Below are 144179 nucleotides of genomic sequence, written 5' to 3' on the forward strand. Positions count from 1 at the left end.
AACTTCAAGTGCCAATATTAAAAAAGTGCAGCCGATAAAAATATTTAAACAATTTGAAGATAAAGACAAAATGGACGAAAAAATATCGTGAAAAACAAAGGAAGGACGAAATCACATAATGACCAGACAAACACTAAATTAAAAAGGAGAATCCAATCTCCTGGAGGAAGGAGTACAAATTGCGATGGGGTGGCTCTCCCAGCAACTCCTTCAAAGATGAGTTAAAATTATTAAAATATTTATAACGAATTAGATTAAAATTTGGGCAGTTGCATAAAATGTGCAACACTGTCTGATTTACATCACACGTAATGCATGTTGGAGCTGGTTCATGACATAAGAGATATTTGTGGGTGAATCTGGTATGTCCAATGCGAAGTCGAGCTAATAAGACTTGTTCTCTCCTGGTGATATTTAATAATCCGAAACCTCTAGTGGAGGGCTGGATTGAATGTAATTTATTTTCGATTTCTGAATTCCACGTCCCCTGCCAATACGTGTTGAGGCTTACAACGATGGCGTTTTTGATATCATCGAAAGGGACACTAGTATCGACTAGGATACTTGCAGCTCTGGCAGCTGAATCGGTTGCTTCATTGCCTGCAATGCCCACATGACCAGGGATCCAACAAAAGGTAACTTGAAAATTATTTTGCATAAGGTCCACCATCTTGGGGCTAAATGCCGCTTTCTGTGTCTGCTATTATGAAGTAGCGCGTTTTTCTTTTTAATTGTGATGCTTCTTGGTTGTGGATTAACATGGAGTCAAAAATAAACCACAATCACGGTGCAGGAATAGGAAGAAAGCATCGTTCCAGCGGCATCGAAAGCAAAATCCAGAGCGATAAGAAATATATTTGTAATGAGAGGTGCATTAGAGTTATATTGGACTAATTTACAATCAACAAGTAAAGAGCGAGAAGAACAAACTGATAGTGAATACTGCATGAGATATACATTTGACTAATTTGCAGTCAACAAAAACCATAGCGATAAGAAACAAATTTGTGACGAAAGTTACATCGCAGATACATTTGGCGAACTTACAATAAAAAAAAACATAGAGTGATAAGGAAAAAATTTGTAACAAAAGTTGCATCAGAGATACATTTGACTAATTTAGGATCAACAAAATCCAGAGAAATATGAAACAAATTTTCAATGGAAGTTGATTCCGAGACACATTTGAATAATTTACAATTGACTAAGTCCGGAGCTAAAGGAGGCAAATTTAAAATGTAAGTTTGGTCGTGGTTATACGAGTAAAAGAAGCTGTTTGTTCAGTTCAAGAAAATAATGCACTGCGAGCATATATTCCTCTTGATATGGGTGGGGACCAGGGTTGGCTTTCTGCCGGCAGAAACTAGTTATAACCGGTAAAAACCGGCAAAAACTTAAAAGTGTCTTTAATAACTTTGAACTTTACTTTACTTTTAAAGTAATTACTAAATGATATTCGTTTAAATAAACTGAGATATCAAACTTCATTTCATCATTGTAAAAAACAAAATCCTATGCTAGTGCTCTTGATTTAGTTCAAAAAGGGAACTTTTCAATTGCAGATGCTCATAATATTTGCATTAATCTAACAAAGGACAAAAATCAGATGGGTTCTTAGGAAAGAGGAGTGACGTACAGAACTAAAAACAGGAAATTACTGATTGTAATTTGCTCACTTTATATGCTTCATGTAAATTGCTTGTGATTGAAATTATCACATGTTTCAAGAAGAAAGTGGGAATTTTACTTGCCAATATAACCTAGATATTGTACGTACCTAATGTCACAGCTTTGCAAAACAAATTGGCCCTCTTTCTCGAAACTTATTTTTCCAGTTAAATTTTTACCACTTTCCCAGTTACTAGATGGTGGACCAGTTTGAAAAAAATATACAACAGATGAAAGTTTCACGAATATTGCTTGTTCTTTAATGCATTGCATGCTAGCTCTTCTGTTGCAAGAATAGTCTTAAGTTCCTCATTTGTGCACATTAAATCAAGAAAACTGTTTGGATTTTTGAAACCACCTTTTCTCATTGGTAACTGCAGGGACCAAACAATGTAACATTTGTTGCAAAGTAACAATTGATATATTGTACTTTGGTTAACAAATTAATTATTTTTTTCATGTATTTTCTACTGTGTGTCAATAATTTATTTTTTGTCATTTTGTGAGTTTTTGCCAGTTTCTGCCACAAATGTGGCAGAAACTGGTTTTTGCCATGCCGGTTTTAACCGGTTTCTACCAGTGGTTTTAACCGCCTTGGCAGAAACTTGCCAACCCTGGTGGGGACAAAAGCTCATGAGATGCTTATAGGGGAAAACGACGCGTTAAAGCTTAAAAATTTAGGAGATAAAAAAGGAACTTTAAGAAATACAAATCGGGGGGAGGACCAGAACCTTTTTTTTATTAGCCAAAAATTATATAAATTCTTCAAAAGGTGGAAGCTCCAGAGAAGATGATGTTTCTGGGTATAAAGTAGTTGATTAAAGTTAAATGCGAACTTGAAATTTTAGTAATGTTGAGCAGTTCTTGACTTTTCAAACTTTTGTGTTTTTAACATGATTGCTGCGTTCCTTTACGAGAGTGAGAGTTTCCTACGCAAAGGAGAATCCACATAGAGAGTAAGTTGATCTTGATAAATACCAAAGCAGATCAACTGTTGCATGGGATAAGTTGATCAGTAAACGTAGAGTAGAGCAGCGTTTCCTTTTCCTTTTTTTTTTTTTTTGATAAACGGGACCCTTTTTAATGACCCCCCTTTTTAAGGAACTCGTGGCTTATCTTCAATGAAACAGTTTGAATGCAACATTCTAAAATTCAATCACTTTCAATAAAAATGAACATTATTTCAAATATTTATTGTTTCTAAAAAATAATTTCAAAAACTTCCACGAAATTTTCTTAAAATATTTAAAAACCGTTTGTTTCATGAAAAATAACTTTAAAACTTGAATTCAAAATGATATGAGTGGTATTTATTTTACTATCGCAAATACGCTTAATCCTTTGTGAATCAAAGTTTATCTTTTGTTGACCCATAAGTTGAGAACTCCGTTTCACACGTGGAATGCAGTTAAAAAGGGTAAAAATGCCAACACCGCCTTTTATGACAGTTGAGTATATTCAATAGTCATTTTAAAATCTGAACCAGAATTTCAGCAACAGGGTTTTGCGCATATTTGTTGCAAGGTTAAATTAAATGTTGCGTCTATAAAAGTTTCGTATTCTTGAACTGACATAGTCGGAGGTTGTACATTGACAAAAAATGAACTTTTAATTCATATTTCATGTTGATATTTTCCTTGCTGTTCATTCAAAATATACTGATTAAAAGGTTCTCCTAAATTTATTCTTAATATATCAAGTGATCAATTTGAATAAAAAGAAGGTAAGTTTAGCCGACCCTTGAATTGTATCCGTAGAGTCCTGCGGTTTCGCGGTATGAAATTTTAGAAACTGGTTTACAGAAAAGAAAACGTGTAAATTGAACCGTTTTCCACGCATGCGACCCGATATTTTTATTTTCTGGTAATTTAACCTCACTTATTGGCTGAAAATGAGTCCGAATTTAAATTGTCAAAATAAATAAATAAATAAATAATAATAAATAAATAAATAAAATAAAAATAAAAATGAAAAACAAGAACATAAATTAACAACAACAACCCTAACAGCAACACAAATACTAATACTGATAATAATAATAATGATATTAATAAAAGTAATAATAATAATAGTAATAATAATAATAATAATAACATAATATTTTTTTATTAGTATCAATATTTTTTATATCAGTTTTTAGTATTATTATTATTATTATTGTGATAATAATAATACCTGGAATTTCTATCGACGGAAAATTAATAACATCATAATGTGAGTACTTTTTATTCTTTTATTGCAATTACTTTATTTATTGTAATATTTTGCAAGTACATTTATGGCTACAATATTAACGAACGAAAATTCAAGTAACAATAATAATAAAAATAAAAGGAATAAGTAATTACAATAATAATAATAATAATTATTATTATTATTACTATTATTATTAGTAGTAGTAGTAGTATTAATGTATTTAGTACTAGGATTAGAATTAATATTTTTAGTACCAGGATAATTTTTATTATTATTATTAGTAGTAGTAGTATTAGTATTAATATATTTAGTACTATGATTAGAGTTCATATTTTTTAGTACCCAGGATTATTTTTATTATTATTATTATTATTGTTATAATAATATAAGCTAGAATTTAAAGCAGTGGAAAATTAGTAACACCATAATGTGAGTAATTTACTTCTTTTATTGCAATTATTTTATTTATTGTAATTATTTTTCAAATACATTTATGGCGATGATATATATCAACAAACGGTAATTCAACTAACAACAATTAAAAAACTTAAAAATAAGAAACGTATGTTACATTCGATTCATTTAAGTCAGGGCTTCTCAGCGGGGGCCACATAAAAAATCAAACAGAGCACAGAAAAAAAATATGCAAATAGAGAAGTCACCAGCCTTGTGAAGGAGGTCACGATTAAATTATTTTAAATTGGTGAAATCTTTTAGACGAGGGGAAAACATTCCACTACCTTTTACCAAATCTGTTACACATGTATGAAAGGGAAATAAATTAGGAACAAATCATGACACAAGGCACAAGTTTTTTTTTTTTTTTCTTAAGACAGATGTTTTAAATACCTGTTGAAATTGGAATCCCGGACATTTTTAAAATCTCAGAAAATGAATGACGAGCAAAAAGATATTTTAATTAATTCTCAGCAACAATAGCAGAGAACATACCGCTATTATTGCTGAGAGGTTTCTTACATGACTTGTGGAGAAAGAAGAGAAAAATTGGGGATTTGGTTTAAACTTTAGGTACTCAAGAAAAATTTCGAAGTATGCTGATGAAGAAAGTTTTCGCCTAAAAGTACTTCTCCCTCATGAATTTTGACAAGTTGACAAGAATCGTCCGATTCGAGGACCTTTTCTAGGAAACATCTTTTCCACGACACTTCTTTCCATGCTTCACTTTTTGATTTTAATCATATTTCGTTCGTTTTTGAACAGAAAAAACTTGTCAAAACTGAAAATCTGTATCAAATAGGTAGATTTGCTTTAGAGAAAAGAACTTGTTCAACACTTGGAGATACTTTGAGCAAAATATTTTATTAAAATATTTTAAAGGCCACTTTTCATCAGACAAGAAGTGTTCAAACGTTCGTATTCACTGGAGAAATTGAAGCCTATTTACTTGTTAACCAATAAAAACCAGCCATAACATTTTTGTACCAAAAATCAAAAACGTCGCAAAGATTCTTAATTTACTTTTAGTTTCTAGTTCTATGGGTAAAAAGTGAAAAAAAAAAAAAGTCATGCACACAACATGCCTGCCTATTTACTTGTTAACCAATAACACCAGCAATAAAATTTTTGTACCATAAAATCAAAAAACGTCGCAAAGATTCTGAATTCACTTGAAGTTTTCAGTTCTATGGGTAAAAAGTGAAAAAAAAAAGTCATGCATACAACATGCTTATTTACTTGTTAACCAATAACACCAGCCATAACATTTTTGTACCAAAAATCAAAAACGTCGCAAAGATTCTGAATTCACTTTCAGTTTCTAGTTCTATGGGTAAAAAGTGAAAAAAAAAAAAAAAAGTCATGCATACAACATGCCTGCCTATTTACTTGTTAACCAGTAACACCAGCAATAACATTTTTCGTACCATAAAATCAAAAACGTCGCAAAGATTCTGAATTCACTTTCAGTTTTTAGTTCTATGGGTAAAAAGTGAAAAAAAGAAAAATAGTCATGCATATAACATTAATTGAAGGTTGTCAATTGATTGGACGGTTTGATTCAGTTAAAGAATTCTGAAACTTTAAAACCCGTAATTTTTCAATCAAAAGAAAGAGCTAAAAGCGATTTTATCCTTGATGCTAATGATCATGAAGCTATAAATCTTTCATTTAATTATAATTATTAATATTGATACTCTTGTTTTGCTTAGCCGACAAAAGTGAAAATTTTTGTTTCTTATGAAATGAACGGTTTTCAATTTCAGCACAATTTTCTTCAAATTTAAAACCTTTGCACTTAATTAAACATTTCTTATGTCCATACATACATTTATCTGTTCAGTTTTGAAGTTTTATACGTCGAGAGCAATTTTTGTAATACAGCTCTACATTTTATTTCTTCTGCTTTTGTGTGCGTACATATTGGAAATATGTGTCCCTAAAAGTATTTGTATTTAAAACATATTTTTTTTAAATTGCTGTAATGTAGCACTTATAAATGTGAGAAAAGGAATTGGGCTTCATTTCATGTCTGCCTGTATTTTTCTTTCCTTTCTTTTTCATTTATTTTATTTTATTTTTATTTTTTTTTTTATAAATTTTTGTCTCTCAGATAGAACTGAGAGTAACTTCGTTTGTTATAATTGTTCAAAAATATATTTCGAACTGCTTTGGAGCCTATGCCGAACAAGAAAGAGAGAAAAAAATAATGTTACAAAATCGTTAATAGTGTCCGGGGAAAATGAGCTTATTTATTCTTAAATTAAATTCTTGTTTTAAAAACTGTTTTAACAATCAGAAGCAATTCTTTATTCCTCTATTGTATATTTTACGCATTGTATATGTAGTACTTACATTCCTTATTTTTGTTCAACTGATCATTCAGTATTAGAATGATTATTACAAAACCATTTTACAAGTTTTTCTCGATTATTTTTTAGAATACTAATCAGCAAGTCGCTGAAATTCTCAATCAGTCCCGACTTTTCAGTTGTAATCCTTTCGTAGTAATCATAGTGCTGATGTATTACAGTTAAAATATGCTCCGATGTTTATACTCACTACTTATGTTACTTGAATTAACAACACAGATTCATGCATGTATACAAATCAAGGTATTTATTAATATTATACAAGATGGGGATCACAAAACAGTTTGGTGTTCATACGGGGGCTGCAAGTCAAAAAGGGTTGAGAAAATTTGATTTAGGTCATGCATTCACTTTGATGTAAAATTGCTCATTGTGTTAGTTCATTAATTATTTCATGAAAAATATTTCTCAGCCTTGCACATATAACGTCGCCTCAGAGCAACAGTAAGATATCTTAGTGTGATTTTTGGGATTAGATATCTTACTGTTGCTCTGAGGCGACGATATGCCAAATAATTTTACTCATTTGTAATGTACCATCGTTGTAAATGAAATTAGAGTTTCCCAACTTAGAGAGAAAGTTCCTCTTATTCCTCATCCAATTTCCGTAAACATTGGCGATTTGCTGGCGCGACTTTGGCGAGAGATTCACTTTGACTCAACTTCCGACCTTGAACATCTCGTATGAATGCGGAGTTCTCTCTGATACGGGGAGCAGAGAGGCTGGCATGTTCGAGTGAGGAATAGAATTGTTTCGGATCGTTTGACTTTTTTTTTTTTAAACATTCGATCTTCGAAGATGTCTTCCCCCGCCAAAGTGTTCGCTAACATCTTTCTTCTCATTTATTACTGGATCGAATCCATGGTGCTCGCTCTCGTGCCGAAACGATTACGATTCAAAGACATCAGCAACGATATCGCTCTGATCACCGGGGGCGGCAGCGGGATCGGTCGTCTGCTAGCCGTTCGATTCGCCAAGCATGGGGCTAAAATCGTGGTTTGGGATTTGAATCTGTCTGCGGCGGAGGAGACTGCGAAGATCGTGAGAAGCAACGGAGGAGAGGCCTATGCCTATTGCTGCGATGTGTCAAAGCCTGAAAAAGTTTACGAAGCCGCGGGAAAAGTCAAGAAAGAAGTTGGGAAAATTACTATTCTGGTCAACAACGCGGGGATCGTGACGGGGAAGAGGTTCTTGGACTGTCCCGATCACATGATACAGAAAACATTCGAAGTGAATGCCATCTCTCATTTTTGGGTAAGTAACCTCATAATTTTTTTCTTCTTTCTGTGTCTGGCCGGTCATTTCGAATTTCCTTGGAGGGGGCAAAGGGTTTAAACTCAATGTTTACAGGGACGCTCCGAACTTCGATTCTTTGGAGGTCGGAAATTTCCAACCTAATTTGCCGAACGAAACTCCAAATTCTACCGAATGGTAAAATACGGGTATGCACACATGAAATGAAAAGGAACATTCGGGCAAAAAAAAGGTGCAGCTCAGAATTAACCCAAAATTTCCGAATGGTCCGACAAAATTTGCCGAACAAGGAAATAGGTGGGAATTCTCAGTGACTTTCCGTTACTTCCCATCGGGGCACCCCTGAATGCGAATAATATCGAAGGATAACAAAAAAAAAAAAAAAAAAAAATCACCCACTTTTTCACCCTCACGAGGGGATACATTAATTTCTCAAAGTCAGGGGGCGTTGCCCCTCTTGATACCCCTAAACGACGGGCCTGCTCTCTCTCTATAATATCTGTCACGTTTTCTACTGCTTTAGGCCCTGGCACAACCAGGCAGGGGGGGGGGGGGGAGATACCAGGCCCGTTATTTAAAGGACTAAGAAGAGCAATGCCCCATTGGCATTGAGGAATTAATGTGTTTCCATGTAATTGCATGTGACTTTTTTTTATATATACAACTTGCATTAAATAACTGCGCCCCCCCCCTCCATCCGCTCCTAGAAAAATCAAAATAACAGACCTGAGCTCTCATACACACGCTCATACTTATTGAATAATCAAAATTTTTTAAATGAACAATTTTGTTTCATTCATTTATCTTATGGAATTATTAAATATTTGTTTTCAAGGATGCTTAGGATGAGGGAGGTCATGGATCAGGCTGTGCTATTGAAATGTTCAGAGAGAGAGTGTTTTTAAGGCTCTTTCCACCATTTAAGGGTCTTGAATCTGGGGGGGGGGGGCGCTCAGTAGTATTTGAGGGGGTGCACCATTGCCAACCCACCTAGGAAGGGTTATGGCGCAGACTGCGTCATTAACATTTTTAGGGAGGTGGGTTTTTTGAAGGGTAATTTAACCTTTTATTTTTGGAGGAAGGGGGGCTTTTGTTTTAGGGGAGGGTTTTTGGGATATTTAGGGGGGGGGGGTGCGACCTTGCTTTTGGGGGGGGGCACCTCTGCCATTGCTTTTATTGGAATGGGCCTTTCTGTAATAAAACATTCATGTTTGATCAAAATGTACAATAACAGTGCATGTAAATCAAAAATGACAGCCTGAACGTCAGATTGGCTTCAACATCATTTTTTTAAACCCGGGTCTCAAAGCTATGATACCCCCTATTACCCCTCATGTGGGACGGGGCATCATTAGTTTCGTAAGGGAAATATTTTTATTTGATTTTCTCCCTCATTGTCATTTTGAGAAATAGAACGAGAAGCAATTTTTAGCTGTTGCCACTCAAGAAAAAAGGTTTGTTTTTCGGAAGATATCTCTTTCGCTCTATTAATCTTCCATTTCGTGTTATTTCAACTATTTGGCGGATGGTTAAAGATTAGGATTCGTTCTTAATAGCGTGACTAACTTCATTATCAGTTATTGTAACAGACCATAAGTAAACTTTCGTTGTATAAGCATGATGCTGCTCAGTGGTAGAAGAAACTACATTTTTTTTGTACTTGACTACAACCACAGGTAGTTTATTACCCAAATGCATTGAACTACAACTATAGTGCCTAGACTACAACCACAACTACTGTTTGTTTTAAATATAGGAGCTACAAACTACTTTAAAAATGTCTACTTAGTTACTTTTAGGAGATGAATTGAGCTGCAATTTTCAATTTACGCTCATGTTTAAAAAAAAAAAAAAGTAGAAGATTGAAAGAAGAAGTCGCAAAAAAAAGTTAATAAATTTGCTCATTCGGCTTAAGAAATGTAATGACTTCCCGTGCTTGAATGAGCTAATTTGTAATCTTACTAGCGTTATCCGCATTGCCTTGCCCGTGGTAGAAATTTAAAAAGTCATTTGGTTCGCTGGTATATTTCCAAATAACTTCTGCCTATGCGCCCAGTAATATTGCCTTTTCAGATCTCTTCATGTTTTCGACAGAATTGAAAATTTATTACTTGTGACTACCAGTTGCTTTGCCTTTATTTCGCCAACAACTCTATTTTTTTTGCGAGGGAAAAAAAATCAAGATTGCATATACCAGTGGCTTCGTTACGGGGTGAAGGGACCGCAAGGGGGGGGGGGTGTTCGCTTCGGGTGTTATCCATCTGGGGGGGGGGTGACACCCAAAGCGACATTGCAAGTTTTTTAAAAATATGAAGCTAAAACTCATTTTTAAGAATACAAATTTGAAATTTTTCCGAGGAGAAAACCCCAGACCTCTCTTATTTCCACTACATATCATGGAGTGAATAATATACTCAGGATTAGGTTCATATTGTCAATACTTAGACCTAATAGTGGCTTCTTCTTATACCAAAAAATTGAAGCCCATTATCTTCCTCCATCAATTTCATACACCCTCTTACATTATTTGACCTCTCCACGACCTGCACACATGCGTCTAGGGCAAGTTTTATAAAAAGAGTTCATAGTTTTTATTTGTCTTTTGTACATTATCCCACTTAAAATTGAGTGAAACACAAATGTAGTTGTTTCTGAAAATTGTCTGAGTTTCATGTTTACGTAGAATGTTATTATTATTATTATTTTGCGTTTGTCGGGGGGGGGGGGGGCACCACAAATTACCGCCCCGGGTATCACCCATGCTAGGTTCTCCACTGCATATACTCATGTCCGTTTGTCACTGAATTTGAGGCATCATTTTCGGCTTAAAATTGTTCGAGATATCTCTAAATTGTCGTCAGACACTCCCCATTCAAAACGACACTTCCGTCCCATTACTTCCGCAATTTTACCAGGGCTGTGGAGTCGGACTGATTTTGGGGGTAAAGGAGTCGAAGTCGGAGTCGTTAGAAAACATGCCGACTCCGACTTTGGGCTTCTTTTTTTCTTTAATTTTCACTGGACTCTCCTTGCATTAAAAAAAGAAAAAAACCGACTACCAATTGGTTCGATTACACGTATAAAGGTATAGGCTTGCCAGATTTCTAAAATATTCAACCGGCACACTGGAATGCACCCCCCCCCCCCCCCGCCTTTCCCCCGAGCGTCGAGAGTTTTCAAAAGGGTACACACCCCTAGCTGGCTTTTAGAGTATTTTATAGGACAGTTTATTCTTAGTGATATGAGTAAATGGTTACTAATTATGAATCTAAAACAAGGTTCACTTTCACTTTTCATTTGCAAGGACGCTTTGTACAAAGTATCTTTTGGTTTTAATCTCGCTGTAAAAATCCTCACAAACTAATCCGATATTAATTTTTCAAGTTAAGGTTACAAAAGACAAAGTAATTATCCTAGATAATCCTTCCCAGTCAATTTTAGACTTTTTTGGTCATCTGTAATCAAATTTATCTTTTTCCGGGACTTGAAGTAAACCGGCCAGGACGCCGGGATTTTGCCGGAAAACCGGACTGTCCCAGTAAAACCGGGACGTCTGGCAAGCCTATATAAATTCCAATATAACAAAAAAAAAAAAAAAACACTTATTGACAACTAGCTGGCTTGATTGTTTATCGAACTTTCTGTAATAGCTACCTAATGCCGTCCCCTAATTTGCTTGTTTTTTTTTTAACTTTCTTTTACTAATAGTAACTGTCAGCAAACGGTTTTGCTGTCCAATATTTTCTAAGTAATCACCCTCAAATAAAAACAATAATATATTTTTTATTTCGATATCAGTTATGAAAAAAGCAAAATTAATGTATCTCTTGAGCAAGTCGGGGCCCGCAGCTCGGAAAGAAACTTCTAAGGTTGTTCGGTAAATTCAAATAAAAGAAGGCGTGAAAACGCGAATCCAAAAGATCCGATAAAATATATCTGTTTTTTAAATCTAAAGACTATATCTTTAAGCTTGGTTCTTACTAAAAAGTATGAAATAAAATAAGCATATGGTTTCTCGGTTACAACATTCAATAATTGCAGTTAATCTTAAAATCTTCATATTAAGGTTAATTCTAAGCAACCAATAAAATTGAAATTAAAAACTTGGAGAAGAAGAAATATAGGGTATGGTAAAAGCTATTCGTACAGAGCTGTATACCGCCGCATTTTGTGTAAAATTGCTCCAGATGTACATGTACCTAGCTTCTTCCCGTAATATAGGGCCCTATTTTCTTAGAAATTTTATAGATGAAATATAATTTAAGATTTATTGGTTAAATTTTTCACAATTAAAGTATTTATATTTTTTATAAACTCAGGAATTAACTTGGGGTGTCACCCACCCGATTGGTGTCACCCGAGGTAAGCTCCCCAGAATGGTTTTTTAGCTTAAGAAAAAAGTTTTTTTTTCTCTCAAGTTACATTTTTAAAAAAGGGACAGCACACGATTTGATCAAAACCTATTTGTTAAACATTGAAAGAAAGAAAATTAATCCTTTTCAGTTTAAAAAAAGGGGGGGGGGGTTCTATTATATGTAATCTCTTCTAAAACCGAAATTTAATTTCTAACGTTGCAAGCATTTTAAGTTTTTTGATAAAATACAAAGCGAAAATTTCATAAAAAGGATTTATTTTTTCAATCTCTGTTTAGAGGTTTGCCCCCTTCCCATGAGAAGAGGGATGTTGAAAAAATTAAATTAAATACATATATTAAAAAAGTTGGAGTTGGAGTCGGGCCATTTTCCTTCCGACTCAGCAGCCCTGGATTTTACTGCCAATGAAAATATAAATTTTATCTTCATCGGGCCCAAATTGATATAACTTTTAGATTTGTTAATTTCAAAATGGTTTATTTTGTTTTTTGAATTTAATTAATAAATTTAATTTTAGTTATAAGAAAGTATAATATCTGATATTAATACATTCAATTAATAATAAATCACCAAACCAAAAACTATAAACTTTAAACGAAACACAAAGTGAACATTTGTTCCTGGAATTCACTTAAATTCAAAATAGCTTTATTTTACTTGAAAAGAATTATTAACATAATGAATTAGAATCAGCAATTTGAAAATCCGAACTACCTACAGCCTCAATTAGTTTGGATTTTTGACATTCTACTAGAGCTCAAAAACTCATTTTTGTAGATACTGTGGCTTACCTGCCTACCGCTGCGTGGTAAAACAAACCAAATGAATTAATCTTTATGCTCTGAAGTTTAAATTTTAAAATAAATCTTTCAATTTCGTCTACGAAGGCTGCTCATTGTTATTACTTTTTAGAAGATATTTTCAATGAAACCCAGGTTTCGAATGCCATTTGATGCAGCTGGTTCAACGCAACTTTTTCTCTCTATCCAACTAATGCGCTTTTTCCGGCTGCAATTCAATATTTTATCCCACTGCTGGGTTGCAATATGACAGGGCTGCCATATTGGCTAAGGATTGCCTCGAGAGCTTTTTTAGACGCATACACTATGCATTCTCTAAAAACTATTTAAACTTAGCTGCTCCCAAGAAGAGTGAATTCGTGACACATTCATCCCAAAATTTCTCCAAGAATGAAAGATGAATAGAAAATTAAAGAATCTTCTACACTTGCCTTTTGCGCGAAAGGCGTGATTATATTATACACAATAACATATTTGTGTTTTGAAAGATGTTTGTGAACTTTTTTTTTTATAGAGTATTGTTAAAACAAAGAGGTGGATTTTTAACCTCACTTTTGTATGCTATTGTGCACCTTTCACAAGCATGGGTGTTCACTTGAAATTTTTGTTGATTACTTGCGAAGTTGGAACCTCCCATTTTGGTGGAGAGTTAGCTTTGTTGTATTTGTAATTATTCCACTGCGATTAAAGTTCTAATGTAAGTAAAAAGGGTTATTCTGATGTACTTTATTTATCTTGGAAACATTTTCTAAATGCTTGGAACATTTATGTATTATGCTTGGAACACAATACTTGGAACATTTTCTGTATTTTTATAATTTCTCAAAAAATTTATTGCATAGCTATACGTTAATTTTGAAAGACATTCTATTGGATGCGAGAGTTTTTGCCTTTTGTTAAGTGAAATATTTTCCATGATCGGAAATTGATTTCTTCGGAAGGATATTGTTACTGCTTTAAACATATTTAGAAGAGAAAATTCGAAGGCTTCTTCTACAAAAAGACGTAATAGTGTTGCAGCTCAAAAATCTCAGAAAAGGAAGTATGCATTTCCATGAAATTTCTTTCTGTGAGTCGCCCTCGTTTTCGATCCTTGTGAAGAACAACATATTTGTTTTTATTCTTTTTTTAAAGTTTAAAAAACAAACAAATAAACAAACAAAAAATCTCAAAGCAAGTGGAAAACTCAATTACATGCATTTATTTTTAAATTGTTCCCCAATTTTATCTCTCTCCATATGCACTAAAGTGAAAATATCTAAATGCAGAATACACATATCGCTCATTTGGAAGATAAGTGCAACAATACGAAGAAATGAAATTTTACAGAAGAAGGTTGGAAGTTGAACTCTTCAGGCAATTTGCATTAAGAGAAAAGTAAGTTCGTTGTGCTCTCTAGTGGTTAATATTAGAACAAAAAAAAACCTGCCATTATTTTCCAAAGAAGATAACGTCATTTGAAGTCTTTTAAGCGAAAAAAAAAGAAAATTAAAAACTTCGTATTGTGGCACTGTTTTTCCGAACGAACGATATGCATTTACAAATAATTCGGGCTCTAGTAACAACAAAGCTAAAGTGACCGTACTCCCCGTTTTGAAAGCTTCAACCAAAAAGTCTGTTGTCATTAAAGACCACTTTTTTTCTTTAATTAATTATTTTCTTATTTGCTTTTAATTGTCACAGGCCTGAAATTAGTAAATGCCCCGTTTTGAGGAAAAAAAAATAGGTGGTCACCTCAGCCATTCGATCTGAACACACCGACCCCATTCTACATCATGTGTTCTGAACTGTTCTGATAGTAGCAGCCGACAGCGATGAAGGTCATTGACACAGAACGGAGCTGCGGTCTGGGAATTGAAGGTCATGCTTATGGTATAACGATTTTTTCTCCTCTCGTCTAGAAATTTTGCCTCCGATTTTCTACGTGGAAACACGTTATTACGAGTGACCCACAGAGCAGAGGACAGATCGTAAATATCAGTCAAGGTTTTGATTGCAAAATATGAGTCAAACAGAGATATCCTACAGGTCATTTTTTTGTCTCGTAGAATTACGAAACAGAGCTAGTATATCCTATTTATGTCTGAAGTATTCTTTTGTCTCAAGACCAGGGGTTCCCGTCCCCCTCCCAAGTTCAATGGCGCAAATCCCCCCTCCGTCAATTTGTCTCAACCTTCTTTCCCCCTTTCTTATTTTTTTATTTTAAAAAATATTTATTTATTTATTTATTCATTTTTGATTATTATTATTATAATTGGGGCCTCCGTGGCTCTATTGTAGAAGCTTCGCGTCACATGCTAGAGGTTGCGGGTTCGATTCCCGCCGGGGCCCTGGGTGTTATTTCCTCTCTATGTGCTGTAAATCTTTCTTGTGTTTGTCCTGTCTGCCAGTAAAGAAGTCCAACGTTTCGAGGCAATGGCACCAATCTTTTCGTAATAGTTTATTACGGATCCGCCAACAACAACATTATTGTGATTATTTTATTTGAAAAGTTCTTTGCTACGCCAATGACATAGACACACACACACAAAAACTATATTTAGAAAATGAAACAAAATATAAACAGAATAAAATAAAATAAATAACTTAAATTGAAAGTAAAGCAATAAAAAATTTAAATAAATAAAAAAACAATTTAAAAATCCCCCTCCCCCCATTTTTTTTGAAGACGCAACTTTCACCATAATCCCCCTTGTGGGCACCCCTGTGCAAGACAATGCAAAAATAATAGTTGTAACACCGATCCTTCCCACCCCAGGCAGGGGCGTGCACAGCGGGGGAGGGGGGAGAAGGGGCACCCGTTGGCCCGGGCCCGACTTTGAAGGGGGCTTGAGATTTTTCAAAGAAGATGTATACTGCCGTGTGCAGGTAAACGGCAGTATCTGCAGAAATTAGTTTTAGAGATCTTTGAAGAAATGTGTATTGGATTCAGTTCTAACAATAGGAAAATGTTGAAATTAGACGGTTTTTTTTTTCGTGCCTTTTTTTCAGCGGAAACCAAATAAGCGAGCTTGTACAATAAAGGTAACGTACAATAGATAACAAAAAAAAAAATTGCAGTTACTGCCTTTTACTTATGTACGGCAGTATATTGAGATGTAGAGGTAAAAAATATGGAGAGGGACCGGTAAAAGTCATTTGTGACGGACCCTAAAATGTCTGTGAACGCCCCAGTCCCCAGGATAGATACCCGGAAAGGGTCATAGGGTCATAACTCCTCCTAAACCGTCGACAAAATTATCCATCCATCGTCATTGTACGTGATCATAATTCAATAACTGCACACAAGAAAGATGGATGCCGAATATCGTGCATATATTGTACATTGTGTTCAAATACTTCATGAATAAAACAATCAGAGCTTGCCGCAATCTTAATTTAATTATTCATTTGTGTAAATATTTGAAATAATACTTCCTTTCATTGCTTCTGAAAATAACTAAAGTTTATGCCCTACTAGAGGCGTCTTATTCCTGGACGATTTGGTGCTTTTTATGACATCCAAACATTTCCAGAAATGTTACGTACCCAAAACTCTGCGTTTTTCAGCATGACCCCCCCCCCTCTAAAAGGCATTCTGTACCCGCCCTTCTATACCCCCGCTAAAGAAAATATTTGGTCTCTAACAACTGTCATAGGAAGAAAATAGAAACTTAAGAAGTTGATGTGTGTCACAGGGTAAACAACATTTACGGGATGTTGGCTACGAAAATTTCTGTTAAAAGATGAGTCAAGGTCAAATACAATAATAATTTGTCAAGGGTCAAATATAATAATAGTTTGTCAAGGGTCAAATATAATAAATATAACAGTTATCATAAAATATGTGTTTTTTAAACTTACACACTGCCAAATTCGTAATCAAAATAAAATTTGAACAAATTTGTATTCCTTTTAAACAGTTCAAACAAACTTAATGCGCGGTGCACTTTGAGAAGAGATTAATCCTGTGTAAAGCTTGCGAAACTTTCATGAGGAAATGTAATAACAAAAACTTATCTCATACGCGAGTCCAAATTAAATTGATTATTTTAAATGTATGTAATATTGAAACTGAACCTTTAATGTTCAGTTTCAATGTCCATACATATTAGATCAATAAACCATACTAAATAAAAAGGATTACTCAACAATATAAAATTATTGAACTCAACACTTGACATTAATAATATAACCGGGAAAAAGATAAAATAAATTCAAAAAGACCTTAATATGATAAATTAACAAATATTTGACTTGTAGTTTGCTCAATGGTTGGTTGTCGTTTCTTGTTATGCATTCATATTGGCTGACCCATTTGGTATAAATACCGGTGTCCACGTGGTGACGTTCAGTTCTCTCACGACTTTCTTGTGTTGTGGTCAGTTTTTTGCACTGATGAAGAGGCTCCATTATAGCCCTCAAATCGCAATATGCTGTATTTTATTGAGAATTTGCTTTATTTACGTTGGCTTTTCACTTTAATCATATTGTAGCACAAAGCTTAATTGATCATTTTGAATTTAAATTAACTAATAGTTTAATTAGGTACTACATAGTTTAGGCCTTCATCGAGTTTGCACTGTGTGTGATCAGTGGTTTCTTTCAAGATTTTTCATTCCCATTTTTTCAAAATTCTTCCCGTTTAAAAGGCAATGAATAAAGGTTATTTGTATGCGATTACAGCAAACAAGATGCTTAAATTCTGAGTATGCCAGGGTAAATATGAGATTCAATATACCAGGGATGCCCACCTAGAGGGAGTCATGGCGCAGACTCTGCGCTATTGAAATTTTTATAGAGCATTGTTTTGAGGGGTATTTTTCTCTTTGGGTGGGGGGCTCTAGCTTTTGAGGGGGGTCTTCGCAATTGGGGGGGGGGATGCGCCCTTGCTCTTAAGGGGGCACCCCTGAATAGGCTGTCCAGTTTGTTAGGGAGTAGCTCGTTCTGACCTTTAATTCTCAACAACGCACATGTTGAAAGGTTGCAAATAAATCCCACTCGGTGTCACCTCCATTATTGATTGGGCGAGAATTAATGATGTAAGGGCATTTGTTTTCCTTCTTTTCTTGATCACAGGAAATCGAAACATTCGAAATTCGTTTCTCGAAGAATTTGTCTCATTATTTTGAGAACATCCTCCCATCACGCAAGGGGAAAGTAGTTGGAAGAAAATACGCACTAAAAATGATAGCATCGAAGTGACCCAAGTAAATAGTTGGGCAAACTGTAATTAAATTAGAATATGAAGTACTGTTTTTAAGCAATAGTTTTGCTGTTACTTCGTTTCCTTTTATTGAGTTTTTTTTTTTTTTTTTTTTTTTTCATTTTATACTGAATGGATACATTGTAATTTGTTGAATGATTATTTTCCTGTTAGCTTACAACTGGTGATTATTCTACTCTACAGAAAATACTCTACAGAATGTATCTTCTGTTGTGTTATTTTTTTTTCCTAAATGAGGGTGCTCACCTCCCCTAAGAGTAAGAACGCACCATCTACATCACGACCCCCCCCCCCCAAAGCAAGAGCCCCCCTTCTAGAAAGTAAAAACTACCCCTCAAAACAACCTCACCTAAAAATTTCAATGGCGCAGTCTGCACCATGACCTCTTCCCCCCCCCCCTAGGTGGGCCCCACCCCTGCTAAAATTCTTTACGGTTATTAAGTTCGCTCGTTTTTTGCATACATAGTAAACCCTCGTTACTTGGATCCCGTTAAACCGAACCTTGCTGAATCCGGACAGCCATTTGTAAGCTACTTCCTTTTTATTGAAAGGCGAGTTAGCGTAATAATGTATTTTTTATTTCTGTGGTAATATTTTGTCATATTGTCTAATACAATTCTATATTTCACACTCTTGAATTAAAAATACACTTTTTACTGTGTGCAGTAGTTCTTTTATGTACTTTGGTCGAATTTATGGGTTGTTTTGTTCAATCCATATTTTCATTGATTCGAATGATCTGCATCCCCTTTTAGTCATTCATTTCCACATTTTAAATACTTTTCACCCCCTCGAAGCAATAACTGGATCATATATTGCTCAAAAATATTTGTTGAACAAGTGTTTTACTTTTTTGAAAGCAATGAAATCCAGTTAAAGCTCAGGTTTTTGCGTTTGCACTCTGCTATAAATATTTCATATTGAACGAACAGTTCAAAGTCAAAGCGACTGGTTTTTTGCTGTCGCTGCTTCCGATTTGAGGTCAGAAACAGATAGCGATGCTATTTTTATCGTTCTATTTCAAAATTTTATGCTCATTTTATGTGACGGGCAGTGTACGTTGATCTGAAAATGTTATCTTTTTCTTCAGAAAAAAATCACCACAAAAATAGAGCGTGCATTAATAGTCTCTAAATATCGAATTTTCAAAGGATATGCTTGAAGAGCTACCAGTTAGCTGATCTCTACATAGTATAAAATGAAGTCTCCAAAAAGCGTCTGTGTGTTTGAACATTCAAAACTCGAGAACTACCCGGCCGCTTTTGCTGAAATGTTCACTTCTTTAAGTCTTGAGAAGGTTTGCACACCTGTTCGAAAAAAAAAAGAGGAATAGTTCTTTTTTTATTCCAATTTAGGTTCAATTTTCACATAAATTCCTGAATATGGGGATGAAAAATTACTTGCATATATTAATATTATATATCGTTTTAAAGAGTAGAATTTTCCGCGTTCTACGCAATTTGTTTCAATGATCTAACTTATTTACGGTACGAGATATTTACGTTTTTAGCTCGAATATGTTTAGGCTTAGCTGAAATTTAGGCACTACTTTCTTCATTAAATATATCAATAAAAAGTAAAAGAACTCTCCCAGTTTTCTTTTTGACACCATTGGAAAGAGCTGCTTTTTTTACTCCAGATTTAACTATACCTACGGTCGAAAGTTTAACCCTATATCTCCATTAGAAAAAAATTTACAAGCGAATGAATGAAGTTCAAAAATTTGCTCTCTATTCAAGTTTTTAACCATTTTATTTTGCGTTGCCACGGTAACACTTTTTGAATCCAATGTTTATATCCATCTTTTCCATTTTCAATTCTTAAACTTATTTTGTGTTTACATGGTTACGCTTTTTTGAATCCATCTTTCTCACATTATTTTAATTTCTTAAAAGTATTTTAATATCTGTCGTCATTGTTTGGAGTGGAAATTTTGCATGACGTTTTTTTTTTCTTTTTTTAAAGCCTAATTGTTGAATATACGTCATTTCACACAATTTTTATTTTCAAAGTAGACCGGGCAAAGCCGGACAACGCAGCTAGTTATATATAAAATCCTTATAGGGACACTCTCCGCTGACGTCATCAAATCAAACAACCGGCGGCTCTACTCATAGGCGGCTGGTGCATTATAAAAGGGGGAGGCCCCTGCAGCTGATTTTTTTTTAAATTGAGCTAAATTGAACATATAGCTATCATTAAATGATTAAATTTCTTCCAAATAATTTAATACATTCTTAGCCTCTAACATCGAGACAGATGGCAAGCGTAGCCCTTCCAATTCGAAGTTACATTTCAATTCTGATGAAATAAAAGCGTGAGAAAAACCTATTTAATAAAAAGCGTGAAAATTTAGTATTCACTTTCTTGAAATTAATCAATCCACCCTGTAAAAATTTTTCGATCGATCGTTAATTTTAACTATGAAAGCGAGGGGAAAGGCCTCTTTACTCTTTGAATTTAGGGGACTGTTGTCCCCCTTGCCCCCCTCTACGAGTCGCCAATGGCTGTTATCCCTATTAACGAGAGTAAAAAATTTTATTAATCTCTCGGAATCAACATATAAGAGGTTAAAAAGTTTTCTCATAAGAAACGTAGGTTTTTATGAGAAACGAGAGGACTTGCACCTTTTCAAAAATAGGCCGAAGAGTAACTGATACTTTCTATGTGAACGAGTTTGGACTACACTTTGCTAAATTATTTTTGGCGCTATTTTGACGTCCCTTCAGCAACTTAAAAAAATACAAGCATAATCTCTTTAAAAATAAATAAAATGAAAAAAAAAAAGGAGAAGAAAATTAAATAAATGTGTGTAAAGAAAAAAGAAATAACATGGATTGAAATTTGATGAAAACCTTTTTGGCGTCGTTTCTTTAGCAAGTTAAAAAGTAAAAATATAATTATCTCTTTTGAAATAAATAAAATTTTAAAAAATGCGTAATGCATTTATGAAGAAATGAAACGAGGAACTAATAAATAAGGCAAAAGTAAATACACGAAAGTTTAACATTAAATAGCAAAGAAAAAAAAATAGATGACAGTAAAAAAAAAGAAGAATAAGAATAAGAATAAACTTGGAAGAACAATGAAACAAAGAACAATGATAACATTATTTAAATAAACTTAATTTAACCTTAAAAATTCAAGGCATTTTCTCTGCATCTTCAAGTTTTAATTTTTACCCTAATTATTGTGAAAAGTCTCTAAGTCGTTATTATTCGTTTTATTCATGGCTAACAAGGATAATTTTCGCAAAAAATCCAGAATGAATTTTGGTAATTTAAATAGCAATTCTTATGGAAATAACGCGTTCGCGTGCTTACTTTTTTCGCAATAAGGATGGAAATAATCTTTTGCTTCAAAAAAGAATTATGAAAGTTAACATCTCCTTTCTTCATTCGCCATCCATTTGTTTGTTTTTATCTGAAGTAGGTCGGGTGTTCTTCCTTCGTTGTTCGGTTTTCAAGAAAATCGTCTGCACCATTAGTCAAGCATGTTTTTTTTCGGAGTATTTTTTTTTCTTTCCAAATTACGTTAAATTTACTTTTTATTTTTTCAGCTTAATTGATTTTCTTTCATCAAGGCTATTTTTGATATATTTTACTTAAAAAGAATGTAACCGGCATTTCGGAATCGAACGATTTCAAAAAAAGATTTTATTTCTTTTTAGTGATAATATAAAAACGTCGTAAACATATTTTTTCATTTACTATCGTCTGCTGCACGAAAAAAAACATTACAATGGAAATGATATTTTCTATTTGGTGTTGCGTTAGTCATTAGTTTAGTTACGGTAGCTCTGAAACTAATAAAATAAAACATTCGCTCTGACCTTCTAAAAGTTTTATTGTTTTTTTAGATGCTCTGAAATAGCTTTTGTATTTACTTTAAAGTTATACGTGCGTTTATTTTTCATGAATGACGCAAATCATAATTGTTCTATGAGAAACATGTTGGACATTCAGTTGTTTCATCGAAAATTATAGTTGAAATATTTTAATTTCCAGCCAATTAGGAGGTTTTTTGAGCAATAAAATTCTTAGTATAGTATTAAAACAATTTCATACTTTCAATGTTTTGTCATGTTTCAAGAAGGATTAGTTAAAAACTCGACTTAAAAAACTATCAAACCCCAAGCTTGTTTTGAAGTAAGATAGTTATTTCCGGTCTATTTACTTTTCTTGTAGTTAGCTATGTTTTTTTTCCGAATGTTTCATATTAATTTATTTTCAAGGTAACTGATAGTAAACAGAAAATTTTAATGTAGATCTATATACATATATTTTTTTGCAATCGTTACCTTGACCACAATTTTGAGTAGCCATTGTATTCAATGGTCAACTGGAGGTAGATTTTCCTTAGTAGCGTTAACAGCCACCTTGTAACAATTTTTCGGTGGATCGTATTGTTTTTCATTTTGTTATCGCTCGCTAATCTACGCTTTGCTTCCTTCTATTTTTGTGCTGAGGTTTCGGAAGCGTGCTTTTATTTTTCACAATTTCGACACAAATTGTGAATGTTTCTTATGCGAAATTATTTTCAGATTTCCTGTTCCTGTCCATTAATAAGAAAAGTGAATCTTTTCCTCTGAAAATTTTGCAAGTTTCTTGTTTCGTCACACCATTTTCATCATCTGTTTTATTAATAAAATGGATTAAATTTTGCTAAAGTGCAATACAAGGGAATGTGGAGCAAAATGTAATAGTCAAAATAACTTTTTTCAAAATGAACAAAATGGAAATTTTTCATGGAAATTACAGTATATGAAGAAAGAACCAAGATTTTTTTTTTTTTTTTTACAGCTTGCATTGAAGTATTACTTTTCATTTTTGGCAGTAAATTCGTAATTAAAAAAAAGTGGAAAATTTTAACTTTTTTGGATTGAGTTCAGTGAAGAATAAAATATTTTTGTAATGAAATATTTTTAATTTGATTATTTAAAAAATAAATCTGCAAATGAATGAATCAAAAACAATTAATTGATTAAATAAAAAATGAAACAGTAAACGAATAAATTGAAAAAGAAATTAATTGATACAATATAAATGAGTGAATAAATAAGAAAATAAGTGAATGTATGAATAAATATAAGTGAATTAATAAATGAAGGACTGTAAATGAAAGAATACGCAAGTCATTTAATAAGTGAATGAACTAGTAAACGAAATGAGCTATTTCAGTTTTTTAACATTCACTTAGCCCCGTGTACACTTGACATATTGCATTAAACATTTAAAATCGACACTTAACTAAAATGAAATAAATAAGTACTGCACTGGATATCAATAAATCTCAAGTAATACTTAAAATATTAATTGCAAAAATTTCAACATTTTGTAAATACAAAAATTATTTTTGATAAATCACAAATGTTACAAAATGTGCATCTATTTTTTAAAATGACTTACATTATTATTTTCCTTGTTCTTTTGAGCTATTTATTTTTTGACTGAAATCAATTTTGTGTTTCTGAAATTAGTCAAAATATTGTTACATAAGTGGTGCTGTAAACTGGAAATATTTTACCATTTCATTTGTCTCCACATTCCCCAATTTATTCTCAATTGTTCCTCGAAATTACATTACAGTAAAAATTTTAATGTGTATACAATCGCAAGTTAAGTATATTCTACCGAACAAAATGCTGCTAGTCTTCCAATTCATTTTTCTTGTTCAAGAAAGAAAAGAAAAACAGACCATAGAAACAATTCTGTTGGATTTAATTTTAATTGGCGAGAAATGTAGCAGTATTCTATACGTATCTAAAAAATAAATTATGAATTAATTAATTCATAATAGACGATTTAAAGTCCTGTTGATTTTATTTCTTTACATTATTTGGCAAGATTCTAAACGTTTTTCAAAATTCTATTTGCAACTCCAGCGCTCGAATACGTTACCTTGCGGTGATTAACAATACTAAAGAAAAAGGTATAACATTCCATTCCACGTGTTTTCTTTGGGGTAAATTGCAAGCTTCAGACAGTTTGTGGTGTAATGTAATTTCAGAAGAATAGAAGAGAAAGCTTCCCACAAACACAATGAAAAATTACTGTCACTCACTAAGCGTCAAAGCAAGTCATAAGTTACGGCATCTTATTGTATTACCTTTTTCATCCGCCATTAGACAGTAGCTGCAGCGCCCCCAATAGTTTATTGGAGTTGCGAATTGATATTTTGGCTACAATGTTGTAAAACTTATTTACTCTACGTTAATTATCCAGTTCAGTTTGAAAAGTCTGGATTAAATTTTATATATTTATTAAAAACATTCATCATTATGGCCGTCACGTGTAAGACAATCGGACTCAACACTTTGTTATGTAGTAGTTATTATTTTAATCACGCAGGAGTAAGCTCATTTTTGAATCTTTGCATTTGATGCTGGGATACTCCTGATGAAGTTATGTTTTTATTAAATAGTTTTGTAATTTAAAATTGAATTTATTTCCGCGTGCCTGGTGCTGGACATCCTAAGTCATCTCTTGTAATATATGCATGAAATAGTTGATAATTTTGCTCTACAAATAAAGCAGTAACGAGACAAATTATAGGTTTTGAAAGCTAAGGTTCCAATGTAAAAGAATCATATCTCATAAGTTGTGAAATAATAATTTAAACTGTTGAAAAGAATTGTGGCCATTCTACGAAAAAGCCGCCATTATTCCGGCACGTGGCAGCTCATGTACGTCACTAAAAAGTAATAATTTTAAAAGGTAATGAAAATGTTTTTGGCTGAAGAAATCACACAGACGATTTTGATTTCTCATGCAACAAAATTTTGTTCATTACCCTTTTAAATTATTATTTTTAGTGAAAAATTTGAGTTGTCACGTGCGTGAAAAAATGAGTTTTTTCCTCGGATTCCTCCATTTCAACAATAGAGCAGTGGTGCAATATGTGGGGCTCGCGGAGCTGATCCGTGTAACCCGTTATAATCTTCGCTGTTATAAATCGAAAACAATGTTCTAGAACTTTTTAAATTAACCGATTATCTAGATTCGTTATTTAGAACGATTGCTGCAAATTGGGCGTCCAATAGTCAGAAATTAGTTTCTAAAAAAGGGATGGCAACTTTGCATTAATAAAATAAGCATGGAGTAATGATGAAAACAACGGGGTGATTCCTTCAGTCAAAAGTACTATTTTAGTCACTGAAATATAATAAGCAAAAAAAAAAACTTGAAATCAGAAAACTTTTATTTTCTCATTAATTATTTTTTTTTTTAATTTCCTTTTTGTCCGAAATAAGGCGTGGTCTTTATGACATTACAAGTGCACGCTGAATGTTTACATTGTTTTAAAAAAAAGGTTGCCGTTAAACAGTAATATTAACTGCAACCATAATGATAATTTTGATTGAATTTACTGAAGCAAACATGAAATTCATTAGTGTTACTGTGCTACAATACTATAATAGTGTGTTACAATATTTTTATCTTTATCTAATGACAAAATATTGCGCTCTGCATTAATGGCATTTTATCACTTGTGATGCGCAGAAGTGTAAAAAATGAAATTGAATCTGCGCACTGATGGAAATATATTTTTTTAAATGTTAAACTTCGTCAAATTATTTTAAAAAATGGTTAAATCATATGTTTTTAAGCATGTTCTTTCAGGGGAAAAAAATTCAAATTTTGGAAACAACCCAATTTTTGGTTTGTAATTTTCCTTCCTTTTCCGTGTTTTCCTCTTTTATCTATAAATATATTTAAATTTTATACGTGTTCTGACCCTTTCTTAGAAAGGTGAAGCTCTTTGGTAAAAAAATGTTGAGCTCCACTGTTATAGAACATAGATGAAAATAAAATGGAAATGTCACATTTTTCGTTTAACCTACAATAAGGTACAAGAAGATTTGATTGAAAAAAAGCCAAATTCATTAAGAAACCTCACAAGTGGCGTAATTAAGGAAACCTTATATCATTGTTTCCTATGTAAGCTGTTGTTTTTTAAAAACCTTTTTGTTCCACTATTCAACACGTGTATAATGAAATAAAGTAATTCTTTATTGAATTTCGTGTTTGAACAAAACAATCCTTAAAAGGTTGTTCATGTGTCAAATGCCCTGCTTTTAAATGCCGAACAGCTAACCGTCTGGTACGATTAAAAAGATTTGTAGCTCAATCAGAAATGACGCACTATTTTGAATGGTAGTTATTTCGTTGTCTTGGCAACCGCGCTAGAGAAACGATATTTTCGTGAACATCAAAAAGGGGAAAATGGCCTTTTCACGTCTGCACTGAACCATTGAGACATTTATCGCCATCCAAAACGACAGTAAATTCAAAAATGTTTTATCCAAAATAAAGTATAGTCATGAAAGTCCTCTCAAATTTTATTAATTCAAAAAATTTTTGAATATTTTCTGCGTCAGTTTGAATTTTATGAAGAAAATTTAGTTCTATTCGTTCTTCTTGAATTTTTTGTTAATTTCTTTAAAGATTCCTGCAGCTCTTTGTACTTCGTGAATGAAATATGTTATGTTATATTTCTTTTAAATTTTCATTTGTAGTGCACATAACTACATTTTATTTTTTGTACATGCAGTTGAACTTCGTTAATAAGAAACGGCAAAAAATCATTAATTTGAAGCCGTTACGTAACACTCGTGAATAAGCAAAATGAGGAAAATAAAATATTGTATATTTTCGAGCCCATGTGTTACTACATTATAAAACGTTGCTACTCACTTTTGATGCCTACCTTCTTTTTGCTTTTCATTTTATACTCGCCATCATTGCTTTGTAAAAGATGAACAGAAAAAACAACATTTAATTTTTTAGACACGTCTTATTGTCAGCACAGAAAATTCGGAGTTTTCTTTCATGAACTAGAGAAAGCTAGGTCGATTACGAACATGAAGCTGCGTGTCAAAGGAAAGGGTAGATTGCTTTATTCAAGCGTTTGGCCTGCCCTAACGTAAACATTATAAGCTTTATTCTCTATACCAGAGTTTCCCAAACTGTGGTCCCCCCATGCCAGGGGGTCCGCAGGGCTATCAAACTAAAAAGTTAATTGTATTTCAGATTGAAGGACGAGTAACGATATTTTAATTCAAAAAGGAAGCATATTTATGAGGAATAAAAAAGGTTCTTTCTTTAGTACATGCAAGACGCAGCAACACTCCTCCCTCCCGGAAGTAAACACACAACACATTAATTAATTTTGTGTACATGACGAAGTTCATATTTATACAAAACTATATGAAGTAAAATTCAGACATTGAGGAACATTTTTACTGTTGAAATATACTTCAAATAAAACTTTTGCTCAAAATTTTCAAGACTAAATTTAATAGTCAACATTTAAAATTTCAAGTAAACGCTGAAAGAGATCAAGTGCTATAGTTTGCAGTCGAATTTAAAAATTATGGAGTACCACTGTTTTCAAACGCTTTTTCAGCAAAATCATTTGAAGTGAAAGTAAACGTTTGACGCTTGAAATTTTCATAAAGTCGACAAATTTTGGCCAATCATCGTTTCATTCTGGCCAAATCGTTAAGGCCTAAAATATTTAGTGCCCAGAATATACTGATATTATTAGCATACTTCATAATATATTGAAACTGCATCTACTGGACTCTCTTGATGTAGTTAGTACGTGGTGAACTGATGAACAAGAGCGGTGAGCAAGGTTGTAGCTCTGGTGCAAGTGATTTTAGTTGATGTTTTTCTTTCTCTGTATTAATGGTAAGCGTAAGTTTTTAGTATTATAATGACATTTAAAGCATTAATAATGCATTGATTGCGATGAATGAAACTGCTTGCAGTTTCTGGTGACTAGACCGATTGTGAACAGAGGGCGGGGCTCCCTACAATTGAGACAAACTTAAGCAGGCAGCATTGGGAAGGCTACGCAGATACTAATCACAGCATTACGACGCTGCCATGGTAGATTTACCCGAACAACAGTTATTAATTAAAATCTTAATGCGCCATAAAAATACAACTTACATGAAAAATTAACACACTTAAACTAAGCTTACAGTGTTTTCAGTAAATTACCGCTCATTAGCCAGGGCTAAGGCAGAAATACATAAAATACAATACACCACCAGTACAATACACGTACCATCCGAGGACTGCAGTTTCGTGCTTACTAGCACTCATCAGCCCGGAATAGGAAGTGCCTGAGCTGGAGGTGGAAAACCTTTTAAGGAAGCCAAGCGTGCCAAACAAACTGGTAGCTAATGTAGAATTAGTACAAACCTTTGCTTCGGTCACTCGTCTGGATTGCGCAAATTCTATATTAGCTACCAGTTTGTTTGGCACTCTTGGCTTCCTTTAGAGGTTTTCCATCTCCAGCTCAGTCACTCGTCTGATCATTGCTAGTTCTACATTAGGCTACCAGTTTGTTTGGCACTCTTGGCTTCCTTAAGAGGTTTTCCACCTCCAGCTCAGTCACTTCTATGCCGGGCTGATAAGTGCTAATTGCAGTCTTCGGATGGAATGTCGAGCTGGTGATGTATTTTATGTAAGCTAACAGCCTTTTGTTCACCAACTTCAAAAGTTCATTTTTCGTAGTTTACTTGTAGTAGAAATTTGATGACAACATTTATATTCTTAATTGAATTTCAAATAGAATTTTACTTCCATAATTCTAAATAATAAAGAAGAAATGAGAACAAGACAAGAGCTCTGAAAAATATACAGAACAATGAATAAATAAATTTAAAGGAAAAACAAGGGAAAAAATAAATTAGAAAAAAAAAAAAAAGATTAAAATGAGTCAATTCATTTTTCTCACCTCTCGCCGGGGGGGGGGGGGGGGGTCCGCGAAGTTTGTAATTTTTCCGGAGGGGGTCCGTGGAGGTCTGAATTTTGGGAACCTCTGCTCTATACAAAAATATTCAACATATGCTTCGCAATGCATGGTAAGCTTTCTACAATGATAAATTTGCAAGGGGAAAAAACATAATTAACATTCAATCGTGAAAATTTTTCGAGAACAATTTGAAAGTTTTTTAGTTTTAACAGAGAATTTCATTTAATCTCGTAATATGTTTGATATTTTTAATATAACTAAATAGCTAAAAAACTAAATCAACAAAATGTTCGTTTTAGCCGTGATTTTGTTATAACCGCTGTCGCACTAAAAGAGCAACTGAATTTCAGCTTTATAAATAAAAATATGTCATTCAATTTCTTCATTTCGTTTGAATTTTACTTTTGAGCCAGAGAGAGTTTTATGTCCTGCTTGTCCTTAAATTTCATGTTTGAAAAAATGTTGTATTCAATTTCCTTTGAGTTTTACGAATCTACAAAAAAGTATTTTATTTCCAGCTTATCCTGGAATTTCGCGACTGAAAAAAAGTTGCATTTAATTTGTTTTCCAATTTGTCTGCGTTTTATTTTTATCTCCTATGTTTATAGGATATTGTATCCTGTATTTTATGACTATAAAGTGCTGTGTTTCCCTCAATTCTGTGAACTTTTATGAATTATGAAAATCAGTTAACGACGAGAGAGCTTTCCAGCAAAGCTTTGGTTTCTCCGTAAGAAAATGTTATTTACAGGCTCCAACCTTGCAAAAAGTCCAATATTACGGCTGAAGGGGGAAAAGTGTTTTGGTTACTTATCAGGTCAGCTCATGAGGATGATGTGTAAGACTGCTGTGATATGTGCGCCACTAATATCGGTAGAATATTTAGTCGTAGGTGGAGCTACGATCTCAGCAATTCAGTACCGAACTGGAAAATGCTTCAATTTATTACTCTTTTGTAACGATTATTATTATTATTTGGGTTGGTTGGGGTAAGTGGGACCCCTTTTACGAACAGTTCGTTTTTGAAACCTTATACAAAAGTTTTGAAAGGAAAAGTAAAACCTTATTACATATCTTATTTTATCTTGGATATTATTAATGAACTAAAATGTATCATTATTTTCTAAAATAATGCTTTAAATATTCTTAACGATTGTATTTAAAAAAAAATCAGATGGGTGCCTCACTTACCCCACAATAAGGGGTAAATGCCCCCCCCCTTTATTTACTTTACATCTAAAGAAGGTTTTACTTGATAAAGTAGGTAAATTTTTAGTATGAATTCTTTTTTTGTAAACGCATCTGTTTGCGAGATATTTACTGTCTTTTAAATCTGTACGACAGAAAATTTTTAAACAAAACAATTACATCTGTGAAATTTATAGAAAACCAATTCATATTTTACTTTTAACATATGGATGTCTCACTTGCTAAATCGACCAACTCCATAAAACAAAAATTCGAGAACAGTTATGAAGAAGATAGTGTTATCCATAGCAGTACATAGGTCCTCGGGTTGCATTTTCTGCCATCACATCGTCAGAAATGAACCAAACCAAAATTTTAATATAAATTCACATGCTAAGCATTGATAAAGCAGTATTAAAGGAAAAAAGAGGATTTTTTTAAAATAGTGGTGTTAATCGATTTGGCGATGGAGGCATCCATAAAAAAGTGTGTTCAATAAACGTAACACAGTTGATTAAGGTCGGTTTTGGAAAATCAACCAAAACTATAAGCTGAAAAAGAAATTATAAATGTTACCGTTAAAGTATGAGACCTGTTATTTTATAGAATACCTAGTTATTTCACGGAATAACTGATCATGTCCGTTAAAGAATAAAACTCTCTTGTATTTCATGGTTTAACTAGTTATTTCATAGAATAACGATCCGCAGCCCATTAAAGTGTTAAGTGCGGATGTAGAAATATCGCTCCGGTCGGTTGCTACAGCTCAAAGTTTAGGTACTGGTCAGGGATTTAAAAAATGTTCGTGTAAAACCCAGTGTGTCAACGAAAAATGTTTTTGTTTTAGAAATAATGTTCTTTGTAATTCCAAGTGTCATTTTAGTAATCCTTGTCGTAACAAATGATTTTATGGTACGTTTCCATAAATACCATTTATATGCTGCATAAATTAGATGAATTGCTTTTTTTTTCATTTTAATTGTCTATCATTAGTTTTTTCATAGAATACCTAGTTATTTCATTTTAGATAAATTGTTTATTTTTCACTTAAACCGTCTCGCATTAGTTAATTTATAAAATACCTAGTTATTTCATAGAATACCTAGTTAGTTCATAGAATAACTAGTTAAAGTGTCAAATTAATAACATATTACACATTTTAACGGACGTGATCAGTTATTTCATGGAATAACGAGGTATTCTATAAAATAACTGTATTATATACTTAAACGGTAACATAAACACTAAATGGGCTGCGTTTGTTTAAAGTGTGCTAAGGAAGAACTATCATCATACTGGACTTCATCCTCAATAATAATTCCAACTGTACCAGACCAAAGAAAACGAAAATTTTTTAAAAAATTGTTTGTAGCAGTTTTTACGCATTTTAAAGAGGAATAAAAACAGAAATAATGTAGAAAATTTTCATGTGTAATTTTGTGGTTATCGGATAGAATTCAAACTGGTTAAAATTTCTAAAAACACCTATTATCGGATATAATTTAGTTCCCCTAATGCGTATTTTTCGCATTGAAAATCGAAAACAATTTTCAAAAGTTGATTAAAGTGTTTTTTCACGCTTTTTATTTTTAACAAAATTTAGAATCGTGGAAGATGAAGAGTGGGAAAACAATTGGATTAAAAAAAACATAACATTTGAATGTTTTCTTTTTTTAAAAAAATTCAAAGTGTCAAAAATTCCACGTGTTTTAAAGAATCTAAATGGTACACATCAATTCTTTCTCAGCCATTTTCCATTTTATAATATAGGTCATTATTACTGTTTTTGTGTATTCCACTTTTCCAAAATTAATTTTCCTCATCCAAAAAATCTCAGGGAGTATTTAAAAGCCTTGAAAAAATACTAATATCGCTGTCTATGACAATTTCCTGTACTAGAGTAGTTCCATGGGCCACACTTGGTGAAGGTACGGCCTAAAATGTGGAAGGAGCCTAAAATATTGAAATGTATATATGTAAAAAAAAACATGCGCACACATACACTACAATATTTTTTTTTTGTTTTTCTTTGAGAAAGAGTTAATTTTGTCATTTTTAGAGACATCGAATGCTGACCTGTGTTTATATTCCTTACGAGCTGCGTCGATATTCGTTGCACGGTCTACCTCGAAAATAAAAATTGTGTCAAGTGATGCATGTGCAACAATCAGGTTTAAATAAAAAAAAAACAAATGGTGTAAAATTTTTCATTTTTGAGTTATATACACCAGGAGTTCAGTGAGTTCTTCACTTTCAATGACACTTTTAAATTCGCCCAGTTCACTGCCGAAACCTGAATAGCAACTTTTCTGACCAAAAGTTTGACAAAATTACGAATCAAATCATCTATAACTTGAAGCACTTACTAAACAAATACTCAATTGTCCAATGATAAAGTCTTTATTAGGTTGTTATAGGAAATTGATTGTTAAATACCTCAACAATCAATGATTACATAAGAGAATTTTCATAATTGTTAAGTGCAAGCTTCTGAAAGCGCTACTTCCATTTTGATGCAAAAAATTTGTCCTTCACTTATCAGTCATCTTGCTTTTGGATCTTTTCCTCATACTATCACGTATAATTTTCGACTGAGATAAGTAAATTGCCTCAAAACAATGTTGAAGAACAAAAGATAAGCACGTGTTTCAATAAGTATCGAGAGTCATCTTACGGTTATCACTTTGTAATGGCATGTTTAGTTCGATTATTTTAATAAAATAAAACTTAGTTTTTTTTAGTTTTACACTTTGGGAGAAGTAAGAAGTTTATTTTACTTCCTTTTACAAATAAGGAAGTATTGTATTCGCGAAACAATTTTCACTCAAAATTTGGCTTTAATTTCCATTTTGCTCACCCCCGAATTAATGTTGAGTTTTTTTTTTTTTTTTCAACCCGACCACACGCGGATAAGTGCCTAAGAACATATTAACACCCGAAATATTCATTTTGACATTCCCCGAGTTAATCACAACGACTTTTCTCATGACGTCCGTATGTACGTATGTATGTATGTGCGGATATGCGTATGTATGTCGCATAACTCATGAACGGTATGTCCTAGAAAGTTGAAATTTGGTACGTAGACTTCTAGTGGGGTCTAGTTGTGCACCTCCCCTTTTGGTTGCATTCGGGTGCTTCTAAAGGGGTCTTTTGCCCCTTTTTGGGAGGAAATCATTGTTAATTTCGATGTATACCCAAGTGGTGTTATAATTTGGCGGACACTTGGCGATATATCGCCAGTCTTTTTGTCGCCAAGCTTTTTCGCCAAGTTGGCGACAAATTTGGCGATGTTTTTTTTCTTTTTTTAAAAATCTGGTTTCAATTTGGCCACTGGTGGTGATATTTAGAAAGTAAACTATTGAATCACATTAAAATTGTTAATAATGGGAAAATGCCATTAAAATTGGAGTAAAAGGAAGTCATGTGATGCACATATCAGCTCGTTTCTTCTGGATTCAGGGAAAATTGCCATAGGAAAATAGACAATTTGCTTTGTGAAATTAGCCAAATATAGCCAACGTGCAGAAAACCCGCTCTCCCTCTGATACATTAGAAATCTTACATTGAAACTATACTAAAATACTTTTAAGATATTTTCTCTGTTTTTATGCTCACAAGATTTATTGATTCAAGATTTGTATGTTTTCATGTTTTTCTAAGAATACAGCTTGAATAACTGCTTTAAAAATTTTTAAAATCATCTAATCAAAATTTTGTTTCTTATGTCTTAGTATTTTCATTTCATGCATAATGCATATTAACCGAAATGCAGATTGGTTTGGCTAATGCTTTTGAATTTTTTTTTCTAGCCAAGTGTGATCAAAAGTTGCCAAAATAGATACTATGTACTTGCCAAAATGGCGACCTTGGGTTCCACGTCTGTCGTTTAGTAAGCTTGCTAGATAGGGCGTTAACCTTTCTCCATATAAAAACTGGACAAAGAGTAAAAGCCAATCAAAATCACCAGTTGAATCCCGTTTAGGACTAAGACTGTTGTAGCAAAAATTCCGTTATAACGAAGACTCCTGGCAGGCACGCCTTAAGTACTAAAATAAAAAAAAATCACTTTTATTATAAAGCATACAATAGCAACAGTAGTGGATTTACAGTTTCGGGGGACCCTCGCTGTACATTATTGGGACCCTCTTAGTCCTATCACATAACTATATAAAACATTCCTCATGAACATTTTGTAACCCGTTCGGGGCCCCTGTGGCCGGCCCCCTCGCAGTTTCGACATGATAAATCCACCACCGATCGTTGAGGTTTTAATCAATTGCGGAAATGGTCGGAGAAGTTCGGTGAACTCGAAATGTGTTAGATCAAGAGCTAAGCAAGTTCAAGTTTTGTGCTTTTAAATTTTCTACTATCTTTAATCTAATGAGTGTAAACTATGCCAAAACAAAGAAATTCTTTGCATGTACAGGGTTCATCTGAAAAAATGAGCCAAACTTTATGGTGTGATAGAACGCAACTATACGATCAATATTCGTCATAAAATACAGTGAAGCACCGTTTATACGTTTTTGAAGGGACTGTATAAAAAAAAAGCGTACAAATGAAAAACGTATAATAGGTATAGGTTAATGTGTATTAGACTTCGTAGGGACCAATTTAAAAAAAAACGTATAATTGATAAAAACGTATAAGAGAGAAACGTATAAACGGTGCTTCACTGTATATACAATATGGACACATATTATAATCTATTGCATACATTCTGCTCATGTTCCATACAGAAGTATCGGGAATGCAGCTTTAAGAGCAAGAACTTGGGGAGAGGGGGGGTATTCCCTCTCTTTGTCACTGCTTGATCGCGTTGGAAATTGAAAACTCACTAGTTGTTCTTGTTGTTTCTAATTCCCTCACGGTTGACATGTGACTCACTCTAAGTCCATGAAAAGCTGCAGGGGTAACACGAACAGCTCCACTTTGCATGAGGCACCATCAAGGCTACTGAACTAGAATAGAAGTGGAATAATGATTGTGTATTCTTTCGACCGCATCACTGTAAAGGCAAAAAAAAAAAAAAGTGAACGTTTGCATTTCGCCTTGTTAAAAATATTATATAACTAGCAGTACCAGCAAAGCGATGCCCGTGCTTAACATTAGGAAGTTCGTTAAATAAAACAAATTGATGTCCCCCCCCCACCCCCGATGGGAACTGATCATTTTTCTTTTACTAAAAGGCGTACACGATTTTTCAAAAAAAAAAAAAAATTATTCAAGTTTCTTCGGAATTTAAAACTATTCGTCAAAACATTGAATTAGATTTACAGTTGCTTAAAACTGTTTAGCGAGTGAAGCGTTTTTTTCTACAATTTAAAATGTTTCGCCAAAAAAACAAAAGAGACATCAAATAGTATCTTTGAAAAGTAAAATAATTCCGCAACTCTATTGTTTATTGCCGAACTCGCCCAGAAACCACACTACCGTAATCCAGTGGTTAGCGTGCGAGGCAAACTTCTATTAATTAGCTATCCCATTCGTCTAACGAAGAAAAAAAAAAAAAAGAAATCCCGTGGGACATTCGAAAATCGTTGTCAGAAAAAAAGAAGAAAAAGTCGTATATTTCATTCGGCTAAAAACAAATCAAAAGTTTCTTTGGAATTCAAAACAATTCGCCAAAACATTGGATTACATTTACGGTTGCTTTCAAACAATAATCCTAGACTGGATTGCTCAGCACCTAACGCGCTAAGCAACCACGTTACCGGAACCCAGACCTTTTACGAGTGGAGCGGATGCTTTTTCTTTGGCAATAATAAATGTTTTGCCAAACAAACAAAAAAAAAAAAAAAAAAAATCACATTAACAGTAGCTTTCAAATGTAAATAATACCTCAAATCTATTGTTTATCACCAAACTCGCCAAGCGACCGTGCTACAGTAACCCATCCAATTAGCGAGCGAAGTGAACTCCGGTCAATAAGCGATCCAATCTTTCTAAGGAAAACGTTTAAACGAAAATTCCCCGGCAGAAATTACAAGGCAATTAAAAAACACGGTACATCTAGGACAAAAAAGAAATCCCTCACCCCGTATGAAAAATAATTTTAGCTTTAAAAAAGCAACCGTTTGAGAAAATTGAAAAAAACCTCCCCCCCCCCTTCTGATATCAAATAATCATATTCTTTAACTAAAATGTACAAACACCCTTTGAAAACCTAAAGACAATCCTTTGCAATTTAAAATATTTTGCAAAAAAAAAAAAACACAAAAAATACATCAAATTACATCATTTATAACAGCTTTCAAATGTAAAATAGTTCCGCAACTCCATATCTCATCGCCAAATTTGCCAAGCGAGTTTCAAATTAAAAAGAAAATCAATTAACACCCGCACAAATGAATTTATCCTAAAGTAATAACAGTAAAACACTTACATAAGAAATAATGACAATTTTCCACAACACGTTAAAAAAAAGTAATTGTAAATTGTCCTGAAAATGGACCAAGTCTTATAGATTTTTCTAAAAAGAAAAGCCTTGAAAATATGCTCAATTAGAATCGCTTACATCTTCTGTTCTAATTAATTGTGAGAAATGGAGCAAACGTCATATTGTTCGAAAAGGAAAACCCTTTCCAACAAATGTAATTTTAGGGGGTGAGGGGATTTTTTATCCCCTAATTAAGCAAAAATTTAGCTTAGTTAGTTAATTATAAAAAAACTAACTCGAAATTTAGAATTTCGGCTTCAGGGTGCACAGCCCCGGGGTACGTTCGAATTTTGTGCAGAGTTTTAGGACTGTAGGTGCAATGGGGTCTTCTAGCCATCGGGTGCAAAGAAACACCGTTTGCTTTATATATTTACATAAATAAATTATGTCCGGAAATACTTTGTAAATTTGAAATGTTTCATACTTTTATATTGACTTTGTACAAACAAACTTCGCTCTAAAACTGCCGTAATAAGCACAAAAGTCATATCCATACTTTTTATCAAAATTGATTTACGGTCACCAGGTGGTTCGTTGTCACACATTTCACCTAAATACAATGTTTTATGGTCATCTGTCAATGGGAAATAGTTTTTGAAAAATTATTAAGAAGTTGCATCTGAATTAAATACGCAATACTTTAAACGGGAATTTCTCATTTCGAACTGAGCTGCAGATACGACTTTTATACGATGAGAATAGCTTTGTATGAATTTTGGTCAAGTTGACTAGGTTTGATTTCAGAAGTGCTCTTTAGTAGGGGAAACTAGGGAAGTGTTTGACCCATTGGGAGGCTTTACCCATGGGGATTTTTTCCTTGAAAATGATATTTAGAGAAAATTTCAGTCATATTACTGGTCATACAGTAGTATTTTGCAAGGCAAAGCCAGAATTATCAGCGTTTTCCAAGAAATTCAGTGTTAAATGATTATGCACGTTCAAAGTAAAATTTGAAGATTTTGGAATTTGTTAAGGTAGGCGAATATCCTAAATAGTCTTTTCTTCAATATTCAATGCACCTTTCTAAAACTTTATACGATTATGAAACATGACATAAATAACACATTTTGACTGCTTATTTGTTTAAAAAAAAAATTTCTCGATTTTTTTTTTAATAAAAAAGCCATATTTTTCACAAAAAACTACAATTTCCTTAATACTTCCTGTGTATTCACTTTTTTCATAATTTTAAAAATTTTTTGTGTCTATCTCTTCGTTGGATACCAAAGAGTGATATGACCCTCCAATTTGGAAATAATTAACTAAAAATAGGTTTTATGGATAAATGTTTGAAAATTTCCCCCGAAAAATGTGATTTTTGCCCTCCTCCCCCCAAGTTTAATTGATCATTATTTCAAAACCACATATTGCATATATATTAACTTTTCGAGGTTTATATCACAGTAATATGTTCAATTACCATATTTGCGAAATTTCAAATCTTTAGAGTTAATACGTTTTTCGCTACAGCTGTTGGCGAAAATAAAAACTTGAAAACGAGGTTACGAGAAATTCAAGAAAGAAAAAGTAAATTTCAGTTATAAGCAGTGCATTTGAGTTTAGTAAATTTCTTTTGGTTTTCTTGATAACTCACCGATTTAAAAAAAAAAAAAAAAAACTGTGGATTTAGAAAGAAGAGCACTGGGGCTCTCTAAATTTCTCAAAATCTCAAAACTGATTTTTTTTTTCGAAAATTTGAGTGTTCGCCTACTTTTAACCAGGCACGCCTTGAACTTGGCATGCTGTGACGGATGATATGTACCATACCTCGTTGCTATGCTGCAGTTCCCAGGATGGAACAGCTGTTCCGGCACATTAATTATTCCAAGTAATATTTATTTCTGCCCTATTTGAAAGTCATTTCTCTCGAAAACAGACTGATTTTACTCTGTTCAAATGTGAATTCTTCCTAAAACAGATTGCTTTTAATATTTTTAAACCATGTAAAAAATAGTGTCATTTAAAAATGTGTAAGCAAAAACTAGTGCACAGGGAAAGAAGCTGCGTTATATTTTGCTACTTTTCAAATTTGACATTACTTTTTATTTTAATATTCTTTAGTAGGCAAAAAATAATGCATGATTTTTTAATGTATCAATGGTAAAAGTGATGTGTATCAGTGAAGTCAATTCTTTTTCCCCCTCGCTTATAGTTTCATGAACAAGGCATAAGGAAAACGACGGTACCATTTTATACTCCCCCCACCCCCCTCATTATTTTTTTTCCGATAAGAAAAAAATATAACACTACAACAATGACTATAGAGGAGGAAAAGCTAAGTAATGTGATCGTGGCCTTGCACTGACCTTTAAGATTCTAATCACGCAGTTTTTCACTAAACTACTAAATTTAATGTGATTGATATTAGACTGATTAATGCAGAAAGGTTCCTCGCCCCTGCTTTAGTACTTCTTGGAATCATTTTCTAATCTTTTGGAACCTACTCTTAGTATCGAGATTTTTTGTGCACTGTTTGTTAGTGGTTACTCCTTTGGAAGCAGACAAAATGCCAAAATACTTGCCAAACTTATTTTTTAAAAGCAATGTAATCATTTATTTTTGAACATAGTCTATTTAAAAAAAAAGGGGGGGGGCAAGTTTTTTCCTACCTATTATATAAAATCATGTTTAAAAGAATCTAAATTGGTTCGTCCGTCAAAGTAATCCCTACTCTTTAAACCAGTTTATTTGTTTAGTTACTTTATTTAATCCCTCTTTTTTCATCGTGTGGGTCGTCGTATTTCTGACTTCAACTCATGATACTCGATTCTAGCAGCGAAGACCTTGTTATTTGAGAACAGCCGTTGGCAATGGGTCAAGTGCTGCTACGATCCACGTTCTTCCTGCGATATCAGATACATGAAGCGTTCAAGGTCAGAACCATTTTTTCCTCTTTTACCGTACGGTAAATCATATCACAATGGATCTATTAAACGTTATCTCAATCTGTTAATCAGTGGTCATCGCATATCTTCATCTTCTGCATTTTTGCGCAAGGAAACAGGAAAAGCAGTTTGTTGAATATTAGCACATTTCAAGAAAATTATTGGTGTGGCAACAAAAGAAGATGAACTTGTTGGTGAAGAGTTCTGCTGATTGTTCGAGAAGTGAAACAGGAAGCATTCCAAGACAAATAAAAAGGCTTTTAACTCATAGTCCAAGGATGACTTATATTGGAATTATTTTTGTCTTAAAGAAGTGAGTATAGATAAAGAAATTTTGAGAAGATTTAACAGCCTAAATGTTGCGACAGCAGGGGAAACTTCGTACAAAATTGCAATGCTTGCACTAACACCGCACTTGTCTTTAGTGTGGTGTTGCTTGCATATGTTTTCCGTTTTAATGATATAATTTCGAAAGGATTTCAATTTAATGAGTTGTTTCAGCCGTTTTCGGGAGCTTACTACTGCACTAAAAATTATTACTGGAAACTACAGTCTGTCAGCGAATCATGTAGGGGAATGTTCGGCAAAGTGAAATAGGAGGGCAAAGTGAAATGGTAGAATAATTACTCTGCTTTTAGCGCCACTTACCTAGTAATATTTTGTATTTATGTAGTAACACGTAGTCTACAGGGCCTGATTACCGCACAGGCCTACTAGGCCAGGAGCCTGGGGCCCCCTCTTCCTAAGGGGCCCCAAATTACTCAAAAAAGTATATATAACAATACAACTATACGAAAGATACACATTTTAAAAATAAGAGTTAAAAAATAATGATTTGTTAATTGGAAAAAAAAAACCTTTCTGACTTGAGAATTTTTATTCATTCTGCCAATAGCAAATTTACCATGTCACAATTAATAGAGGCCCCGAAAGAAATTCATAATTTCACATGTTAAATGATTTACATTGTTCTGTGATAGACAACGAGGCTCCCAAACCTGTAAATCAACCACTGCATTTCGCTATCCAGCCTCCAGGGGACCTCCAAATTATTGTGGGCCTAGGGTCTATTCCAGTCAAGAAAACAAATTACCTCTGAAAATCAAAGAATACGATAATACAAACAATTTTCAGAAATTCATACTCATATTGTATTATTGAAAGTTAAAAAATTTTTGTTATTATTAAATGACTAGAAAATCGCTCATCAAGGTATGACGGGAGAAAATTGCTTCTGTATTTGATCGCAGCCATTGCCTGTTTGGTGATATTTTGATACTTCAAAATTGTAACCCTAACTCTAGTGAATCAACCCTAAAACTCGAGTAGGTATCATTCATTGTTGACAATTCTTTCGTTTCTTCATTCCCCTGAAACGAGTCTTACCAGTAAAACAATTAAGTTACCGGATCGAGTTCAGCCTTGTCATAATAAGGCCTGCATGTTATCCATTTCCGAAACGTGTTATCAAATTGCCATGACGTGGCGCGAGTTTCATTGTTGAAACTCGCGGGTTACTCGATCATTGGCTATTATATATATGTGAGTATGAAGTTGTTGTTATAAAAATTTAAAACATTAATTGAGACCTACTAAATTTCGCTGCAGTATTTATTTTAATATTAAAGTTATTTTTGTGTTAAATGCTTTGTACATTTAGTCAATTGTTTGCGGGGCAAAGTGGATGGAGCGAATGAAATAGTTCATTTCATTTACTTATTAAATTCGTCATCAAATCACTTACGGATTCATTAATTATTTCATTTTCATTCCTCCATTTAATAGTTCCCTTATTATTTTTTATTAATTCACTCACTTATTTTCTTATTCATTGTTTTATTCATTAATTAATTTTTCTCGCATGTATTAACTTATTTAGTTATTCGTTTATTGTTTCATTTTCTTTTCATTTAGTCATTCTTTCTTTTATTTACGCATTTATTTGATCAGAAATATCTTTAACAGTCGAATAAAAAATTTCATCTAGAAAAATATTTTATTGTTCCCATGAAAAGAAGTGAAAAATTTTCACCTTTTTTGGAGGTACAAACTTAATGCCAAAAATAAAAAATAATGTTTCAATGAAAGTTGTATTACAAAATCTACTCTTTCTTTATGTGCGGTATTTTAGAACAGATTTCCAATTCGTTCATTTCCAAAAAATCAAGTTATCTTAACTGTTTCACTTTGCCCCACATCCCCCTACTTATTTTGTTTAACGTTTTCTAGTGCAAACCAAGCTTATAGGAATAGCCTTCAGATTAAAAATAATTAAAAAAATAATATATATGGAACAAATGTCATATTCCCCACCCTTGGCGACATTTTCCTGTTGGCGCCAAGAAAGCGTCGCCAAGAAAACGATGTATGACGACATATGTCATACATCGTTTTTAGCGATGCTTTTTTAGCGCCAACAGGAAAAATTCAGATAAAAAAACATGATCAAAGCACTTCAGAACACAATATATATAAAAATAACATAAAACCACAACAAAAAACATCGCGAATATAAGCTACAAAAATACCAGGAACTAGGAAGTTTTTATACACAAAGAAAAGTTATTAGAAAGTATTTAAAATGTTTAAATTAACAAATTACTATAACAGCTCACCAATGAAATATGTAACAATAGAAACAAAAGCTATTTTCCAACATGCATTTCATCGAACAAAAACTTCTCATGTTCTGCTAAAAAAGAGCAAAGTGATTCAAACTGCGATGTTTAAAGCGGAAAACATCCCCAAAATCAATAACTATTTCAGCCAAGGAAACGCTTAGTTACTCAAATTTCGATGTATGAAAAATAGAAATATCTCAACAGAACAACGCAAACATAAACAGTATAAAAATATCATACATTAATTTGCTATCCAGACATGCTTTCAAAATACCTATTATATTTTACATAAAATAACACCTTCATATTTTTATAAAATGCTAGAGTCAACTTATTTTCAGAAATTCAGTACCTAAAGGAGGCACGTTTATAGAATATGTCTAAAGAATTCGTGGCATCGATAAAAATTAACTTTTAGAATAAAATAACCGTACTATTTTTGTAAAATTAATTTACATACAGTAAAAATAAAGTTAAAAACTACAAGAAACCCTCAAGATTTTGTAAAAATAAAGAATTTAGGAAGTGAGAGTTTTTTTTTTTTGAATTCTAGAAAAAAGAGCTTACCTTTTTACGGTATAAATCCTAACACTCAATCTGAAACAAAACAACAATGACAATGGCACCTAACAGATACACACCAAGTTGGAGTTTACTTTTAATTAACGTTCAAGTTTGAAGAAACTGGTATTTTTTAATATTTATTCATCGAAACACAACTACTGAATTTAAACTAACACAAAATAAGCTTTCCTGTAAGGTATATTGCACGAAGAAACAAGAATCTCTCCTGCGTGAAATTGATAACAAGTGAACAAGTTTGAACAGATCTAAGATTGCCTTCGGATTGCCAAACACAGGTTAGTTTCGCTAGGGATGCCATGCTTAAAAAATTATCGTCTCATTGGCAAGGCAAATATTTCAATTTTGTGCAAAAAATCGGGTGTCCCCAAATGGGGGGGGGGGTATATCACATCTGTACCTTTTATTCTTTTATAAAGAATTTTGCCCCCTTCAAAAACTTAAAACTTCATTTCTACATTTCTTTCGGAAATTTTATTCAGCAGTTTTCTGAAGTCTGGATGATTCTTAGATTTCCCAACTGTAGGCGTATGCACTTTGGGCGAGATAAGAAACATGAGAACGACAAATGGGGGATTTTTTTTTAATTAAAAAAATGACGCTGTAGATTGCAATGCCGCATGACGGAACCAAAGACTTGATTAAAGAGAGAGAGAGAGAAAAGGTTAACTTAGCTGTTGGTGAGGCGAAAGCTTCCTTTAGTTCTTTAGCGAGTATGTAGTACGTGTATTATGCCTGATACAGAAAAAAGAAGAATTTAATCATACTCGTCATTTTAGGGAGGTCAAGAGGGGGAATTGCTTCTCCCCCTCCCAGGCTTTGAGAAATTAATGCACAGTCGCACTTAACTTATCTGGATTAATCGGAGATCTAGGTCGTCCGAGTTAATGAAAGTAAGACTTACACAAAATAGCCTACAAATTGAGCCAAGGTAAGTGCACAAACTACAGAGTAAATATTGTGTTTTGAATTGAAATGAATGAATTATTAAACTACATAAGAGAAAATTATAAATGTACATTACAAAAATTCAAAATACGGCCTACAAAAATGCATTGTTACGCAAACTTGCCTTTTATTTATACAGTATGTATACATTTTAAAGGCTGTTCGGATTAAGTTCAGTCCGGTTTAATAGGATTCGAATTAATGGGGGTTTTCTGTATTTACATAAAATCAATTGGGTGTGATTTATGTTGTTTTTGATATTATTTGCATTCAATATGTATGCTTACTCCCCCCTCATGGGGAAATTTGAATTGACAAGCTTGAATTAAGTCGCTATAATTTTTATTTATTATTTTTTTCTTTTTTTTAACCTTGGTTTTCCATGTCTAAATTCAAATTTTACGTCTTGCTCAGATTAGATAACTAGTGTTTGCCGCAGTATAAATTATTTAGGTCCTTGAATCATTATGCCCAATACAACTTGTAGTTCGTTATCAAGCAAAAATCAAGATAATATTTGAATTTAATACTCGTATTCACTAAATATTTAATTACAGTAAATTCCAAATTATCAGCCAACCTTTGACACTTCTTTAAAAAAAAAAAAATCCTACGGTGATTAACGGAATGACTGTAGATAAATGCACACATTTAAACGTAACGCTATTTTCAGACATTCCTATTTTTTCTTCCCCTCCCTTCCCATGATATCAAGCCTTCGAAGATCGCAGAAACCTTACTAGTTGGAACTTGATTTTTAATCACTGCTACAGGAGTAAACGAGTGACCGGACCCTTCTTGAAAAAAAAAAAAAAAAAAAAAAAAAAAAAAAAAAAATCCCTGCCCTCCAATATGCGCTTTTGGTGTATTGATACTGTGTAAGTTGTTTTTCTGTGTTCACGATGTGCTCGCGTATGTGTGCATAGTTTTACCTAAGTTGCGGATTATCCGTAAATTCGCTTATCCGTGATTACCGTTGCCACCCTTTTCCGCGGATAATCCTGAGCTTACTGCACACATTGAAAATAAAGTTTTGAAGTGAAACTTTTATGCGAAGACTTTGAAGTTCTGATCCACAACCTTTTTTGTGTGACGAAAGTGACTTTTGTTAATAAATTTAACGAATAAATTTTGAGGCTGAAATGAAAGGTTATCCCCAGTTTCGTCGACAGTTAAAAATCCCCCCCCCCCTTTAATATATCAAAGAGTATGATTGAAACTAAAAAAACAGGGGGGGGGAGTTTCGTGTCGGCAAAACTAGGGGGACATCGAAATTGAGCTAACATATTATTCAAGTCAAGTCGTCAGTTTAAAGCAAAATTCACATTGGAAATTAGTTTATTAACTTTTAACAAAATTAACTGCATAGCTAGTAATATGTTTGATAGTTTTGGCAATAATTAACTAACAGATTTCGAGTATTTTTTAGCTTTCTCGTTGTTTATTAAATATTTTCTTCATTAAAACATACAATTTTGCTGTGAATATGCCTAAGTCAAGCGCAGAAAGGACAAGAGCGTGGTGTGAGAGAAAACGTGCGTAGTGAACAGTTCAGAATAAAAAAAAAGAAGAAAAAAGTGTCTTTAGAACACACATTCTTTTTTCTTATTACAAAATGGTGGTGTTGCGATCTAAAACATCAATCTGTAGTATAAATGGCTGAATTTGAAGAAATCCGTCGACATTATATGCAGTGACTTTACTTTTGAGGAGTAGTAGTTTTGATTTCCAGATAATAATGTATTCTAGTTGATTTACATGAGTTGAAATTCATAAATTTTTGTGTTAAGATACGTTTTACTGGATCATTATTTCTTCCTCTTTAACTACATTCGCTTTTATTCACTTTAACATTGATAAGTTTAAGAGATTAATAATTTTACGTCGTGCAAATGGTGATTATACGCATGTTCCAAAGTGGACACCTGCAGAAAAAATATATAAACTGATGCAGTTAAGTAATTTTCGATGCTTCACTGAAAGTAAGGGTTATTATTTTTTTAACTCCACATATTGCTATGCTGTCATTATTTATTTCTTTATTTAGAATAATAAGGGAAGTCATGACATCATTGGATCGAAGCATATTTACTGAAATTTTTTCTCGTAATTTCTATATAATTATTCTTATTTTTATTTATTTAACATTGAATTACTTTTTTTTGTGGTAAAAAAGCTCGCCGACAGTTTTTTACTTTTCTTTTTCTTTTCTTTTCATTTTTTTTTTTTTTTTTTTGCATTTTACAGTTAATTTTAACACATGAGGCAACTTTGGAACACTCTGCTTCAAAGGTGGCCGACAAGCTGCAATTTTGAAATTGTGTAACAAAAAAAAAAAACTTATATTCATCTTCAAAAGTAATTACACTTAATATGTGATATCAACAAGTGAAATCAAAATTTTAAAAAAAATCTACAAATATACATAGCCAGAAAACTATGAAAAATCAGCAAAGCTTTTCTATGGGTCTTCTTCTTCTTCTTTAAAAGCACAACAGATCGTCACAACACTTCCTCCGATCATGTCCTGCGTTTCATAAACATGTTTGAATGGTTGACAACGTTGCTACAACCGTTTCAAAACATTAATGCAACGTTCAAAACGTTATGTGTGCTATCTGGGGTCGTAGTGGTTCGAAAAGGAATTAAAGCAGTAGATAAGATACATCAACGATCTTTAGGGGCATTTAAGCCTGCTAAGTCAAATGTGAGTGCACAGGGTGGTAAACAAGGACGGATCCAGAAATTTTTCAAGGGAGGGGCGATTGATTTTTATTACTTACTTTTGAATATTGTATACTGATTTAAAAATATTGTTTACAAAGGTTTTGGACTAATTCCGAAACAGTTCCGAGATAAGGTCCCAACCCCATACTTCCCCAACATCAATGAAACTCGTCTAAATTTGCGATTTTAAACTTCATTTTCCAAAAATTTCCGGTGGAGAGTCAGTCCCTCAAGGGAGGGGCGATCGCCCCCATCGTCCCTCCGTTGTACAACTTAAGTACCAGAACATAAACTGGTTCCTTGCTGTCACAGGGCGTCAGGGCATGTAGTGTATCAAACGATTTTTTGAGCATTTCCATCGATATCAGAGTATCGAATTCAAGGATTATCTTACTTATTTCTTATTTGCATTTCAGACATGTAAGGCCTTTCTGCCCGACATGATGACAGACAACAATGGACACATCGTCTCCATCGCCAGCATGGCCGGTTTGGCGGGAGTCGTGAAACTCACCGATTACTGTGCCAGTAAATTTGCCGCCGTTGGGTTCGAAGAATCTTTAAGACTGGAACTGTACTCTGAAGGCTATGATGGCATACATTCAACAGTTGTGTGCCCGTACTTCATTAACACGGGTATGTTCGACGGAGCGAAACCAGGGTAAGTTGATAATCGATAGTTTGATAACGGTACTTATTTTTTTAATTTTGCGGAAATAGTCGACGAATATGTCTCCAAATGCGCGATAGACTCCCTAATAGAATCTCTAAATTTGTGAATTTTCTAACGATGATATTTCGCAAAATTTTGTAATCGAAATTTTCATTTGGCAATGGATTCAGTTTTGACGAAAATCGGAGAATGATACACAAGTAGCAAAATAACTGCTACATATTCATCGCAGAACATTTTTTTATTAGACGCATAAAATAACGCCAAAAATCATATCGCACAGCAAAAGAGCAGAAAACTTCTTGGTTAATAATTAAAATCTTGATTTGTATACACTTTGTAAACAATTTTTTTTCAATTTGACATTTTATTAGTTTTCAAATGTTAATCTTTTAGTTCTGCCTTGAACTAAACTTTCTACCAGAAAACTTCATCTCCAAGTAATTGGGATAAACTTCCAAAAGATTCTTTTACAAGCCTTGAAAGAAATAATATTTCGTTTTCATGAAAATACAAAGATAAATTTAGACTGCAGAACAACGCAGTTTGTTCAATACTTCTGACAAAAAGCCCTTTAACACATTGACTGCTAGGGACGAGATAACTCGTCCTCCAGAATTATGCTGTATGCGCTAGGGACGAGATAACTCGTCCTCCAGCCAACACGTTGCTATACTTTTTCAGCGGATTCTATTGGCTTTCCTGGCTGTTCTGCCGCGCATAGACGAACATTTAGACAAGGTTCAAAAGGAGAAACAAGATGGCCACTACTGCGTTTGCAGTGAAAACATTTTCTGATGCAAGCAGGAATGCGCGCGATCAAACGAGATAGCGCGCGAGCTTTTTATGCTGTAGTCTGTGAGTAAATAAAAACGTAAAATGAGCAAACATAAGTATATGTCGCTCGAAGATGCAGTGAAATATGTTACTTTATCGGATGATGAACTAGTTGACGATGATGACATTGACAGGGATCGCGTTATCATGCAAAACATGTGCGACCAAACTTACCTTATGGATTGTCCCTTGCTTTGAAAAATATCACAGTGTGGAAAATTTCTAGAAAAAAATATATAGAATTTGTTTTGTATGCTGTATTATTCATGAAAAAGTCCAATAAAACTGTTTTCCTTCAAATTGTTTCAAATAATTAGTTTAGCGCAGGGAGTCCATATATAGGCTGTCGACGACGTCGGTCAATGTGTTAACCAGTCAAATTTCACGTTTAACGTATTTGGGTAGCGATTTCAACAGCTGCCGTTACTTCATTGGATAATCTATTTTTCGTTTCAAGAATTAAAAAATTTCGCGGTCGAAGAAATGTCGAATAAGTAAGGCAACATGAAAAGGCTCATATATGAAGCATTTTTTTTCTGTTGACTTATATATCGTCGCCTCAAAGCGAAGTAGTGTGCTTAACTGTTATTCCTAGGATTAGGTCTTACTGATTCTCTGCAGCGACGAAGTATAAAATGTGCTATATGTTACAAATCCGCAGTAATACAAATGATCGCGTGCTTAATTTACTGTACAGAATTCAAGTGTGTAGACGAGTCATTCACCTGTGATTGACTGTAATGGTGACTGAAGTTTTGACTTTTTCAGTATCACAACAAATAACCATCAACAAACTACAAATTTGATGATGAATCGACCGAAAATGTAGATTTACATCAGGTGTACACGGATATACGCGCTGTTTTATTTTTATCGGCAAATAAAAATTATAGTGTAGCTCTAACAACGTGATGTTTGACCTTGGACGAGCTCATTTATGTTTAGATTGAAAATAAAAATTCTTAGATTGGCACAATGCCAATAACTGTTATCGCGAAACAAATTGGCTTTCCTCATCCTAATTTGATCAAATGGTGACCCAGGACGTTCAAGATTCAGAGGCTCGGAAGTCAACCTATCAAGACCCGACTATACGTACATAGTCATGCTTTGCTCGTAGCAATATTTGTTTGAACGGACAGAACTCAACAGTCCTCGATGGATTAGAACACAATTTTGTTCAAAAAATAATCATATCCTTACTTTGCTTTTAGAGTACTGAGTTTATAAGTTTTAACTATTTCATATCACTTTTATTTTTTAGCCTTTTTACGATGATGACGCCTGAATATGTAGCAGATGAAATTGTTTCTGCAGTTTTAGTCAACCAAGAAGTTCTACTACTGCCTAAAACTTTTAATTTATTGATCGCCTTAAAAGCGTAAGTACCTTTTAAAATTTTTGAATAACATAAATGTTCATACTATGTTAGTTAGTTTATTGAAAGTTCTAAAATAATTTTTGTTTGAAGTGTCAATATTAGTTATGAAAAGGTTACCATTATTTCGCTAGAGGAATCAATAAGCTTTTTTTAGAAATTGTTTCTTAACCATTTTATTGTTTTTAGTTCAGGTAAACATTTTTTTGAAAAATGTATCTATTACTAATTAAAAACTTTATAATGACAAGTCAGCAACTACTCTCGCAGTCATTAACATTTCCAATTATAAATTCATTCCAGTCGTTCTAAAATACGCTTTATTCCAATTCCCCAAATATGAGTTTAAAACTAATTACAAAATAACCAACCTTTTCCTAGTGGAAATTATAACAATGCAAATTCTGTCCGAGCGCCAGTAACAGCAGAAGACTCAAACACACATACACAAACAGCAAGATGCTTTTCCAGAGTAGGTAAACGTGTTTCTACCTCTGACGCAGCATGACCTATCTCAAAGTTGAAATCTACTGTTGGAGAAATTTTATTAGAATTATGAACCCTTTTGCATACTAATAAAAGTACTTGCACTTACGACAACTTAAAAATAGCTTTAACCTCTTAAAATACAATGACGTATTTGAGATGTCATTTATTCTATGTGCCATTGCAGACTGATGTGTCCGAGATGTCATTCTAGTACCGTTGCAGATTGACGTCTCTGAGATGTCATTCATTTTATGTTCCATTACAAACTTTTTGACGTCTCCGAGATGTCATTCATTTCATGTGTCATTACAAACTCTTTGACGTCTTCGAGATGTCATTCATTTCATGTGTCATTACAAACTCTTTGACGTCTCCGAGATGTCATTCATTTCATGTGCCATTACAAACTCATTGACGTCTCCGGGACGTCATTGTATGTTAAGGGTTAAATATTCCTTATCCATTAGATCTACCCCTTCTTGGACTACCAGAAACATTTCAAATTTATTTTATGATATCGTAGACCTAAAATACCATCTTCACCAGAAAACGTACTGCAAATGCCTTGTGATCTTGTGAACATTATTTACGTATGTAAATCCCTTTTCCTTTACTGCAATTGTTTTTAACAGCTTTTGTGACTTTGTATGTGTTCAATTCATGGTATAGTACAACATCAAAAATCCGAATGTCAAAGAGCCGAGCATTAAAAATCCGAACGTACTTCTATGAAGTTTGGATAATTTTCCCTTTATATTTAGTAAACAATAAGAGTTAATCTTTGTTTAAAAATTTAACTACATATTGTAGCGATATTGTATAACCTCTTTATTGCATTAAATGGCTTACTACTTTCTTAAAGGGTATTTTCTTGGTCGTTTTCGAAAATCCGAACAATTTGAAAATCCGAACTGCCTGCCTATGATCCTAATTTGTTCGGATTTCTGACAATATACTACTTCAGGTGTTTACATCTATTTTTGATTCAATTCAAATCGGTTAGTGCGCAAATTAGTAGGGTAAAAGATAAAAACACTTAGTTAATTATTTACGTTAGAAAACTATTGTTAATAACATGTTACCGTTACACTTACGATTTGTTCATTTAGTAAACTATTACTCAAAAAATACAATACAGTAAAACTCCTCTACTGCCGGAAACTAAGGGGACAAACAATTTTGTCCGCAACAGAGAGGTGTCCACAGGACAGGGGTAAAATAATGTTATTTGCATTGAAATCGGGGAATCAAAAATTGTCCACATAAGAGGGGTGTCCGTCAGGAGGAGTTTTACTCTATTTGCCTTGAAAAAAGTACAATTGGAGATTTTCGTTGTAAAAATTATATTATGAATAGTGGAATTAACTTGAAAAACGCATAATTGATGTTACTACATTATTTACGGGAAAATATGTTCATTACAAATGCCAGTCATCATAAAAAGCGTACAACTAACTCATTATTTGATGATTAATATACTTCATGCCCAGAATAAATCAGTTCTTTTACAGTAAAAAAAAATAGTTAGGAGGATTTTTTTTTTCTAGTTTTGAAGAAAAGTATTTAGAATGTCATCGTCGTTACAAAATAATAATTATTATTTGGCAAGCTTTTGTTATTTAAAACTAAAGCATATCCTATTTCAATCTACGTTCACTTCTAATTCGTTACACACAATGTATAAGCAGCAGAAAAAGTTCAAATGTCATCGTGGTTCGTACTTGTGTATTTGATGAAAATGACTTTTCGAAGCATAATTTTGTCCTGCCAAAATATTCATGCCATATGGAGTTAGTTTTCACACACACACACACATATATATATATATATATATATATATATATATATATATATATATATATATATATATATATATATATATATATATATATGTGTGTGTGTGTGTGTGTGTGTGTGTGTGCAAAATTAACTGAATTAATAGTGTACACACATATAATGTGTGTATACACCAGTGCTGCATTAAAAAATATGTTTCGGGGAACTCACAAACAGAAAATTTACATTTCATTTACATTATCTTTACAATCTTAACAAACCAAATATTTCGGGGAACGACGTTCCCTTCCAACTACTGCACTGGTGACAAGGACACAACAAATAAATCATAAAAGAGACTAGTTTCAAAAAGTCTCCGCTCTTTGAAGAATTAAACATTTTTGTGCTGTTGACAAAAACGGCAGCTGCATCCACATAACAATAATCAAATCTTGCGCAATTGTAAAGAGTCACGTAGAGTGTGTCATTTCGGGTTCTATATCACTTGTTCTAGACTTTATGGAGCTCACAGTAGTAAGAATCATATGACGGAATTAAAATTGAAACGACACTCTGACGACGCAGTATTGACTGATAAATTCATACCGTGTATAAAAGATAATTTGTCTTTTATTTTTTTGCAAATCAGTAGCCCCCATCCCCAAAAACGAGAAAAATACCCATTAAAACAACCTATTCTAAAAATGTCTATGCCACAGTAACCGCAATGACCCCTTCTAGGTGAGCACCACTGGTTTATAACTCCAGAATGAGGCCTGAAAAATCCTCCTTGTTATAATCTGATCCAGTAAAATTCTGTTGAATAAACTTATGAAAAATGTGTAAGGGTTTAGCAGAGCTGATAATATGACTAATTGTTTGAATTTCTATGATGCGTAATGTCATATAAATTGTTCGGTGGCTACAGCATTGACACATCTCAAGCAAGGAAAAAAAAAATAGATATCAAAGAAAATGAGGGTTCAAAATCATACTAATTTAAATTGATTTTCAATTTTTAAATGCAACAATCTATTCAAAAAATGTCTGATACGTTATGAATACTGGCTGGTTTCATAAGTCGAAACTAATAGTGTCGAATTAAAATTTATAAATTACTTTTCAGTTTAAAAATAAACCATACATAAGTAGTGAATCTTAGTTAAAGCTAATTTTCCTTCGTATTTTGGACAAATTCTTAATTTACAATTCGGACAAATTCTTCTGCGGACGAATTCTTAATTCACCAACTATTAAAACACATAAGTATGTTCCGAAATTTTTCAAGTGAAAATGTTCGGAAAGGTCTTATGCTTGTTGCTACTTTGTTTTGCTTGTATAATATTATTGAGTCCTTTATATTTGCTTCACTGCTATTTGTTTGTGTCAAAAAACACATGATAGGAAAAAATTGCCTGACGCCAAATGAAATTGTTTATACCATGGGTTCTAACTTTCTCGATTCATTTGGGAGACTCCCGCATCTTGATGCCTTCTCCTAAACTCCCTAATGAAATAAATATCTAAAGAGTTTTCATTAAAACAACGAAAGTCTTTAAAAAAGGGGTTTTTCAGTGATTAGAATTTCGGGGAAAATCCTTACAGTTGATCGCAATCTGAAAAAACGAAACCTTTTCATATGAGTATGAAATTTGTAACTGTCCAATCATTTTTGAAACAAGTTTATTTCATTTTCCTTCTTGAAATTTTATGTCTCAAAAAATGCGGTAAACCGTTCCTGGTTTTCCCATTAGCTTTCTTAATTTTGTCTGCTGCTGTGAAGTTTATTATTACTAAGCAAAAATAAACTTACAAAAAAAAAAAAAAAAAAAAAAAAAAAAATTACAAAAATAAACTTTATGACACAAAAAAGCATTTTCCTGCATGTTAAACATTACCAAAACATATTATAAAATTATCATGCCGTTGCGCTAGTTTCATTGATAAAACATGCGGGTTACTCAATCATCGGCTATTATTTATATGAGGATGTGTTTTGCATATTACCCGGATTATCTGAATTTTCGTCCATCCAGATTACCATTGGTCCGAGTTAGTTCGGATAAACGAGGTTGTATTGTATTACTAAAAACTGAACTAACGATTTGACACAGTGCGGTTAAGTCTCGGTTTAAGAAATTTGTACTTTCATTTGAAAAATCCATTTTACATTCAAACTTTTATCACGAAATTTATTCGTGCAAAGTCTCCCTGATTTCACACATTCGTCTCCCAAATTTACACCGAACAATGTTGGCAGCTATGATATACAATAGAACCTCGTAACTTCGAGACTCATTTTATGATATACAATGAGTCTCGAAATTCCCTATTCGATTATAAAATATACTCCTGTACTACCATGCAGTTATTTGTTGTTTGTGATACATTGTACCCAGGGACGCCTCGATGGGAAATCATTGTGACTTCCCAAAACTGACCTTATTGGACAAATTTTGTCTCACAATTCGGCAAAGTTATCATCATTCGGCAGAATTTGGAGTCACATTCGGCAAAATTATCATCATTCGGCGAAATTTGGAGTTCCATTCGGAAAAATGATCATCATTCGGCAAAATTTGGAGTTGCATTCGGAAAAATGATCATAATTCAGCGAAATTTAGAGTTCCATTCGGAAAAATGATCATCATTCGGCAAAATTTGGAGTGCCATTCCGAAAAATGATCATCATTCGGTAAAATTTGGAGTTGCATTCGGAAAAATGATCATCATTCGGCGAAATTTGGAGTTGCATTCGGAAAAATGATCATCATTCCGCGAAATTTGGGAGTTCCATTCGGAAAAATGATCATCATTCGGAAAAATTTGGAGCTCCGTTCGGCAAATTGAGACTTTCTGCCCTCCCAAAAATTTAGGTACGGGGCGCCCCTGATTGTGCCTGTGATTTTGTCTTTATGATTATTAATATTAAAAGAATAGTTCGTTTTATGTGCTCAGCTTTATGTTGTCTGTTTCAAGTGCTTTTGTTCCTATGAATAGTCCTTACTGCATATTAAAAACTGGTGAATGTGGTGATTTCTTACTTTTATTAACTGGTGGTGGAATTTACTAACACTCTAATTTTCTAGGATCTCACCTCCGAAAATACCAAGAACACTAACTAGTTTATTTGATCTTGAAGACTGTATGGATGATTTCAGAGGCCGTCAGAAAAAAGATTAAATATTAAATGCTCTAGAAATCATTTTGCAGCGCACACAACTTCTATATACTTATTTGTTTGATTATGATTCTCTTTTTGTTAGTGTGTTTGTAAACATGTCAATACGATCTTTTATCACAAAGCAAAATAAGTTATTATCATATGATTTTCCTACTAGATAAAATTATACTAACAAAAATATAAATTAGCTGCATTGCCTGGCGTAGCATAATGAAAGTTGTGTCAATTAACGCATGTTTAACAATCAGATTTAAATAAAAGAAAAAAAAATGGTTTAATAATTATCTTTCAACGTCTAGAAAAGAGCAATTTCAGGACTCAAAATCTATAGTTAGACCCATTTGGATAGTTTAAAAATTCCAATAAGTCAGTCATTGTTATCAATAGGCGTAAACATTTCATTTCACGGATTTTCTGGCAATTGCCATAAATGCTCTTTAGAATGCCATCATTCATTTTCTTTAAATAGCAGGTTTCGAACAATACCTATATTTTCTGTTGTAATGTTTCCACTATTTTTTTGGAGCAATTGATGGGTTCGTTTCCAAAATTTTGTTTTCTGAAAGAGCATTCTTAAAAACATAGGATTTGACCATTTTTTTTAAAATAATTTGACAAAGTATAATAGTTTTTAACAATTATTTTAATCGGTGCGCAGGTTCATTTTCATTTTTTATGCTTCTGCACATGACATCACAAGTAATGAAATACCATTCACTGATGTCATTAGCGCAGAGCGAAATATTTAATTTGCTTCTTTACTCACATGTACTGGCAACGATACGGTTGATAGCAAGCGTAGAGAGCAATATTCAATTCGCTTCTTGGTTATCATAACGTGGAAACGCGGTAGAAAGCAAGCAGCGTGCCAGTGGAATAGCGCGCCTAAGTACATCACTTGTGACGTCATAAAAACCACGCCTTATTTGGAAAATCTAACATTTCTAAAAAATAATTAAAAATTAAACGTTTTGAAAATAAAATTTTTTTCTCTCTCCATTTTATTTTATTTATTTATTTTTTGCTCATTCTATCAACTTCAGTGACTAAACGTATAACTTTTGACTGATGGAAATAATCCCATTACATAAAATATATTTTGTTGCTTACCATGTAATTTCTTTTATCTTATTATTATTATTTTGTAATTCTTCTAAATTATATTTAGTGGAATAAGTTTTCTTTTTAAATTTAATTTTGCAAGTTGTTTACTTTTAATGACATGACACTGTTCGAACGGTAATGATTCATTGGAATAAAGATTATAGTTTTGCGTTATATATTGAGGAGCGTACTTGGCAAGATATTTAATGATTATTTTGCTTTGTTTTAGTGTTACTTAAAAATTACATTTCATTGTTCTAGAATTGTTGAGGATCTTTGACTTGTTTACAGTTATTGAATTGATTATTTCAGAAAGGGCGTAAGTCCTACGGAAATTGGACCATTGGACTTACGCTCTTTCTGAAATAATCGATTCAATTATCAGTTACTTACTTTTACTTTTTAATAGATGTTCGTAAATAATTATTTAAATTCAGACTTATTAATCTGATGAAAGCTTTACTCATGTATTAAAAAAGATTTCTCAATATTTAAAAAATGTGTCTGAAGAATATCAGAGAAAAAAAAATAGTTAGCGCGTTTTGAATTCAGAGTCCATATAGACACACGTAAATCAAAATACGGTTCTTTGTTCTTACAATGATTTACAATTCATTTTAAGGTTTCGGTGACTAATGTTTTTACACACACACACACCAAAAAAAAAGAAAAAAAAATCAATATCTGAGAATTTTAATTCATTTTGGAACAATTGTCATATACCCCAGCCTTGGCGACTTTTTTCTGTTGGCACCAAGAAAGCGTCGCCAAGAAAACGATGTATGACGACATATGTCATACATCGTTCTTAGCGATGCTTTTTTGGCGCCAACAGGAAAAATTCAGATAAAAAAACATAATCAAAGCACTTCAGAACACAATATATATAAAAACATAAAACCACAGCAAAAAACATCGCGAATATTTGCTTCAAAAATACCACAAACTAGAAAAATTTTGTACACAAATAAAAACTACTAGTAGGTATTTAAAATGCTTAAATTAATAAATTACAATCACAGCTCACCAAAGAAATATGTACCAATAGAAATAAAAGCTATTTTCCAACACGCATTTCGTCGAACAAAAACAATTCTCATACTCGATTAAAAAAGAGAAAAGCGATTCAATATGCGATATTTAAAGCAGAAAACATCCCCAAAATATAACTATTTCAGCCAAAAAAAAAGAAAAAAACGCTTAGTTATTCAAATTTTGATGTATGAAAAGTAAAAATGTCTCGACCAAACCATTCCAAACATAAACAATACAAAAATACCATACATTAATTTGCTATTCAAAAATGCTTTCAAAATACCTACTAAAAATATCTACTATAGTTTACCTAAAATAACACCTTCATCTTTATACATGAAGGTCTACGCTCTGTCCGGATGTTCGGGGTAAACTTCAAAACTACTGGAGGGATTTTCACCATTTTTTCACCATAGATAGCTACATAATCGGGGAACAACTTAGGCTATAATTTGTTCCTTAAAAACTTAGTTTTAAAAAGTTACGGTGGAAAACAGCAAATTTCATGTAATATCCCCATTCAATGATTAAATATAAAATCCATTGTTAGGAAAATTCGTTGCCTAAAATCAGCAATATTAAAAGTAATCATAATGTAAATTTTGAATCAAGGCCTCTCTGGAGCAAACATGACATTTATAGCTTTCTCAGGAGTTGCATCCTTATCTTTATACAGAAAGGTCTACGCTCTGTCCGGATGTCCGGGGTAAACTTCAAAACTACTGGAGGGATTTTAACCATTTTTTCACCATCGATAGTTACATCACCATATGTAGAGTAAAGAAATATACATAGAGAGGCCCCGTCTATGGTAAAAAGGAGATGAAATTGAAGCCGGAATTGTGGGGTACAGCGGTGCAATGATTAGCGGGGTTATGATAACGTGATTGCTTCGCGAGTATATTTTTCACCAATCTCACAAAGAGATCGTATAAAGTAGCTGGCGGATTCGTTTGCATTTTAATTCATGTATTAATGCAATTTCAAAAACGTGCTCCATAAACTTGCAACAATATCTAAGTTTAAATTAAGAACCAATTGAGATTCAGTAATGGAATGTTTGGAATCAAGATGTTTCATAAAATACTTAGCAAGAAGCTAAGGATCTTTGGATACAGTGGTGCAACTTCCGGCTTCAATTTCTTAGTATAGCAGGGCCTCTCTATGTAATTTCTTTACTCTATGTGATTAAACATAAAAGCCATTGTTACAAAAATTCGTAGCCTAATAACAGCAATATTAAAAGTTATCATAATGAAAATTTTGAATCAAGGCTTCTTCGGAGCAAACATGAGTTTAAAGTCATTTAAACATTTGGAAATTCTACTTTTCGCACCCTGAGGGTAGGAGAGCTTTAGTTCAGAGTTAAAGCTTATAGTAGAGAGCTTTTTTTTTCCTTTTGTGTGCGTGTGTGTACTATTTAATTAAATGAAGCACGCGCACGGTTTTTTTAGTGATCTTTGTTTTTGTTAGTTCATATTTTGGAAATTCTTCAAAGTTTTAATATGCTTAAATTCGTGCTTTCGCTTCTAAATGAATATTCGTTGGTTCTTCACACTTATTGCTATTTTACTTTTATGGGTAAGGAAGAAGCTCGATTTTTAATCACGTCAAAGCGGTGTGTTTTGAGTTCTTTCAGTTAAAACAGAAAACGAATGAAAGTAGCGATTGTTTCTTACAATTATTACTGACCCAGGCAACGCCGGGTACATTTGCTAGTAATTTTATAAAGTGGTAGAGTCAACTTATTTTCAGAAATTGAGTACATAAAGGACGCACGTTTACAGAATACGCTTGAATAGTTCTTGGCATCGATACGAATTAACTTTTAGAATAAAATAACTGTACTTTTTTTGTAAAATAAATTTACATGCAAATATAAAGTTAAAAACTACAAGAAAACCTCAAGATTTTGTAAAAACAAAGAATTTTGGAAGTGAGAGTTTTTTTTTTTTTAATACTAAAATAAAAACTTACGTTTTTGTTGTATAAATACTCACACTCAGTCTAAAACACAACATATGAAACAATGCGCCTTAACCGAGACACACCCCAAGTTGGATTTTACTCTTAATTAACGGTCAAGTTCAAAGAAACTGGCATTTTCTAATATTTATTCATCAAAACACAACTACTGAATCTAAACCAACACAAAATAAGCTTTCCTATAAGGTATCGTACACGAAAAAAACATAAATCTATATAACGTGGACCGGTAACAAGTAAACAAGTTTGAACAGATCTGAGATTGCCTTCCGGTTGCCAAACACAGGTTAGTTTAGCCATGGATGCCATGCTTAAAAAGTTATCGCCTCATTGGCGAGAAAAATATTTCAATTTTGTGTAAAAAATCGGATGTCGTCAAATGGGGGGGGATATCACATCTGTACCTTCATTTTTGTTATTTGCATTGGCACATCCTAATTTAGAACCGTTGGTTTTTATTCTTTTGAAATGGGGCAGTTAAATACAAAATTTTATACGTGATGCTCTCTACAAATATATTGCTAAGTTTATTATCGTTGCTTTCTACTTTACTAATTACTAGCGGTACCCACACGGCTTTGCCCATAGTAGAAAATTAAAAGGTCATTGGTTCGCCTTTATAAACGACTTTCAAGGAAACACAAAAAATCGTCCTTAAATAGAATGCTTCTAAAACTACAGTGGAGCATTCTAGAACGGGAAAAATCGTCTTTAAATAGATAAAGTCGTTAAATAGAGCGTCGTTAAACAGAGATCCAACTGTATTTACAAACTAACAGTACCCGCACGGTGATTCCCGTGCTAAGAATTTAAAGGAAGTCCGTTGAATTAAAAAAAATCCATGCCCCCACCCGCCCTTGTGATGTGAAATAATCATTTTTTCTTCAACTGGAATGCGTAGAGACCTTTTCAAAAAACATATTAAAGTCTCTTTGGAGTTTAAAACTATTCGCCAAAACACATAAAAAGATTAACAGTTAAAACTCAAAATAATCCTTCAACTGCATAGTTCATTGCGCGACGACTCTGTAATTCTAATCATTTGCATCTCTTATCCTGTACATGTATTACATGTCCTGTAAATTTCAGTTCATTTGCACAATTCCTTCTTGGTGTTGCAATTTTCACAAACATGAGTGTATTATTAGTATTGAAGATAATGGATGATGAATTTCTAGCCAATTTGATACGTTAATTCGCTCGCCTATGTTACGGTTCCACGTTATGATAATTTGGTAATTTACTCGTCCATGTTATGATAATTTACTAGGTAAAATGTTTTTAAAATTGGAATGGAAAAAGAACAAAATCGAATTTTCAAAAAATCGCTCCGAGGTGCACACCCCCATGCTACAAACTAATTTTGTGTCGAATTCCATAAAAGTCGGCCGAACAGACTAGGCGCTATGCGCGTCACAGACATCCAGACGTAATATCCGGACAGAGATCCAGACATTCAGCTTTATTATTAGTGAAGAAGAATACTTTGAGAAGTATATTGTTTTTGAATCTCAGAATCAATCAAAAACGTTTAACATTTTGTTTCGTTTTCCTGTTTGTTTGGAACAGCTAACACATACTAATCTGTAAGATTTTTAGAATTTAATTTTTAAAAATCGAATCTTTGTAGTTTTAGCATTTTTCTGTAGAAGTTAATCGGTGTTGGAGAAAAAATTTAAACATCTTGGCGTTCCAAAATTGAATTTAAGAATACGGCAGCTTTTTTAGTGCTACAATTGTTGAAAAATTTAAATAAACTTGTACCCGTCGGTCTCCTAGAATGTCGGCCATTACGTTGTACGCGGAGATTTTTCGTTTAATAATGTTGAAAAAAACTATTAGTTTTAAATAGAAGAGCTTAACCTTAGCTTTCACAATGCCACCCAAGCTCGCATTTTAATTTAGGATAATGTTTTAAAATTATTTTTTTAAACACGAGTAAAGCTTTTGTTAGAGTATTCTGTATGACATTACAGAGTATTTATGTACCTGATTAGTAATTGCTATTGTGTGTGAAAACAAAAATATTGCTTTCTGCTTCATCAACGGAGTTACTGGCCTCATGCAAAGTCTTCAGAAAATAGATTGCAAGATATGCGAGCACTTGGAGAAATCTCTTGTACAACAAAAATCAGCAGGGGTAGCAGAGATTCAGCAGAGTCGTATTTTATTCGTGTGTAAAACAAAGGTTGATGAAACTGATTTTTACGTTCGGACACGAACTTGTTGAATTATTTATTTAACTTATAATTACGTTCAACTAGTCGAATTAGTGTGCCATAATTGACAAGCTATCACTAATCATTTATTCTGTTCAATGGAAGGTTTTACTCTTAAAAAATGCGTCATTTTTTAACAAGAATATATTTAATCTAATATTTAGTTGATTTATTAATTCTTCTTATCTGTAAATTTGTTCTTCAATTTCAACTTTCAGATTGGTTAGTTTAATCATACACATGCTCTGTTATAAATACAGAAAATATATTGCGATGAGTGTACTCTTTTGCTATGAGCAGCCATTTAAAAAAAAAAAATAGAACAATTAAAAAATTAAGTAAATTAAACAATGAATGTTTTAATTAGTTTAAGTAGACTTTTTGGTACAATTACAGAATTTCACGTAGAGGCACGCCAAGTGCATTCCTATAGATTCTGTTTTGACAACGCATTGAAAACACTTGCCTGGGATCAAATCGTTGTTGGGTTCTGTAGCAAAAGAAAATAGTTTCTTTTACGAAAGAACTTAAAAAGTAAAAATGATAATAATTTAGTTAATAAGTTTTTTCTATAAGACAGAAATTACAATAAATTATTAAATACAAAAAATTATCAATGCTTGTATTCTAATAATGTTACATAAATTTATTGATCGGACTCAAACGATATAATTTTTTTTTAATTCAAAATTATAATCTCTACAATTAATGAATTTAGCATGAGTAGGCCATACTTGACTCTACATCTCGTCTTCTCCATCTATTCGTTTGTCTCAGAAATGTACTATTGTTATACAACGTGGAAAAAAAAATCTTCGTTTTAAATGTAGATCACTTTCATTTAGTCAGCAAGTTTTTCTATCTTCGTCCTCTAACTTAATAGAAAAGTAAAAGAAACGAAAGATACAGCTCCAAGTAGGTAGATCAAAGCGCAATTTCCATTTAAAGCAAAAGAGAGATTACTAAGTCAAAATCCCAGGTTCGTGATGAAATTTATTCTCTTTTAGTGTAAGATATCAAAGCATAAATGAAATTATCATTTATAGCAAATGACAGATCGCTCAGTCTAATTTTCTGGTTCGTTGCGAAATTTGTTTCCTTAGAGTCTAATACCTCAATGCCAAATGCAAATTTTCACTTGAAGGTAATAACAGATAACCGAGTCTAAATTCCTGATTCGTTACGAATTTTGTTCCCTTAGAACCCAATACATTAATGCAATTTGAAGCTAATAACAGATCACCTAGTCTGAATCCCTGGTTTGTTACGAATTTTGTTCTCTTAGAACACAATACATCAGTATATAAATGCAATTTTTAGTTGAAGCTAATAACAGATTACCGAGTCTAAATCCCTGGTTCGTTACGAATTTTGTTCTCTTAGAACCCAATACATCAATGCAATTTTTAGTTGAAGCTAATAACAGATCGCTCATTCTAAATCCATGGTTTGTTACGAAATTCGTTCTTTTTGAGACTTATAGCTCACTGCATAAATGGAAAACTATTGAAAGCAAATGACAGGTCGTCAGCAAATGACAGTATAAATGGTTCGTTACGAAGTTTGTTCTCTTAGAGTCATAATACAACAATAAATAAATGCAATTTTCAGTTGAAGCTAATGACAGATCGCTTCGTCAAAAATCCTGGTTCATTATGTAATTTGTTTGCTTTGAATCAGCTGATAATTTCTACTACAATAACAACTCCTCTTTCTTTTACTTCACTCACTTTCTTAGTTTGGTGGTGGTTTTTCCTTGGTTCTAACAACTAACGAATTCTTTTTAGTATGTTTCCTGCCAAAGCTACTGCTAGGGCTATGCTATCACTGGAGCAGCACTCGTGTGATGAGCTTGTTGGCAGATCTAAGAAAAAAGCGCAGTGATTTTGCTTAGAAGATGTAGCGTTAATAATTTTCCAAGAACTTCTTTTTATGAAGAGCAAAGCCAAATATATTTTTTAATCAATTTTAGATTTTATTATGTCTGTATTTATTTGTTGAATGATCCTATTTGAAAGTTACTATGTTTTATTTTATTTCGGAAAATGACAAATTATATTTTTTGCAAATGGAAAGAAAAAATGCAACATTATTTTAAGCAAAAACTCAAGCGAATATCATATTGTACTAAATTGCAGATGCATTTTATGCTTAAACTTTACATCAAATAAATTTCCATTACATTCTACGCACTAGAACATGGTTTCCAAATTATTTTCTAAAATATTAGTTTACAGACAATCACTTTCTTGTTTGGAATGTAAAATATCTCATTCTGTTTTATTACAAATATTTCAAAGCACAATTACAAAATCCCTCTAAAATTAAAGTTTATAATTACAAAAAAATTAATAGTAATATATGTGTGTTGCATTTTTTCTAATAATTAATTCCAGGTGTTTAGGGTAAGAGTGCCATGTTATAGATTTGATTTTATTATATGCTTTACTTTTAATAGTCATTTGTTGTTATACTTTGAATTGTGTTGTAGTGGTTAATTTTTCGGAAATAATTGCTTCTTAAAGGAAAGAGAAATAAATAAATGAACCTTTCATTTCATGGAGTAGGTATCTATAGTATAAGTACCTTGAAATGTATCTGCTTGTAAATATGCATTATGTTTTTGAAATTTATTTAAATGTACTGAAAAAAAAGGACTTTTTGTTGGACAATATTTTCAGAACATTTTAAATTCATGTTCATTATTTTATGACTGTGAGGAATACTAAATTTTCTCTGGGCAAAATTTCCTTTCACTTGACCTCGTATTGGAAACAGTTAAGATTCCAACTTTGCCACCTTACTTATCGAATCCTATTCCTAACAGCAGTCGCAATTCGCTTGATATTTTAATGAAATTTACGCATATAAAATCAGCAAAGAGAAATGCAAAGTGAATACATCAAGTGCAAGCGTTAAAGTCTCTATCCATTTTTGAAGCCACGCAGCCAATTAAGGGGCAGTTCTTTAGGTTTACTATCCTTTAAAAAAATTTCATCATAAGTTTGAAAATAAAATTTTAGATACAAGAAATTTAAAATTTCAGTTCTAACTGCTGAAAAAAGCGAGCTTTTATTAAAGGGTATGATGGAAAACAAATACAATATTCTATTTTAAACTAGCATTGATATTCACAGGAATGCAAAATATTCACATTTATGGTAAAGTTGGAATTTTTCGTATTAAATATTTTTGCTAAAATTTCAGTATATTTTATCCTCATAACTTTTATCCACCGGCGTTGAAAATCTTGGCTACCAGGTAGAGCTCTGTGTTATAAACCAAAAATGGAAAGCGAAGTGAAGGAATTTAAAATAACCCTGTAAAAATAGAAAAGAAAAAGAAAAGGGAGGGGTTGCACTTTTTTGTCCCTGAATGTTTTGTGAAAATAAACTTCACAAATTTAAACTAACTAGAAAGGAAACTCATACGAACTGCATCTGCTATCGCAAAACTTTATTCGGCGAAACTTAGTACAACTTCGAGTAATGGTCGTAGAGTTCTTCATACACTGTCATGAATAGGATAAGTAGGATTTTTTTTCATTTTTAAAGGAAAAAGAGCCGTTATACGTATTTCCGATGAGCTTTGTTTTCTCCAAATAAGTCGGCAATTCAAAGATCCTTAAGTCCTTTATCCCGTTGAGCCACTTGTCTAGCAACCTTTCTTTTTTTCTTTGAGCAATCAATCCAACGGGTCTTAAATCTTTTTTCGCCTACAAACTCTTAGTCCGGTGAGCCTTTTTGAGTTATGAATCCAAGGAGACTTAAATCTGTTATTCACAATGAGCCATTAGTCCAGCGAACCGTTCTTTGTTCCTTTGAGCAATGAGTCCAATGGGCTTTAATTTTTTTTCTCCAATGAGCCATTAGTCCAGTGACTTTTCTTTTTTGAGTTATGAACCTCAAATCTTTTTCCCCCATCAGCCATTGGCCTGATGACATAAAGTCTTTTTTTCACGATCAGCCGCAAATCTACTAATACTTGCGTCAGAGATCTTCAACGTACGTTGATCCTATCTTGAAAATATTGTTTTTTTTTTATTATGCTCCAAGTTTTTACGGCTTTTGTTATCAAAATGATTTCAAAAAAAAAGTACTATACTTTTAGCTGTGAAATATTTTCTACTCGAATGCGAAAAACAAAAATGCATATTTTTTCCAAATTACTTTAACCAAAATAAAGAAGCATTGAAAAATTACTCAAAGTTCCAAAATTCTGAGCTGAGTTTGAAAACTGTGTAAGAGATTTGAGAATTTTTTAGTGTAACATGAAGAACAAAAGTAGAACATGAAAAATTATTCATTAACTCATTCAAAAACTCATTTATTAATAAATATTTATTATTTTGAAAATGCTATTTTCATGTTTTATTCAGATAATCTTGAATGAATTATTGTAGACATAATTTTGTAGCTACTATTGATCAAATCTTAACTTTTAAGTTTTCTCAAGACATGGTAGCAGATAGACTTAAGGTATTTGTGACCTTTATCATCATCATCATCATTGATACACAAAAAACTTAAGTTAGAAAACATATAAATTTAGAGCTTATACCCAAAGCTAGCATGCTTCTAGAGAAAGAAAAATCATTCTTTTCATTCATTCTAACTTACAAGAACAGCGAGATTTTAAAATTTAGTCATTCAACGACTCGATTTTATGATTTTTTGTGTCATTTTTACAGTGAAATCGAACTTAGTTTTATTCTAGTCCATTTAATAAAAGATTTTAGTATTTTTACAGATTTTTTTTGTTAGATTTTGTTGTATTTGTTGCGAAATGTTGAGCGAAATATTTAATTCGTTATAACTATAGTCATTACTAATATGCTTCATGACATTTTCTACTTGAAATGAGAATGGAAATTAAGGGGTGGTTATCATAACGTGGAACACTTGGGGTCTTTTAAGAATTTTTCACCAAATTAGTTAAACAAAACAAGAAATTAAACAAGACTAAGAGTTTCATTAAAATATATATATGTATACAAATTAAACTATTAAAAAAAATGAAACAAAATAAGTCATTAACACCAAAAGTTTCAATAGAATGTAAAATTAAAAATATTAAGAGCGAAAATGGCGACAGCTATTTTAGTAATGACGTTTTTTCTCCAATTTGGCATGTTACACATATGAAAATTCTCCGAAAGTTTAGCATATTAATTAGAAAAGTGATTGTCGACAAAAGGACATATAAAAACGCTTTCATTTCACCAATATTGTTGGATTTCTTGTATAGACCTGGTTCTTTCAATTATATTTATTGATGTCTAATGAGATAATTTTCGATTTTCAGTTACATCTGTTAATATGTAAATTTTTGTAAGCAATGAGTCTTAAATCTCCTTTTTGCTAGTGTTGTTAATTTACCTCTCATTTCTCATATAAACTTCCTATTATAATGTTTTACTGTATAACATTAACTCTCTGATTGACAGTCATCAACATTATATCACTTTCTCTAAAGTTTATTCCTGTTTCTCTGAACATGATATTCACCCAACTGTTCGTTTACGGTTCACCAGACGATACGACCCTCGGTCAGACAGCCAAACCGCCAGTCGAAACCTTCTTCAACCAAAGGTCTCTCCTCGATCAGGTCTGCTTTTCAGACCGAGAGTTGAATAGTCCGATAAATACGGGCGTTAAAGACAAAAGAATATGACACCACACATTAAAGCTCGCTGAAGAGTTTTTAATGAAAAAGTGCCGCGTTCATGGTAAATCAAACATGTTTTATTGTTTTCCTTTAAAATTGATTCCAGTTACTTTGAAAAAAATCACCTGACAGCACGTTCATAATTAATCAATTTTCAAAAGACGGTTCGACCCTCGGTCAGTCAGCCAAACCGCCAGTCGAAACCTTCTTCAACCAAAGGCTTCAGTCGGTTCAGGTTTCTGACCAAGAGTTGAAAAGTCTGGTAAATACGGACGTAAGAGATCAAAAGAGTGATATCCCACATAAAAGATCATTGAAAAATTTTTAATGATTAAGTGCCATGTTCATGGAAAATCAGAGGGTTAATATGGCGTTCAAATATTTAATTTAAGTGCATAAAAGTTATTTATGCTTAAAATGTTCCTTTATTGTAAAAAATGATAACTTTTTAGATATATTTTATAGTGTGCAAGCTTTTATACGCAGTAATAAAAAGATTGATATTTCTTTGACAATTGCTTGTCTTTGAGTTTTCTGCGTTGTTGTGAACATTATTTTCTACGTTTAAAAGTTTTAAATTCAGTGTTGGTCTTGTTGTCCCAATTTTCATGTCGTCATTATGTGTTTTTTATGTTACATTTTTTGTTAGTTATACGTACCTTGCAGTATATTGTTTATTTTCGCAATGTTTATTTTGTCAATATATTTCTAAAGTTCTAGGAGTTTGACTTTCTGTAGTTTTAAATACACTTTTCTTACCATCTTCTACTTTTCAACATTTTTAATAGAAACGCATTAAAGCAATTGTGCTATTCTAACTAAAACAGAATCAACAAACCAAGCGATGATTTTCAATTTTAATCCTTATATTATTGAGCAATCACGAATGGCAAATTGTCCTCGCTTGATTGAAGTTGATGTTCCTTTCATTTTATTTATTTGTTTTTTACTTGTTTAGAATGCAATCTGTCCCTCCTCATGGGCGGCGGCGTCCATGTCCGTCGGAGTCGACTTTATTTGTTACCCGACCCTCTCGACATTACACAATCTCTCTGAATGCGATTAGCGCACAGCGCCCCTCATATTCATTAGAAGGCGGTCGTTTCCAAAATTTTACAAGTATTTTTTTCCGAAAGAGCATGCTTAAAAACATAGGATCTGACCATTTTTTAAATAATTTGACTAAGTCTAATATTTTTAAAAATAATTTAATAGGTGCGTTTTTATTGTTTACGCTTCTGCCGATGACATCACAAATGATGAAATGCAATTCAGTGTAGCCATTCACAGAATACAATATTTAATTCGCTTCTTTACTCACATGTGTTGGCAATGATATGGTTGATAACAAGCGTAGAGCTAAATATTTCATTTGCTTCTTGATTATCATTACGTGGAAACGGGGCAGGCAGATGCTACAGATGCGCCAAAAAAATCATTTGTTACGTCATAAAGACCTCGCCTTATTTTCAAAATCGGACATTTAAAAAAATATAATTAAGCATTAAGCGTTGGGAAAATGAAAATTTTTCTCGCTCCTTGTTATTATTATTATTTGCTTGTTCTATCAATTTCAGTATCTAAAAGTAGTACTTTTGACTGAAGGAAACATCCCCATTTTGACGTCTTGAATTCAAATTATGTTTTTCGCAATAATGATTTCGATAGGAGTCATTTGTAGAAACATGAAGTCTAACGAGTAGGGTCCTATCAAAATTCATGAAAGCGAAAAACATAATTTGAATTCAAGACGTCAAAATTCAAATGAATGCCAGAGGCTGGATGCTTAGGGCTGTCTTTCTGCAGCATTTAAGCTTCCCGCGGGCTGAACGAAATCTTTATTTTTCTTTAACCTGTATTTCATTCGATTTTAGATAAACATCTTTGATTTTAAAACCGAACAGGAGTTATTGATTACATCGAACACGGGGATCCTTTAGGAAATGGGTTTTATAACTTATTTAGTGTGGTCCCAATGTCCTCATTTACGTCTCGTCTATGTTTTGTTTTGTATGTTTTTGTTACTCAAAACGGTTTTTCAGTTCGTTCTTTCAGATACTTCTCCAAAATTTACAACTTCGTACTGTCTGACCATCGATTACATGGAAAGGCTAATATCCGGTTGACAGGCGGAAATGAACGTATCTATTAATTTATAGGGGTGTTAGTTGGTTTGTTACAGATGTGCACTTTTGCCTCTCTATTATTTAGTCTTAGTTTTGTAAAAAAGGAAAATTTTCTCCCTCAGCAACATTTTTTTATTATAAAGTATATGGGGCATTCCACGGTATTTTGGACATTATGTAGAGTCCGTAACGTGACCTTTTTTTGCCATAACTTTTTAATTTACCGTTTGATTTGCAAATTATTTTAATTTGAGCTGGTGTGTTGGTAGGAAAAGATCAAAATAAAATAATATGCTAATTAAACAGTAAATTAAAAAGTTATGGCAAAAAAGGTCACGTTACGGACTCTACATAAAAGTCAAAAATACCTTGGAATGCCCCATATTCGAGCTATATTCTCAAGGCAAAAATTAATTGATTTATTTATTCACAACAAAGTTTTGAGCTTACCATTTTGCTTTTGCGTTCCTGAACGAAATGAAAATATTTTTTCTTTTTGATGTTCAACTATTTTCGTTTTCCCTTATTTTATTTTAGAGAATGCAATAAATGAATAAAGCACTAGTGACATCATAAAACGCGTACATCAAAAAAAAAAAAAAAAAAAAAAAAAAAAAATCCCATCGTTATTTTCCCTTCTCCCCTACTAGATTCGTTCAGATGGATTAGCCTTTACTTGGCAGATTGCCAAATTACATACAATCCACGGTCAAACAGTATATGTGTTATTTCTGGAAAAATCTTTCAAAATTCTAGAAGTTTTACTTCTTCTATGCTTCAAATGATTTTATGATTTTTGTTCCCTTTCTCATATAGGGTAACGGCACCAGTAACCGACATGCTTAAGACATCGCTCTCAGGTTAACTCAATTTTCTGTGCCTTTTAATGTATCTAGAATTTTCAAACTATTTTTCTCTCATGCAACTAGATCTCATCTAACGTTTGGCTGCTTCAGGATCCTCCGAATTTGTTAATTCTATTTTTATTTGCTCAATTTCGAAAAGAAGTCTGGACCCCAGTAACAGACATCGAAAATTCTGATGATACCAAGTAACAGATGGGACGAGGAAAGGATGAGGAATGGTTAAAATTCCCATTTTCTCTTCAAATTGTGCAAAAGTTCATTATTCTTAGAACTAAAACCTTATTTAATTCAAATGAACATGAAACACCAACAGACCTCGTGTTGTCTGTTCGTAACCCTCTACCGCTGCCTTGTAAATACCAACTGGCTCAAAATTCCCTCTGATAACACTAGATGGTTGCTCCGTACTCATGGGTCACAGCAACATCTGTTTTGCCCAATTTGTTAATTTTATTTTTATTTGCTCAGTTACGAAAAAGAGTCTGGCCCCCCAGTAACAGACACCGAAAATTCTGATGATACTTAGTAACAGACAGGATGAGAAAAGGATCAGTAATGGACAAAATTCCCCTTTTCTTTTCAAAATGGGCAAAAGTTCTTATTTAATTCAAATGAACATGGAACCCCAGCAGACCTCGTGGTGTCTGTTCATAAGCTTACACCACTGCCTAGTAAATACCAACTGGCTCATAAAATCCGCTCTGATAACACTAGATGGTTGCACCGTATTCATGGGTCACAGCAACATCAGTTTTATCAGCCTAAAATTCTTATGATTTAAATCCAAACTTATGACTGTCTGTTGCTGGATCTTTGTCTATTACTGGTGCTGTTACTCTAATCTTCAATGTTGAATTGCTCAATTAACACAGTATTTCGACCACCAAGGAAGAAAAGTGCCCGATTCGGTAGGAATCTAAAATTTCGGGGTGATTTTCCAAACATTTCAAAATACGACTTCCTTCCTGGTACACAAAATTAGCTCATATTTCGTATGCTCAATCAAAATATTTTCCTGCTCTGAAAAAAAATCTAGGCTACAAATACCAAGTCAGTCTGAAAAGGCAGTAAATACCATCCGATTCAATAAATAGCATAAGTTTTCACGTCAAAATCTTTTCTAATTACCTGCCCAGGTGGCAATGGTAATCAAAACTACTTCCGAGATATGCCGCTTTCCTCTAAAAGTGTGAAGGAATTTGTCTGCCTGTCATGTCAAAATGAATATGAAAAGGAATGAAATGAAAATGAATATGTCAAAATGAAACGATCGAGCAAGCCATTAAATTCCCTTTCTTTTCATTTCTTTCCACTTTTACATGTTATTACGCTTTTTCTTTCTCCACTTACTAGCTGTCAATGATATTGAATAGAGGTAATTATTTTTTCACTTCAGACGAAAAATTGACACTGACAAGTGTACTTTTATAATGCGCCTATCTGGGACATTTTGTTGAGGAAGATCATTCTTTAGCGTTTGATGCTTTAATGTTAATAAATGGATTGCTTTGTTTTATATTAGGCTGATGTTTCAAGGCCAGGCTAGACGGTAGTCTGAAATGATTTTTGAACGGAATTATCATTTCTTTTTTTGCAGAGCCTCATAACAATTTTGCAGGTTTTCCCCCTCTTAAGTTTGGCAGTTGAAATACCGTGATTTTAAACTTAAGGGATGCGTTGTCCTATCGGATTCTCAAGCGGCTATTGAGGCGATAGCATCGATAAAGATCTGCAAATCGCAGGAAATTTCTGAATGTCGCAGTTTGATTAACGATCTGGTGCAGCAGAATATAAAAGTGGTGTTGCAGTAGATCCCTGCACACTGTGGGATTAGAGGAAATGAGCTTGCTGATGCTCTGGCCAAGAGGGGGTCTGCTATTATTCAACTACCAAATGAGCGAGTCTCATTCAATGCTATAAAGTTATATGTAAGGAAAAAAAAATCAAGAGTTTTTTTTTTGGCAAAACCTAAAAGCTAGAAGCAACCACAAAGTTAGGTTTATAAACCGTGATTTTGTCCCTTCAGCACCAAGAGCAGAGTCAGTGGCTTTGTTTCGACTTTTAACTGGCCATGACTGTTTACCAAAACATCTTTACCGCTTAAGGATTGTGAAGAGTCCCAATTGTCCCCTTTGCAATTCAAACGAAGAAATGGACATTCGTCACCTGCACACTTGCACCCAGCTTTCCAGACGTAGCCTGTGTGACCGTTATTGGGAAGTAAGAGAGCGTATCGGCAGTTAAAGATTTCACCCTATTGTTTCTGTATTTTTCCTTGTTCTGTGTATTGTGTTTGTTTTTGCCATTTTGTTCTTTGTAACCTTTTCTTGCTGCCAGCCATTGGGGAAAAAAAATCTTACAAAGTATCAAATTAAGCGTAATGCATTGTAGAAAAATGTTTAAGTGTTAAGTTGTGCAGCTAACAAGAAACACAAATAAAAATACCATTTTCATGATTAGAACATTCCTCATGCCACCACTCTGGGCTTTTACAGCTCTGGATTCATTTTTCTGTTGGAGGGTCACAAAATTCCACTTTCAAAACAAGGCATCTTAGAACACCTTCTTTGAATTTGATGCAACTGCATTGCTTGGCATGAATCGGGCCCTTAGTAATAGACTTGAGTCTGCAGGAACTTGGTCTGAGCCATTTTTTACTCCCTTTTTAGCTTCACGAGCTTATTTTTCCTGTTTTTTTAAAAATAATTCTTTTTTTCTTCCGCTTTGCTCCTTGTTCTGACATTTCTTTGATGGGTGTGCTTGTAAAAATGTTTGAACTTCAGTTTTTGTTTGCTCGCATTGTGTTGCTTTAGGCAATGCATTGAAATCAAAAAAGTAACATGCTTCTTTGGTGTATATCAGCATTCGCCATATTTTCTGCTTCGTCTGGAGGGTTTATATGTTGGTTTTCTACTCCCAAGGTCTGAGGATTAGCACTATTATTCTCAGTTTAATCGCCAACAACGTCATAGTCCGCTAAAAACAAGAAAATTATGAGACTCGATTCTTTAAACCATTTATCGACATTTCCAACTGTAGCTGCTTATAAGCGGTGCTCAAAAGCTCACCAATATTTTTTTTCTATGATAGTTTGTCCTTGATGAATGACCATAAAGTTGTCACATGCTTGGCTATAGTAGGTTTTTAATGGCCAGAAAATTAACGCATCAGGAGCTAGAGACGATGCGATGTGTGAAATGGCAAATCAACCATGATAATGTTTTTTCACTGAAATATAAGATAGCCTGCAAAGCTATGTGAGATTTATGATTGTCAATAATCAGCAGAGCAGGAGATTCTTAGCTTGGTTTAATTCAACTAGTCATTTGGTCAAATAGTTTATAAATAGCCCCTGATCACCCGCTTTCGAACGATACCTCCCTTGATTCAATGCGTCCTTTAGCCCCAGAGGAGAAGCGCAAGGTCGCGTGGACAAACACACAGCGTTTACAAGAAGTTAAAGTGGACAACATAGTTAGTTTAATAAATTCCGAAACACGAGCAATAGGCAAGCTCGTCATCGCGTTGCTGCCCGTCATCTTGCCCCAAACTGCCTGTTTGAACTGATTCTTCTCCATTGCCATAATAAAAGGCGATTAATTGACATTTATTCATGGTAATAGGTAGTATTTAAACTAAGTTACTCATAAATACTCAAGAGACACGATATATCCTATATGTATATGCAGCAGAGCTTATTTGCACATGCATAAAAGTTATACCGCGGCAACGGTAAATTATCAGAGCTTCAGAACTAACACAAATATGGCGATTTTCAGCATCTCTGTACTGTAGCTAAACGAACAGCGGATAGGAGAATCAGTAGCATGCAGTTGATGCAGTTACCTAGTTCAAAACGGAAAAATTACGGCATTCGTCATCTTGCTCCAGTCTCCCCTACCCGCTGTATTTTAAATTCAGAGTAAAGTATACCTACCCCACATTCATTTCACTCCACTCCACAAAAGAAAAATAATAATAAAAAAATAAATACCTAAATAAAATAGAAACTTTCTAAATGTTAAAACTTTGAATGAATCACACATTTCAAATTCAAACAGGGCCTAATTGATATCCCCAAACACGAAGTTAGTTGCATTACATGTTAAGATACCATTTTATGATGGTCGATGAAAACAAAAGGTTTTAGTAAATTATTGATGGCAAATGATCTATAGGTCAAAACGTGATCCGTTTTTTTGCTCAGAAGACCTAAGATCCAATGACTTAAGTCATCAGTGCATTACATCAGCCTTTAGAACCTCTATCTTCCCCAATACAAGGAATACGAAAAATTGTGATCCTATTTTAAGGATCTAAAAAAAAAAAAATCTTCAAAATACATGAGAAGAGATCCTGAACAGACAAAAGACGATTAAGCTCTTTGTAACGCATTAAATTATATCATATTTTCTTAAATTCGTGGTTGTCAATTTAACTGGGGTGCAGGGGCGAATGTTTGAGAAATTATCCAATTGGTTGTCAATTTTTTCTTAGTTGAAGACATTGAAGGAACATCGTTTAAAAATCACCTTCAGTAAGAGGAAATCTTCAAGCGAATTTAAATTTGGAAATTGAATAATATGGAGAAGCAAAATGCGCAAGAAATTTGTGCCAAGGTCTTATGAGTTCGTCTCTCTCTCATTCGTAAAAAATCTCGATGGTTAGCTAAAAACATTTGTATTCAACCAACGGTTTGCTGTTGGGTTCTTCCTTTCATTTTGATGGATTAGGAGAACGAGATCAAATAAAACACGTTTTTATCATCATTATATTTTTCTCCGAGCAGCATGGTAAACATTTCCTTTAGCTTACAAACAGGGTAGCGGACTCGGAGTGATTTTGGAATTAAAAAAATCCGAGTCGGAGTAGAAATCTGTAAAATTCCCGGAGCTGGAGTCGCTCATTTTCCCTCCTACTCCGCACCCCTGCTTACAAATATAAAACACAACTTGTGTGTTGTGACTCTTCAAATAAGTATACAATTTGAAATGAAATACATTAAAAAAGGAGAAACACTGGGTGTACATAACTGTACTGAGGAACTTAAGTACACCATCGTTTCGCATTATTTTTCAAAATCTGCATCAATAATTCGTACCTCTATAAAAACAATTGAGCTTAAAAAACATGTGTCAAAGTTAATCGGTTCTTCAATCATTTTCAGCCCTCTTTGACGGAATTGTTGAGTGACACCCCCACTCCCATCCGACATTATTCCCCTTCCTTCTAGAGATTGGATTTTTATCTTTCATTTAGTTATTTGTCCCTGTGTTTGTTTTCGTTTCGTCTTTGATTTGTTATTAAGGTTTTTATGTTACACAAAATTATTTCTCAATTCGTTCTTTTAGTTGCTTATTCAAAATTAAAAGCTTCGTTATTGTGTTTATTTTGCAAAACTTTTCAAAATTCTAGACGTTTTACGTCCATCACTTCTTAAATAATTTCGCTTTTTTCATTTTCTATTTTCTAACAATTGTTTGGCGCATTTATAGCCTTCTTTGAATCTTACTGAAAAAAAAAGACCTGTGACCCCCCACTTCCCCCAATCAACTCTAATTTGAATTCTGAAACTTTGAATTCAAGTTATGTTTTTCGCAATCACGAGTTACGACAAGACCCTACGCATAAGAGTTATTGTTTCTAGAAATGGCTCCCCCCCCCTCCTCCATAGCATTTTCCTCCTTCTGGTTGGTTAAGTGTGTAAAGTTGAGTGTGTGTGTGTGTAGGCTTACGTGCGTGCACGTGTGTGTGTGTATGTAAAGGCCCGCGCGTGTGTGAGTGTGGATGTGTATGAGCATGCGTGTGTAGGACATGGACGCCACCGTTCAGCAGAAGTGAATTCTGGGGGACAGTGCTCAGGAGCAGAGGAGCCGCGGTGGTGCTGCAGAGGCCCCTGGTCCAAGCTGAAAAAGGAACCACAACATCCAGGACGGTCAAGTGAGAACAATAAGCAATCGTAATTGCTCAAAAAAAAAAAAAAATCAGGGGTTCAATTTTACTTGCATGCAGGTAATTTTAGTTAAAAACAAGAAACTCAACGGATGTTTTATATAGAAAAAGACAAAATTTCAAAAATCCGAGGAAATAATAGGTGAGAGCGCTACGTTTAAACAAGGTCTAGGCTTACGTAGAAAGATTTAAGTATCGGAAACAACCGAATCCTTAAAAACCATGACTTAAACTGCATGGTGGAGCTCACAGGAATAAAGTACTCACAAAAAAATAGAAAGTACGGAAACTGGACACCTGTACTTAAAAAAATATATGTGAGTTTTTGCATATTAAACACAATTCAGGAGATTTACGTGTGAAAAAAAGCTGTGAAGAATTTTCTTCCGCAGGAAAGTAAAGCGCAGTATCTGCAATTTTTTCATTTTTCTCATCTATTATTGTACGCTAGTTAAAGAGGTTTAAACATGTTTACTTGGTTTTCTCTGAAAATAAAGCACAAAGAAAAAGTTAAATTCCAACAGTTCCTTGTTGTTAGTATAGAATACATAACGCTTTACTTTAAATATCTCAGAAACTTATTTCTGCAAATACTGTGCTTTACCTCCCCATGGTAGTTTAAGACTCCCACACTACTTTTGTTAGAAATTAAGTTAAAAAGCCTTTCAGGTTAAATTCTTTTTATTTGTGCTTCATCGAAGTTTGTGCATTGATTAATTTTGCTTTGAATTTCACTTTTGAAGGCAAAGTTTTCCTACGTTTATTTATGCCAAAATTTTATAAACTGGGACTTTTCTTTCAAAACGAATAAATCAGATTGCCAGATTTGAAGAATTGATGCATTAACTTTCCAAGACCAGAGCATTGCAACATTAAAAAAAATATATAATAAAAAAAATGGAGTGGCGTGGATGCCTTGGAGTACATATTTTTTCTTCCGTAAAATTATTGGTTCGTAATTAGAGTTTCTAGAACTTCTACGGCAAGTGGCAACACCTCGCCTATTTATGCATGAGTGATAACTAGGATGTTGAACTCCCATCTCTGTGGGGTGCCTTCAGAGGAACGTTCTAGAAAAGTATGTCGGAAGAACCAACCGCTGTGATACTTTCCATCAAAATTTCGTAAACATGACAAACATTTTTTTTCTTTTTCAGGGGGGATAGGATTGCTCAATTTCTTTCTGCCATAAAAGTTTTTTTTTTAAGAGATTCGTCAAAATAATTACTCTTATCACGTTTTGAAAAAAAAAAAAATCAGATTTTATGCATATAACTGTCAAAAATTTAAATTCTTGAAAAAAAAATAAAATAACAATATTAGTAATACAGTAGTCTCGAAAATCCGAGTCTCAAAAGTCCGAGGTTCCGCTTAATCCGAGGTGCTTTGTTGATATTTTTAATGTATACTTTTTATAGATAAATGATGTTTTAATCTGAAAACTGAAATATTTTGCTATGTGGAACTTCGTTAACAATGTCAATAAGGTAATAAAAAGAAATTGAAAAGTTTAGAAATGCCTTGGAAGAAGTATAAAGTAGGTTGATACAAAAAATTACTTGAAATTAAAACATTGTTTTGCCTCAAAGGACGAGCAAACAGCTCTTTTGGAATATCCGACTGCAATTTAAAAAGGAAATGCAAAACTTGACTCTGTACGAAGCGTATATACGAAATTTTATCCTTCTATGACTAACGTTTTTCTATTATGGGAAGTACACACATAATACACGTAGAACACACATAGAAACCAATGTCGCGACAAAACTTATTCGACGATGATCAAAGGGCAGGTTTTGGTTGCCTGCATTTGGTTGATATTTGAGTGATAAATTTTTAGAGGAGACAATATTTCTTTTTCATTGCGTAAAGAAGTAAACAGCTCATGTCCCTATGTAGTCTATAGAATTTTTCGGATAATCCGAGTTTTCAGTAATCCGAGGTGGAGCGAGCCCCAATTACCTCGGAATTTTGAGACTCTACCGTATCACTATAATTAGAGAAATTTAACGTAATACTGTACGAATTCGCAATGAATTATCTTTCGCTATGTCATAGAATACTATAAAGACCAACTACAGTGCAATTTCCTTTAACAGTCATTGGATGATCCTTTAATCGGTTGACATTAATTCTTCTGCTTACAGCTCACACATCCATTGATTCATGTGGGGGAATGTGGGGCAAAGTGAAATAGTTCAGATTATTTACTTCTTCAAAATTAACAAATTAGAAATTTGTTTTGAGGATTACTGTACATAAAGAAAAATGTATTTATTTACAAAACTTGTATTGAAACATTTTATTTTTGACAGTAAATTTGTAAATTTAAAAAAAAGTGGAAAATTTTCCTTTTTTCCCCTCATGGAGCAAAGAGAAAAATAAAATATTTTTCAAATTAAATAATTTCTGTTGAAAATATTTTTGATCAAATGAATAAGTGAATAATAATGAATGGATAAATTAATAGATAATGAAACAATAAATAAATAAATTAGTTAATGTATGAGAAAAAATAAATGAGTTATTATTAAAATAATCAATGAATAAGAGAATAAAAATATAGCGCATATAAGTGAATGAATGAATGAATAAATAAATGCATTATTAAATGAAGGAATGTAAATGAATTAATTAATTAACAAATAAATTGATTTGCTTCATGACTGAATAAGTAAACGAAATGAACAATTTTACCTCGCCCCTCATGTACTTGACTAATTGTACGAAACATTCATCACAAAAATAAGCTTAATACTATATTAATAAATACTGCAGTAGGACTCGATTAATATCTAGAATTTCGATAGCAAGAACTTAATCATTTTATAATAACCCAAATAATTTTGATCCACCACAAAATATTACGATATGAGTATCAATTTTGGAAAATTGCTTGTGTTGTCAAATGTTTCAATCTACAGAGGTAACTTTTTTTTTACTGGAATCGACAACATGTGTTACTATATAATGAAATTATCAGATAGGTGGCGGTAAAAGCAGCGTTAGTATTTTTCCATTTCACTTTGCCCCTCATTCCCCTACACCTGTTCACGTTTTGTTGCATATATACAGATAAACACATACGCATTTCAAATTATTTTCATATCACTTTCCTTTCTTCAAGAATAGTATAACTGCATTCATCAAATAACTGGGCAGTTGTGGTCTTTGATCGGTAGACGTCAGACTCGTAAACGAAGGAGGATTCGATGCCTGCCCGTCGAATATCCTCCGTATTCGTTAATGGTGACTAGAGCAAGTTAAATATGTCGTGCCCACAAAGTCCTCCAAGTGAATCAATGCCTCTGGGGATGCTAGAGCAGGGAGTGCTCGGTTTCTGGTTTGAATAAAAAATATAAGCAGAGTTGTCTTTAAAGCCTCATCCAACCGGTTAAAAAACAAATAGTGGTTGGTACGGGGAACTCGGGAGTGTGATGTATCAAATAACTTATTCATATTTTGATTTATCTCGATGAACCGAAATGTACCTACACTTTTGGACAATTGCTAAGGATGGACGACTATAGCAGCGTTAGCAACCACAAAATGGAAGGCCAGGAAATATGGAAATTAGTAGAAGTGCGGGATGCGGTAAGGTGTGTTGTGCATATGCAAATTTTAGATTCACGACGTTGCTCGTCACATGATAGCGCTGATAAGCGATATAAAGGATTTGGCATATTACTACCATTGTTGTTCAAAGGCAGAGTTTGACAGGAAAGAATCAGTTGACGAACTTGAATTTTTCAGTTTGATTTCCTGACATCCCTTAGATGTTTTTGCGGGTACCGTGTTGTTGGTAAGATTGAAGAAGGGCAAAAAATATCTGATGTTACCCGATAGTTCGACGTTAGCCGTAAGGTTGTTTCAAAGGTTTGGAAATCATCTCAAATAAATGGAATGTGTAGGAAATGTCACAGGGGAGGTCGTGTACGCAGTATGACGTCAGCAGAAGATTGGTACATAGTGCTAGAAACAAAAAGGAACCCGCGCAACACAGCTACTGAGGTAGCAAAACAGTTTCCTGCTGCTACTAGCAAGCAAATATCCCGAAAAACTAGCCAAACGTATGCATGCAGTAGGAATATACGTCTGACAGCTTTTTTGTACATCACATTGTCTACAAGTCAGCGTTTCGCCCGTTTGTAATGATACTGTCAGCATCACATTTGGAGAGAAGTCGACTGGGCTTGTGTGCTATTCTCAGATCACAGAAGGTTCAGTCTGTCGTCTAATTGTGGACGACAACTGATCTGGCGTGAGAGTTGTACTGAATACAGGCCAGAAAACATGAAGAAAAGGACAAATATCCTATCAGTGGTGTCATGGTGTGGATTGGGATCATGATCAATGGCCGATACGTCGCTCATGTGTTACCAAAAAGGACCATGGCTGGCCAGCGATGCATTGATGTTGTTCTGCTACCTCATGTTTACATGTACCGTAGTGCTGTGGGTGATAAATTTGTTTTCATGGATGACAACGCAACCTGACATCGAGCAGCCCCTTTCCATGAGTTCCTAGAGAGCGAGAGTACTCAACCTATTGGATGGCCAGCTCATTCTCGAGATCCGATTCCTATTGAAAATGTTTGGAATATTTTGGGGAGCAGTCTTGCAGACAACGCCCTCCAATAAACAAGGACACCCTCATCTGTGACTGACAGAGAAACGGGAGAAATTACCCCAACAGCCGCTGAATATTGTTGTGCAAAGCAGCAAACGACGTGTGGAAGCTTGCATCACTCAGCATAGTGGCCATATCCCATATTGACATCTCTCGCCGGAACGCCTGGGGATGGTTATTTAAATTTTTTCACTTTCACGCATTCAGCACAAAATGACCGTTTGGTCATTCAGACACTTTTTAGCGCCTTATGGATTTCAGAGCACAATAAATTATGATCATTGTAATGTTCTAGTGTTCTGGCATTAGTTTATTTCACTTGGCATCGAATTACACGTACTTTTTTACGCGGCACATAACCCATTGTGATCCGTCCTTAGCAATTGTCCACCAGTGTATTTACGTTCGGTCTCAATCAAATCGTTTAAAAGAAGATTACTGTACTCTATAAACCAGGGCTCGAGTTGGATTCGGAGTCGGACTGATTTTGAGGTAAAGAAGTCGGAGCCGGATTCGGTCATTTCCCTTCCTACGCCTAGCTATAAACCGACTTAAATAATGATTTTATATTTATTATTTTATGATACTTATATTTACCGTTCGAACTTGATGTACATTCATGAACATTGAAAATAGCGCCCCAAGAAAGAAGAAAACTACAATCGCGCAATTTTGCATTGACATCTGATATGCAAATGATCCAAGTTTGGTGTCAATGCGCATGACCGTTTACCCTACAGTATCGGTGCAATCGGGATAAAGGTGCTATATAAACCAGTACATAATTAGGGATTTATAAATGTTACGAGTACATCCCGATTTGCCAGGTCGATTAGTTAGAAAAGGTTTCTCACAGTTGGGCAAGTTTGCGAGATATTTGATCATCGGCATGAAAATTGCGGGTATGTCGACGAGCCGTGTTGCTGCTCAGGTGGATCGTTCGGAGTGTTCCGCAAGAAATTGTTGTAGGCTGCGGACACGAAATGGTGCCCACGTGCGAAAAACCTGGTCTGGAGCGACCAGGAAGCCGATGAGAAGAGATAGTCGAAGGATCGTGCGACAAGCGCTCATGGATCCCACAGTGACTCGTTCCACCATACAAGCAGACGTAGGGGTAGCAGTTGTTCCTCGAACAATTTCCAGACTTCTTGCAGCAGTGAATCTGCAGTCCAAGCGCCCTTTTCGCGTTCTCCTTTTAACACCAAAGCATAGACAACTCCGTCTTCAATGGTGCGAAGCCAGACCGATGTGGGATGTCACTGACTAGTCAAAGGTTAGTAGTTCAATGATGAATCTCGGTTCGTTTAAGGGTTAGATAATAACCGCACACGGGTGTAGTAGCGCCCTGGAGAAAGGTACAATTTAACTCATTTTATCGCACAACACACTGCCCGAACAGCGAGCGTAATGGTCTGGGGGGGCCATAGCCTATAATAGCCGGTCCACTCTAGCTAAGGTACGTGGAACTTCAACGAGCCAGCGTTATGTTAATGACATTCTGCAACCACATGTAGGACCGTTTCTAAATGGTCTCCCAGGGGCAATTTTCCAGCATTATAATGCTTGCCCGCATACAGCTAGAGTTGCTCAAGACTTCTTACGTCCTTTCGAGACACTTCCATGGCCAGCTGCTCCCCCGACTTGTCCGTATAGAGCATGTGTTGAATCAGCTGAAACGCCAGATGCCGCCGTGCTTCTCTTTGCAAGATTTAGAAGTGGCTGTTCACAATTTGGGGGTCCATCTGCCTCGGGACAACGTCAGACGTTTAATTGGCTCAATGTCGGTTCGTGCTGCGGCATGTATTGCAGCAAAAGTGGGTCCAACGCGCTATTGAGACACTTCTATCTTATATCTTAGCCTGTATTTGTATAATAGCCTGGATTTTTGAATCAAGTGTCTCTCTCACCTATATTATTATGTATATTAAATTTCACTTCAATCCAATGCTTCCTTCTTTGGGCCATAGTTTCAATGTTCCTGAGTGTACTTTGAAAAGAAAAAAAACAACTATACGTTTAAATATGTTCAAAATTTCTTTACAATTCCCTAATTTGAATTTAATAACTTCTCAGAAAAGAATACTTTACGTTCGAAATTTATTTATCCAGTAATTTAAAGTAATTCCCTTAAGCTAAATATCTAAATGAATTGAATAAAACGCATTTAAAGGCAAATTCAAAAAAGAAGTTGTTGCAAAATTGAATATAATGAATACTGTAAAAGCACTTATTTTTGCGTCCGTAATTTTACTAAAAAATAAAGATTTGGTGATTTTGCGAATTTTTTTATGCAAGCGATTTTTTTCAGAAAAATATTTCGCGAGGATTTTAGCGATTGCGACAGGCTTGCGAAAATAGCGAAAACTAAAGCCTCGCAAGTACTGTTACAATTTACACTTTATTTAAAATCAGAGAAAAGATATTGAAGCATAGAGGTTATCTTAACGGTAAACGAGGAAGTATTTTTGTTCGTTTCTAACTTTACTTCTCATGTTTGACGAAGAAAAGTATGAATAGATAGATAGTATGAATAGATGATAAGATAAATAAAGTAGTTCTAAATTAATGTTTGAAGAGATTTGATTTTCAATCAACGAGTTCAGATAACTGTCAAATAACTATTTATACTTTTATGTAAGGAGAAAACCAGAGTTATCCGGATTTTGCGGATTATATTTTGAATCAAGAAGTCACTCCATTAAGTTTCCAGGTTCCTGGTTCTATGTAAACTGTTGCTAAATAATTAAAACCTATTATAAAAAAAGCTTTTCATTTGACAGAGTTTGATAGAGGATCTAAAATGTAGAAATATTAGCACAGTCAATTTCTGGAGAATGAATTTAAGATGAAATTTTAAGAAAAATTCGTCGATTTAAATATTCGTCAAAATGACAAATCATGAAGGAAACCTTTAAGAATGTTTATTTATTGATTGATTTATTTTTTAAAAAAAACTTTCCACTCTGTATGTCTTTCGCATTACGCTGATTTCAGAAGCATTGTGAAGAAATTTTCGTTCCGTAAAAATATATCTATATGGAATATTTTTCCATCAAAATTTTTTAAGCTAACACCAACTATGCTATTTATCCATACCATTATCAGTGACGGTTAAAGTGAGCTCCCTTAGAGGCAAAAATTTACACGCCCCACTAACTGTTAAGAATAAAAGTTTGTATTGTACACTAAATAAAATCTACAACGAATTATTACAAAATAAAAGTGAACGTTTTGTGACATAGCCTATTAAATAAATTAATTAAAAAAATTTCCTACAAAGAATTCCCGTCGCTCATTATTTTTGGAGCTTCCTCATTGCTTTAGGAATAAGTTTTTACAAAGTTTAGCACTATTCCATTATTCAGGGAGGTACAAGAATTTTCTTGGCGGCCCAACAAATATTTTTTTGGCATTCATGTCTTAACTTTCAAAAATTGAAATATTCTTAAAAACTGGCAAAGTTTAGTCTTCCAAGGTATTAATATCGATGTAACTTTCTAAATAAGTCTTTGAGTAACAAACTCTGAATTTACAAGCCCTTTTAAAACCTTAACCGTTAAAGGTTAGAAAAGTTGCTTGAAAATGCTTTGCTGTCGGGGGAGGTGGGAGACTTTAAAATGTTTTTTTGTCGTTTATGTATTGTTTTCCTCTTTGAAAGGTAAGCTTTACCTTCAAAAGTACAAGCATCAATTTAGTTCTTGTAAATAAGTTTTTAAATAAAAAAACTCCTTACAACTTAGCGGTACTTACTGTTAAATACCAAAGCTTTGACTTCAATTCACGAGTCGAACCGAACCACGCTACGGGCACTCGCTGGTGAGATTAATTCACTTCATCTACCAGTTTGTTGGCAGTCTCAGTTTCAAGGAGATGACATCTGCCTCCATCACGGTTATTCACTATTCCTGACTGAGGAGTTCTAACAAGAACGAAACTGCAGTCTCTGGGTGTGGTAACCGGGATGTCTGGTATACAGCATGTATTTGCAAGCGCTTTCAAGCCTTGAATTTAGAGAAGGAAAAATGACTTCAAAAAATTTTCGTTGTAGGTGGAAAAAAAAAGGTTCCTTTAAAACGTTTTGATAGTATTTAAGTGGATTTTTTAATAGCAGTTTTGAACGATAGCATTTAAGTGGATTTTTTAATAGCAGTTTTGAACTTCAAAAGAACGAACAACAATCTTTTTCTTTTTTTGTAAATAAGCCTTTAAACAACAAAATACTTATTAGACCTTCTAAAACCATGAAAATTTGAGGGTGGAAAAAATGGTTACTATAAAATTCTTTGATGTTGTTTATGCAGATTTTTTTTTTTTTAATAGTAAATTTTTGATCTTGGGGAAAAAAAAAACATAAATGAATTTCAAGGACATTAGTCTTTAAATGATTTTAATAGAGGGAAAAGATTGCTCTAAAATGTTTTGTAGTCGGAAAAGTCGCATCACGTGAACAGCAGCATACAGCTTAGGAAGTTGTTTCACCTGGAATGGCTTTTCACTGGAACTGGTGAAATTGCTTTCGGGTTCAAGGTCACTGTGCCCTGTCTCTTAACTCTTTCGCTTGACCTTCCACTTATATTTCATTCTGTGACGTAAAAAAGGACGTGTGAAAAAAAGCTGTTGCCACCATTTGAAATACTAATGAGATAATTGAATGATTTCATAGAGATGAAAGAAACTTTTGTCAGCAACCAAGTCCCAGGTAATTGGAGATCTTGTCGTGTCAAGGAAACTGATATTTTACAACTCTATGCTAATAAAATACTGATGACGCACTTGTACTTTCTCATGCATTCTTGATGTAACATATATTTTTAACTTGTACAAAATGGTTACAGATAAAGTGAACAGTTCTTAAGGTATACATTATGTAACAAACAAAGAATATTACTTTTTCATAAAAGTGGAGAAAGTGCATTAAAGACCAAGCTAGAAAGTGACAGTTCTACTTTTTGAAGGTTTTGTGTTTTACCAAGAATATTTGAAGAAAAATGTTATCTTTCATTTATCGAGAGATCTTCAACTAATATTCCACAAGATAGCAAGAAAAAGGTTAATAACAGGTTACGTTCCAAAAGGAAGTGAATTAAAACACTAAATAAAACATTTTAATGGGGTCGTTTCCAAAATTTTAAAGGTATTTTTTTCTAAACTTAAAAACATAGGATCTAACCATTTTTTAAATAATTTGTTTAAGTTTAACATTTTAAAAAATTTACTTAAATCGGTGCGCTTCCATTGTTTACATTTCTTGCCGATGGCATCGCAAATGATGAAATGCCATTCTGTGTTGCCATTCACAGAACAAAATACTTAATTCGTATCTTTACTCACTTGTATTGGCAACGATATGGTTGATAGCAAGCGTAGAGCGCAATTTCAATTCGCTTCTTGATTATGATAACGTGGAAACGCGGAACAAAATGCGCCAAAGAGCATCATTTGTGACGTCATCAAGACCACGCTTTGTTTGCAAAATCGGACATTTTAAAAAGTAAATAAAAAAATAACTGTTGGCAAAATGAAAGAATTTTCTGGGTCCCATGTAATTTTTTTCTTTTTTTGCTTATTCTATCAATTTTAAGTACTACTTTTGTCTGAAGGAAACAACCCCATTTCAAAATAATACAAGATTATTGCATTTTGTTGAATTTTTTTTGAAACTAAACAATTTTTATCACACTACCAGTATTTTTTTCTTATTTAGAACCAAATACTATTTGAATTATTATTAAAACTTCAACTTTTGTTTCGTCCTCATATATATAATAGCCAATTCACTGGTCGAGTAACGCTGACGTCACCAACAATGAAACTAGCAAGATAAGTTGAAAATTTTTTCTGGCAATGTTTGACATGCAGAGAAACGCTTTATTTTGACAAAGCTAAACTGGATCCGGAAAATTAACTGCTTTGCTGGCAAAAGACTGTCATTTTAGAGGAATGAAGAAATGAAAAAGTAGTCAACAATGAACGCTATCTACTGTAGTTTAGGGTTAATACCCTGGAGTTAGGATTAAAATTTCAACTTACAAAATATCATCAAACAGGCAATTACGTCGTTCAAATGTAGAAGCAATTTCCACCCGTCATACCTTGATGGGCAATTTTCTAGTTATTATCTATTTGTGAAGCAAGAACCTGACTGGCAAAAAAATACATGTAGATTACATTATGTTCCATTAAACTGTCATTGAAATTGGAGGCAAGTTCTAACAATATTAAGTACTAGCAGTACCCGCACAGCGATGCCCGTGCTAAAAATTTAACGGAAGTCCGTTGAATAAAAAAATTGACGCCCCCTCCCCCTCTGATGTGAAATGATCGCTTTTCTTTGTATAAAATGCGTATACACCTTTTCAAAAAAAAAAACTAAAGTTTCTTTGGAATTTAAAACTGTATTTAGCGAGTGAAGCGGTTTTTACTGCAATTTAAAATATTTCGACAAATAAACAAAAAAAGACATCAAATAATATCTTGCAAATGCAAAAATAATTCCGCAGCTCTATTGTTTATCGCCAAACTTGCCCAGCAACCACGCTATCATAATCCATCCGTCAAACGAAAAAAAAAAGCATCCCGTGAAACATTCAAAAATCATCGTTCGAAAAAAAGAAGAAAATGTCGTACATTTCACTCGGATAAAAACAAATCAAAAGTTTCTTTTCTTTCAAAACAAATCGCCAAAACAATGAATTACCTTAACGGTTGCCTCAAAAAAATAATCCTAGACTGAACTGCTAAGCGCCTAACGTGTGATGCGACCACGCTACCGGAACCCAGCCCTTTTGCGAGTGAAGCGGGTAATTTTTCTTTGGCAATAATAAATGTTTCGCCAAACAAAAAAAAAAAGGTATAAAATCACATTAACAGTAACTTTCAAATCTTTACATATTAAGAGCTGCGTTGCCCGGCTTTGCCCGGTCTACCCTGAGAACAAAAATTGTGTCAAGTGACATATATTCAACAATTAATTAAAAGAATAACTTAATAACTTAAAGAATAACTTAAATAAAAAAACACTATGCAAAATTACCCTTCCTAACTATGACGACATATATTAAAATATTTTTAAGAATTTAAAATGGGAAAGATGTATTTTAAAAGCGTAACCATGGAAACATGAAATAAAATAAGTTGAAGAAATCAGATGCAAAATAAGGTATACAATGGATTCAAAAAGCGTAACCATGGAAACGCGAAAATAAAATGATTGACAACTTGAATCAAAATGACATATTTCGAAAATGATTTAAAAACGCTTGTAACTTTTTTTCCTTTGAAGATAGAAGCTAATTTTTTCGACCAGAGGTCAAGAGAGATCTGGAGTAAAAAATCTCGCTTTTTCCAATGCTGTCAAAAAGAAAACTGTGGGACAGTTCCTTCATTTTTTATTGATAGATATAATGAAAAAAGTAGTGCCTAAATTTCAGTTGCGCCTAAAAAAGTTCAAGCTAAAAACGCAAATTACTCCTGCCGTAATAAAGTTAGAGCATTGAAATAAATTGTTTAAAACGCAGAAAATTCTACCATTTTTAACGATATATAATATTAATATGTGCAAGCAATTTTTCACCCCTTTATTAGCCAATAACAGGCAATTTACGTGAAATTTGGGCCTAAATTGGAATTGAAAAAAAAAAAAACTATTAATCGGATTTTTTTTCAAATTATAGCCTATGTTACTCAATAAGAAAGCACCTTTCATATAGTGAAAGAATTTTTCAAATAGGTGCAGTGGTTCCGGAGATTACCTCGAACATATAAACACACAAAAATCCGCCCTCGCTCTTTATAATATTAGTAAAGGTACAGACAAAAAACTTCAAAAAATAATTTTAAAAACGTCTTTTATGATGCCTAAAAGTTTTTAAAAAGTTAAGCTGTCCTGTTCTTGCTCAGAAGTCTTCATTTCTGTAAAAACAAAAAACATTTTGTGCGATTTTATAAAATTCCACCATCTTACACCGCCTCGTTGCAAATAAAACATGGCTCATTATTTATAACAAATAGTTTTACAGCATGAGAAAATTTTCTAGTTAGTGTTACCCAATAAAGTTATTAGAGTAGGGTTAACAGTTTGCTAGTTTTTTTTTTGTCAGATCCCGCAATAGTTTGAGAAGTTAAAAAACAGCTCTAGAAGTGAATGTGAAGGAAACAAAATATGTGCATTTGAATTTCAAAATGAGGCAAACTAAAAAACAGCCCTATTTTGAAGTTGCTGCATCTAAAAAACTTACTACAAATCAAAGTAGGTTTTGTTTCTAATATGAGAAAAGAGACCAATTTTTAAACATTTTCTATAAATACACTTCCGTAATTTTTTAATTAAAGTTAATACATTTCAGAAGAATTTTGCAGAGCGAAAGTTTTGAATAATTTGTCTACTTATAACTGATATTTGCAATAATATTTGTTTTGTTATGTAACTGCTTTTTATTGTTATTAAAAACTTGCGTATTATTAAATTGAGCTCTGTGAGAGTAAAAGTATTTAGGTCGTTTAAGATGAGCAAAATTCAAAAGATATATTTAGAAACGTAGTCGGTTTCGTTGAATCTGGTTACCATTTATACCGACGGGAAAATTTTATTGCATAGTATAAACTTTTTTTTCTAGACTTTTTTTTTTTTTTTGCAATAAAATTCTGTGTATCTTTCATGCTGGTAGTTTAATGCGCTTGCTGTAATTTTTTTTTCAAACACTATTTCTTGTTTATACCTTTTTTAAGCGTTTTGGGAACATGACTCTCGGTTTTTTGTTTGAAGCTCAATAAATAATCCAGTGTGTAAAAAATGATTTTTCGTACTTCAGTTTAAAATTTATTTAACTGTTCAAATTAATCGAAATTAGAGAAGGGTTTTCCGTTTCTGCTCGATATTCATTTATTGCTCAGATTAGTGAAAGTAAAAATTTTAAATAACAGTTTTTCCACGAAGGTTGCTCAAAGTTACTCCTAAATGATAAAATAAACTTTTCATTAAAAGAAATACTCCTGTTTTTCTAGCAAGAACATTAAAAAATGCTAAAGAAAAACGTTTCTTTACTTTTGTGCGCCGCTTAATACAACTGCTCAAGTCATTATAAATACAATTAAAAAATTTGAATTTCATAAATTTTTTTACTTCAATTGCAAATTCTGATCGATTCTCACGTCATTCCCAATTTAAAGAAAATGATTTTTCAACTGGTTACAAAACTTAATTTTTAAAAAGCATTTTGTATTTTCATTCATAAATTTAAAACCTTATTTATACGCTATCCTTACCATCAGCTTTAGACGACTGACATCGTAATTGATGCACGTTTACAATGTCAAACGAAATATTTCAGGAAAGGTTTAATGCTCATGATGCTACTTCACTCTTGTCTTCTGCACCATCATGTCTCCTTTAAAACTGATTCATGTAACTTCAACAAAGAAGTCTTTCAAGACCTTGCGTTCTCCAACTCAGGATCTGACATAAGTCAAGGACAGAGGAACAAATCCTTGCAGCAATGCGTTAGTTTGATCTTAAAGATCGCCACATTTACTTCCAAAAAATGTCACATTTGGAAGGTAATGATACATTAGCACTGTCCATCAGCAAAAGTACCCACCCATTCTCTTGTAACCTCACCATTAAAACGGAAAATAACATGACATTAAACTAGCGTAACGGTTAATTTCTTTAAAAAAAAAGTTTGTACCAAAAAAGTAATAAAATATGAAAAATGTTTATAATTCTAAAGACTATTTCTACAAGCTTGGTTCGCACAAAAAAGGAAAAATAAAACAAGGAATGGACAACAACACTCAATAACTGCAGTCAATCTTAAATATCTTTATGTTAAGCTTAATTCTGAACCAGACAATAAAATTAAAATTTAAAATTTGATAGAAAAGTAGGCGGAATACAGTAGAAATAACTTTTACTATACCGCCTATTTGTTCTCTCAAATTTTTGCATTAAAATTTATTGGCTGCTTTAGAATTAACTTAAAATAAGATTGACGACAGTTTTTGAGTGTGGTTGTCAAGCAATCGTATTTCATTTTCTGACCTACTTTTCAATGCGAACCAAGATTAGAGAAATGTGTAGTCGAATTAGAAAATATTTTTCGTATTTTATTTCAAAGTTTCATCGTCTTGAAATTTATTTCGAGTGAAACTTTTTGAAATTTGAAACATATTTATCAGTTACCTCTCCTTATTACATGTATTTAAAAAAAAAAAAAAAAGGAGAGCTTTCGCTTTAATATTAATGTATTGCGCATAAGCTGCTCTAAATATTGTAAGTTTGTATGCTCGCATTCATGAGCAGTTTTGAACAAGTGAAGAAAAGAAGAAAAAAAAGCTTTTAACTGATGATTAATTGACTTGAATCAAAGAAAAATACGAAAGCATGTCCTATTTGAAAAGTTTAAAATGCCCAAAATCCACAAATATATGCTAGCTTAAATTCAGCAGCGAAATTAATTTATTAAATTTACTAACAAAACTAATTTAAAATTACTATTGCTCTTTTATTGTTTTGGGCAGCAAATCAAAAGCCGAAGCACATTTATTATAATATTTTTTCGGCAACAAATAAAAGGCAGAAATAAAAAACAGGCATTAAAACAAAGAAAGTGAGTTCAAAAAATATAAACGACAACGTTCAAAATGCACCAATTTTTAATCTTATGAATTAATGCTAAAATACGTATATCGATAACTTTTTCGAGCCCTACATCGCCACTATTAACGGCATGTGTTTAGTTCTGCGCAGCAAACAATTTACACTTTTCTGTTCTACATTTGCGTTTTTTTTTTCCCTCAAGCAGTTCTAATGCATAGTTTATAGTTCTAAACATGGCCCCACTAAATTTCTCTTACGCTTATAGGCCCTGACAATCGCTGAAACTCATGGCAAAAAAGAAGGTGCTAAAGGGAACCCCTTTTTTCCATCACGTTGCCATTGATTGGTGGATGCACGGGGTTCCTTTCAGCGCCTCTAGCGGTCAAAATGGGTGACATCCAATCAAAAATAAACCAACTTTGAAACTTGTCACTGATTACTGGATGCACAGAGCGGATCATAGTTGCATCGGTTTAACACAGAAGAGTCGTAAATTGTCAAGCCCCGAAAGCGTCAGAGCCATCCAGTGGGGCCATGTTCTGAATCAAAACTACAACTTCATGATTCAAGTTTTTTTCCATACTAATAAAACTCAAAAAATTAATTATTTTTTTCACGATTTTTGGGGAATAAAGATTTGATTTAAATCTTATTTTACTACGATTTCTAAATTTTATTTAATAACTCCATTAAATTACTCCAAAACCGACATTCATAAAATTTCGCAAATCGTTTAATTTGTGTGATCCATCAAAGTGAATAAGAATGAACTTCAATTTAAATACGTTGTGTCGTGATAATTTCAAAGTTATTATCTCTTTCTGCAGTAAAAGTAATTGAATTTACTGTGGTTATCTCTAATTTTTTAAGATGGAATTTAGATCGGTATGTGTCAAGCAATCAAAAATCAAGTTTTATGATAACTTGAGTTCAAAAGCCATTTGTGATAAGATTCTAATGTTTATACTGAGACTTATATTGTTATTTTTTGCCATAATAATGTGCAAAATGGCAAACTATTTATGTTTACTTTTTATTTCGCTTCAACTATTCTACAAAAAAAAAAAAAAAAGGATCAAGTCTCCCTAGTTTCCCCTAATTATTATTCTATCTTTTGAATACTCATCGCTCCCTCAAGAATTTATCGGCTCCTAAAGGAGACAAATTGCCCTTAGGGGGTGAACACCCCCCTAATACACCATTGCTCTTGGGGAGGATGGACAGTTGGACACCCTTGGAATATGTGCATATGAAAATAACTCATGGTTAACATAAAGCGTCTTTTGTTACATATTAAGCCTAGTTTACGAGTAACATTTCTATTCAAAACCAATTATTCTTTTCATTTTTCAGTTTTATTTATCTTGTTTTTATTTTAATCACATTAGAATCTCATCACAATTGGCTTTTGAACTCAAGTTATCATAAAACTTGATTATTGATTGCTTGACACATGCCGATCTAAATTCCATCTCAAAAAATTAGAGATAACCACAGTTAACGATAATTCAATCACTTTTACTGCAGAAAGAAATCTCTTTGAAATTACCACGACACAAGGTTCTTTAAATTGAAGTTAATTCTTGTTCACTTTGATGGATCACATAAATTTAAAGATTTGCGAAATTTTATGAATGTCAGTTTTGGAGTAATTTAATGGAGTTATTAAATAAAATTTAGAAATCGTAGTGAAATAAGATTCAAATCAAATCTTTATTCCCCAAAAATCGTGAAAAAAAAATTAATTTTTTGAGTTTTCCTAGAAACGGTATGGCAAAAAACTTGAATCATCAAATTGTAGTTTTGATTCAGAATAGAACTATGAATTAGAACTGCTTGAGAAAAAAAATACGCAAATGTAGAACAGAAAAGTGTAAATTGTTTGCTGCGCAGAACTAAACACATGCCGTTAATAGTGGCGATATAAGGCTCGAAAAAGTTGTCGATATACGTATTATAGCTTTAATTCAAAAGATTAAGAATTGGTGCATTTTTAATGTGGTCGTTTATGGGGGGGGGGGGGGGTTTACCTTTAGGTTGGAAATCATTGATTCAGAAAAAGCTGATCAAACATTACCTTTCCTCCACAAACTGAACAATATTTGCTTTTGTGACTTCTAACAGTTTCGAGAGGAAGCGTGCGTTTTTGTACCATAATTTTCAGAGAAAGCGTAGGTTTTTGTGCAATTTGAACGAAATTAGGCTATTAAAAACTTACTTCTTTTCCGAAAAAATATGTCTAGATTGCGTCGTCAATAAGATTTCGGTCGAGTCCTTTTCTCATTAAGCTTGCTTATAGCAAATTAACATTTCACGTGCAGAAACATGTCAAATGAATTCTGGAAACCAGTGAAACTTTAGAGCATATTGCACTGATATTCAAGAAGAAGTAACAATTTCACATATAAAAAAAACTAATTGAATTGGTAATACATTACGCAAAGGAAAAAGTTGAAACAATATTTCGCAATGGATGTAAAAAAAAAATATTTTATATGTTCTCGAATTAGCACTTCGCAAATAGAATCTTCAAAACAAGGTCAAATGAAAAACATGGATTTGCATGTAATGAGTACTTGTTTGATGTTCTTATTAGAGTCTAGAAGATTCTGTACTTAAAGATTTCAGAGTATTACGTAATAATAACGATCGTTTGAGCGTCCTTTCAGCTAGCGGCACAGGTATTTTTGAAGAAATGCAAATCGCTGTTGCCAAGGTAATTAATCATGTTATCTACCTGAAGGCTAGTATAATTTTTGCAAGACAGTTTGTCTTTTTCATTTTATACACCTTCATCTCTTTAAACTTTTTTCTGGTCGCGGGATTTTTTTGTACCGTAAGTGGTGAGATGATGTGTTTGTAACATCAACATTATATTTCTTGTGTGCTCCATAAAATTTATCAAACTAAATTGGGTAAATTTTCCAATGATTTTTGTATTCATATATATATATATATATATATATATATATATATATATATATATATATATATATATATATATATATATATATATATATATATATATATATATATATATATATATATATAATAAAAGTGAAAAATACGGAAAAGATCGTAGCAAAACTAAAAAGCCAAGTAAATATAAAATATGCAAGCCAAATACCAAATATTACACAAATTATATAAAAAATAATGATGATAAAAAGGAAAATTGCAAACAGCTATTTGCTTTTTTATCATCATCATTTTTTATATAATTTGTTTAATATTTGGTCTTTGGCTTCCCTATTATATATATATATATATATATATATATATATATATATATATATATATATATATATATATATATATATATATATATATATATATATATACAGTAGAACCTCCATTAAGGGACACCTCCGAATAAGGGCCCCCCCGTGTCCGTTTACCTTGTCGTGGTGGGGGGGCTTGGGGTGTGGTGAGTTCGGGGCGAGCTCTTGGGAGGAGTCGTGAACCCCCAGTTGCTCAAACAGAATATCGGCGGGAGGGGATTATTTTCCCTGCCTTCCCTCATCACACTTACCAAATTCGGACGAAACCCCCTAAGCCAAGGTGTGTCAACCGTGCCGATGGCTGCGTGGTACCGGGGGTAGTCGGTGCTTCAAACGGGAGTCTTCAGGGATAGCAGGCGAACCCTGTCGTACGCAGCCTTACCTCTGTGTAGGGGGGCTACACAGGGGCTAGACCTCATTTTCCCCCCTAGTTCCCAGGTTTATTTATGGATGATAATATAAATAACCCTTCTCCCCCCCTGCGGGGAGCGTCAGAACGTATTGTCGAGCACAGCTAAGTTTTTTCTTATTAAACGCAACGATCCAAACCTCAATTTAAGCAAAGTTTCCCCCTTTTTGATAAATAAAGCGCTCACTCATTTAATAGGAGAATATCAATCTGTTAAAAAACTACGCAGCGGTGAACTTCTAGTTGAAATTAAAGATACAAAACAAATTAAATCTATAATGGCAATCACACAAATTGGTTCATATCTTGTTACAACTTCAGAACATAAAACTCTTAATTTTTCACGGGGTATAATTTCCGAACCTGACCTTCTCTTTACACCCGAGGAGGAAATCTTGGAGGGAATGAAGGATCAAAACGTACATTCAGTCAAAAGGATCACCATCAAACGGAACGGCGAAATAATAAACACCAAACATGTCATTCTGACATTCAATACACCTGTCCTCCCGCAACGTGTTAAAGCCGGCTATCTCTCTTGCCCAGTTCGCCCCTATATTCCAAATCCGCTCCGGTGTTTCAAATGCCAGCGGTTTGGACATTCGAAGTTTGCGTGCCGTGGTACTGACACCTGTGCCAGGTGCGCAGAGCCCGGACACGACAGTAATACATGTAACAAGACCTACAAATGCGCAAACTGCAAAGGGAACCATCCTTCATACTCCAGATCATGCTCAAAATGGCTCACAGAAAAAGAAATTCAGATAATTAAAACAACACAAAAAATATCTTATCCAGATGCAAGAAAACTAGTTGAATCCCGCACCCCAACAACAGGTCTTTCATATGCTTCAGCCGTTAAAAAGGTACTGAAGTCTGTAAGCACACAAACAGATACCCAAACCGATGCTTTTACTAATGCCAAAACTGTAAACACAACCAAATCAAATAAACAGAATAATGGCCCCAAATCTTTTCAGAAAAGTAATCATAATCAACAACAAATACAAAAAACAAATACTGTATGTGTTACTGTTAATGAAAAGAAACCACTCACACAGAATTTGAAAAAACTTAGTGAAAAAAAGAAAAATATTCAAACGCGTGCAAAAATCGGGGTAGCCTCTAAACAGAGACCCCCAAAACTTTATAATTTTAAAAAAGAGGACTTTTTACTCTCTAGTAAGAAAGTAAAATTAACCAAGTCCCAAATTGAAAAATTCCAACAACCTCCTCCCCAGGAGGAGGACGAGGATGTAGATTTTGAAGATCTTCCGCCATCCGACGATGAAGGGTGGACGGACCATCCTCCTTCATGAGCTGCTTTTTCTTCTTCTGGCCGTTTCTCCTATCTTTTCTCTTCATGGCCCTGAGCATTCTTTCTTGGAATTGTCAGAGTTACTCGCATAATGTCACAGACATCAAAGATCTTGTCGAATATCACCAACCGGCCATATTCTGTCTGCAAGAAACTTTTCTGTCCCCTGCTGATAGACCGAGGTTGAAAGGTTTTGACATATACCGCAAGGACTGCTTGTCAGGAGACCGTCGTTGTGGAGGAGTGGCATTGCTAAACAACAATGATTATGCATCTAGCCAACTCAATATCAACACATCCCTGCAAGCAGTAGCTGCGCGCGTTCACCTTCACTCGCTGTTCACAGTTTGTTCTGTATATATCCCACCTTCTTATGACTTAAGAAGCGCGGAGTTGCAGACACTGGTTGATCAACTTCCCCCCCCCCCATTTGTCATCTTGGGGGATTTCAATGGCCATAATCCTCTCTGGGGGAGTCCAGACTCCAACAGTAGAGGTTTAACAATAGAAAATTTTATTGAAGACAATGATCTTTGCATCCTTAATAACGGTGAAAACACTTATTTTCATCTTTCTACCCAATCTTACCATGCCATCGATCTCGTAATATGCTCACCTTCTTTTCTGCCACGTTGGGATTTTCAGGTGGAGGGTGGTCTCTACTCCAGTGGCCACTTTCCGATCAGGATAACCTCTACTGGACGCTGCGGCCATCAGCAGCATCAGCAAGCTCGACTTCGTATTGATCGAGCTGATTGGGCAGCATTTACCCAGTTGGCAGAAATTAAATCAGAAGACGTAACTGATATTGATATCGATGTAGCGGTAAAGCGAGTAACCGACATTATCCTAAACGCAGCTAACGCTGCCATACCAAAAACCAATAAAGGCAGGATTAAGTTTCCTAAGCCTTGGTGGAACCTCTATTGTCAGGAGGCTCATAAGAAGCAAAAAAAGGCATGGAATACGTTTCGTCGTTATCCAACCACACAAAATCTCGTGGCACTTAAACGAGCTCGTGCTGAAGCTCGAAGGATTCGACGGAAGAGCCAGCGGGACTCGTGGCAGACCTATGTCAGCACAGTCACGACGTCCACCCCATCAAAGACCGTATGGGGTAAAATAAAAAAATTCGTTGGCAACTACAATATATCTTGTGCACCCATTCTGGAGAATAACGGTCGTATTTTATCCGATCACAAAGAGGTGGCTGACTGCATGGGGACTTATTTGGCAGAAGTCTCCAGTGCAAATAACTATTGCTCAAAATTTTTAACCATCAAATCACGCAAAGAACAAAAAGTTCTAGATTTTAATTCAAACAATTTTAATCAATACAACACAAAATTCACCCTTCAAGAACTGAATGCTGCCTTACAAAAATCAAAAAACACATCACCAGGTCCAGATGAAATTCACAATAGTATGTTAAAACATCTAAGCAGGTCCTCTTTAGAACATATTCTGCATCTTTTCAATAGAATTTATTCGGAACACAGATTCCCAAAATCCTGGTGTCAAGCAACAGTAATTCCTATCCTTAAGCCTAATAAACCATCTGAAAAACTTGAGAGCTATAGACCTATAGCTCTCACTAGCTGCCTATGTAAAATAATGGAACGGATGGTCAACTCCAGGCTAATATACATTTTGGAGTCGCATCATCTGCTATCTCCATATCAAAGTGGATTCAGGCGTGGTAGATGCACAATAGACAACCTATTGCTTCTCGAAACATCAATAAGAGAAGCATTTCTCAAACGAAAACATCTCGTGAGCGTATTTTTCGACATTGAAAAAGCATATGACCGTACCTGGAGTTATGGGATCCTCAAAACCCTGCACGAGTATGGGTTACGAGATAATCTACCCATCTTTCTCTCTAATTTTCTAAGAGACCGAATTTTTCGCGTACGTGTCAAGTCTGTTCTTTCAGATGCATTTATTCAAGAAGAAGGGGAGATCGAGAAGAAGGAGTTCCCCAGGGAAGCGTACTAAGCGTAACTCTTTTTGTAATTGCAATCAACAGCTTAATCGAACAACTGCCTCCCGCTGTCAAAGGTACCATGTTCGTTAATGACTTTCAAATATCTTTCTCTTCATCGAGCATGAGTATCATTGAAAGACAACTTCAAATGGCTATTAATAAAGTAACACAATGGGCGGAGGAAAATGGCTTTACTTTCTCTGTTCAAAAAACTTTCTGTATCCACTTCTGCCGTAAAAGAGGTCTTCATCCTGATCCAACACTTCTCCTTAACAATCAACCAATAGCTGTAAAAGATCAAGGAAAATTCCTCGGTCTTACACTTGATAACAAACTCAAATTTATGCCGCATATACAAGAGTTAAAAAAGAAATGTTTACTAAAATTAAATGTCCTTAAAGTCTTCTCGAACACTTCCTGGGGTGCTGATACAGAGTCTCTCTTAAGAATCTACAGGGCTCTAATACGCTCAAAACTTGATTATGGATGCCAAATTTATGGCTCCACGGCAAAAAGCTATCTGAAAGTTCTAGATCCAATCCACAATCAGGCACTGCGCATCTGCACAGGAGCTTTCCGAACTTCGCCTATTAACAGTCTTCATATTCTTGCTCATGAACAATCTTTAAACAATAGACGCCTCAAACTTTCATTGAACTTCTACTTCAAAATAAAACCTTATACTGATCACCCTTTACACCTTCATATTTTTAATCCATCTAATGTTATCTTATTTCTTCATCGTCCTTCTGCAACCCCAACATTCGGGATCCGAATGCGCCGGGTGCTTTCAGATTTGCAACTGTCAGATTTTACTACTCTCAATACAATAAAACTGATTGAACCATGGTGTGAAGTAGTTCCTTCTACCATCAATGACCTCGCTAAATTCTCTAAAGAGACTACCTCCAATACAGCCTACCAACAAATATTTTATGATACAAAATGCAAATATTCTGATTATCATGACATTTTCACTGACGGATCAAAAGCAAACGATCACGTCGGCTTTGCTGCAATAATAAATGGTCAAGTTACCGCTGAACAATCACACCCATCTTGCTCTGTTTTTACAGCAGAAATAAAAGCCATATTGAAATCTCTACAGTCAATAACCCAATCCGCTCACAAAAAGTGGGTGATATACACTGACTCAAAGAGTTCAGTGGAAGCAATCACCCACTGCAACAATAACAGCCATCCCATAGTCATTCAGTCTTATCATTTATACAAAAGTCTTACACAAAATAATTTTCATGTACTCTTTTGCTGGATCCCTGGTCACGTAGGCATTGCCGGCAATGAAGCCGCTGATTCAGCTGCCAAAGACGCAAATATCCTAGTTGATGACAGTGTTCCTTTAGTTGACATTAAAAACGCAATATCTGAATGTCTTAACACGCATTGGCAACGGACCTGGAATCTCGAAACACAAAACAAATTACATTCGATCCAGCCATCGACTAAAGGTTTCAAATCATTACAACTTACCAGGAGAGAACAAGTTTCGTTAACTCGTCTTCGCATCGGCCATACCAGGTTCACCCATAAATACCTCTTATGCCGTGAACCAGCTCCGATTTGTATTAGATGTAAAGTCAACCAGACAGTGTTGCATATCTTATGCAACTGCCCAAATTTTAACCAAATACGTTTTAAGTATTTTAATAATTTTAATCCATCTCTGAAAGAGTTGCTGGGGGACCCACCCCATCCCAATATATACTCCTTCCTCCGGGAGATTGGCTTCTCCTTTTTAATTTAGTGGTTGTGTCGTCAAAATGTAATTTTATCTGTTTTTCTTGTTACTGAAGGTTCTTTGACAACCTATTGTTTCAAACCCTTTCATAAATTTTTTAATGTTTACAGGTTTTTTATTACTTGTTTTAAACTACTGTTGTTTATACCTTTCTCTCCAAAACATTTTTACTTTTATCGTACCCTGATTTTTTATTTATGTACAAATTTTAAACTAAAAAATCGTTTGGCGCAGTATAGCCCTCAAGGGCTCTTGCGCCATTAAAAATAAGTAAACCAACCAACCAACCGAATAAGGGACACCTCTATTTAAGGGACATTTTTTCTGGTCCCAGTCCCTTTGAATAGGGACTTTCATGTATTTACCTCTAATTAAGGGACACTCTGTTTAAGGCACAGTCACAAAACAGAAACAAAAAAAAAAAAAAAATACAAGAAATAATGTATACGCACATAAGAAATAGTGAATTTACTGGAATTCAAGTTTCACTTTCCCTCTAAAATTATAATTTGAGTCAAGCTTGACTTAAACATAGGTATGTGAAGAAAATAAGTAATGTATTGTAAAAAAAACCTTGCTGAAATTAACATGCATTTTTTGCCCGCTCAACAACTTATTTAAGTAGGTTTAGGGCCGACGGAAAGTGCACAACAACTAATTAGTTTTGGATTTAAAACTTAAAATTTCAACATTAATTTTAATTCACATAGTATTACATTGTAATTTACATAACATGAATCAAATGTATGTAATGAATTACTTCAAAATTATTTCTGTATGCTACATAACTTTGCCATTACAAAATTTTTGATTAAATTTTAATTAATAAAATAATATAAACTTAGAAATTTGAAAAATTATTAATTTTATTTAGCATATAACAAACATTTTCAGTATTTAATCATAAGTGTTAATAGTTAATGTTGAGTGTGATATTATACTACTAAGTACACGGCATGCATCAATTTATCCACCTCCAAATAAGGGACACCTCTACTTAAGGGACAAAACATCTGGTCCCCTTAGTGTCCCTTATTGAGAGGTTCTACTGTATATATATATATATATATATATATATATATATATATATATATATATATATATATATATATATATATATATATATATATATATATATATATATATATATAACAGTGGTGCCCAACTAACATGTAAATACCTTTGAAGTTACACACGAGTGCCAAAATTTGCTGACTGCCACAACACCGGCAGCTTTGTAATCTTTGAGAACACTTTTGCGACTGAAAGTTAACCTTAGAAAAAGTTTAACAAGATAATAAAGTTGAATAAATTAACATGAACACAAAAACATTGGAATAATATTTGGAATTCTTTAACTCTAGTTCCAACACCGATCTTTTTCTGTCAGAGGGACACAACCCATATCAAAATCATTCTCGCAGGCCAAAACACATTTGAATTTTCAAAATATTTCATTTTTTCCTTATATCATGTTCAAGAATGAAAAAATAAAGAAAATTACAGACCAATGATTGTTGTTACGTGATTACTTTGATGTTTATTTTACTAAATGAATCAAATCACCAAAAAATCTGAAGTCAAGACAGTATTCATTTCCATGAAATTGTGTTCCACGGGTCTCCTACCTTTTAGCTTTTTGTGAGGATCAAAATATTTGTTTTTGTTTTCCCAAAGTTAGAAAATTCTAAAAACAAGTAAAAACCACAGCAATATTATTTTTTTGAGCAATCACGAATTGCTTATTGCTCTCATTTGACAGAAGTTGATGATCCTTTGCATTATAAGCAGAGAAAAATGAAATCAAACTCCTCTGGGCCAAGGGCCTCCGCGAGCATGTCTTTCCTCTTGGCAAACGAGTAGGTTCCTGTCGCAATTCGTGATAGCAAAAAACGTATTTTGAATTCAAGATGTCAAAATTCAAATGAATGTCAGGAGCTGGATTCTTTTTTTTTTATTTCCATTTTCTTACAACTTTATTTGCCTTCAAGGAAGAATTCGCAAACATATGCAACTGCATGTATTCCGGGCTCTATTAACTTCAAAATCAGCATTCGGAAAACCGCCATCTCCCTACTGAACGTGATCAGTTATCAGTTTCTTTGATTATGACGTCACAAATATTCCATTGCCAAGAGCTGTTGTGTCTCCGTTGGAGGTTGGTTGATTGATTGGTTTATTTGATGTTTATGGCGCAAGAGCCCTTGAGTAGTCGAGGAGCAAACGGTCAAATTTTAGCTCCCGTGCGATTTTTGTGATACAATTATAGCAGTTAGTTTTTCTGAAAGGTATTTGCATGAGGAAAACGAATTCAGATGTTGCCACCCCCCAAAATGGTGCAGGGGGCTGGGGGGCAGCTATAACTGCCGTGGGGGGCAAGTGATTTCCCGTTCAATTTTTGTGATACAATTGTGTGACTTAGCTTTTCTGAAAGGTATTGGTACGAGAAAACCAAATTTCGATAATGCCAACCCCGAAAATGGTTCAGGGGGGCAGGGGGGCGGCTATAACTACATTTGGGGGGGCAAGCTGTTTCCCGTTCAATTTTTGTGATACAATTATGGGAGTTAGTTTTTCTGAAAGGTATTGACACGAGGAAACCGAATTTGGATGATGCTACCCCCGTAAATGCTGCAGGGGGGCGGAGGGGGGAAGGGATTATAACTGCATTTGGGGGGCAAGCTGTTTCCCGTTCAAATTTTATGATATAATTATGCGAGTTAGTTCTCCTGAAACGTATTGGCACGAGGAAACCGAATTTAGATGCTGCTAACTCCGAAATTGGTGCTGGGGGGCAGGGGGGGGGCGGTTATAACTGCGTTGGGGGCATGTAATTTTTCGTTTAATTTTTGTGATACAATTATGGGAGTTAGTTTTTCTGAAAGGTATTGTCACGAGGAAAACAAATTTGGATGTTGTCAACCCCGAAAATGGGGCAGGGGGGCGGGGGCGGTTATAAATGTGCAGGGGGCAAGAGGTATTCTGTTCAATTTTTGTGATGCAATCATGGGAGCTGGTTCTGCTGAAAGGTATTGGCACGAGGAAAACGAATTTGGATGTTGCTATCCCCTAAAATGCTGATGGGGGCAGGGGGGGGGGGTATGACTGCAAACATAACACACTTATATATTCAAAATTTCTCGGTTTACAACAAGTTTTCAAAGTTTCATATGCTTAAATCCACTAATAACAACATTAAATGCAAAAAACTCCGAATTAAATTGCTGACACGTGTTTCGAAGCTATTAAGAGCTCCTTTTTCATTGTAAAAGATGTGAGTTTATGAATGAAAATTCATCCGACTAAAGACGATCTTTCCATTGATAATGGGTTCCTGGTAACAAAGTTTATCATTTCAGCAAAAAATATTAGGAGGAAGGGGGGGTCCCCCCCCCTTGTTGATTAAAAAAATGCAAAATTGTATTTGTGTACTTTATTATTCTTTGTATATATTTCCTCTTCCGAAATAAATTTGTACCCTTTACCCAGGCCTATCATTTGGGGGGGGGCAGTGTTAAGCCCCCCCCCAAATGACGGCTTTGACGGCCCCAGCTCTGAAAGAATAATGTTTTTTCGTTTGAGTTTTTCTCCTTTTTTTTAAAGTAAATTTTAACTAAGTGGTGGGAGCGCTTGGATGAAATTTCCAACACCATGGTGGTCGTACATTAAAGAAACAAACATATGTCGAAGGAGGTCTTTTTTCTCCTTTCTCCTTTGCACTCATAGAAGCGGAGGACAAAGGCATTGTTACGAGAGCTTAACATGAGTTCCTTGCCGCCGCCTTTAATTTTGCTTATCTCTTCCTTCCCTTTGTATTGCGGCCTAGTGTATCTTCAATTCTTGGTTGGCGGTCAGTTTTTCCAAAAGTAACAATGTCAAAATCTGATCCAGTTCTCACGGAATCGGCATGTCCAGTTTTACAACCTATATGTCTCTAGTTATTCTACAAAGCAACTTGATGGGTCTCATTTTCCTAATCAGATCGTGATAGTATTGGTTTTTTACAATATCTCTTTTCTCTATGAAGCACACCGTATCTTTTTATTCTTCTGAAAGAAAATTCTCACGAACAAGTTTCAGAGAGGGAAGAGCAGATCTCTTTAAATGGTCAAAACAGAAATTTATTGCTGTCACCAGTATTATCTATTTTATTGGACACTTTAATTGGCCACTTTTTCTCTGGAGTCACATGAAATGGAAATTCGTCAACAAGGGAACGTTGTACCATTTATTTTTAAGAAAGAGAGGAGAAGGGATTCTTATTTTAGTCTAGCTCATTTAAAATAAAAATATTGTATGCAGAAGTTTGACGCACGTCGTTTATTAGTTTAGTAAGCAATTAGTCACTTTCAGATGGATCTCACAGAACCAAATACAAAGCTAAAAATAGGAATTAATTATACATTATGTATTATATGTCAAGAGAAATCCACCGAAGGACTAATCATTAACCCTACCACACATGAAAAGGTTTTAAAGAGTGTGCTAGAAAATGCTAAATATGAAAACGTCAAGTATGTTTCATCTAATATCCGTTTGCGTGGAATGACTGCAAAAATACTGGCTGACAACAAGGCATCATGGCATCGAAGTTGTTACCAAGATGTCACTCATAAGGGACATTTTGAACGCATAAAAAAGCGATATGAAAGTCAAGCTCAGCATACATCACCTGTTACAAATAGTAGCACATCGAGACTGACACGTTCACATTGCATTCCATTCAATAAAGAGAAATATACTGCGCCAAACGATTTTTTTTATCATATACTATTTATTTTTCATTTAAGAATTAAGTCAAGAAAAAAGAAAAGTACACATATTTTGAAGTACATTCATTCCATTTCAGATCAGGCAGGGTCTGTCACATGACCATCACCGATTTTTTTGAAAAAAATACAGTAGTTACAACTAAGAGACATATGAAATATCCCAAAAGGAGTTTGCAAGAAAAAAATTTTTTCTTCAGTTACAGCCTATTAAAATTCTGAACAAAATCCGCCATTTTGGAAAAAACCGGCAAAACACTCCATTTGAAATGGACACTATTTCAAAAATATTTAATCTACTTGAATTATTCTTTTTTCTAAAAATAAATAAGGACCCATGCATCCTCTAGACATCGTTTTTTAAAGTTTAGTTAGGTTTTTTGATAAAGAAAAATTCATTTTTGCGGCGAAAAAATTGCATTTTTACCGATTTTATGATTTTTTTTTCTCCACGAAAAAAAGTTTTTTTACTAAACAGAGATAGCAGTCTAAATCCCTTATATGATAGTTTCATAACATGTTTTATTATAATCCCTGAATGCATACAGCCTCGGAAAAAAAATTTGAAATTTTGAAAAATTTCAAAAATTAGCGATTTTTGAAGTGATTTTACTCAAAAAACCCATTTTTTAAAAATCTAAAAATTGGCTCATTTAAACCCCCATATAATGTTTAACAAGTGGATAGACACCGCATCCCGTATTTTTTCCCATAAAATGTTTTATGATTTTTTGAAAGTGACCTTATCGCCCATGGCATGCATGTCAAACAAAAATTTCTAATAATTTCAGTCACTGAAAATCTCAATGTATTAATACCTAATGGCTACAATAATGGTGCACTTTATCAGCAACAAATAAAACTTTACTGACTTTTAATAATATAGCTGTATCAAACCGCTTCTGATGACCCAGTCAATTCGTCTTTTGTACTTCGTCATATAAATATATTTTTCTGCTGATCAGCGTCTAATTGTTATAGGAGCTGAGGTTCCATACTTCCTTATTTGTTTCACTCAAATTTTTGTATTTTTGACCGAATTCAGGCCACTTAAGCATTAAAATAATTTCTGAAGACTATAGGGATCCTGCACTTTTTTTGTTAGAAATTGGATCCCTGGCTATAATAGCTACCTTTGGTGATCTGTTTGGTTACCTCAACTTACAACCATGTTAAACTGATTACTTCTCTCATAAAACAGATGTGCTTTTTAAATTCTTAAACAAGTGAGTTTTGTGGTTTGAATTTAATATACATATTCTTACGTATAAAGGTAATCATACGAGGTAGGTCCAAAAATTATGCGACAACATTCGCCAATGACAACCAAAGCACGAAATGAAAAGTAATCGTTTTAAATGCATTGTATTGTTCTTCCCTTTGATGGATTCCCCTGTCGAGTAATTGAGTTGAAGAGAAAGAGAACTGAAAGAAAAAATATGATTCGTTGCTGCATATGAAAGTAACGGTGAATGCATAACTTTGGAGACAAAATAAACTAATATTTATATAAAAAAAGGGAAAGATTTTAACTGTTACTAATAAAGTACATCATTATCGTAGCTATTAGTCATTAATATAATCACCAAAGGCTCTTCTATCTAGAGGCTACACACAGAATTTTACAAAAAGACGAATTGACTGGGTCATCAAAAGCGGTTTAGTACTCATATATTTTTAAAAGTCAATAAGATTTTAGTTGTTCCTGATAAAGTGCACCGTTATTGTAGCTATTAGGCATTAATATAATCAGAATTTCAGTTACTGAAATTATTAGACATTTTTATTTTACATGCATGCAATGTGCGATAAGGTCACGTTCAAAAAATCATAAAACATTTTATGGGAAAAAATACGGGATGCGGTGTCTATCCACTTGTTAAGCATTATATGGGGTTCAAATGAGCCAATTTTTAGATTTTTAAAAAATCGTTTTTTTGAGTAAAATCACTTCAAAAATCGCTAATTTTTGAAAAGTTTCAAAATTTGAAATTTTATTTCCGAGGCTGTATTCATCCAAGGATTATAATAAAATATGTTATGAAACTATCATATAAGGGCTTTAGACTGCCATCTCCGTTTAGTAAAAAAAAACTTTTTTCATGGAGAAAAAAAATCATAAAATCGGTAAAAATGCAGTTTTTTCGCGGCAAAAATGAATTTTTTCCTTTATCAAAAAACCTAACTAAACTTTCAAAAACGATGTCTAGAGGATATATGGGTCCTTACTTATTTTTAGAAAAAAGAATTATTCAAATAGGTTAAATACTTTTGAAGTAGTGTCCATTTCGAATGGAGTGTTTTGCCGGTTTTTTCCAAAATGGCGGATTTTGTGCAGAATTTTAATAGGCTGTAACTGAAGAAAAAAAATTTTTCTTGCAAAATCCTTTTGGGATATTTCATATGTCTCTTAGTTGTAACTACTGTATTTTTTTCAAAAAAATCGGTGATGGTCATATGACACTTTTCTGCCTGCCTGATCTGCTAGTCACTGCCTGCCTGATTTGAAATGGAATGCCTCAGTAAAAGGCCTAAAACTTCCAGTATTAGCATTAAAAAAAAACAGCCGTTAAAAACATGTAAACGTTAAAAACATTTAAACAAATTTTAGAATAAGAAAAAATGGATGAAACAATATCTTGAAAATAAAGAAAGGACGAAATCACACAATGACGAGACAAACACTAAATTAAAAAGGAGAAACCAATCTCCTGGAGGAAGAAGTATAAGTTGCGATGGGGTGGTTCTCATTTTGTTTCTCGCTTGCTACTTATCAAAGTTAAATGCATAAGTAGGAATATGAGATTCTGAAATTACTTTCCAATGTGATACCTTGTTAAGGGATATGTGCTGAAACAGAAACACTGGAAAGGATACGAATTAGCATACTCGCATACCAATACTCATTGCGTCTGTTACATTTGTTATTAAATAAACTACAGTTGAATCTCGATAACTCGAATATTCCTTTATCTCGAAGTTTTTATAGGGTCCCAAACTCTTGAGACTGTTGTGGAAACTTCCCATAACTCGAACATCTTAGCCGGTCCCTTTAAACTTCAAGTTATCGGGAGTTGACTGCACTCCCCCCCCCTTGTGTAAACTTCTGCAACTAATTTATTTTCAAAAGTTGGTGCCTCTGTTCATGATTAAGGTGAAAATCTAGGGAAAAAAATGAGAAATTCAAAAGGGGAATTCTAATGAGTACGACTAAACCCCAAAGATCCAGCGAACTATCTTAATGACTGAGCGGGAGAACCTAAGGATTAAGGAAGGAATTCTAAGGACTAAACAAACTTTAGGAACAATTTTAAGGAATAAAAGAGAAATCTTTGGGAATAAGGAGTCTGTTATAATGACAATGAAGGAAAAACCATCACCGCTGCGAGAAGCAGATTTGAAGTTTCATATCACACAATTGATAAGTTTTAAATTTCTTTCTTATGAATAACACACAAAACTAATTACCTTTTTTTCTTCTTTCAGGACTCTACCCCCTATTGTCATACGAGAAGCCCTAAAAAGTATGAACATATCTACTTCCATGAGAGCCTTTTGTGGACGAATTGAAGAGAAACTACGGTTTAGGCAAATTGACGACCACATCAACAATAACAGCATAAAAATCAAAGGACTATGATCGGAAACGAAATGTAATCGCTCTACAAACCTCAGTGATTTTCGTTTCTGTTACTTTTTCCATACTATGGATCTGGTGGTGTAAAATAATCAACTCAGTTGGATTTAAGGACTGATGGCATTGTAAAAAGTCGTTTCATTGTCTTCATCAGCATTGACTTTGGTAATCATGTAAAAAATTTACCAATCTGGGGTTTTTTTTTCTTGTTAAGTGGCTTAAAATGGCGCTTTGCCGGTTTGGTGAATATATTAGCAGAGTCAGAGAAAAAATTCTGTAACCCACAAAAATTGCACAAAGAACTAAAAAAAAAAAAAAGTTAACATGTGTTCCGATGTTAGAAAAAAAAAAAACAATCGTGGGACTGGCCGACAAAAGCTTTAAAGCTTATAATGTTGAAGTTGGTAATACTAAATTCATAAATTTAACTGTATGAACTGAGACTACTTAATTCGATTAGTGTTTTCAACAAACCGTCAACATTAAAGCCTACATCTTTATTATTATTACTAATAATAAAGCAGAAAGTCTCTCTGTCCGGAGGATGTCTGTAGGATGTCTGTAGGATGTCCGTAGGATGTCTGTGACGCGCATAGCGCTTAAACCGTTCGGCCGATTTTCATGAAATTTGGCACAAAGTTAGTATGTAGCATGGGGGTGTGCACCTCGAAGCGATTTTTCGAAAATTCGATGTGGTTCTTTTTTTATTCCAATTTTAAGAAAAAAAGCTAACATAAATTACGAAATCATCATAACGTGGAACCGTAACATGGGCACAAGCCAATTGGCGAGATACGAAATTATCATAACGTGGAACCGTAATGTCGGTACAAGCCAACTGGCGAGAAAATTCACTATACATTATTTGTAAATATACAGGCGAACCAAAAGACCTTTTGATTTTTCTATTACGGGCGAAGCCGTGCGGGTGCCATAGTGTTCTATAAAAGTATAGCTTTTATCGACCAGTTCCGCGAATGTTCCCTCACTCCTTTAAAATATAATAATAATTATAAATAAAAATCATGTCACTCTCTTGGGTGGGTTTCACCACTAACCTTTCATTTAAAAACCGAAAGAGTAGCAGATTTCGCCACAGACGCCTCGCTTTAGATGGATTGTTGAACGATTTAATTTCAACAAAGCTCTGCGCATGCGTTTCGATGGTAACAAGAGAACCTTTTTTTTACGTCGTTTTTCTCAGTTCAGACAACTTTTCATAAGAAGCATAGTTTAAACAAATCCATGCGATGCCGATACAATGAAGATGCAACCCATAAGTTGATTATCAAAGTCGGTGTTACATTTGCTGGAATCAGTTTGTCCGTATCGTTTTTAAAATCTTTAAGTATAGGAGAAAAACTAAAATGTGTCCGATCAAAGAAGGTGACCTTTATCATATGTTTGTGTATTTTTCTTTGTAGCATTTTCTCTATTCATATGTACGTTATGAAAAAATCAGTATCTTTTTCACAAAATAAAGTGAAAACTGATTTGTGATTTTCTATGTTGTTATTCTTCTACATTGCCTTGAATAACTAATCGTAACTACATTCTGCTTTATTTTCTGTAATATTTTTTAAATTACTGTACATCCGGTTCAATTCTTATAGAAATAAATTCTTACTTTTTCAACGTTACATGATCGTTCTAAAATGTGCTATATCTATGTATTTCATAATGGAAGAACTACGCTCACTGGCCAATGAATTAGAAACCTTTGAGATTTACATTTGAATGCGTGCACTGTGCAAGGTACTGGAGGGAATATGATGATATGGAGCATGTTCTGCTCGCATCAAAATTCCCAGCGTTAAAAATCCGAAACAGCAAAAATCCAAACCCTTCTTTCAATCCTCTCTCTGCCAAAATCAGTGATATTTTAAAATAAGACTAAGTCCGTTTTTCCAAACAAGGAAATTAGGATGAAGTCAGTGTCTTTTCTAGAAGTTCATTTAATTTCCTTTGTTACACAATAGTTCCACCCAGAGTACATACAATACTGTAAATATTTTTCATTTTCCCTTTATGTTCAGTAAACAATAAGATTTGCCAAAAAAAAAAGTAATTAAAAAATGTAGCATCATATACTGTATTGTATTTTATGTTCATACACATTGTATAGCCACTTCATTTCATCAAACGGCATACCCTTTTCCCAATGGGTATTTTTTGCTCAAAATTAGGAATTCTTTGAAAAATCGAATGTGCAAGTAACAAAAACTGTTACTTGCGCAACAAAAATGTTCAAAAAAGATTTATATCATTAAAAAAAGTCACCGGTATAAAAACAACACTGATAAAAAAAAATGTCAACCAAATTCACTCATTTTGTTGAAATTTTTATCAACTACTTAAAAATAAGTAACATGTGACTTTAATAAGTTACGATACTCAGTAACTTTTGTTTCAACAGTTACATTTTTACTTGAGTAACGGGTATTTAATAAGTAGCACTTCTGAAAAACAACTTGTGACACTAATTTATCGGTAACATTTCAAAATCTGACTGTTATACTTTATAAAAATTCATTTAATAAAGTCAGCTATGCATAATTTTAGGAGAAAATATTACATAATGTAATGGTGATATAAAATGTTGCACTTAACTGAAAATATAATGTAATAAAGTTATAAAATGCAGTATTTAGGTGAAAGTATTACATAGTGCAATAATGTTATGTAATGTAATATTTAAATAAAAAGGATATAATATAATAAAGTCATGAAATTTAGTATTCAGGTGAAAAATTGTGTATATTAATGGTATTAAATGCTATATTAGGGTGAAAATGCTTAATATAGTTTTATTCGCAATAATATTTTATTGCGAATAAAACTATATTAAGCATTATTATATCGAATTATTATATTATATCGATCAATAATATTTTATTCGCATTTTTGATAATTAAAACAGAACCTATGCATTTTTCTTGTCTCACTTTCTTTGGTAAATAATTGCTGCAAGGTACTTCATCCAATAGTATTTATTGTAATTCTTGTTGATTTTTTGTGTCTCCTGTTTTATAAATTATCTGTAAAATTATTTCTATATATTTTCGTTTTTTTATGTGAATATAACATAGTTTACTTATTATTACTCGCTGTATAACACTTGTTTTCCCGTAATGTATTGTTTCTCGCTTAGAAATTAGTTTATTTTAAGCATGATCTCAGAACGTTTTTGAGTATTTTGGAAAACACATTACTAACCCTACATTTTGTCCTATTATTTTGTATTGTTATATGCGTGTCAAATAAACATAGTATATTTTGCCACGTTTTCTTTTTACGAATGAACGTCATACAAACACTATTATTAAATTAGAAATTAAAAGAAAAAAACTACCACTAGGGCTTCACTTCATAACAAGATAAATTTCGCAGACCAGAACACATAAAATTTTTAAATGTTCGAGTTTTTAGCTGACATCGAAAACACGGAAGAGGAACAATAATCTCTTCCAAGTTCTGATGGTCACAAAAGCGAAATCAAGAGTGAAAATTGAAAATCGTTTTAAAAGCTAATTCACAATTCGGATAAACAACAGGGGGAGCTGCAGCCAATGAAAAAGATAAAACAAACCATTGCCCCACTAAATTTCGCTTACGCTTATAGGCCGTGACAATCGCTGAAAATCATCTCAACAAAGAGGGCGCTACAGGGAACCCGTGTTTTCCATTACGCTGCCATTGATTGGTGGATGCAGGGTTCCGTTCAGCGCCTCTTACGGTCAAAACGGGTGACGTTCAATAAAAAATAAACCAACTTTGAAACTTGTCACTGATTACTGGATGCACAGAGCGGATCATAGTTGCATCGGTTCAACACAGAAAAGTCATTAATTGTCAAGGCCCGAAAGCGTCAGCGCCATCTAAAAGGGACCAGGAACAAACATACACCGTAACGTATGCATTGCTTTTAAGCTTAGTGAATGGCAGTAATTTTTATTCGTATGCATAAGGTTTTTGTTTGTTTTTTTTTTAAATGATTTTTTTTTAAAGTCTTGCGGGTATTCCAAGTTCTGACCCACGTAGAAAGAAATGAAAAACCAAGAAGTATTACTTAAGTTAGACATTAATGCAAATCACAGAGTGAGTTGTTCTGTAGTAGCCATTTCCATGATGTCAAATTTGTATTCATAAATTTTTGATTTACTTCGAACGACATTTTTATTTAGTACTGATGTTTTTCTGTTCATTGGTACTTCTTATGTCCACTGCAAAATTCGAAATTGGATTATTTAAAAATTTTAAGAGGCGATCATAGCACTTAAATTTCTTCACGAAAAAAAGCGTGTAGCGGGTATAAAATGTTTCGAAGCCACTGCCCTACAACGTCCAGCACTAGGCTACGCTATGAAATCACGACTTCTACTTTGAATTGTTCAGTTCTTTCAACCTGCGATTCCGCATCAATTCGAAACGTGATTCGAAGGCTAAAATGTACACGCAACACTTCCGACCTTGCAGACCGGATTCTCCCATTTTAGCCAAACACCTGTGTGTGTGTGTGTGTGTTTTTTTTTTTTTTTTTTACATTGCCATACAATCTTTTGTATTTTAGTCATTCATTATGCAGATTTTGTCATTGCAAAATAAGTGTTTTTTTCCCCCTTGAATACAATATTATTATTCACGACTTCATATTTTCCATTTAGTTTTAATTTTGAAACACATTCTATTTTTCAGAAAACAATAGATACTTTCTTAGGACTAAGTGAAGATAATGGATTAGTCTTACAGAAAATAGTGCATAGCGTCAATATATGTGTAAATATAATAATAGTTTAAGCACGCAATCAAGAATGGAAGTATCGCAGCGGCAATAATTTGACATAGATTTATGACAACATCGCGTTGCCAAAACAAAACTTGTTACTTTCATTTGGAGAATACACGAGCAACATTTAAAAATATTCATAGTTTTAAGAATCAATGAAGTAAAAAACTAAGGACTTTTGTCGTCAATCGTGACTGCTGTATCTCAAGAAATAATGAACGTAATCAAACAAAAATTTATCGACATGTAGCCCTTAGAGCGTTAGGAATTATTCTATTTTGGCGTCAACAGCTGAAAAGGGGATGGCGCAATCGAACGTTCTTTTTTTTTTTCCATTGTAAGTGCCATATCTCAAGAAGTAATGCTACGTTCTGGATGAAATTTGGAATAAATATGAATCCATATGTAAACAGGCATTGGTTCGATTTTGGCGCCTATCGCTCCATGGGGGAGGGGGGATTTTTTTTTAATTTTATTTGTGTGAATAAAAATAGCTTTATAATTGCAACTATAAGAAAGATAAATCGTAATCGACTGTCGTCTGCGTTTATACCGTGCTTTTAATTGCATGGAAATGATCGGAAATATTATCTCAATGATTTAAAATTTTTAACTGTTGCTATCTCGTGTTTGTTAACAAATAAATGTTTGTAATTATTTAAAGCAAGGCTTTTAAAATAATTTTCAATTTTCATTCTTTGCTTTGCAGATAAATCGGGAATAGGGATGGTCGTCAAGTTTTTGCACGTGAAATTTTGTTTTTGTTGGGAATATTGCTTCCTCGTTAAGCATGGGGGGGGGGGGGGGGAATCAGAATTATAAGAAAAATATAGAAGAAATTTTCGTGATTGCCACAACATACTAGTTTCCTTCGTGTTAGCTACATATTTTTGACCCTGAGCCAGATAAACTTTTTTTTTTTTTTTGAAATTTTCTGAACTTGTTGTATAAGAGAAAAGGACTAAAACAATTTTGTGTAGCATTTTCGTTTTCTTCACTTAAATGCATTGACTTCTTGACCCCATAGTTCACGAAAAGTTAAAACGAATAAGATCTAAAATGACGCCAAATGCAAAAAGATTAATTTTAAAACAAAAGAAATTAAATTATTCGAACACTTAGAAGCCGTTTTACTAAACAATAGCTTGCACAATTAATAACGGTCATGTAATGCATTTCTCTGCACATTAACGCTCACCGAAACGACATATATCCTGTTTGACCATCAATTACATGGAAAGGCTCTAATGTCCGGTTTATAGGCGGAAATGGACACACCTATTGGTTTATAGGGGTGTTAGTTGGTTTGTTTTAGATGTGCACTTTTGCCTCTCAATTATTTAGCCTCAGTTTTGTAAAAATGAAAATTTGCTCATAGCAACATTTTTTAAATCTAAAGTATATTCGATCTATATTCTCACGGCAAAAACTAATTGATTTATTTATTTGCAACAAAGTTTTGAGCTTACCATTTTGCTTTTACGTTCCTGAACGAAATGAAAATATTTTATTTTCTTTTCGTTGTTTCCATGGAAACTATTTTTGTTTCTTCTTATTTTATTTTAGAGAATGTAGTAAATGAATAAGGCACTAGTGACATTATAAAACGCGTGAATCAAAATCCCATCGTTATTTTCCCTTCTCCCCTGCTAGATTCATTCAGATGGAATCGTCTTTACTTGGCAGATTGCCAAATTACATACAATCCATGGTCAAACTGTACACTGCTACCTGAAACCTGTTCTAATTTGTTGATATGTAAATGATTTCCATAATCAAGGCTCATGTAACATGACATGACATGGACATGTCGTCAGTAGACTAGCAGTGAAACATATTTTAATGATAAACCCTAAAGCACATTCAAATAGTAAACAACTTCTACTTTACATATTCTTTTCAATACAATTATATGTCAACGTAAAGTGTTTGCAATTCAACCAGAACTTGTAAAACATTTCTTTACATTCTGCAATTACTTAAGCTAACATTTCAGAAATAATAAACTTGGTTGTAGAGCCAAGTTCTAACTGTTAAGCGAACCATTGTTATTCCTCTTAATAAACAATGTTAATATATTGTTCTAATGCCCTGTTTCTTAGATTTAAACTTCGAAGATTTACATCAGTCATAAAATTCTTTAAATAACAGAAATTGAAGAACTTCAATCGGGGCGCACCGAACTGAAAATTTTTAGAAGGGCAGGTCTCAATCTGCCGACTGGAACTCCAAATTTTGCCGAATAAAGATAACTTTGCGGAATGGAACTCCAAATTTTCCCGAAAGATGACAATTTTGAAGAATGGAACTCCAAATTTTGCCGAATAGAACTCCATTTTCGCCGAATAATGATAATTTTGCAGAATAGATTTTCAAATTTTGCCAAATTGTAGGACAAAATTCGCCGAATGAGGAAATTCTTGGGAGGTCACAATGAACTCCCATCGGAGCGCCCCTAACTTCAATACCATATCGCTTCGGCTGCTTATTGCCTTATCACAGTCAAACTCGCTCATAACGAATTCTTAATTAACAAGATCCCAGATACGAAGTATTTGATTGGCAGTACAATGTAACGTTTCTTATTTCGCTTTTAGAGAAAACCCCGTTTAAAACGAACACTGCTTCTGTGATTCTTAAAAAACTTTTATTGACTTCCTGTTCAGCTTATCCTTTCTTTGAAAAATTTCTTCAACATTTCGAACTCAACCGAACGTTTCGTAGTATTTCCTGAGAAATTTATGAGTTAGAGGGGGATATATCCCCAAATCCCACCCCCTGGATACGTCACTCTTCTCAGCTGTCTGGAGACCATAAGCTACGTTGCCACCATTATTTCATTACATTTGTATTAAAATTAAAAAAAAAATAAAATAAAACATTATCAGAACAATTGTCATGGAATGTCTTTCTTTGAGTTTTAGTTGTGCTTGCCGAGATCATTCAAAATGCGAACTGTTTTCTGGGAATCGAACTGTTCCCTCAGTCGAAAGTTTTTGGCGGAGGGGAGGGCTAGACAGTTTTTCCACTTTCAAAGATCTGATTTTTTTACATTTATTGAATTTTTTCTGAAATTCTTCAGAGATTTTTTTTTATTTCACATTATCATTTCTTTCAGAATTCTATTTACTTATTTTTTCTATTTTTATGCAAAACTAACATAGAGGAGAAATCAAAACCATGCTCAGTGGTGCTGCCATCTGTTGACTTGTTTCTAAACGTTAACACTATACGTACTTTTTTTTTTTTTTTAAATATTTTTTCTACTTGCTTAAAACTTCTTCAATTCAGTAGAAATTTTAACACCATATGCATATCGAAAAATTTCTACTAATAATTAGCACCAAAGTCATTAAGATCGAGTAAAATATCTTTGCACTTTGAAATTACCACAAGATTTCACAACGCACATTTTGAGAAAATTCATGATCAAAATTGAAAGAGGATGTAAATTCAAAAAGAAAGGAAAATATTTCAGACGCCATGTTAAATATGGCAAAAGCACTGCACTGAGCTATCAAAGTAGTTAATAGACATCGAAAAAAAAAAGTCCATCTCCTGTAGTGCTTCGAAATTTTACGCACCCCAAAATTCAATGCAAGCCTTTTCTTCTCTAACATTCTATTATTTATTATTTGTGTTGAGTTTTTTCCTTACCAAATGATGACCAACTCGATTGTTTAAAAACAAAAACAAACAAACGACAAGTTTCAAGTAAAACAGACAAACGCAAATTTGTGCTGATGCAAGGGCGTCGCAAGGGGGGGGGGCAGAATTTTAAGGGGGGCTCAGACATTTCCCCCATGGTTTAGCAGGATATTTTCTCCATGGAAACCGATTTCAGTACAGATTAAAGTTATTAAAATTTGACATTTTTAATAACTTATTCATTAATGGCTGGAGAAGAAACGTTTTTACATTTTTGCGAAGAAAATACTAAAAAACAAGAAAGTTCTCATTTTTAAGGGGGTGGGAGGATTGGACTTGAGCCCCCATTTACCCCCTATATGGGCGTCCATGGCGTCGGCAGAATCAAATACAGGGGGGTACTCGCATGCACAGAGTGGTACGAAAGTGAAAGTCTTAAGAGTTATAAACATTTACTTTGGAAAGCCAATGAATGAAACTGCACGCAAATACCGGTTATCATAGACATAAACAAGAGATCAATATTTTTCGTGATATATATATATATATATATATATATATATATATATATATATATATATATATATATATATATATATATATATATATATATATATATATATATATATATATATTAAATAGAAGTATCTTGAAGTTTGTCCCTTTTGAGAAATCGCAATTGTTCATTGTTTTCACTTGACTGTATAGTTGATATCCCTTTGATTTTCTTTTTCAGTGCTTATAATGCAACACCTCTGGGGCCCCCAAGAGCATGTACCTTCTCCTATGCGGTGGTGTCCATGTCCCTCCTCCTGGGCGGTGTTAGCCCTGTCATCTTTAATCGACTTTATTTACACACGACCCTCTCGTTTAACATAATCCTCTTTATTGTCAATCAGTGTAGCATATCCAATCCGACTGTCAAAATTTCGATCATTGATCATTTTTTGTTTAAAATTTTTCAATTAGCTCCATCCATTTTTGAAGGAACTGTTAGGGGACATACCCCATCCGAAATTGCTCCCTTTCCTTCAGGAGATTGGCTTTCTGTCTTCAATTTAGTGCTCGTCCTTATGTCCTTGTTTTTTGTCTTGTCATTGTTTCGTTTACATTTTTCATATTACGCAAAATTGTTTCTGAGATATTTCTTTCGGTTTGTCAGTCAAAATTTAAAACTTCGTTTATGTGGTTTTTTTTTCGGTATTTTATTTTCAAAACTTGAGAAGTTTTATGTCCTTTTGCTCCTAAACAAAATTCACTTTTTTGGCTCTTCTTTCCACAGTTTAACAATCGTTTGGGGCAGTATAGCCGATTAAAGCTTTTGCGCCAAAAAACCCAATCAAACCAACCAACCAACTAATCCTCTTTAGACAAAAGCAGCATCAAGGAAGAAGCATCCTTTTGCCCTTAACATTCATTTGAATTGTGAATTCAAATTAGGATTTTTGCAGTTGGAATAGGGAAGTATTCGATTTTCTAATTTTATTTTTATATGATAGAGTAACATACATGAACATCATCTGCGAAAAAATTTTTACGATACGACTAATACTTTTTTTTTAAATAATTTTTTAAAGTTCACGCGCGAGTGACGTCATTTGCTTGTAAGTCCTTTGACTGACGTCACTGCCGCGCTGCGAGGCGGCGGGGTTGGCTAGGACAAAGAAGTGCTTGGCGATCTTTGGGGGAAGGCGCGGGAAAACAAGAGCCTTCTAACAGCAGCGCGCATAAAAGGCTAGTGAAAATCCTTTGCTGTCTGTAGGGTTTAATGCATTCTGCGATTGTTTTTAATTTGATTTTCTTTGTCATGGCTAGTAGAATCAATTACAAGTATTGCTTCGTTCCTGGATACGTATCTACATCTAAAAAAACTCCTCACAAGCGATTTGTTATTGTTCCGTCCCAGCAGGATCTTCGAAAGAAGTGTTTTTAAGTGTGTTTATTAATTAAAATTTGAAAATGAAAATTTGCACTGCATTTTAATTAAAAACTATGTCAAGTGAGAAATACAGTTTGAAATATATGTTCACAACTGTTCATAAATAAATGTTTAATAAGCATATGAGATATTTTTAAAAAAATGCAAGTAAACACAGGAATTTAAACCCTGCACAATAAACTTAAATAGAAAGTAATAGATGCATTACTATTAATGCATCTATTACTTATTTAATAACAATGCAAAAACTATTAATACTTTCTTTTTAACATTCAAACTATCTTCAAATTTTAACTATTACAAATTGATTATTTAAAAATACATTTTCAGTTTATCACCAGAAGCGTTTCTATATATACAAGACCTTTCTCACATGCAAAAATTTACTTATTTTATGAAATGAACACCATTTTCAAATTTATTATTTTTATCAAAAGAGCAAAAAAATATATTTTTCCTTTTTTTGCTAAGTTGCACAAAAACTCAAGGATAATTAACATGTATTAATGGATTTAAAACAATTTTCCAAACAAAAAAAAAAAAAAAAAGCGCAGATCAACTTTTATTGCCAACAAAGCGAAAAATTTTCATGCAAAAACTGCTCTAAAACTTAGTACTGGAATCACTTGCAGTAGGGTTGTTACAAAATGCGCGCCTCATTAAAAGCCGCCAAGTAAGAACTGGAATAGCGCTCTTACATTGTAATTTATATATTCAGATAAAAAAACCATCGACACACAAATGGAAATGATCAATCTTGATAAGGGAAACTAATGCGAATAATATGAACTGCAAACATAGACGGATATGTACGTACAATTTTAAAGAATAACAATGGTGAAACTTTGTTGTCTCACTCCCCGTACTTCTAGGACATTAAATCTCTCGTCCTTTCGAAAAAAGTCAAACACCATGAATGACATTGCTTGAGGAAGGTTATTGGATTTACCTTTCGTGAATCCTAGCCCCATGATGGAAAAAATGCTGGTTAAATGCTTTAAAAAGGCTCGAAAAGACAGTGCTATTCACCTCCTGGTAGGCGCAACACGGCATGGAAATGGAGCTCTGATCGGAACAGGGAAATGACGTCAGCTGCTGACGTTTTAGGCCACACCTCTTTTTTGCGCATCGCTCTTTAAAAAATTCATAAAAAATCAATCGTTGGTTTTAAAAATCCGGCCATGGTGAATTTTTGTGTTTTGTAAGCCTGTCAACATTGTGCAATAGTTAAAATTGGAATATTTGATAGGTTGATACTTCCCTATTGCGATAGGAAACATTTGTAGAAACAAGAAACCCAACGAATAGGGTCCTATCGCAGTTCGAGATTGCGAAAAACCTAATTTGAACTCTAGACGTCAAAATTCAAGTGAATGTTATGCTTTTTCAAGCTAGGAGGATGAAAGTTGCACTCCATGACGGCACTCAGAGACATTAATGCGAAATTAATATTTTTACATTGTGTGTGTGTATGTGTTTTTTTTTTTTTTTTGGCTTTTTAAGTATTTTGCTTCTTCTCAATTTATTCTATGTTATTTTTAAAAGTTTACCCTCCAACCGGCACTCACAGACATAATGAGTGATTAATATTTTTCGTAATTTTGTATATATATATATATATATATATATATATATATATATATATTGACTAATTAAATGTTATTTCAAAAGCCAGGGGGTTCACCCCTTGCACCGCTCTCCTGACACTCGTAGGCATAAACATGAGGTTAATGTTTTTCGTGAAATATTTTGTAGTTCTTTAAGTATTTTGTCCTTTGTTTTTAATAAATTTAACTTTATTTATATCAATAAAATTATTGAAAAAAAAAATTCAAAAACGTTTTTAATTAAAAAAAAAGAAAATTAAATTAATACTATTTTTCACCTAGGGAAAAAATAAAACAAATTAATTTAGCTTTTTAAAAGCCAAGGGGTGAGAGTGCACTTCACCGTCGGTACCTATGGCCTCATGCGATGTTTCACTTCATGCTACATTGAACGCAAAGGTAATTAGTGTAAAAGACACCCAATATGACCTTACTTTCTAATATGGGGTAGCCATGATTTTTTTTTCCAAACGGAAAATGATCCTAATCCTAGATAGAATCCTAAATTTATTTTCACGCTCAGTGTTTTTTTTTTTTTTTTCAAAATAATATCAGTTGCAATTGAGAAAAACAAAAGGCAGGGGTACCCACCTACGGGGGGAAGTCATGGCGCAGATTGCGCCATTAAATTTTTTTTTGGGGGGAGGGGGCGTTTTAAGGGACATTTTTCATTTTGGCGGGGGGGGGGGGGGGGTCTTGCTTTAGGGGTTTTTTTTGCCAGAAAACATAGGAGGGTGCGCACTTGCTCTTTGGGAGGCACTCCTGCAAAAGGTACTCCATATTCGAATCTTTTACCTTCTATTTTCAGTAGGTTCTTTGGTTTTAGGAAATCTCACGGACAACTGCAACTTTTAGCATCAATTTTGTCTGAGCATTGAGGTATAGGAATTTACATGGGTTTTTGTTCAACACCCATTTTTTTTCTCTCTAACGCATCTATTGCTGTTGAGTCAACACAAATTGCGAAATATGAATCAGAATTCTCGAAAAAGCAACCGACTGGCAAGGAAATCAAGAACAAAATAAAAAGTTTGCATCAAAAAAAGTCCTCCCCGGCGGGGAATCGAACCCCGGTCTCCCGCGTGACAGGCGGGGATACTGACCACTATACTACCGAGGACTCATGAGTTGCAGCGCTACCAATAGATAAGTTTCGCAAAATAACAGATTCAGTTTCGCTTTTCGTTTCGCGCAAATTAGTGGACAGATTGATTTAAAGCAAGCATACTGCAAACGCCCATAATATACAGATGATATATTTCAAGAATCTAACTCTCTCAAAAATATTTGCCAGCTTAAATTGCTCTACGCAATAAAAAACCACTGTGAAAACTCCATGTGGGTTCTTTGAAAATCCGCATTTAAGAGTATTTTGTTTATGTTAAAGTGAATAAAAATCTTTTTTAAAACAAAACGTAATATATATGACCATAAGCTGTGCTATTTACCCTCTAGAAAAAACTCTTTTTTTTTTTCTTTTTAAGTCTAATTTACCTTCATCGAGTTTCCAAAATCTGTTGTCATTAATTAAGAGTAAAAGCTGTAGACAAAAAGAGCTAAATGCCTGCCATTTTCCGGTCCCTAATCAGGGTTGTCAGGGGCTAAAAGGTGCCCAAATTTCTGTAATTTACCCACATCGAGTTTCCAAAAATTGTCGTCATAAATGAAGAGTAAAAGCTGTAAATAAAACGCAAAAGTTGGGTTGCCTACCTTATTCAGGTTCCTAATTAGGGCTCTCAGGGGTTAAAAAGTATCAAAAAATTAGTAATTTACCATCATCGAATTTCCAAAAATTGTTGACCTGGCTGAAGAGTAAAAGCTCCAAATGATGTGCTAAACTAAGGTTGCCTACATTTTTTCGGTTCCTAATTAGGGTTGTCAGTGGCTAAAAGGTGTACAAAAAGGAGTAATTTACCCTCAACGAATTTCCAAAATTTTTGTCATAAATTAAGAGTAAAAGCTGTAAACAAAACGCTAAAGTATGGTTGTCTACCTTTTTCCGGACCTGAATCGGGGTTGTCAGGGGCTAAAAGGTGCACAAAAATAAATAGTTAACCCTTATCGGCATTTTCTTTATCGAATTTTCACATAGGTTCTATAACTAAATACGGTGGCATGAGTTTTTGTCAAACTAGGGGACGGCACGACCGTGGGGTCAAAGATTTGCGTCAATTTTTTTGGGGGTGAAAGAGGACTCCTAGTAGGGTAAAAGCACCAATTACTGACACTTTAAGAAGAACTTTTTGGTTTTTTAACAATTTCTCGCCCATTTATCAATCGATCCTCACAGTTTAAAATTTTTCCCCACTTGGCCAATATCGTTTTTTTTTCCCCCATTTCGCCCATGAAAGTTATCAAAACGATAAATTAATTAATTTTTACGCTTACAATTTGGATGCATCTTTTTTCTCATATTACTGACATGCATGCACCAATTACTGACAGTGTGAGGAACCAATTACTGACATCTTGTATCAAGATCAAATTAATTTTATTTCCAACTTTAAAATAGAAAAAATAACACCTAGGCCGAAATCAAAGCCAGCTAAAGTTCAAATTGATTTTATTTCTAACTTTAAAATGGGAAACCTAATATACTTAGGTCGAAATCACAAAGCAAGTGATAGGTAGGTACCTACTGATTCCGAACAATGATTTACGTAACAGTACAAGCTAGGAACTATTCAATTTAATCAAATTTTACAAACACAAATTTTAAACACCTATAAAATATCCTGCTATGTTTGAGTCTAACAGCACTATTGTTGAGTCTTGGATTTTTGCTTCACTGATAGTTTGTCCTTTGCTTGCGTCATTGCTTTCTTCTTTTCTCTTTCAGCTGCCTTCTACAATTTAATCTTCACTTTCTCTGATTTTTCCTACCTTTTTCTACCACTTGTTCTTTCTCTTTTGCTTTCTTATCAAGTTTTGTCTTTAGGTAATTTTTGTACTCAACAGAAAAGACAAAACTTGGCATTAACTCCCTGTTGCGATATTTCACCTTCTTTTAAAAGGCTGTGGCCAACTGAGAAGTTTAAAGGACTTGGTACTGGTAACTTTTTAGGTTTTACAGGCGTAATTCGCCGAGTTTGAACGGTGGCTTCTACAACATGCTTTGTAAAGTAGTTGGATTTCAATGGTGTATTGGCGTCATTATAAACAATAGCTTCTGCAGTTATCAACTGATGCAGCTTAAACTGGATAGATCATTCGACTCGTTTTTTTTTTGGAGGTGCTGGAGGGGAGGGGGGGGGGGCAGGAAGTTACCAAAGTCTTTGAGGGCTTCGGATGGAATGATCGGATGGAACGGCATCTTCACCTGCAACAGGTGAATACTGATTGGAAAGATATCGTTTGCAGGATACTGTGTTGTTTGCATATATTGTTTGCATTACCCATCCCACCTCTGAAATCTCTTCCCTAGCAAGCTCCATGAGGCAACACCTTCGAGTTCTTTTCAAAGTTTTTAAGACGGATGAATTCTCAATATGACCAATACCGCGTGGTGATTCTTTAAATAAATTTATGGTATCTTCGTCAATGAATCGCTCTGGGATCAACAACGCTTATTGAACGCCCTTGGAAGGAGGTTTTGAACCAGTAGGATTCGAGGTAATCGTTTCTTCAGAGACCACCACTGCGGTTGGCTGGTTGGTTTATTTGGTTTTCATGGCGCAAGAGCCCTAGAGGGCTATACTGCGCCTAACGAGTTTTTATTATATACAATTTATTTTTTATTCAAGAATAAAGTCAAGTAAGTGGACGTAAGCATATTTTGAAGTAAAAAGCATAAAACTTCAAGTACTAGTATTAAAAAAGGAGAGCCGAAAAACATATAAACGTTAAAATCATTTAAACAAATAGAAGATAAAGAAAAAATGGACGAAACAATGTCTTGCAAAATATGGAAAGGACGAAATCACATAATGACGTAACGAACACTAAATTAAAAAGGAGAAACCAATCTCACGGGGGATGAGGTACAAATTGCGATGGGGTGGTTCCCCCAGCAACTCCTTCAAAGATGGGTTAAAATTATTAAAATACTTAAAACGTATATGATTAAAATTTGGGCAGTTGCATAAAATGTGCAACACTGTCTGGTTGACGTTGCATTTAATACAAGTTGGAGCTGGTTCACGGCATAAGAGGTATTTATGGGTGAACCTGGTATGACCGATGCGAAGACGAATTAATAAAACTTGTTCTCTTCTGGAAAGTTGTAATGATTTGAAACCTTTAGCCGATGGTTGGATCGAGTGTAATTTATTTAGTGTTTCAAGATTCCAGGTCCGCTGCCAATGTGTTTTAAGACATTCAGAGATTGCGTTTTGAATTTCATCAAAAGGAACACTATTATCGACCATGATGTTTGCGGATCTGGCAGCTGCATCGGCTGCCTCATTACCTGTAATGCCCACATGACCAGGGATCCAACAAAAGAGGACTTCAAAATTGTTTTGCAAAAGATTTTTATATAAAAGATACGACTGGATGACTAAAGGATGGCTATTATTATTGCAGTGAGTGATGGCTTCCACTGAGCTCTTTGAGTCAGTGTATATCACCCACTTTTTGTAAACGAATAGGGCTATTGATTGTAGAGATGAAAACATAGCTTTTATTTCTGAAGTAAATACTGAGCAAGATGTGTTTAATTTTTCTGCCGTAACTTGACCATTAATTATTGTTGAAAACCCGACGTGATCATTTGCTTTTGATCCGTCAGTGAAAATGTCTTTATAGCCAGAGTACTTGCTTTTGATCTCATGAAAGGTTTGTTGATAAACTATCGGCAGTAGTTTGTTTGGGGAATTTTGAGAAGTCATTGCTTATAGAATGTATTACTTCGCACCATGGTTCAATTAGTTTTATTGTGTTGACAGTTTTGAAATCTGATAGCTGCAGGTCTGAGAGGATCCGACGCATTCGGATCCCAAATCTTGGGGTCATCGAAGGACGATGTAGAAATAAAACAACATTAGAGAGATGGAAAATATGGAGGTGTAATGGATGATTGATACAAGGATTTGTTTTGAAATTAAAATTTAAAGAAATTTTAAGTCGTCTATTGTTTAAAGGTTGTTCACGTGTCATACAGACTTTTTATAGCAGAGGTTCGGAACGCTCCTGTGCATATGCGCAGTGCCTGATTATGTATTGGATCCACCCAGGTAAAAATTCACGCTATTACTAGCAACAGAAATATGCTATTTTTTGCTATTTTTTGCTTTGTCTGCTATTATTCATGCTATGATATGCTTTTTTATGCTAGCAAGCATCACATGCTATTCAGCTAGCATACACAGTAATAGCACGGCAAGCTATCTACAAGCATCATATGCTAATTTGCTGTTCAAGCTTGTTCAAAAGCATGTAGTGCTACGTAGCTTAACAAGCTATTTTAAGCTTTTTTATGCTAGCAAGCATCACATGCTATTCAGCTAGCATACACAGTAATAGCATGGCAAGCTATCTACAAGCATGATATGCTTATTTGCTGTTCAAGCTTGTTCAAAAGCATGTAGTGCTACGTAGCTTAATAAGCTATTTTAAGCTTTTTTATGCAAGATAGCATCAATTGCTATCCAGCTAGCTTGCAGGAGTAACAGCATGGCAAGCCATCTACAAGCATCTTATGCTTAGTTACCCTTCAAGCTTGTTCGAAAGCATGTAGAGGTAGGTACCTTAATAAGCTATTATACGGGTCATTCCATTTTAAATCAACAAATGGGGTGTGCATCACCATTTTTGATCTTGATGAAAATTTGCATGTGCATTCCTTTTATTTTCTAGACCTCAAAAAATTAATACTTTATTTTTAAAAAATTACCCTTTGATATATAGGTCATTTTTGTTGTTGGCAGCAGTAAAAATAGGGCGTTTTGATGCTTTGTCTTCTGGACAACAACTTTTTTTCTATCAAAGCTTTTGAGCTCAAACATAGCTCATTGGAAAGCTAAGAAAAAAATCTTTTCATATATGATATCAATAAATTTCAGATTTTAAAAAAATACCAATTTTTCAAGGTCAAGGTTTGCGATGAAAAACTATTTTTTTACCACTTTAGAAAATTAAAAAACCCATGAAGGGTTTAGAATAACAAGCTCTATTTTTCATCATATATTTATATGCATGGCTACTCATTGTATAAAAAAAATGGCTTGTTACTCTGCCCTTTTTTATGAGATATGCTCCCCCAAAGTTGCAAATTTTCAAAAAAATCCAGTTTTCAACGCTAAAAAAATGCATGTGGGGGACCAGATAAAAAAAAAAAAATTATTTGTGGTATTTCAAGTACTTTTTACCAGCTTTCTAACAAAATAAAAGTTTCTTTGTTATTCAAAGGTGTTTGGCAAATATAAGGGTCTGAATTTTCAAATAATTGCACTGAAACAACGCAATTTTTTTTCACTTTTTAATCTTAGTTTTTATTGAAATGTGCGCTCCCCTTGCAAGAATTTTTGGTTAAGTGTTGTGAAAAATTTGGAACACCTGAAGAGCCACCATTTCATTGCCAGTAAGCAAGCAGAGTTTTTAAAATAAAAAAATACGCTCTGGATAAGGGCATAGGTGCCCATAGGCAAAATTTTAAGGGTGAGGGGGGTTCAGATATTTTCCTGATGATTTAGCAGGATATTTTCCCTGTAGAAACCGATTTCAGTACCGATTAGAGTTAATTAAGTTTTTAGTTAAGATTAGAGTTAAAATTTAACATTTTTAAAAATAACTTATTTGGTAATGGCAAAATTAGAAATGTTCTAAAGCACTAAAAGCAAGGAAGTTCTAATTTCTAGGGGGGGGGGAGGGGGGGGTTGAGCCCCTACTTGCCCCTCCCCGACCTACCATATGGGCACCCTTGGATAAGGTAGAAGTTCTGGTGCTTGCGATTTCTCAGAAAAATTTTCTTGTGTTGTCCAAGACGAGGTCCAGATCTATCACTTTTCAGGTGCTCAATGCACACTTCATCCTTTTGTTATATACTGGCAAAAAATGGAAATGTTCAAGCTGAAAGTTTTTGCTTTGTAAGTGGTTACCTGGATCACAACACTACCGCAAAGATCCTTGTTGAAAAAATTAAGGCAAACCACCCTTCGGTTTCAAAATTAGCCTGCTTTTCAGATAGGTCTGCTGCACAATATAAAAACAGAAAGAACTTCATTAACCTCAGCCACCATGAAGAGGACTTAGGTATAAAAGCAAAGTGGCATTTTTTTGCTACTTCCCATAGGAAAGGCCCATGCGATAGGATTGGTGGAACAGTAAAGAGGCTAGTCCGAAAGGCTAGTTTACAGCGCCCAATTAATAATCAAATCTTAAATCCATTAAATGTACATAATTATTGCACCAATCATATTAATGGTTTAACAATTTTCTATGTTTCCTGTGATGATGTTAACATAGTAGCAAAGGATCTTGAAAAAAGATATAAAGCAGCACTGCCACTGCCCAAACTGTCTTTTCACTGCTACATCCCTATCAACAGACATATCATTCATGTCAGATGCGCCTCTGTTCCTTCAGATTTTACAGTTTTTCATGTCATGAAAGACGAACCTGCTGAACAAAAAGCAAGAATACGATCAAAATTATCAGATTATGTTTGCTGTACGTATGATAGTGACTGGTGGCTAGGAGAAGTGTTGGAAGTAAAAGTATTCAATGTAGAAGAAGAATACAGGATCCACTTTTTCATCCTAAAGGGCCTGGAACATCATTTAAAAAATCAAGTTATAATGACCAAACTTGGGTTCAGTTGAAAGACATTTTAAAAATCTTGATTGCATCAGAACTATGATCTGCACAAAGAGGTCATAATATCACACCTGTGATGAGTGAACATTTATCAACTCTTCTCCATGAGACAAAATACTGAAGAAAATAGCATTGGAAGATTTATGTCCCGAACTGTTAAAAATGTCAAATTGTCTTTTTAAAGTTCAAATACAATACGTCATAATTCTTTAGGTCTTTATTTTAAAACCATTTAAAGCAAAGAATAAGTTATATAATTACATTTCAATAAAAAACTAAGATTAAAAAGTGAATAAAAATGCGTTGTTTCAGCGAAATTATTTGAAAATTCAGACCCTTGTACCTTCCAAACACCTTTGAATAACAAAGCACCTTTTATTTTGTTAGAAAGCTGGTAAAAAGTACTTAAAATAACACAAATAAAAATTTTTTTATCTAGCCCCCCACATGCATTTTTTAGCATTGAAAACTGGATTTTTTGGAATATTTGCAACTTTGGGGGAGCATATCTCATAAAGGGGTCGGAGTAACAAGCCATTTTTTTATACCATAAATAGCCATGCATATAAATATATGATGAAAAATAGGGCTGGTTATTCTAGACCCTTCATGGGTTTTTTAATTTTCAAAAGTGGTAAAAAAATAATTTTTCATCGCAAACTTTGACCTTGAAAAAATTGGTATTTTTTTTAAATCTGAAATTTATTGATATCATAAGGTAATTCCGGGTGAGTTGCCCCACCGGTAGAGATGCCCCAGTTGTTGTAATTTCGAAACCCAACACTAGATGGATCTCCAAGTCCGATCACTATTTCAGTTGGATGTTGAAAGCTGTGCTGTGAAAATTACGTGAACTTATTTCTTCGTTTTCTGCTGTTACAGTAACATTTTAAGTAAGTACCATGTTTTTTCTACTGTGTTATAAGAGTGATGTTGCATTTTAAGGCTGGCACTTGTTAATAAGAATGAATTTTTATTCATCTAAGCTAAAAATCTGTAGTGCGAAGTTGATTAGTCGACTTCAGGCAATGTAACGCCATTTTTGCCGTCTTGTACTTTGGACTGCTGACAGGGCATCTCTCCCGTACAAAAAGGACAGACGCCCCAGCTTCTATTCGGGTGAGATGCCCCACATACAGTTTCAGCGACAAAACTCTTTTAAGTGTTTAAATTTTTAAATAGTATTTTTAAAATCATATAGTTTTTACAAATTGTGTAATGTGCGTAAATCGGTATATTTTTTAACTGAAAAAATATTTTTTGGAACTATAAATTTAGATTAACATTTATCAATAAAATTCAAAATATAGTTTTAAGCTTGATTAACGAAGTAATACATTTATTTAATATTCACACTTTTTATACTATTCACTTTCCTTTATCTAAGGGGCAAGATAAGTAACCGAAGTGTTAAGTTTATGAAGAAAATTAAAATAAAATATATTACTCTTTTTAATGAAACTAAGTTGTTTTATTTTTTAAATTATTCAAACTGATAGTGTTTATTCTAAAAATTAAATTAAACTTTGAAATGCACACAAGTTTCCGTTTGGAAACTAAGACAGATAATTATTCAGACGGCTTGCTGGGCGTGAAACGGGTAATTAATTATAATAGTTTTTGTATGTCTTTTTTTTTGCTAATGTATTGTCGAACTTTTTCAAATTTATTTTTTCTGTGGTTAATAGTTAAATAGGTGAAATTAAATTTAACTAAACAAATGGACATATGTCTTACAAAGTATTTATCGCAAGTTAACTACTAGGAAATTTTAACTTTTGATTTGAAATTAATTAAATTTGAAATTTATTGGTACAATGCTTCTTATTTGTTTTAAGCAAGATGCCTACAGTGTACAAAAGGAAAAAAACTGGAGCAGCTCGTGGGACCTGGACAGAAGACAATTTAAAAGAGGCTCTAAGGAGGCTAGAAGCAGGAGAAATTGGTGTCAATGAAGCTGCTAGATACTATGGAATTCCTTCTCGGACACTTCGTCGTCGAAGAAAAACCAGGCAACAATATCAAAACAAGCTCTTTAGGACCACAAGGAGTGTTTGGAGTTGAAAACGAAAAACGTCTCGTCAAGCACATCCAACGTTTAGAAAAATGTGGATTTGCACCTGACAAAGAGACAATTAGAACACTTGCTTTTCAGTTTGCTGAAAAGCTAGGTCTCAATCATCGATTTAATTTAGAATCAAGAATGGCTGGGTATGACTGGCTTTCATCATTTCTTAGAAGAAACCCAGAACTAAGTATTAGACAAGCCCAGGGCCTCTCTTTAGCAAGGGGGGAAGGTATTAACAAAGAAAGTGTTGATCATTTTTTTAAAATTCTCTCGGAAGTGTTTGAGGAACATGAATTCTTTACAAGACCGGGAAGTATTTATAATATGGATGAAACCGGCTGTCAGTTAAATAACGTTCCAGGAAAGGTCGTAGCTACTAAGGGGGCAAAAGATGTTCATGTTTTGACGTCTACAGAAAGAGGAGAAAATATTACAGTTATTGCTTGTTGCAATGCAGAAGGACAATATCTCCCCCCTTCAGTTATTTTTAAAGGCGTTCGGGAAAAAAAAGAGTTTTCTGATGGTCTTCCACCTGGATCTATGGTGTTCATGAACGAAAAATCCTCATACATCAGCATAGATATTTTTTTCAGATGGCTTAAAGATGTCTTTGTTCCGAGAAAACCCCAAGGAAAGACTTTACTAATTCTGGACGGTCACGCATCGCACTTAAACTGTTATGACTTGCTGGAATTTGCAGACAACAATGATATTATAGTTGTCTGCCTGCCCAGCCATACCACACAAGCTCTTCAGCCTCTTGACCGGTCTTTTTTTAAGCCACTAAAACACTACTTTAAAAAGGAAGCAAGGAATTGGATTGTTAATCATCCAGGAAGGACCATTGGGAGAATACAAGCTGCAGAACTGATTGGTAGAGCCTGGAAAAGGGCAGCTTCTGTTCACACTGCTATTAATGGTTTTCGAAAGACGGGAATTTTCCCTCTGAACCAAGCAGAGATTCCAAACCACTTCTTTTCCATCAGTGAAGAAATGAAACCGACCTGTGAACAGTCCGAAAGTTCTAAATCATCTGACCTGACATCCACCCCGACAAAGTTATTGCACCAGATTTCACCTGTACCTAAGTTAGAGGAAAGATGCCGAAAAAGAAAGAAACAGTCGGCTATGGTTATTACATCCCAAGAACACATCAAAGAAAAAAAGCTAAAATCCGCTGCCAAATTAAGCAAAGCGTCAAAACAGCTGGTGATGGACACACCCATTGAAACCGGCGGAAGTGATCATACAAACAACTGCCTCGAATGTGAGGAGAACTATTATTTGACAAAAGAAACAGTAGACTGGATAAAGTGCGTAAAGTGCCAAAAATGGTTACATGAATCATGCACAATGTATGGTAATCTTTGCAATGTTTGCGGAAAAACAAAAATTAGAGAAAATAAAAAGAAAAATATTGTCTGAATAAAATTCCACTTATTTCGTAATATTTTCACATTATACTTTCTAAAATGTAAATTTGAAATTTTCATATATAGGGAAAAAAATGAAATATTTTGCAATAGTTTGAGTTTGATTATAAATTTTATATGTTGTGTATGAGAGTTTCATATTTTATAAATTAATGCTAAGGTTGTATTTTTCTTTTTTTTTCGAAATAGCTTTCATTTCATGTGTTATAAACAATTGATTTTTTTTATAACTATTGACCATTGTTTAAACTTTTTATGTTTAAAAAATAACTGATTTTTACGGGTAGGGCATCTCTCCCATGTGAGTGAGGCATCTCACCCGGAACTTCGGGAGAGATGGCCAAATGTAGTACTGTCACAATTTTATTTTTTCACTTAAAAAATGTACAATATTGTACAAAAAAACTACTTAGTATTAATAAACAATAACTATTTTGTATTTACCATAAACTTTCGTTGTCATTTTTAATACCCAATTTATATTAGAGCTCCTTTTTCCTTAAGGGGGGCATCTGTACCGGAATTACCTTATATGAAATTATCTTTTTCTTAGCTTTCCAATGAGCTATGTTTGAGCTCAAAAGCTTTAATAGAAAAAAAGTTATTGTTTATATGACTAAGCATCAAAATGCCATATTTTTGCTGTTGCCAACAACAAAAATGGCCTATATATCAAAGGGTAAATTTTTTAAAAATAAAAAATACATATTTTTGGGGTCTAGGAAATGAAAGGAATGCACATACAAATTTTCATCAAAATCAAAAATGGTGATGCAACAACTTTTTTGAAAATTTGTTGATTTAAAATGGAATGACCCATACACTATTTTATGCTTGCCAGCATCAGTTTCTATGCAGCCAGCTTGCACAGTAACAGCATGGTAAGATATGTATAAGCATCTTATGCTTATTTGCTGTTCTAACTAGTTCGAAAGCATGTTGAGGTAGGCATATCATAATCAGCTGTTAGTAATTTGACCGCAGCTAGCATTTTTAACTAACTAGTATGTTGTGCCCAGCAAATATTTTATTTTATTGCAAACACAAAATGGCAACAGTTAAAATGTTTAAATCATTTTCCAACTATTAAAATCACGCGAAATGCTTAGAAGATAGTCTATTATGCTTTATCTCTCTTATTGTTTCATTATAATAAAACTATTTTCATTCGCAAAAAGAAAAAAAAAATCAGCCCCCCCCCCTTGGAGCGATTGGCGCCAAAATTGAACCAACGCCTGTGAACTTATAGGTTCACATGAATTTCAAATTTCATCCAGAACGAAGCATTACTTCTTGAGAAATAGCACTCGCAAATGAAAACGAGAGAACGTTCGATTTCACCACACCCTTTTTAACTATTGACGTGAAAATAGAATCAGCTCTTATACTTCTAAGGGCTACTTGTCGATAAATTTTTCTCTTTAAAAAAAACTTGTTTCATTCCGTTCATGATTTCGTGAGATAGAGTAGTCACAATTGTCGACCAAAAATGTTCTATAGCTCAACCCCGTTTGAGCTATTGACACCAAATTTGAATCAGCAACGGAACATGATAGGGGCAACATGTGGATCAACTTTTATTTGATTCCGTCTGTCACTTCCTGGGGAATAGCAGGCATGCATAACTCAAAAAATGTTCCATTGCTCCACCCCTGTTGGAGGAATTCGCGCCAAAAACCACTGGGCACAAGTTCACATAAGGGTCCATACGTGTACTAAATTTCGTTTGATTTCATGCGGTAGTTTTTGCTGTAGAGCGGCTACAAAAAACAGGGTACACACACAGACACACGGACATTTTCCAAAAATTGTCGAAATGGACTCAGCACACCTTAGAACGTTTGAATCCGTCAAAATTCGAAAATTTGCACCAATCCAATACTTTCTTCTACATATTAGATGTAGAAGAAAGTAAAAATCAGGGCATAGGAGAGGGTAATTTCCCCTAGATGCTCAGTTATCACGCAGGTGCTTCTTTTTTTTTTTGGAAGGGGAGGGGGGGAGGTTGCACGAATACTAACTCTAAAGCATAAATGGCTAGTTACATTACTTAATATTAATCCAATTGAAACAAATGATTAAATTATGGTAAATTTACCTAAAATTAAGTCTAATTGATAGCTGTTGATTGCAATTTATTGGCAAAAATTTTGAAATCAATCTCATCTGATGTTCCAACGGTCTGAAATCCTATACTTAGAATGAGCACTGCTCATTTAGTTTCTTATAACGAAAGTACCTACATAGGGGGGGAGGGGGGGGGGGCTCATGTCCCAGACTTTGCCATAGAAATTTTTAGGGGGTTGCTTTGAGGGGTATTTTCCTTTTCTAGGGGGTGCACCCTTGCCCTTAGGGGGGGGGGGCACCTCTGCTTATAAGCTTTAAATCAAAATTAATAAAAACATTACAAACACCATGTTGTATAGTGTTTTCTAATTAAAATGATCCGATCATATAGTAGTAGCGTTTTAAAGTTTCAATCATTGAGAAATTCTGCAGAATTTCTGATCTGCAAATGTTTTTTAACTAGAAGTGGATCTAAATTTCCACATACATGACCCTAATTCATATCCAAACTCGATTTTAGTGTAATTCCATAAATTATCGCCTAAGAGCAATAATAAGACGTCAAAACCCAAGTAATAACAATAAGATATCCTTCTTTTGCTCTGGAGACGACGATATGTGGGCGTGGTTATTTTTTGATAAAAAATGCATCAACTAGAAGCACTCTCCTCCCCCCCCCCCCACCAGTGGAAAACATTTTGAGAATTTCATAAATTTTAAATATTTTCACATTAAAATATTTCAAATGCAACATGAAAAAAAATATTTTTTCATTTTAAATATGTCATAGTAAGTTTTTTTCGTTAAATTTTTTTTTTGAAAGGATAATCTAGTTTGTTGCATATGATGCGTGTGATTTTTATGGGGGGGGGGGGGAATATTTCGGAGAGAGATATTGTTAGTTATAGCCCTTTTGCATAGCCAAAAAATTCTGAATCCAGTCAGCGGTGATGGTGTGGGGATAAGTAACAGGTATAAATTCTGCTTAACCACTGATGCAGAAACTACAAGAACGCATTTGTATAGGATTATGAAGTATTGACAGAGAGTATGATATCATAAAATTGCGCATCATCACAAACCATTGACCAAATAGTGTGAACTGAACAAGTGCAAATATACATGTATACATTTGTAATTAAAAGAATAACTTTAAAAATATTTTTTCCAACTTGGTGTATCCTTGTTTTTTAAAAAGTGTAATAGTTTCAAGACTATAAATTCGGTCACTCTTATAAACCAAGACAAAACTAGTATGTTGTGGCCATCACGAAACTTTCTTCTATATTTTTCCTTTTTCTGAACCGTCTCCATGCTTAACGAGGAAGCAATATTCCCAACAAAAACAAAATTACACATGCAAAAACTTGACGACCATCCCAATGTCTGAATTATTGCAAAAGCAAAGCAAAGAGCGAAAATTGAAAGTTATTTTAAAAGCCTTGCTTGAATTAATTACAAATATTTTATTTGTTAACAAACATAAGTTGGCAACAGCTAAAAATTTAAAATCATTGAGATAATATTTCCGATCATTTCCATAGAATTAAAATCACGAGAAATACGCAGACGACAATCTATTACGATTTATCTTTCTTATTGTTGCATTAATAAAGCTATTTTTATTCGCTAAAAAAATAATGATAATAAAAACTAGTATGTTGTGGCCATCACGAAACTTTCTTCTATATTTTTCCTTTTTCTGATCCCTCCCCATGCTTGACAAGGAAGCAATATTCCTAACAAAAAAAAAATTACACATGCAAAAACTTGACGACCATCCCAATGTCTGAATTATTGTAAAAACAAAACAAAGAGCGAAAATTGAAAGTTACTTTAAAAGCCTTACTTGAATTAATTAAATATTTTATTTATTAACAAACATAAGATGGCAACAGTTAAAAATTTTAAATCATTGAGATAATATTTCCGATCATTTCCATACAATTAAAATCACGAGAAATACGCAGACGACAATCTATTACGATTTATCTTTCTTATTGTTGCATTAATAAAACTATTTTTATTCGCAAAAAAAAAAAAAAAATCAACACCTCTTGGAGCCAAAATTGAACCAAAGCCTGTTTACGTACGGATTCACATATATTCCAAATTTCAACTAGAACGTAGCATTACTTCTCGAGATAGGGCACTCACAATGGAAAAAAAAAAGGGCGATTGCGCTACCCCCTTTTTATTTTCTTCTATATCTAATACATAGAAGAAAGTATTGGATTCGTGCAAATTTTCGAATTTCGAATTTTGACGGATTCGAACGTTTTGAGGTGTGCTGAGTCCATTTCGACCATTTTCGGAAAATGTCTGTCTGTCTGTGTGCGTGTGTATATGTGTGTATGTGTGTCACGTCTGTGTGTGACCAGTTTTTGTGGCCGCTCTACAACAAAAACTACGGCATGAAATCGAACGAAATTTAGTACACATATGTGCCCCTATGTGAACTTGTGCCCATTAGTTTTTGGCACGAATTCCTCCAAGGGGGGTGGAGCAATGGGACGTTTTTCGAGTTACGCGTGCTTGCTATTCCTCAGGAAGTAACTGGCGGAATCAAACAAAATTTGGTCCATATGTTGGTATTAACAGGAACAGGTGCTGATTCAATTTTGGTGTCAATAACTCAAACGGGGGTTGAGCTATAGAACGTTTTTCGTCGTCAATTGTGACTGCTGTATCTCAAGAAATAATGAACGGAATAAAAGAAAAATTTATCGGCAAGTAGCCCTTAGTGGGTATAAGAACTGATTTTATTTTTGTGTCAACAGCTAAACAGGGGGTAGCGCAATCACCCGTTCTTTTTTTCCATTTTGAGTGCCCTATCTCAAGAAGTAATGCTACGTTCTGGTTGAAATTTGGAATAGATGTGAATCCATATGTAAACAGGCTTTGGTTCAATTTTGACGCCGATCGCTCCAAGAGGTGTTGATTTTTTTTTTTTTTTTTTTTTTTGCGAATAAAAATATTTTTATTAATGCAACAATTAGAAAGATAAATCGTAATAGATTGTCGTCTGCGTATTTCTCGTGATTTTAATTGTATGGAAATGATAGGAAATATTATCTCAATGATTTAAAATTTTTAACTGTTGCCATCTTATGTTTGTTAACAAATAAAATATTTGTAATTAATTCAAGCAAGGCTTTTAAAATAACTTTCAATTTTCGCTCTTTGCTTTGCTTTTGCAATAATTCAGACATTGGGATGGTCGTCAAGTTTTTGCATGTGTAATTTTGTTTTTGTTGGGAATATTGCTTCCTCGTCAAGCATGGGGAGGGAACAGAAAAAAAAAAGGAAAATATAGAAGAAAGTTTCGTGATGGCCACAACATACTAGTTAGCTGTTGACACCAAAATAAAATCAGCTCTTATACCCACTAAGGGCTACTTGTCAAAAAATTTTGTTTGATTCGTTCGTTATTTCTTGAGATACAGCAGTCACAATTGACGACAAAAAACGTTCTATAACTCAACCCCCGTTTGAGCTATTGACACCAAAATTGAATCAGCACCTGCTCCTGTTAGGGGCAACATATGGACCAAATTTTGTTTGATTCCGCCAGTTACTTCCTGAGGAATAGCAAGCACACGTAACTCAAAAAACGTCCCATTGCTCCACCCCCCTTGGAGGAATTCGCACCAAAAACCAATGGGCACAAGTTCACATAGGGGCACATATGTGTACCAAATTTCGTTCAATTTCATGCGGTAGTTTTTGCTGTAGAGCGGCCACAAAAAACTGGTCACACACAGACGTGACACACACACACACACATACACACACACACATACATACACACACAGACAGACAGACATTTTCCAAAAATAGTCGAAATGGACTCAGCACACCTCAAAACGTTCGAATCCGTTAAAATTCGAAATTCGAAAATTTGCACGAATCCAATACTTTCTTCTATATATTAGATATAGAAGAAAGTAATAAATCAGCACCTCTTGGCGCGATTGGCGCCAAAGTTGAACCAAAGCCTGTTTACATATGGATTTACATATATTCCAAATTTCAACCAGAACGTAGCATTACTTCTTGAGATAGGGCACTCACAATGGAAAAAAAGAACGGGCGATTGCGCTACCCCCTTTTTAGCTGTTGACACCGAAATAAAATCAGCTTTTATACCCACTAAGGGCTACTTGCTGATAAATTTTTCTTTCATTCCGTTCATTATTTCTTGAGATACAGCAGTCACAATTGACGACAAAAAACGTTCTATAGCTCAACCCCCGTTTGAGTTATTGACACCAAAATTGAATCAGCACCTGTTCCTGTTACTGGCAACATATGGACCAAATTTTGTTTGATTCCGCCAGTTACTTCCTGAGGAATAGCAATCACGCGTAACTCAAAAAACGTCCCATTGCTCCACCCCCCTTGGATGAATTCGCGCCAAAAACCAATGGGCACAAGTTCACATAGGGGCACATATGTGTACCAAATTTCGTTCGATTTCATGCGGTAGTTTTTGCTGTAGAGCGGCCACAAAAAACTGGTCACACACAGACGTGACACACATACACACACACACACACATACATACACACAGACAGACAGACATTTTCCAAAAATAGTCGAAATGGACTCAGCACACCTCAAAACGTTCAAATCCGTCAAAATTCGAAATTCGAAAATTTGCACGAATCCAATACTTTCTTCTATATATTAGATATAGAAGAAAGTAAAAAGTAAGAAAGAAATTGGAGATTCAAATTACAGTATTGTATTCCTTATTCCATTAATATTAGAATGGAAACTAAGTATCAAACGAAAATACAATTTTTATCTGAAAATTTGAGTAACTTAACCATGTTTGCTTTATTTGACAGAATTTATTATGTATAATATCTACAATACCAGCTATATTTTCGCTTAATATTTCAATACAGGAAACATTTAAAAATTAAACTGTCAAATGCCTCAAAAAACCTATAAGAATTATTACCACACAACTATTTAATTTCCGAAGCATTTCAGTACTTTAGCTATAACTCTAGAAACAGATGTTAAAAAAGAATGAATGAGGGGTAGAACATTTTAAAATACATTTATTGAACATACTTGAACAGAACTTAGTTACACAGATTCAATCATGAAGAGTTACCACCAGAATAGTACAATAAAATTTGTATGTAGATCTGACCATATTATTACGAGGGTTGCAATTTATATATCTGACCTAACAATGAATAAACAAATATTTATAATCCACATTAGTTTTATTGTTTTAAAAACTATTCTGCAAGACGACCAATCGACTTTTTTTTTTTGGTATTCAAAAACTTGCCTTTTAAAATCATCTATCACATCTTCTGGTGTCACAAATCATTAATCACTTGATATATTTAAAACTGCTCATGAATTTAAAAAAGTCTTTAGGTGACCAGCCAATGCTATACGAGGCTTAACCTATCACTTCAATGTTTTGACCAGTCAAAAACTCCTTTGTTTTGAGCTGATGCACGGGAGCTAGCATTGTGGTTACGTGGAGAGCCTCATCTTCTGCGATTTCTTCCAGCAAACAATTGGCCAGCGCCAGATATCAGTCAGAATAGACAGCCTTATATTCCTATACCACCGTTTCTACGTGACCAGTTATTGACAAGAAAGGGACAGGCATTTGCTTCGGAGTCCATCTCATACAAAACACTTTTGTTGGATTTATTCATCTTCGTAGATCAATAGTCAGTTGTCGGTTTCTTTTCGGGCTTATATGCATATAGCCATGATTTGTCACCTATATCGATGTTACATATTGCTTTTGATGTACTTCACACATTTTTTCAAAGCATTTCCCTACACTACTTGACATGAGCCTTCTTGGATTTTCCAGATTCCGCAAGATCTCAGAAATAAATCGTTAATCACGTGATGTATTTTAAATGTTCATGAATTTAAAAAAGTCTTTGGGTGACCAGCCAATGCTATATGAGGCTTGATCTATCAACTGAATGTTTTGAGCCCAGTGGCAAAAAGTTTTGTAGCTGTCTGCGACAAGCTTTTAGAACTTCATAATCTGTCTGCAAAATTTCGGGAGTGGTTTCAATAAAAAAAATAAACCAGTCCTTTTAAATAATTATTTTTGAAATAAGGCAGGACCCCCCCCCCCCCAAAGACGATGGTTCACTTCCCCAAATTCTTTGAAGCACTCCCCTCCCAAGAAAGAGACCCCCCCCCCAAACTGAGACTAAAATCTATCTCAAATTACCTCCTAAAAGTTTCAATGGTGCAATCTAATGACCCCTCACCCCTCTGTCCTTGGTGGGCACCTGACATTTGCAAACATGTGTTGGCTATTGAACAGGGCTTTGTCCAGGATTTTTCACAGGGTCCATTTTATTTGTGAAAAATCAATTCATTTTTTGAAAGTATAAAAATGGCTCATAAAAGAATTTTTTAAAAATTGTTTTAGAATTGCATTTTAGAAGCCTATGATAAACAGTTCATTAATATCTATAGACACAGTTGCAGAAAAACTAAAATTAAACCATCTATTCAGCAGTTAAGTTTTTGACTCAAACAAAAACAGAATTTCGTTTTAAAATGGTGTTTTAATGGACTTATCATTTATTTGCCTCCATATGAAGCAAAGTTAGGTTGAAAAAAAAAGAGTAAAATTTCAATTCTCATATCGGATGCAATCAGATTGCATTTATCAAAATGGAAGCAATAAAAGTATAAAAAAGGTAAATAAAAAAGTTTATTAACATAAAATAATTTTAGAATTACCATTTAACAGGGGTGCATATTGAATTTTATTAATATCACTGACATATTCACCGAAAATTCGGAGTCTTGAAAAAAAAAAAAGGATGTGTAAAGGTTTAACACCAGACACTAAATGGCGATAATTTTAAAGCTGGTAACCGTATTTGGCCGGATCGCATTTTCAATGCGATGATATTTTTTTTTTTTTAAAGTTATTAGCGGGAAGAAAAAGTTCTTACACTGAGTTTTTAGAGAACTTTATAACACTGCTAACGATATGATAAAAACAAACGAGCAAAATTATTCACTACGTTAGTTAAGTATCGCTTGCATCATACAAATATGCCGACTTTATTTTTTTGTACACAGAAATATGCGTTATTTTGATTTTAGATTTACTTTTTCAGTAAACAATTTGAAAAAGATCGTTTTGTTTTGGTTTATAAGTGCCGCAGGCAGGCAAACAAGAATAATCAGGTGTGTGATCATTCTCTCCCTGCGTCAGCAGTTCATTATGTCCGACAGGTGCGGACAGCTTTTTTTTTTTTTTTTTGCGGACAATTTTTATTTTTATTTTTATTTATTTTTTTTTTTTTAGCGCGAACAGAACTGTCCGCGATAGGGTTCCGTTATCCGCGACATCGTCGCCGTGTCGCGGCGTTTCTGCCACTGGGGTTTTGAGCAATCAAAAACTCCTTTGTTTTGAGCTGATGCACGAGAGTTCATTGTGGTGATGTGGAGGGATGGCCTTTATCTTCTACGATTTCTTCCAGCAAACAAAATGGCCAGATATCAGTCAGAATAGACAGCCCTGTATTCCTAACCACCACTATTTTCAAGTGACTGGTTATTGAGAAGAAACAGACAAGCATTTGCTTTGGTGTCCTTCTGATACGACATACGTTTGTTGGATTTATTCGTTTTCGAAGATCAACAGTCAGTTGTTGGTTGGTTGGTTGGTTGGTTGGTTGGTTGGTTTGTTTGTTTATTTTTTATGGCGCAATAGCTCTTACGGGCTATAACTGCGCCAAACGATTTGTTGGAATAAATTCTACAGATAAATATAAAAGTAAGCGTGTTTTCAGGTGAAAGTTATAAACATGGGTAGTTTAAAATAAGTATTAAAGATCATGCTGGCATTAAAAACATTTAAATAACGCATGAAATAATATGTTGATAAAAAAGACCTTGAATAACAAGAAAAAGACAAAAATCACATTTTGACGGCACAAACACTAAATTAAAAGGGAGAATCCAATCTCCTGGAGGAAGGAGTATAAATTGCGATGGGGTGGGTTCACAAGCAACTCCTTCAAAGAGGGGTTCAAATTATTAAAATATTTAAAACGTATTTGGTTAAAATTTGGGCAGTTACTTAAAATATGTAACACTGTCTGATTCACATTACATGTAATGCACGTTGGAGCTGGTTCGCGACATAAGAGGTATTTATGAGTGAACCTTGTATGACCAATGCGAAGTCGAGCTAATAATACTTGTTCTCTCCTGGTCAGTTGTAAAGATGTGAAACCTTTAGCTGAGGGCTGGATGGAATGCAATTCATTTTGTGTTTCAAGATTCCACGTCCGCTGCCAATGCGTGTTAAGACGTTCAGAAATGACGTTATTAATGTCATCAAAAGGGATCCAGGATACTTGCGGCTCTCGTCGCAGCTGAATCGGCTGCTTCATTGCCTGCAATGCCCACATGACCAGGGATCCAACAGAAGAGAACATGAAAATGATTTTTTATAAGTTTTTTGTATAAATGATATGACTGCAGGACTATAGGGTGACTGTTATTATTGCAGTGAGTGATTGCTTCCACTGAACTCTTTGAGTCAGTGTATATCACCCATTTTTTGTAATTGGATTGGGCTATTGTTTGAAGAGATGTAGATATGGCTTTTATTTCTGAAGTAAATACAGAGCAAGATGGGTTTAATTTTTCTGCCGTAATGTGACCATCAACTATTGAAGAAAAGCCGACGTGATCGTTTGCTTTTGATCCGTCAGTAAAAATGTCTTTATAGTCCGAATATTTGCTTTTTGTATCATAAAATATTTGCTGGTAAGCTGTATTTGGGGTTGTCTCTTTAGAGAATTTAGCGAGGTCATTGATAGTACATGTATTTACTTCACAGCATGGTTCAATTAGTTCTATTGTATTCAGAGTATTGAAATCCGACAGTTGCAAATCTGAGAGAACATTGCGCATTCGGATCCCAAAGGTTGGGATTGCAGAAGGACGATGACGAAATAAGACAACATTAGATGGATTAAAAATATGAAGGTGTAAAGGGTGATCAGTATAAGGTTTTATTTTGAAGTAGAAGTTCAAGGAAATTTTGAGGCGTCTATTGTTTAAAGATTGTTCATGAGCAAGAATATGGAGGCTGTTGATAGGTGAGGTTCGGAAGGCGCCTGTGCAGATGCGCAGTGCCTGATTATGTACTGGATCGAGAGCTTTCAGATAGCTTTTTGCACCAGACCCATAAATTTGGCATCCATAATCTAGTTTTGAGCGTATGAGAGTCCTGTTGTTCTTAATAGAGGCTCTGAATCAGCACCCCAAGAAGTGTTCGCTAAGACTTTAAGGATATTTAATTTCAATAGACATTTTTTTCTCAGCTCTTGTATATGCGGTATAAATTTAAGTTTATTATCAAGTGTGAGACCAAGGAGTTTTCCTTGGTCTTTTACAGCTATTGGTTGATTGTTAAGGAGAAGATTTGGATCAGGGTGAAGTCCTCTTTTACGGCAAAAGTGGATACAGAAGGTTTTTTGAGCAGAGAGAGTGAAGCCATTTTCCTCTGCCCATGGTGATACTTTATTTATAGCGATTTGAAGTTGTCTTTCAATGATACTCATGCTCGATGAAGAGAAAGAAATTTGAAAGTCGTCAACGAACATGGTACCCATGACAGCGGGAGGCAGTTTTCAATTAAGCCGTTGATTGCTATTACGAAAAGAGTTACGCTTAGAACACTTCCCTGGGGAACTCCTTCTTCTTGGATAAAGGTATCTGACAGAACAGACTTGAACCGTAAGCGAAAAGTTCGATCTCTTAGAAAGTTAGAGAGAAAGATGGGTAGATTACCTCGCAACCCATACTCGTGCAGGATTTCGAGGATCTCATATCTCCAGGTACGGTCATATGCTTTTTCAATGTCAAAAAATACGCTCACAAGATGTTTTCGTTTGAGAAATGCTTCTCTTATTGATGTTTCGAGAAGCAGTAGGTTGTCTGTGGTGCATCTGCCACGCCTGAATCCACTTTGGTATAAAGATAGCAGATGGTGTGACTCCAGAATGTACATGAGTCTGGCGTTGACCATCCACTCCATAAGTTTACATAGGCAGCTTGTAAGAGCTATAGGTCTATAGCTCTCGGGTTTATCAGTTTGTTTATTTGGTTTAAGGATAGGAATTACTGTTGCTTGACCCCAGGATTTCGGGAATCTGTGCTCCGAATAAATTCTATTGAAAAGCTGCAGAATATTTTCTAGTGAGGACCTGCTTAGATTTTTTAACATGCTATTGTGAATTTCGTCAGGGCCTGGTGATGTGTTTTTTGATTTTTGTAAGGCAATATTAAGTTCTTGAAATGTAAATTTTGAGTTGAATTGATTAAAATTGTTTGAATTAAAATCTAGAACTCTTCGTTCTTTATGTGATTTGATTGCTAAAAACTTAGAAAAGTAGTTATTTGCGCTGGAGACTTCAGCCAGATAAGTCGCCAGACAGTCAGCCACCTCTTTGTGATCAGATAAAAGTTGACCATTTTTCTATAGAATGGGAGCGCAAGATGTGTTGTAGTTTCCAGCGATTTTCTTTAAATATACCCCATACAGTCTTGGATGGAGTGGACGTCGTGATTGTGCTGACATAGGCCTGCCACGAGTCCCGCTGGCTCTTCCGTCGAATCCTTTGAGCTTCAGCACGAGCTCGTTTAAGTACCACGAGATTTTGTGTGGT

The 144179-nt window shown here is 33.9% G+C and overlaps 2 protein-coding genes and 1 non-coding gene across 5 annotated transcripts; 1 reads left to right on the forward strand and 2 right to left on the reverse strand.

Annotated features, from left to right (window-relative positions):
* Positions 1-7406: 7406 nt before the first annotated feature.
* On the forward strand, positions 7407-111441 carry LOC129229939 (short-chain dehydrogenase/reductase family 16C member 6-like). 3 transcript variants are annotated; one of them, XR_008581128.1, is made up of 5 exons: positions 7407-7947; positions 46906-47150; positions 49264-49380; positions 108017-110953; positions 111017-111441. XR_008581128.1 is itself a non-coding variant. In XM_054864320.1 (4 exons), exons 1-4 carry the CDS (start codon positions 7492-7494, stop codon positions 108168-108170), a joined length of 972 nt encoding a protein of 323 aa, XP_054720295.1. In that variant the 5' UTR covers positions 7407-7491; the 3' UTR covers positions 108171-111441. The 3 variants fall into 3 exon arrangements, 2 of the variants coding, with proteins under 2 accessions (XP_054720295.1, XP_054720296.1); XM_054864320.1 differs by having other exon boundaries at positions 108017-111441; XM_054864321.1 differs by lacking the exons at positions 108017-110953; positions 111017-111441 and adding an exon at positions 62958-66198.
* A 9754-nt stretch (positions 111442-121195) lies between these two features.
* On the reverse strand, positions 121196-121267 carry Trnad-guc (transfer RNA aspartic acid (anticodon GUC)). Its single transcript has one exon. It is a non-coding gene; the product is annotated as a tRNA-Asp (tRNA).
* Positions 121268-124088: 2821 nt separating this feature from the next.
* LOC129230144 (uncharacterized) lies at positions 124089-124805 on the reverse strand (the record flags this gene model as incomplete). The annotated part of the gene is made up of 3 exons (XM_054864548.1): positions 124089-124534; positions 124636-124645; positions 124698-124805. Coding segments are annotated over 3 exons (564 nt in total), but the record flags the coding sequence as incomplete, so codon positions are not given.
* Positions 124806-144179: the final 19374 nt, after the last annotated feature.

The sequence above is a fragment of the Uloborus diversus genome, chromosome 9 (assembly GCF_026930045.1).
Source record: "Uloborus diversus isolate 005 chromosome 9, Udiv.v.3.1, whole genome shotgun sequence".
Classification (NCBI taxonomy): domain Eukaryota; kingdom Metazoa; phylum Arthropoda; class Arachnida; order Araneae; family Uloboridae; genus Uloborus; species Uloborus diversus.

Bases quoted from the DNA above. Each gene is read 5' to 3' on its own strand.
- LOC129229939 (XM_054864320.1), top strand. From the start codon at position 7,492: ATGTCTTCCCCCGCCAAAGTGTTCGCTAACATCTTTCTTCTCATTTAT. The intron at 7,948-46,905 runs GTAAGTAACCTC...TTTGCATTTCAG, and splicing joins ATGCCATCTCTCATTTTTGG to ACATGTAAGGCCTTTCTGCC. The intron at 49,381-108,016 runs GTAAGTACCTTT...TTCTTCTTTCAG, and splicing joins TTATTGATCGCCTTAAAAGC to GACTCTACCCCCTATTGTCA.